This window comes from Phaethon aethereus (assembly GCF_964289735.1).
Source record: "Phaethon aethereus genome assembly, chromosome: Z".
NCBI lineage: Eukaryota > Metazoa > Chordata > Aves > Phaethontiformes > Phaethontidae > Phaethon > Phaethon aethereus.
This window is the reverse complement of record NC_138577.1, coordinates 21446591-21580303: the sequence shown is the minus strand read 5'-3', so window position 1 is coordinate 21580303 and position 133713 is coordinate 21446591. Positions and strand designations below refer to the sequence as shown.

General features: G+C 41.7%; 2 protein-coding genes across 2 annotated transcripts; both read right to left on the bottom strand.

Moving 5' to 3' along the window:
- Positions 1–24682: 24682 nt before the first annotated feature.
- Positions 24683–55513, bottom strand: IL31RA (interleukin 31 receptor A; the record flags this gene model as incomplete). Its single annotated transcript, XM_082013765.1, has 16 exons — positions 24683–25282; positions 26109–26187; positions 27755–27848; positions 29175–29315; positions 34697–34843; positions 36237–36338; positions 38638–38820; positions 40374–40590; positions 41135–41217; positions 41834–41999; positions 47455–47606; positions 48979–49160; positions 51336–51456; positions 52821–53117; positions 55034–55115; positions 55484–55513. 16 exons carry the CDS (start codon positions 55511–55513, stop codon positions 24683–24685), a joined length of 2676 nt encoding a protein of 891 aa, XP_081869891.1.
- A 5040-nt stretch (positions 55514–60553) lies between these two features.
- On the bottom strand, positions 60554–118262 carry DDX4 (DEAD-box helicase 4; the record flags this gene model as incomplete). The annotated part of the gene is made up of 16 exons (XM_082013764.1): positions 60554–60721; positions 81784–81870; positions 82026–82296; positions 84142–84241; positions 85057–85202; positions 88000–88166; positions 89224–89353; positions 90664–90818; positions 93137–93289; positions 94375–94517; positions 95739–95855; positions 108285–108371; positions 109613–109687; positions 110121–110189; positions 115007–115070; positions 118194–118262. The coding sequence occupies 16 exons, from the start codon at positions 118260–118262 to the stop codon at positions 60554–60556; spliced, it is 2001 nt and encodes a 666-aa protein (XP_081869890.1).
- Between the last annotated feature and the right edge of the window lie 15451 nt (positions 118263–133713).

The window sequence follows — 133713 nt, the reverse complement described above, 5'->3', positions numbered from 1 at the left end:
ACTTCAATTTGTAACTGTACCAGCTTAAAAACCCAGCTTTAGTTGCTCGGAGCATCTTTGTGCAAAAGTAAGACTCAAGCTTAGTATTCTAACATGGAAGAATACTTGTGTCATATACTTTTCAGTAGCTTGATTGACTTTCTGAATTTTGACTTGACCCAGTGTCTCAGTTTCCAGCTTACCAGAGATGAAAATGATGTTCATCCCCATTTAAAAATTATAAAAATCAAATAGAACTTGCTGTGGTGTGCAAATAAGAAAACACCATGATTGCTTGACTCTGAATGCTATTATAATAATTGATACTCTGCCTACATTTAGATATGCGTGCACATGAACTATATAATAACGTGGCCTAAAAATGTGCCTTGCAACTCGACTCACAGCAATTCAGTCTGATGTTCAAAAGTTTAAAAATCCAGATGAAAATGCAGATTAACAGTTATTTAAAGGTTTTGTACCCAAATTGCTATTTGACTATACCATATCTCTCTGGTCATATACATTGCCTTTGTTTAATAAGCGCACCTTTGCTGTATACAGCTTGAGAGGCAAGTAACGAGCTGTAAGTTTTTGCCATTTTTCTAACTGCTCAGGAGAGAGGGAATATGACCTTCTTCCTGATGACTGCAATGATTAGTGTGCTGTAACTGCACTGCTAATGCCGCAGGACCTCCTTGAAACTGAAAGCAGCGACAAACAAAGCATGGAAGTCATTGAAGCTCTCGGAACAAAAAACAAAACCTATACCCTGAATTCGAATGTTAGTGCTAGTATGTATCTGTTAGTAATCATAAGCCACAAATAACACTTACAGGTTGCTAAAATTCCTTACTTTTTTCTTATGTCTCACTTTTCCCCAGTTTGGATTTTATTGAAGAAGATATGTTTCTTGGAGACTGTCTCTACCAGAGTTTAAAGGAAAATGAAATTACATTAAAATAAACCCCTTCTCCAGTGGTAACTAGAAACTTTATGGCACTCTTACAGATTTTTTTTAACTTTGACTTCGTGTAGTCAGCTTTCTAACCTGACACTAATAAAACCTTAATTCAAAACACTAAATGCTGTGTTGTGAGAATAAAACACGGGTTTTATTTCTCCTTCAGCAAAAGAACTATGTATTTAAGACCACCCAAAACCTTTTGTGCTGTGACCTCTCGTGCTGCTGCTTTGCAAAGCACTTACTAAAGGCCCTGGAAAGGCAGGTGTCGTTATCATTTAAACTTCCCTTGTCCTTGCCTGCCAGCTTGCATGGAAGGACAGGTATACATATAAGTGTTCACGTATGTCTTCTGCTTTTGTAACAAAGAATTTCATGCTAGGGTAAATTCATAAGATTACCTCTTGGAGTCTGGGCTATTTAAAATAGATAAAGAATGCAGAATCTTTACTAGCATTTCAGTATTCGACAGTTCCTTTCTCCCAACAGTATTTTTTGTATCTATCTGGGCACTTTTTTAAACTAAAAGGCTACGTTACAGCTTACTATAACTACACCTTTCTTCAAACCAGTCTCCTTCCTTTTCTCCCTACTCCACCTCAGCACCTTCAAACTCCCTCCCAGAGGGCAAAGGGGATAATGAAAACTCTGCCGTCATGAGACAGCAGAGACCGTCTTTCTTTTTTTCAGAGATTGAAGGAGCATTCCTTTGTTAGAACACATTCCTCTTGGAAAATAATAGCAGTTACTTTACTGGGGGATAGGTCGTCTTCTCTATGCAAACTTCATAGTGACTGTAGAAACCACAAGTAAAAGGGAAAGTCTCTGTTGAGCTGTGTGTGTGCTTATTAGAACTGCCCTGCAGCCATGTGCATGTAATCCACCTCCGCTCATCTCTGAAATACTGTGGGCCGCAACCTGGCTACTTAGTCTGAGCATTGCTTCAAAGGCCTGGATGTTTTCAAAAACATGCTGGTGATTTCTTTTTTTTTTTTTTTTAATTGTTTTTTGTGATCCAGTGATACTAGCTTTTGATAGCATATGTCATATTTGAGGGACAACTTCAGTTACTTCTGAAGTGGCTGTTTGCCTTTCTGTTGTGTAAAGGGAAGGCATTTTGTTTTCAGTTGCTGTTAATCATGGACCATTTCCAACGTTAAACAAACAGCATCAAGAGATTCTCATTTTTAAAGGTCTGTGCTAGCAAGACCTCTTCTGGCCTGTCACTTCTGGCATCTTTCTGTAGTTGTTTATGGTCCAGTGGTAATTAATAAACTCAAAGAATTGTACAGGAGTATATCCTAGAGAGAATTCTGTCTGGCAGAATTACATTCTATGTTTCAGGTTTTTGTATTTATCTAGGGCTAAAATACTGAAGACTAAGCAGGAAATACTGGTGGGTGAACAGCTTGTAGAAGCCACAATACATATAAATAATGGGTTTACAGCTTGTTGCTATGTGCCAAATATTATATCACGCAGTGTTCAGGGTTTAGCTTGATTTTGTACTTTGGATCGTAACAATCGTAACAATTGTATCAAACAGTTCCATACAGGTTTTTAGAGTGTCTGTAATGTAATTATAGCAACCCACTGAAATTCTCTGAACTTGGCCCTAACATAGTAATTAAAGGAAAAGCATCTCCCTGCCCCCCAGTAACTATGGTGCACTTTACAAAATAAAGGTGTAATTAAAATAAAATCACACTTCAGTATTGACACTTACGTGTCCATTTTGATTTTCGGGACTGGAATTTTTCAGGTAGGGGTGGGAGAATAGTTGTAAACACCTTGTTTCTTTGGTGGCAGGGAAAGAAAACTAGTAGGAATATGAAGTATTTTTCCTGTATTAGCATGTTTGAAACATCTCTTAAGTGCAGTCTGGCTAACTGCTTCTCTGTTTACAAGAAAAGTGAGTATATGGAGGTAGTTCTGTTGTGGTGGTTCTGTTAGAACAGAAGGTTTTTGGGGTGGTTTTTGGGGTGTGTTGGCTTACTTTCAGGACAGTTAGCCTGGGAATATCCTCTCACAGTGTAGTGAAAATCTTGGGATTATGTGTGGGATTATTCAGTGGGATCTGAAACTCCAAAGACTCTCAAATTGTTAATAGTCAACCCCGCTCAAGGACATGCACATTTTGAATTGTAATTATGTGCATTAAATGGGACTAAATATTCTAGTTTATTTTCCCCGAGACAGTTTTAATTGAGATTAACTGTTATTTGGATACATTCCTTTAACTATGTTAGAAACTTCTCCTGATTGTAAAACTTCATTAATCACCTGTAACCTCTTGTCTGTTTGCTAGGATGGATGCATATAGCCATTTTAAATTCCAAGAGTTGCTTTTAATGTTATTTGGAAGCCGTTTATAGAAAAAATGTTGAGTCTTTTGTCATGAAACAGCCATTTGGGAATTACAGCCAACCCCACAGTCTTCAGCTTAGCTCTTGACCCAGAAAACTGCCATAAACTGGAGGTATAAGTGCAAAAGTCTGGAGAAGGGTAGAATTTAAGTATCTGTGTTGGACTCACAAATTGCCATTTCTTTTCTTTAAAAGTGAAAGGATCAGTTAAAAAAAAAAAAAGAAAGATGAAGCCTAAATGCATATGTGTGTTTGCTTTCACTGTTTCCTTTGTAGTACTTGTGCAATCTGAGCCATTCCTAAAAATGAAAGCAGTGCTGCCTTATTGCGCAAGGATGCATTTTTAAGGCCAAAAGATTTTATACAAACAAATTTAAAATTAATGACTAAGGGCCAGATCTCAACACTTGTCCACTTCACCCTGCTCTTACTTCTTGTGCAGAGAGAGGGTGGGCAGTAAGTACCTCCCAGAATGCAGCCTTAGCCAGTCCTTGTGTTTATTTGCAAAGGCAACCTTGAAGGGGATATACGCAATAAAGTCACTGATACTCTGCAGAAGCACACTGCTGTAACCATAGATGAAAAACACGCATGGCACAACTGTCGACAGACAGCTGGAAAGCACCACGTCCTCCTGCTCAGACTGAAGCCTTTTCTGCACCCCGCAGCGGCTGTTCTTCTCTGGCGATTGCGGGCACGGTGGATGAGCATTCTCTGCAGTCTTGAAACTGGTAACACCTATTGCTTCATACCAAAGCACATTCGTTAATGGATCCGGTCAACTTGCCGTGCTTTTTTAACGGACCAGTCTTGTTTACAGTGTCACATACAGCCTGACACTTTGATACAGTGATGGACTGCCTAGTAACCAAGCACTTTTATTTGGGGTTAAGGTGTCTGCGATCAAGGTTACATCACCGAATGTTGCTGTGCCGATGAAAGCACCTCAGTAAGCAGAGGCGTGGGACATGGGGACAGACATACTAACAAGGAAAGTGCCTTGATGCTGGATTGGATGGCTAGTGAATGTAAACATTTAGTCACATTTTACTATGTACTTTAATTATGGCTGATTAAGCTACTGGTAATTTGAATGCCAGCTTTAAAGGGCTTGCATACTTGCATACAGAGGTTAAACTTGTAAATTGCTGTGTAAGCTGTCTCTATATGGAAATGTGTTTTAATACCAGTGCACTATCTTCATTCTTTTGCAAGCTGCATGTTTATTGTCATATAAACTCTGCTTTCTACAACTTACTTTATGGTCAGTTTTGAATGTCGTCTTCTTTGTTACCCAACTGAGCCTAAGTGTTGCATTTGTCTAGTACATAATGAAAACAAAACAGAATTCCATACTTGCCTTGTGTGCCAGAGTCGGTGTTTTGTAAGGCTGACTTACTTAGTAACCCCAGAAAGAGAAGAGTCTGGGCACTACCGAACGGGGAAGAAACTGCCCCCAGGAACCTTGCTCTGTTCCCACTGCTGGCCTTGGGCCGGGGGTGTGCTGCACTCCACAGCCTTGCTGGGGAAAGGATGACTGCGTCTGCCTGCAGCTCTGCTCTGAAGATGCACTACTGGCGCTCCAGGCAGGTTTGCTCAGGTCTGTTGAAAATGGGAAGAAGAATGTCCAAAAATCCAGTTTTAAGGAAGACTACAAGAGTGAGGAGCAGGGTATAATACTGTCTACTCACACAGGCTCTTTTCCAGGAAAAGAGTCACAGACCTGGATGCATCTGACATTGCCCTTGGTCTCACCTGGGTTTGGCTCTTTTATTTCTAATGGGTGGAGGAGGACCCTCACAGGCCCTTGGTGAACTTGCCTCTCAGTACTGACCAAGCACGGTTAGATCTTCAAAGAAGAGTCACATCCGTAAAAGGCTTCAAGTGTGGCTGGTGCCTGAGGAAAGACAGCTTCCCCTTCTGGCTAAAGTCCCCGTTTGTGTAGGCAGACTCAGACCCACGTAAAACAGGGGGGCAGGGGTAAGGATGTGGTCGTTGCGTTATGTGTCATCTCCAGCACCAAAAATCATTCCTGTCAGTGCCACAGAAGAGCCATCCCAGACATGTCATGCCAGTTAACAACTGAGTGTTAAATTAGGTGCGATTATACAGACTCCTTTTCCGAAATGTTAGCTCACTGCGCAGTAGTTCACTTACCACTCTTTCACGCAAGGCCCCTGAAGTGTCTGCAGGAGCATGGGGTTTTTTGTGTGTTCTCTTCACCTGAGCTCGTAGCTGCCGAGCTTCACAACTGCAGGGCGAAGCCCATGCAGAGGAGGAGGCAACAGCTTCATATTTACAGACTGCCTGCCTGCTGGCAGAGCAGCATTGCTTCCTGTGAGCGTTGAAACAAAGGAAACAAGGCTGGACAGTGAATGACGGGAATGCCCTGCTTTCCACAGGAAACACGTACTTGCGCAGTGTACACATCAGAACGCCAGCAGCCACCAGGTTGCTGGGAACAGCTCTCCGTCCCCGAGGCTGGGGGCCAGCAGAGCCTGCAGAGAAGCTCGGGACGGGCCTCACTGCCTGCTAGTTCTGGGGCAGCCCAGCTTTGTCCAGCCGGGACGGGCTCCGGGCAGCAGCACGGCACACCATCCTCGGAGCAAGAGAAGAGATGCAGCGAGGCCTGCCAGCCCCACACACCTCAGGGACATGTGTTTGCAGAGCTGCTGGGGGATTACGGCTTCGTTTTGACCACTGATAATCACAGTAACACTGAACCGCTCTGCTAAAGCCCCATATGTGTTTTTTTCCAGATGTTTGTGCTGTTCGTGGTAGAGCAATCCAGTGCCTTCCTGTCTTCCCAGCAGTCTCCCAACTACCATGAAATACCTGGCAGAGCCAAAATATCCTCCCCACCCCCTACAAATAGCTAGGGAATTCCTGGCTCGGCCAGGGAGGCTCTGAGCATGAATGACCAAGCAGGGAGGTACAGGGCGAAATTCAGAGTGAGTAATCTGTCTCAAGGCTTGCCTGGAAAATGGGAACATACTGTGCCCCGGTGTGCTAGGCATCACACTGGCTTTCCTTTTACGATAACACGTAAGTCGCGCTGCGGGCTGAGGCAGTGACCTGGGCCGGGGCCAGCGGCAGGTTTCAGTGAGGGGCCCGCTCAGCACCACCCACCCGTGCCCACCCACCCAGCGCTCAGCCGGTCCTCTGCAGCTGCCGGCACAAGCCGTCGCCCCGAGCGTAAAGGGTCATGCAGCACGTCCTGGGCACCAAGATCCCAAACAAAGCTCCTCAGAAAAAAGCTCTTCAGGGCTGCGAGTGCCTGGGGCACTCATTACCTCCAGGATGCAGCTGGCGAGCAGCAGACACATGCCGGCAAAGCTAACTGGGACCAGTGAGGGAGCACCCTTGGTGCTGGGGCTGTGGGCAGGAAGCCTGGGCATTGTCTGGTGGGGACTGGGAAAGCTACAGATCCGCTGCTCTCAGCAGCACAGCTTGGCCCCACTCCTGGCCTTCCATGCGCGTTTCTGGAAGGTCCTGGGCAGCCCAGACTGGCCCCAGCACCCCAGGGCCTGTTCAGCCCACTGGGGCCATGCCAGAAGAAGGCAGCAGCATGTCACCTTTAACAGCCAGACAGGCCAACTGCTCCTACCTGCCACCAAATTACTCATGTATTTTTTTAATATCTCTTTGCTGATAGTTTAGCAAGTCCCTTTGGCTTCTCTCCGGCCTCTCCCTTTGTCAGTAAAAGCTCTGGCCCTTGTTTCGTGCTTCCATCATCCACGTTCCTCAGTGGGACATTAAATCCAGACCCGTGGGCAGGCTCAGGGCTGGTGTGCTGCCAGGCAGGGCAGCGTCCCGGTGCCCTCTGGCACACATCCCGTTGGTTGCCATAGCCCATCCACATGAAACCAGCCCAGATTACTGGCTCCTTGTCCCTGCGGGCTGATTAATGTGCTGGGATTTGCTAATAGGAAGCCTGTTCTCATGCATTGCTGCAGCCTGAATCACTGCACTGCACCATCCAGATAAGTAATCACCACTGACCTTCATTTGTTACCAATGTATGTTCCCATGCACCTTAGGAAGAAGCACGGGGCTCCTGAAGATCATTTCTGCACCAGATCTGTGGCAGCAAAACCCTTCCTGCTTTTTGCTTTCTCCCATTTTGAGGAAATTCAGCACTGGAGACAGCGTGCGTGGCTGATGTGCACCAAAGAGCCACGTGGACCAGCCCACCGTGCACACAGCCTCTCTCCACCACCAGTGCAGAGTATGGACGAGGCAAAGGTGCTAATTTAGTACTAAGATAAATTTTCCTAGATGGGGGTACTATAATAACCTTTAAAACATATTCTGACTGCCATTTATCATGGATTACATGAAGCTTACCCTGTGTTGAGGCAGAGACACCTGAAGAGGCTCCCTCCTTCCCTCCCTGTCTTGTCTCCCAGTCATTTCTCCAGACAAGCACTTGCTAATAGCCCCAGGACAAAAGCAGATGCCAGCAGAGCCTGCTCAGGGCACTGCTCTTTCAGCAAGTCCCTGTTAGGCTCCATTTGCTGCATGCATTTTTGCTCACCTCTTTGCTGGATATCATCCTCCCTTAAGTGAAACTAGTAACACTCCTGTCTGTGTCAGAGAACCTTTTCATTTTACTTATTAATATAAGTTAATGCCATTTAGATAGATAACGCATAGATACACATCTGTAAATTAAAGCAAACTGAACCATTATGTAAGCATGAGAAATAAAGGAACTCATATATAGCCTTTAACATTAGCCTGAATGCAATGCAGGAGAAAGGTCAGACTCTGTGAGAATGTAACATATGGAGTAATTTAACTAAAAATGTCAACATAGAAACACCAAAAATAAACAAACACTGCCAGAGCACAAACTCCTTTAAAGGCTGTGAAACTGACACTCAGACAGAAAAGCTGAACTACACAGGGATACCTCCCACAACATGTGTTTCTGTCCAGAGAGAAACTCGAGTTCACCAGCCCTATCATCAAAGAAAAAAATCAGCCCTTACAAGAATGAACCTCAGTGGCAGGAGCAGAACAGCCACAAACTGGAGACAACGCATCTGAGAATTTATCCATCTGAGGACATGGTAACAACAACCACTCACCACAAAGCAAGCAGGGCCACATGAGGGATTCTCCCTGCACACCTACGCTCCTACTCCATATTAGATGCAGCATTGCCAGTCACTTTCACTGAGAAGTGAGCCACCTCACTCCTATCTAAAACTCAGTTCAGAAACCTGGGCCACGTCTACAGACTAGCAAACTTACTGGTATGTCCAAGGCTTTAGGTAAATTTGCAGCAACTTGTCTGGTAGCTCTGCATTGATACAGTCACCCAAACCAATGGCAGAAGGAAATTACATGTCCCTAGGGACATGGGGCTGTGGATGCTTTCCACAGAGCACAAGAGCTCTTGATTCCCAGGTGTAAGAAATCAGGAAAGCATGGCTGAGTTGAGACTTGATAGCCAACTAAAGGGCAAGAAGGAAATGCACAAGCAGTGGAAGCAGGGATGAGTCCTGGGATGAGTACAGGGACACTGCCCAGTTGTGTAGGGATGGGGTCAGGAAGGCCAAGGTAGGGCTGGAGCTGAAGTTTGCAAGGGATGCAAAGAATAATAAGAAAGGCTTCTAGAAGTATGTCAGCCAGAAAAGGAAGGTCAAAGAAAGCGTACCCCCCGATGAGCAAGACTGCCACACTGATAACAACAGATGAGGAGAAGGCTGAGGTACTCAATGACTTCTTTGTCTCAGTCTTCACTGGCTGGTCTCTTCCCAGACCTCTCGAGGGGATGGACTGCAAGACGGGGCCTGGGGGAGCAACATCCCTCCCACGATAAGGGAAGACCAGGTTTGAGACCACCTGAGGAAACTGAACATACACAAGTCTATGGGACCTGATGAGATGCATCCCAGAGTCCTGAGGGTGTTGGCTGATGTAGTGGCCAAGCCGCTCTCCATGACATTTGAAAAGTGCTGGCAGTCAGGTGAAGTCCCTGATGGCTGGAAAAAGGGAAACATTGCACCCTTTTTTAAAAAAGGTAGCAAGGAGGACTGTGGGAACTGCCGACCTGTTGGCCTCCCCTCTGTGCCTGGGAAGATCATGGAGCAGATCCTCCTAGAAGCTATGCTAAGGCACATGGAGGGCAGCGAGGTGATTCGAGACATCCAGCATCACTTCACCAAGGGCAAGCCCTGCCTGACCAACCTAGTGGCCTTCTGTGATGGAGTGACCACATCAGTGGACAAGGGAAAATCTATGGATGTTGTCTACCCGGACTTCTGTTAAGGCCTTTGACACGGTCCCCCACAACATCCTTCCCTCTACATTGGAGAGTTATGGATTTGATGGGTGAACTGTTGAGTGGATGAGGAATTAGTTGGATGGTCACATCTAGCGGGTAGTGGGCAACAGCTCAATGTCCAGATGGAGATTAGTGACGAGCGGTGTCCCTCAGGGGTCTGTACTGGGACCAGTACTCTTTAATATCTTCATCAATGACATAGGCAATGGGATCGAGTCCACCTTCAGCAAGTTTGCAGATGACACCAAGCTGAGTGGTGCGGTTGACACACCTGAGGGACAGGATGCCATCCAGAGGGACCTGGACAAGCTCAAGGAATGGGTCCATGTGAACTTCATGAGGTTCAACAAGGCCACATGCAGGGTCCTGCACCTGGGTTGGGGCAACCCCTGGTATCAATAGAGGCTCGTGGATGAATGGATTGAGAGCAGCCCTGCCCAGAAGGACTTGGGGGTACTGGTGGATGAAAAGCTGGACAGGAGCTGTCAATGTGCGCTCGCAGCCCAGAAGGCCAACCGTATCCTGGGCTGCATCCAAAGCAGCGTGTCCAGCAGGTTGAGGGAGGTGATTCTGCCCCTCTACTCTGTTCTGGTGAGACCCCACCTGGAGTCCTGCGTCCAGCTCTGGAGCCCTCAGCACAGGAATGACATAGACCTGTTGGAGCGGGTCCAGAGGAGAATGTCGCAAATGAGTAATTTAGGCCTTTTAAAGAACCACGACCAGATATCAGAAAACAAATTCTTTTAATATAAATTTGTAAAAAGAGTGATTTAACAGAATTCAATTGCAAGGTCCACTCTATTACTTATTCAACATGGAAAAGATATACAAAGAGAAACCAAATTATCATTAAATTGGAATTATTTACTCATGGATCAAATCAGGTTCATATGGCATATGAGTATATTGATGACAGAAAGTAGGGGAGATGCTCGCATTGAGGCACGAGGCTCAGAGTGGACCAAAATCAACCTGTAGTCCCAGACTTGGTCAACAGTTTACGTGTAAGGATTGGGAAAAGGTAAAGAAAACAAGGGAGACCCTCCCATTGAGTCACGAGGTTCAGAGTGAACCCCCTTGCTTTCTAAACTCCTTCTCAGAGAGTTCTCATTCTCCTTCTTGGCTACACAAGAGTGCTTGTTATGGTTGAGGGGTTCTCAACTGCCAAACACTTTGTTCTGAGGCCAAGGCTTGTCAGGCAACTTAGAGCAGCCCAGGTGCAAGGCGAGGCTCGGGGAGAGGAGGGTGTGGCATGGTAGGGATGCACCACCACAGACAGCCACAAAGAGGGCCATGATCAGAGGGTGGAGCACCTCTCTTATGAGGACAGGCTGAGGGAATTGGGGTTGCTGAGCCTGGAGAAGAGAAGGCTCTGGGAAGATCTTCTTGCAGCCTTTCAGTACTTAAAGGAGACCAATAAGAAAGATGGGGAAAGACTTTTTAGCAGGGCCTGTTGCAACAGGACAAGGGGTAATGGTTTTAAACTAAAAGAGGGTAGATTCAGACTAGATATAAGGAAGAAATTTTTCACAATGAGGGTGGTGAAACACTGGGACAGGTTGCCCAGAGAGGTGGTAGATGCCCCATCCCTGGAAACATTCCAGGTCAGGTTGGACAGGGCTCTGAGCAACCTGATCTAGTTGAAGATATCCCTGCTGATTGTAGGGGGGGTTGGACTAGACGGCTTTAAATGTCCCTTGCAACCCAAACTATTCTATGATTCCTAGTGGGAATATGCACAGGGAGGGTGAAGAGGGATGAGGGTAAAGGATGGGGTCACGGCATTCAAGATCAAGCATCTCTTCTCCCTCATATCCCAGTATATCAGGGATGTAAGTGTACAGCTTATATCCAGGATCACCTTTTACTTTGTAAAGACACTACTTACAGACAGAGAACCAGCCCTGTGTGCTGGAAGAAAGGTGAAAATTAGCAAAGTCTAAACTGCTGTGTGTCCATTTGCACGCAAAATGATTCAACACTCCCTTGCTTCCTTCGTCTCACAGCTCAGATGGTGTGAAACCTTCTTAGGCTCATAAACTGCAGATAGCCTTCATCAGAAGTGTAAAAGCAATTAAGCCCTTCTGAAAATAAGAGCAAGAGCAGAAGAGAGATGCAGTCCCTAAAGACAAGCAAAGCTCAGTGCCTATTCATGAGCCAAGCTACAAAACTATAAAAAAAAAATAGCTGGAGATAAAAGAAAACACAGGGAGCATGTTTGAAGGAGCTGTAAGCTCATGGGAGTGAAATGCAGACAGCAAAGGCAGCAAGCCATGAAAGCAGCTAGATATTAGCATTTCTGGGCAGTATGCTAGTTGTGAAAGAGCTTTACATTAAAAGCAAAGACACTATCACCCACTGTTTAATTCTTCCTGTGTTCAGAGGATTTTTAAACACATTTTGTAAAGAAAAAATCTGTAGCTCATAAACTATTGATGCTAGCATAAGTTCCTACTCCTAAAAGGGAAAGAATTCCAAATAGAAAAAGGAAACAAAAACTAAACCCCTCCCAGCTCAAGAACCCCTCAGCTAACTGCTTGAGTTAAAGACAGTAACAGAAATATAACCTAGAGGACATGACCAGACAAAGCAGACAGTGACTATGAGAAGATGCATTTCAGAAGCATGCTGTGCTCATTTGGAAGAATTAAGAATAAGAAGAAATTTCTTGCATTCTCTTACATTAGGACATAATTCCATAGAATCATAGAATATTTGGGTTGAAAGGGACCTTTTAGGGTCACCTAGTCTAACCTCCCCTGCAATGGGCAGAGACATCTTCAACTAGATCAGGTTGCTCAGAGCCCCGTCCAACCTGACCTGGAATTTTTCCAGGGATGGGGCATCTACCACCTCTCTGGGCAACCTGTGCCAGTGCTTCACCATAGAATTAAAGAATCACGGAATCATTAAGGTTGGAAAGGACCTCTAAGATCATCATGTCCAACCGTCAACCCAACACCATCATGCCCACTAAACCATATCCCAAAGTGCCATGTCTACATGTTTTTTGAACACCTCCAGTGATGGTCACTCCACCACTTCCCTGGACAGTTTGTTCCAGGGCTTGATAACATTTTCAGTGAAGAAAGTTTTCCTAATATGCAGTCTAAATGTCTCCTGGCACAACTTGAGGCCATTTCCTCTCATTGTATCGCTAGTTACTTGGGAGAAGAGACCAACACCCACCTCAGCACAACCCCCTTTCAGGGAGTTGTACAGAGCGATAAGGTCTCCCCTCAGCCTCCTCTTTTCCAGACTAAACAACCCCAGTTCCCTCAGCCATTCCTCATAAGACTTGTGCTCCAGACCCCTCACCAGCTTCATTGCCCTTCTCTGGACACGCTCCAGCACCTCAACATCCTTCTTGTAGCAAGGGGCCCAAAACTGAACACAGGATTCAAGGTGCGGCCTCACCAGTGCCGAGTACAGGGGCACAATCACTTCCCTACTCCTGCTGGCCACACTATTTCTGATACAGGCCAGGACGCTGTTGGCCTTCCTGGCCACCTGGGCACACTGACGGCTCATGTTCAGCCGGCTGTCAAACAACACCCCCAGGTCCTTTTCCGCCGAGCAGCTCTCCAGGCACTCCTCCCGAAGCCTGTAGTGTTGCATGGGGTTGTTGTGACCCAAGTGCAGGACCCAGCACTTGGCCTTATTAAACCTCATACAACTGATCTCAGCCCATTGATCCAGCCTGTCCAGATCCCTCTGCAGAGACTTCCTGCCCTCCAGCAAATCAACTCTCCCACCTAACTTGGTGTCATCTTCAAACTTACTGAGGGAGCACTCGATCCACTCATCTGGATCATTGATAAAGATATTGAACAAGACCGGCTCCAGAACCGAGCCCTGGGGAACACCGCTTGTGACCGGCCTCCAGCTGGATTTAACACCATTCACCACAACTCTCTGAGCTTGGCCGTCCAGTCAGTTCTTTACCCAGCGAAGAGTAACCTGTCTAAGCCATGAGCCGCCAGTTCTCTAGGACTACGCTGTGGGAGACAGAAATTTCTCACCCTCATTGTGAAAATTTTCTTCCTTAGATCTAGTCTAAGTCTATCCTCTTTTAGTTTAAAACCATTACCCCTTGTCCTACCACTACAGGTCCTGCTAAAAAGTCTGTCCCCATCTTTCTTAAAAGCCCACTTTAGGTACTGGAGGGCTGCAAAGAGGTGTCCCCAGAAGCTTCTCTTCTCCCAGCTGAACAACCCCAACTCTCTCAGCCTGTCCACGTAGAAGAGGTGTTCCATCCTTTCCATTCTTCTCTTTTTTTTTTTTTTTTAAACATCTGAGAAAGCCTTTCAAGCTCCTTTTTTTCAGAGTAAAGTGTTGGGTTTAGTTCAGTGATGTTCTAAGCGGGACTCCTAGAGCATTTATCCCAATTATAATCTTATGCTTATTGTTTCTGACATCCCTGAGTATTATTGTGTAATCTTTCCATGATTATGAAACAGGTTACTTCTTCATCAAACTCCATTAGACATACAGTTGCTTATGCAATGGTGGAAATTCTGCGAAAGTTACCCTTGGCTACATCAGCACTGCACTCTGGGGATAGCAATGACAGACCTAGGAAATCAAATAAGGCTGCTTTTCTGAGAAATAAGTACTCACTTCAGAACTTCAGTTCTATCGAATACTGAAATCTAGATAATATAAAATTGACTCAGCAGGCTTTCAGCAACCATAAAGCACTTGTAGCTCATCAGTGTAGGGACCGAGCAATGCCTGAAAATTAAGACAATCTGAAAGGTTGAGAAAAATACTGGTGGCAGACATTCAGACGTGAAAGTGCTGACCTCATTACTCAACAGGACTAGTCAATGTCAAAACAGCACTGTTGAAATAGAAAACACCATATTATAGCATGGTTTCTTTGACTTCTTGAACTAGGAAACACAAGCCCACTCCAGGCCTATGGAGAGATGGACAGATGGACTATTCTGTTACCGAGCACCCACTGGGCTGCAGCAACTCTGCCAGCATCCTCATCCCGTGGCAAATGAGCGGTGGGGTAACCCTCCACCCTCCTCCACACTCCCAAAACTCACCTGAATAACCCAAATAACTCAGGACACTGGGAATAGACATTATTAAGCTATAGTTGGGGCAGCTCAGGGCAGCCTGCGCCCTGAAGTACTAATCTCTCAGACAAACTTAGATACATGACTGGTTTGAAACTATTCCCCTTTCCATTTGGGGACAGCATTTTCTACAAATGCATTGTCTTTTAAGAGCTGAAGAAAGTAGAGCATAGGAATGGGCAGCATGAATTAATCACTGCATTTACTTTTCAGGTATCCTGTTCTAAACAGACTTAGGAGAACAAATCTACACCATACTTATACACACCTTTTTCTGTTCATGTTTTGAAATTCTGTTTTAAAAAATCTCATTTCACAGAATATGACAGTCAAACATCTGTTCCAACTTTGGGATTGTCACTCTTCATGTTTATGTTCTGAGTTCAAAAGACTAGATAAAAAAAAGGATTGAATTAAATAGTGAGGTGGCAGTGAAATTACTATTTACTCTTGGAAAAAAGGGCGAACAAAATAATCATAGGAAAGGTGAGGAAAAGAGCAGGCAAATTAATCCAAATTCACTAGAATAATTACTTTTTTGTAAAATTCTGAAAAAAGAATTTCTGCTAAGTAGGAAATTAAAAACATAAAGGATTAAAAAGACAGTGTTTTGCTTAGAACCTCTCTCCTAAGTTATCAGACTGGGAAGAACAACATGTACACAAAAAGGGTACAGTTAGTATTTTGTAATAAATATGCCTAATAAACATTATGACTAAGAACAGTTGGTACCACAAAACGAATTATTAATGTTTTTTCTGTCAGCTTCATTTACAAACGTCATCCTGTGTATACAGGACAAAACAACTGTGTTAGGCATGCTCTGGTTTTGAGCCAAGGTATCACATTTTCTGATAAATAGCCCTGCTACAAACACCTATAGACCGCTGTGTATTTTACTTCTGCCTTGCCAGGAGGCAGAAGAGGTTGCTATTAACCACTGCCTGAACGTGCAATAAGTCCATATACTTATGGGCTCAAGACTTACCTACACCGAGAATGTGCCCTGCTTCCTGCTATCAATATGGAAAACATTAACACAGAGGAGCAAAACAAGTCTTTTACTAACTTTGCAGTAGATTTGAAATGGGAGCAAAGCAACTCGGAACACTAGCTGAAATTAATACACATTTCAGCTGTTTACAAGCAAGTTTTATATGATCTCAAATCATTTATGGAATGTAAGATCTGTGTGTTATCTCCAGGTAACCTTTGGCAGAGTGTCTTACCTGAATATTTCAGAATAGCTGCTAGTAAAACAAAGCTATTCAATAAGTATTCACAAATTAACTCTTATAATCCTAAGGAGCATGACTTTGTTATTAAAAACACTGTTTTGTGTGACCACTGTGATTTAGAACTGCATTGCTTGTAACATAAAGAACTTCCCAACTGTTGTGCTGTTCAATCTTCAATATTTTATATTTTGACACCTCGGTTAGCAAAGTTAAAACATTACAACCTAGTACCTGAAACCCCTGTCATAACAAAGCCCTCTTTCAAATTCATCACGGGACATTTCAAAGTTAAAATCTGGTATTTCTTTGAAATACAGCTTCAGAATTGATTAATTATCTTTTCTTGTAAGATTTTGTCCTGGTTTTGGCTGGGATAGTGTTAATTTTCTTCACAGAAGCTAGCATGAGGCTATGTTTTGGATTTGGGATGAAAAAATGTTGATAACATACTGATGTCTTCAGTTGTTGCTAAGCAGTCAGGGGCTGTTCAGCTCCTCACCCCACCCTACCAGCGAGAAGGCTGGGGGTGCACGGGAAGTTGGGAGGGGACACGACCAGGACAGCTGACCCCAACTGACCAAAGGAGTGTTCCATACCATATGATGTCATGCTGAGTATATAAAGCTGTGGGGAAGAAGAAGGAATGGGGGGACGTTTGGAGTGATGGCGTCTGTCTTACCAAGAAACCATTACACATGATGGAGCCCTGCTTCCCTGGAGATGGCTGAACACCTGCCTGCCCATGGGGAGTGGTGAATGTATTCCTTGTTTTGCTTTGCTTGTGTGTGCACAGCTTTTGCTTTATCTGTTAAACTGTCTTCATCTCAGCCCATGAGTTTTCTCACTTTTACTCTTCCAATTCTCTCCCCCATCCCACTGTGGGGGAATCAGTGAGTGGCTGCGTGGGGCTTAGTTGCTGGTTGGAGTTAAACCATGACATATTTCTAACCTCTGACTACGTAAGGCCAAAGGATTTGGTACCATTCAACTACAAAAACTACTAGCTGAATCCCTGCTTTCACAACCACATCACATTGCGTGCACTACAATCCGTCTGAGGCTACAGATAGCATGATCTCTGGCAGTTGTTCCACCCAGCCTTCCAGTGTAATTTTGAAATGTATGAAACATAGCCCAATATTAATACCATAAGATCTTTGTGTCTGCAGAGATCTACTCAACTTATCCCCTTCAGTGACGGGGAAGAACGCTGAAAGGAACAGGAAAGCACACCTGATCAACACATGGCTCAGGGGCTGGTGCCGTCGTCAGAATTTTGGGTTTTTTGACCACGGGGCGGTTTACACAGCACCAGGTCTCCTCGCAAATGATGGAGTGCAACTGACGCCGAGGGGAAAAAGGATTCTTGCTCATGAGCTGGCAGGCCTCATTGAGAGGGCTTTAAACTAGAATTGGAGGGGGGAGGGGCTAAAACCGAGCTCACTAGAGTTGAACCTAGGGGTAGGTTCAACGTGCCAGAGTTGAAATCTATAGCCCGGCTCAGGTGCATCTACACCAATGCACGCAGCATGGGCACCAAACAGGAGGAGCTGGAAGCCATTGTGCAGCGCGACAGCTATGACGTAGTTGCCATCACAGAAACATGGTGGGATGCTTCTCATGACTGGAGTGCTGCAATGGATGGCTATAAGCTCTTCCGAAGGGATAGAATGGGAAGGAGAGGCGGTGGGGTGGCTCTGTATGTTAGGGAGTGTTTTGATTGCATAGAAATTGAAGATTGTGAAGACCAAGTAGAGTGCTTGTGGGTAAGGATGAGGGGGAAGGCCAATGAGGCAGACATCCTGCTGGGAGTCTGTTACAGGCCACCCAACCAGGATGAAGAGACGGATGAGACATTCTATAAGCGACTGGCGGAGGTCTCGCATTCGCTGGCCCTTGTTCTTGTGGGGGACTTCAACCTACCGGACATCTGCTGGAAGTATAACACGGCAGAGAGGAAACAGTCTAGGAGGTTCCTGGAGTGTGTGGAGGATAACTTCCTGACACAGCTGGTGAGTGAGCCCACCAGGGGAGGTGCCTTGCTGGACCTGCTGTTTACAAACAGAGAAGGACTGGTGAGAGATGTGGTGGTTGGAGGCCGTCTTGGGCTTAGCGACCACGACATGATAGAATTCTCAATTGTGAGTGAAGTAAGGAGACGACTCAGCAAAACTGCTATCATGGACTTCCGGAGGGCAGACTTTGGCCTGTTCAGGTCACTGGTTGAGAGAGTCCCTTGGGAGACAGTCCTGAAGGACAAAGGGGTCCAGGAAGGCTGGACAGTCTTCAAGAAGGAAATCTTAAAGGCGCAGGAGCAGGCGGTCCCCATGTGCTGTAAGAAGAGCTGGCGGGGAAGGCGACCAGCCTGGCTGAACAGGGAGATTTTGCTGGGACTCAGGGAAAAGAGGAGAGTTTATCACCTCTGGAAGAAGGGGAAGGCAACTCATGAAGAGTACAAAGATCTCGTTAGGTCAAGCAGGGACAAAATTAGAAAGGCAAAAGCCCAGCTAGAGCTCAGTCTGGCCACAGTCGTAAAGGATAATAAAAAATGTTTTTACAAATATATTAACAACAAAAAGAGAGGCAAGGAGAATCTCCATCCCCTACTGGATATGGCGGGGAACATTGTCTCCAAGGACGAGGACAAGGCTGAGGTACTTAATGCCTTCTTCGCCTCAGTCTTTAATAGCCACTCCAGGTATCCACAGGATATTCAGCCCCCTGAGCTGGAAGACGGGGATGGAGAGCACAATGTACTCCTCATAATCCAGGAGGAAGCAGTCAAGGACATGCTAAGCCACCTGGACATCCACAAGTCTATGGGGCCTGATGGGATCCACCCGAGAGTACTGAGAGAGCTGGCGGAGGAGCTTGCCAAGCCACTCTCCATCGTTTATCAGCAGTCCTGGTTAACAGGGGAGGTCCCAGAAGACTGGAGGCTTGCCAATGTGACGCCCGTCTACAAGAAAGGCCGGAAGGAGGATCCTGGGAACTACAGGCCTGCCAGCCTGACCTCTGTTCCAGGGAAGATTACGGAGCGGTTGGTTTTGAGAGTGCTCACAGGGCATCTGCAGAACAGCCAAAGGATCAGGCCCAGCCAGCATGGGTTCATGAAAGGCAGGTCCTGCTTGACCAACCTGATCTCCTTCTATGACCAGGTGACCTGCCTAGTGGATGAGGGAAAGGCTGTGGACGTTGTCTACCTGGACTTTAGTAAAGCCTTTGACAGCGTCTCCCACAGCATTCTCCTGGAGAAACTGGCGGCTCGAGGCTTAGACGGGTTTACTCTTCGCTGGGTGAGGAACTGGCTGGATGGCCGAGCCCAGAGAGTTGTGGTGAATGGCGTTAAATCCGGCTGGCGGCCGGTCACGAGTGGTGTTCCCCAGGGCTCGGTTCTGGGACCAGTCTTGTTCAGTATCTTTATAGATGATCTGGATGAGGGAATCGAGTGCTCCCTCAGTAAGTTTGCAGATGACACCAAGCTGAGTGGGAGTGTTGATCTGCTGGAGGGTAGGAGGGCTCTGCAGAGGGATCTGGACAGGCTGGATCGATGGGCAGAGGCCAACTGTATGAGGTTTAATAAGGCCAAGTGCAGGGTCCTGCACTTTGGCCACAACAACCCCATGCAATGCTACAGGCTTGGGGAGGAGTGGCTGGAGAGCAGCCCGGCGGAAAGGGACCTGGGGGTGCTGGTTGACACCCGGCTGAATATGAGCCGTCAGTGTGCCCAGGTGGCCAAGAAGGCCAACAGCGTCCTGGCCTGTATCAGGAATAGTGTGGCCAGCAGGAGCAGGGAAGTGATTGTGCCCCTGTACTCGGCACTGGTGAGGCCGCACCTCGAATCCTGTGTTCAGTTTTTCCTTTACCCAGCTTGCAGTGTTAAATCTCCAAGCAACATACCAACATGAGGCCTACAGCACCATGTTGCAAAACTGGTAAAAAGGAATTGTAGCAGGACTGTTGAAATGACTGCAAATGAACCCATTTGCTGAGCAAGAATAGAAGCTACAAGTCCCACACACATACTCTGTGCTCAAATTAGGGCTCTGTTACATACAAACATTTACCTCTGCTACATGAGATACCAAACTTGGACTAGTGATGCAGCTCTTCTGAGTAAGTTCTCACTCATAAACAGAAGTTGAAACATCTATCTTCAGAAATCATCAACTGTCTCAAAAAGAGAGATCTATTTGTAATAAATCAATCTTTCAGGAATAGGAAAAGACAACATGTTATCTGTAATGAAATACATGTTGTGGCAAGAAAAACACTAAATAGCACCAGCTAGGTCAGACCCCTTGCCAGTCCATCTATAGCACCTGTTCAGCAGCAATCACATAATCTCTGGAGAAGCATGCACTGACCAACTGAGTGCTAACTGGAGGAAGAAAGCTTCTTTCCCTGCATTAACCACTAACATAATTTTTCCCCCTATTTGGGCAATTGTAAAAGGCATGAAAAACACAGAAATACCATATGTTATGTAGTACAGAAAATTTGCCTATAATAGATTACTCTGTAATATCAAAGAGTTTGTGTGATTCCTGTTCAAAGAATTCAAAGTTCTGGGGAGTTTATCAACTCAGGTAACAAAAGACTGAACATTTAATTTAGCTAAAAATCTGGTAAGTCAAAATTACCAGTCATCTATCTGGACTTCTGTAAGGCCTTTGACATGGTCCCCCACAACATCCTTCCCTCTACATTGGAGAGTTATGGATTTGATGGGTGAACTGTTGAGTGGATGAGGAATTGGTTGGATGGTCACACCCAGAGGGTAGTGGGCAATGGCTCAATATCCAGATAGAGATCGGTGACGAGCAGTGTCCCTCAGGGGTCTGTACTGGGACCAGTACTCTTTAATATCTTGATCCCCCTGTCTATGTCATTGATGAAGTGCACCCTCAGCAAGTTTGCAGATGACACCAAGCTGAGTGCTGCAGTTGACACACCTGAGGGATGGGATGCCATCCAGAGGGACTTGGACCAGCTCAAGGAATGGGCCCATGTGAACCTCATGAGGTTCAACAAGGCCAAGTGCAGAATGGGTCTGGGCAACCCCCGGTATCAGTACAGGCTGGGGGATGAAAGGATTGAGAGCAGCCCTGCTGAGAAACATTTGGGGGTACTGGTGGATGAACAGCTGGACATGAGCCAGCAATGTGCACTCGCAGCCCCGGCGGCCAACCATATCCTGGGTTGCATCCAAAGAAGTGTGTCCAGCAGGTCGAGGGAGGGGATTCTGCCCCTCTGCTCTGCTGAGATCGCAGCTGGAGTCGTGTGTCCAGCTCTGGAGCCCTCAGCACAAGAAATACATGGACCTGTTGGAGCGGGTCCAGAGAGCCACAGAAACAATTAAGAGGGGTGGAACACCTCTCCTGTGAGGACAGGCTGAGAGAGTTGGGGTTGTTGAGCCTGGAGAAGAGAATGCTCTGGGGAGATCCTCTTTCAAGTTTCCAGTACTTAAAGGGGGCCAATAAGAAAGATGGGGACAGGTTTTTTAGCAGGGCCTGTTGCAACAGGACAAGGGGTAATGGTTTTAAACTAAAAGAGAGCAGACTTAGACTTAGACTAGACATAAGGAAGAAATTTTTCACAAAAAATTGGGTGGGGGCAGTGGTGAAACACTGGGACAGGTTGCCCAGAGAGGTGGTAGATGCCTCATCCCTGGAAACATTCAAGGCCAGGTTGGACGGGGCTCTGAGCAACCTGATCTATTTAAAGCTGTCCCTGATCATTGCAGGGGGGTTGGACTAGATGACCTTTAAAGGTCCTTTCCAACACAAACTATTCTATGATTCTATGAGTCTGTGAAAAACGTGACCTATTGATAACATGCAGGGCACAAGCCTCAAGGTCAGAAAGAAACTCTTTGTATGCTACACTGAAGAATGACAACTGTGCATCAATATCTTCTTGAAATTATGCCACAAGCTGATCTCTAGCAACCTTGCAAAGACCCATTTACCCGAGATACTAATTTTCTGCAGGGTTAAAAATGGGCATTTTTCAGATCAGTGCTGGTGAAATTAAATTAAATCTAGGAAAACCACTCTCTAGGAATAATGACACCAGATGTTCTATTACAAAATGTACCAACAAGTTAAAGTACTGTAATGTCCAACATGACATTGCCACTTGACATTACAATACTGGAATAACTGCCCAAATACCCAATCTATTTGTGGATCCCTCTCAAAATAGGATCACATTTCTAAATTAATACAAAAATCTAAAATGTCTAAAAGATGTATTTAGTATAAATTGACAAAAACTTTTCCATGTGCTTTCAGTTTTATTTTTTTCATGTGTCACAGCATTAGGTTGAAAGACATTGTAGAAGGTCAGAAAGAGTACAACTCTGAATGCAAAACAAACCAAGTCCAAGAAGCTGGTGTTCCAAAGCACAGGCAGAAGGCAGCCCTACTTTCCAAGATGTACTGAGCCTACTTACTGTAGTACTCTGTTTCAAAGAAAATAATGGGCTAGGAAATCAGAAGTCAGGAGAGAAAAGCAGAACAGCAATAGAGAAGGAAATAAAATGTGATGGAAAAGCACGTTTGTTCTTACCCTCCAGAAGCTAAGAGATATTACAGGGAGACCCTACCCAAACCACCCAGCAAGAACCTCCTTTTTCTAATGATCTTTTAAAGGTTGCATTATTTTTATTTTTTACCTGACTCAATCATGCAACTCAGAGTATGCAGCTTTCATATGGCTGCTACACAATTCCTAGATGGCCTGCAAAATACCTCTGTCTCTGTTTATTTTTAAATCCTGTGATATTAAAACATATACTGAGATATAAGGGGGAAAAAACTGCTGTGACCGAGTCAGTGACTTCTGAACCCTAGGAAACAGTAACGTAGCTGTGAGTGAGAAGTCTGGAAGCGAGTGAAGAAGCAGGAGCACTGACCCAACCAAAGCTGTGTCCCATGCTCATTTCAGAGCATGACTTATCCAAGTAAGCCAGGGCTTTTAAGAACAAACATACATACATTTTGACTTACAGCACTGTGATTTGGAAAGTGATCAAACAAACTTGGTGGGAAGTTTGCTGTACAAGGAACATTTGCAGAAATTATCTTCTCATCCTTTCTTGGAAACTAAACAGACATTGTGATAAGTAAAAGCAGCTTCCAAACTACAGATGCAAAGCCTAAATGCAAACTTTACCCTATCTTCCCCAATACAATGCAAGTAGTAGCCAATACATCCAGGGTACAGTTCAGCCTCCTTATTCATGCTGGACAATGTATTTTCCATTCTCCCACTCCTCTACCTGCACAGAAAGAAAAGACTTTCTATTCTTATTCACATTTGTCTCTCCTTTATCCCCATGACTCCTGTATCTTTTTTACCCTTAAAGAAGTCTGTAATTATGTGCAAACAAGACTGATTATGTCAAGCCTTTAAATACTGCGAAAATAAAGTCTTAAAGTGACTGTATGCCACATATGTCATACTGAACATCCCCTTGTAACACATTTACTTAGAGCTGATTTTCCATCTCTTTTTCTTAAACTGTCATTTAACAGAGTAAAAATTTCAGTAAGACTTGTACAGTAATAGACTCTTCCCTGCTGGAAAAAAAAAAAAAAAATCAGTGTGATGGAGAATTTCCTGCTTAATCGCTGCTGTATTAAATGAAAGTTACAAGTAGGTTTATAACTTATCAAAATCATAAAACAAATGACAAAAGTTATAGCCTTCATGTAGAAATCTCTAATCCTAAATCAATTACCAGAGGATATCTGGGGATATTTTGTAGACTTAGTTTTTGTTTCAATACCTCCCAGAAAAAGAATTTCCTAAATATAAACTCAGTACTTATTCCAACACAAGACACTGTACTTAGTTATTTTTTGCAGTTCAAAATATCAACTGGGAAACACAGTTTTAAACTGGGAGAAATTAGAGGCAAAGGAACAGGAAGAGAAGAAGATATCCTGCAGTAAAAGTTCTAAAAAGCAGCAAACAAACACGAGAGACAAAAGCAGCACAAAATGCACAGGATGACTAAAAACACAGGAGAAAAGCAAGGAAGCGACAAAGCCAGCATAACCCTACCTTTTCCAAAATGCAGACAGCATATGCATAACAAATATCCGCTCTTTAAACACAGTGGAACTATGAGCCAAAGCACTGATTCAAGAGTCAGGATGCAAAATGACAATTACTGAAATGGTAGCTACCAAGTATTTGCAAAACAGGAGGAACACTATACATAAAGCCAGTTACAAAACAATCGAGGGAAATAAGAACAGGAAAGTAGTTCTCCTCCAACTTAAGGAAGGATTTGGCAGATCCTGGCTCTGTTCAAGTCAGTCCACGTTTCCCCAGCAGAGGTCAGCCATGGGAACTGGCTGCCGGGGGGAAAATCGGTGAGCTGCTTGCGCTGCTGGATGCTCCCACAGTAAAGATCAATTTGTTTAGCAGACTAATATGGGAGAATGTACTGGGTGTAAGACAAAATAAGAAAAGCTGCTTCCTTTGCCTTACTACTGGCACATCCATCTGGTAAAAAAACAAAACCAACCAAACAAAAAAACCCCCACTCCACCCTGAAAGTGAATACTGACAGCTAACAACACAGTGCAAAAAATTACTTCACAGCTGTTCAAAGGAAGGGAGTGTTTTCATGCAAATTAACTGAGATCAGCCAGGTTAGAACATATCAATACATATAAGCAGCAGTGCCAAGATGTATCTCACAAGGGGACTTTACAAAGGGAAGTTTTCTCACACTAATGAGCTGTGGCCAGCCCGAACATGTCCAATGTTATGTAGGATTGTCCTGCAACATTTGGCTGAAAAGGAGGTAAGACAGTTGACTGGCTTTGGGGTTTATTCTTACTGTGTTCTGGCAAGTTCTCAGAAATAAGAAATTCCCTTGTTTTAACAGAATTTTTAAGGTATGGATTGAACTGTGCTTTTCCACTGAAATCTTCCAGCTTTAAAACTTCTTCATGATCACCTTCTTCATTTTTAATTGAAGTCTGTTGGGATTCACAAAAATCATCTTCCAGCATTTCTATCGGTTGGATTTCCTTCGCTGGTATCGAAGCTGAATGTGTTTGACTTGTGGTACCTTGGTCAGTAATTATGTAAGGCATGGATGGTGAAAAACATTTAGCAACTTCATTTTCTTCATTACACAGTATCTTTTTATCTCCATTAACTGTGCCTTTTGTATTAGTATCAGTACATTCAGAAACATGATTTTCACAATTCCTTAGTAGTGATCCTCCCTGGCTTTCTTCAGGTAAACAATGTTCCAAAACACTTATATCTTCAAAGTCTATGGTTTTAGCCTCAGATGTCACTCGCTTCAAGAATGAATTATTCTGTCAGTACAAAGAGATAAATGGGAAAGTTACATAGTGTAGATAATGTATTAGTTTATATTTTTAATATATAAAATATTGCCATGTGAGCTCTGACTTAATTTTAAAAGTACATGAATGAAGAGTCCATATGCATTTCAGCTGGGATGCAGTTATATGTGAATGAGTACTAAAAATGACAATGTTATTCTGTCCATTTCTTAAACACTTTCATATTAGGTTTTCTGTGCTTAATAAAATGAGGAGTTTCACCGAAGGCTTGAAATCAGGCTCAGACTGTTTCCATCTTTTCCACTCTAACCAGCGATTTTTCAGACATAAGTTTAAATCCCATTCTCCACAGATTACACTTTCTATGTAAACCTGATCAACTCCACTTCATTCAAAGAAACATCAAAGCTCTAATACGGAATACATATCCAACAATAAAAAAAGATGGAAATGTTAGTGCTGTAACACACCAAATCCTGTATGTTGCACTCCATTTTTTGTGGATAAAGGAGGAGATATCCAGATGTGGGAATCTGACTCAGTAGACTCAATAATCTGAGCAAATTTAATTGACTTTATTTAATAAACCATGTCCACCATCACTTTATAACTTCAAAACATTATTTCTTGTTATCATATAAGAATTAAATGAATACACTTTATAATGATGCATCTTTTCTATTAGTTGGAAATACAATTAAGAACATTTTATACCACTGAAATAGAAGAATGAAACTCAACAGTTTTTTTAATTTAATCATAAATGACTGTCAGAGGAGGACCTGACTTCTCTCCATTTGATCCTTTCTAAAATACATAAAATTGCAATTATTACCATAGATGTATCAAGCGGCCATTCCACTGCAATGCTCTCTGCAGGATTGGGTATATCAGGCCAGCAAATCTTTTTAAACCTATCATTGAGAAAAGAATTTTAGTCAAATGATGAAAGAAGTAGATTATTAAAAATAAAATAAACAAATCTCCAGAAAGCCCAAATATTGCTAAAATATCAAACTTTCACAAAGGAAGCCTTTCCTATATTGAAACAGTCTTTTTCATTACAATTGTTTTCCCTCACATTGATTTTTATTACAAAGGATCTCAACAAGTAAAAAAATTGGGTTACAGAGACATTGCAGAAAAATTAATAATGCACATAAGTAATTTTAAAAAATTATATAGTAGATCAACTGATAGCACGCCAAAATAATGCTATATACAAAACCTGTTGTGATCATGTTTCATTGTGGTTCTTCAGTGAAAAGCCAGCTCAGGTAAACTTTGCTCTAGGAAAATGTCCCTAGAACTACACCACACTAGAGCTACACTGAGATCTTATGTTCACAGCAGATAAATGATGCTAACCAGCACTGTAGCTTACAGCTGTCCAATGGAGTAGTAAACAGGAAACAAAATGAACCTCTAATTGGTACTGGGTATATATATAAGTGAATGAAAACCAGGCCATAGCTTGACTTTTCACATTGCAATTTGATCTGCACAAGAATATAAACACTCAACTACATCTCAAGGTATTCTCCAGAATCAAAACATAGTTTCTTACTATTGTAAAAATTCAGAATACACAACACAAATGAAGATGTAAAAGAGCTGGAAATTATACTTACTACTTTAGCTATACTTATTACCTGATGCTTTGCATGACAATAATCTTGGTTCTAATAGCTTAGAAAACCACAAAATAATTAAGATTTTTAACCTTCTTATTACGCTTCAGCCAAACAACCCAGTCAATTTTCAGGCTAAAGAAAAGCACATTTTATAACCTTAAAAAATCCTCACAGTCATCTTTTGGATGTTATAGCATCCCCTCTGAAGAAACAATTTAAAATCTGGCAGGGGACATCTGTGACAGCAGATAAAAGGATTATGAATCGTATCTAGATATGGATCCATACTCATGGATCAAGCATCCAAATCCTTTCACTTGATGTAATTTCTAGTTTCTTCATGACTTCTTTACAGCCCAATGGAAATGTCACAAACTAACAAAAGCAACATTAATGTAGCTAAGATGAACAGTAGGGGTTATGTGAAATGTGTCTTCTAGTGGTGTATTAGCAGATATATTAAGAGTGCCTGGGAAACTTTATTTTTGGCATTGTTAACTTTTCAGTAACTGACTTAAGTATGCTCTCCTCACCTGATTGACCACGGAACTGCAAATGGCATGTAGCATTTTCCATAGACTGATATAGGTGATATGTAAATTTGTTTCTCCTATTTCTTTTGTTGTGATTTACCACACTTTCTAAAATTAGTATTTATTTTTGGATTATAGCACAGTAACTGCAGTTACGAGATAATCTGTATGCTTAGTTATTTGTTACTTCAATCGCTTATTTTCTTAATTTGACATTGTTTTGGAACCCAACAAAAGCATTTATAAAAAATTCTCTTTTACAGGTTAAAATTAACTGATTGCATTCAGTTTTAGAAGGCAGAAAACATACTCACATGTGTTTGTTCAAAATGCATGTTATCCAAAGGCCTAACAGAAATAATAGGCTTAATCCAATGGGTAGAGCAATGAAAATAACATCTTCTTTACCTTTAGAGGGGGGAAAAAAACCCACAGATGTTTATAATTTCTTCATGTATTTGTATAAGATAGCTAATTTTCAACATCCAAGTCACCTAATTAGCACAATCCTAAAGAGCCCTGTCAAAACTAGCCAAACTTACTCAGAATACTGTATGGTACTCATTGTACAACATGTCAAAAGATGAGTACTTTGAATCCAACAAGTCACAGTTACTGAGCCAGAAAAGCAGCTCATGATGAGACTTCTCAGGGTATCTCAGGAACAGATGTATTGCATTTTAAAATTTCCTTTATTTAACAGAATCACACAGTAATTCAGGTTGGAGGGGACATCTGTAGGTCACCTCATCCGCCTTTGCAATTAGAACCATGTTGCTTAGGGTCATACCAAGCCAACCTTTGAAAGTCACCTAGGATGAAGTCTACCACCTCTCTGAGGAGTGACTCTCTTAGAGTCACCTAAAACTGCCATATAGTGCCACTTCTACCACCTACTACAAAATAAGCAGCAAACTCAATGCAGGAGATAGGTTTTTAAATATACAAAAAATACAGTTACTCTCACTGAAACAGTATGCAGATTTCTGAGCTGTCTTCCAAACTGACAGAAATAGAGACCAGATATCAGCATAGTCTAATTTACCTTGCATTTGAATAGCAAACTAGCTGATGAATTTATAGGCAAAAAATAAATTAGCTTCGAGTCACATGACAAGTTTAAGGATAGCTCATGCCCTTTTTTATATTTCAGACTGGCCACCTGATAATTTATGTATGTATTGAAAACATTCTTCCAGAAGTAGAAATGAGGAATTGTCTGAACTTCTGACCTGCAGCCATCATACCAACCTCCTTGGTAAAATCTGGCTAAGACAAATCGTAAGAAATAGAAAAAGATATTTCCACACACACACTGGCCACAACCTGTGCACTCATTTAGTAGTTAAGCTTATACAGCAAAAGGGTTGTGACACAATGCACAGCTATTCTATATCTAGTACCTCAGATGGAAATGTCAACTTTTAGGCACCACATCCCATAACTCACTGCACAAACTGTTGCTCCCACAAACATCCATAGTATTCCACAGCTTTATTGACAGCAAAATAAAGATTCTGGGTTTTGACTTCTAATCTTGAAGTTTTAGTCTGTGAGATGATCAGTGAAATTGAGTTAAATTCACTAGTGTTGGTAATTTTTCCTTCTTTTGTTTAACTCTAATTAAAAAAAAAAAAACAAAACAAAAACAAATGCCTAAACAAAAATGTCCTACATTGCTTACTCCCAAACCTGTTTTTAAAATAGTAATAACTAACCTGGAATATTACTTACTGAATTTCAAAGTCTTGAAGGTTCTTGGCTCTCCACTAGTCCCACCAGCTTCATTGTTTGCCATAATATAGACAGTATATTGTGTATTAGCCTGTAAGGACTTCAGTCTGTATTGCAGAACATCAGAGTTCACAGTTTCATCTTTTTAGGAGAAGATTTATGTCAATAAACACACAAAACAGTGTTGTATCAGGGAACTGTACACTTATTTAGCATCTTTTACAATGATAGATCACAAAATATTTTGAAGACAACTTGAAATACAAAGCAACCTTGTCAGTCCTTTGAAAGAGAAAGCTTAAATTACTGACAATGTTTATCAATGCTACTTAAAAGGTTAGGGAAAAAAATAAATTATTTCGTATTTGCTTTTTAAAATAAACACACATTTTTGCTAATAGTAAAGATAGGCAAATCATGATCTCCTGTAGTTTATTTTATCATTGAAAATTGTGCTTTGACAACTTTTTATTTCCTGGAACCCAGGCTCAGAAATTAAGAACTTAAAATAGTTTCTGCAACTCATGAAATTTAACTGTATTTCTAGTACATGCAGTTAGAGACTGATCATCCAAAAGGATGCCCTCCATCAGCAGTGGGGTATCACCCCAATACAGTCAGAGGAAAGCCAAAATCAACAGGAATTTTTTTCCAAGTTCCAAAATGCTTTTCTAACAGAACTCAACGTTTCCAATACCTTCTCCATTACTGGAATTAGTATGATGTGCTTCACTTTTAAATTCTTTTAAGCAGGGCATATATCATAACATTCTATGTCTACAAATAAGTATTGGGTTTGTGTGGCAAGGGTTTAGTAGTGGGGGGCTGCAGGGGTGCCTTCACAATAACCCGGCCATAATCCAGGAGGAAGCAGTTAAGGACCTGTTAAGCCACCTGGACACCCACAAGTCTATGGGGCCTGATGGGATCCACCCAAGTGTACTGAGAGAGCTGGCGGAGGAGCTTGCCAAGCCACTCTCCATCATTTATCAGCAGTCCTGGTTAACAGGGGAGATCCCAGAAGACTGGAGGCTTGCCAGTGTGACACCCGTCTACAAGAAAGGCTGGAAGGAGCGTCCAGGGAACTACAGGCCTGTCAGCCTGACCTCGGTACCGGGGAAGATCATGGAACAGTTCATCTTGAGAGTGCTCACAGGGCATGTGCAGGACAGCCAAGGGCTCAGGCCCAGCCAGCATGGGTTCATGAAAGGCAGGTCCTGCTTGACCAAGCTGATCTCCTTCTATGACCAGGTGACTCACCTAGTGGATATGGGGAAGGCTGTGGATGTTGTCTACCTGGACTTTATTTAGTAAAGCCTTTGACACCACCTCCCACAGCATTCTCCTGGAGAAACTGGCAGCTCGTGGCTTAGACAGGTTTACTCTTTGCTGGGTGAGGAACTGGTTGGATGGCCAAGCCCAGAGAGTTGTGGTGAACGGTATTAAATCCGGCTGGTGGCTGGTCACAAGCAGTGTTCCCCAGGGCTCGGTTCTGGGGCCGGTCTTGTTCAGTATCTTTATCGATGATCTGGATGAGGGGATTGAGTGCTCCCGCAGTAAGTTTGCAGATGACACCAAGTTGGGCAGGAGTGTTGATCTGCTGGAGGGCAGGAGGGATGTGGACAGGCTGGATGGATGAGCCGAGGTCAACTGTATGAGGTTTAATAAGGCCAGGTGCTGGGTCCTGCACTTGGGTCACAACAACCCCATGCAACGCTACAGGCTTTGGGAGGAGTGCCTGGAGAGCTGCCCGGCGGAAAGGGACCTGGGGGTGCTGTTTGACAGCCGGCTGAACATGAGCCGTCAGTGTGCCCAGGTGGCCAGGAAGGCCAACAGCATCCTGGCCTGTATCAGAAATAGTGTGGCCAGCAGGAGTAGGGAAGTGATTGTGTCCCTGTACTCGGCACTGTGGTGAGGCCACACCTTGAATCCTGTGTTCAGTTTTGGGCCCCTTGCTACAAGAAGGATGTTGAGGTGCTGGAGCGTGTCCAGAGAAGGGCAATGAAGCTGGTGAGGGGTCTGGAGAACAAGTCTTATGAGGAGCAGCTGAGGGAACTGGGGTTGTTTAGACTGGAGAAGAAGAGGCTGAGGGGAGACCTTATCGCTCTCTACAACTACCTGAAAGGGGGTTGTGGTGAGGTGGCTGCTGGTCTCTTCTCCCAAGTAACTAGTGATAGGATGAGAGGAAATGGCCTCAAGTTGTACCAGGGGAGGTTTAGATCGGATATTAGGAAAAATTTCTTCACCGAGAGGATGGTCAAGCATTGGAACAGGCTGCCCAGGGAGGTGGTGGAGCCACCATCTCTGGAAGTATTCAAAAAAGGTGTGGATCTGGCACTTCAGGACATGTTGTAGGGGACATGGTGGCGTTGGATTAATGGTTGGACTTGGTGATGTTAAAGGTCCTTTCCACCCTTAGTGATTCTGTGAGAAGCTGCCAGAAGCTTCCCTGTGTCCAACAGAGCCCATGCAGCCGGCTCTGAGATGGACCCACCACTGGCCAAGGCCGAGCCCATCAGTGATGATGGCAGCACCTCTCAGGGAACAGAGTTAAAAAGAGGTAAAAAAAAAAAAAGGGCTCGGCAATTGCAGCCAGAGAGAGGAGTGAGAACACGTGGGAGAAACAGCCCTGCAGACCCCCAGGCCAGTGCAGCAGGAGGGGCAGGAGGGGCTCCAGGCGCCGGAGCAGAGGGTCCCCGGCAGCCCGGGGTGAAGCCCATGGGGAGGCCGGCTGTGCCCCTGCGGCCATGGAGCTCCACGGGGGAGCAGATCTCCACCCGCACCCGGGGAGGGCCCCACGCCAGAGCAGGGGGATGCCCGAAGGAGGCCGTGACCCCGTGGGCAGCCCAGGCTGGAGCCGGCTCCTGGCAGGGCCTGTGGCCCCGGGGGGAGTGAGAGGAGCCCCGGCTGGAGCAGGTTTGCTGGCAGGACCTGGGACCCCCCGGGGGCCCAGGCTGGAACAGCCTGTTCCCGAAGGATGGCACCCGTGGTGGGGACCCAGGCTGGAGCAGTTGGTGAAGAACTGCAGCCCATGGGAAGGACTCACGTTGGAGAAGTTTGTGGAGGACGGTCTCCCGTGGGAGGGACCCCAGGCTGGAGCAGGGCAGAAGGTGGGGAGTCCTCCCCCTGAGGAGGAAGGAGCGGCAGGGACAGCGTGTGATGAACTGACCACAGCCCCCATTCCCCGTCCCCCTGCGCCGCTCGGGGGGAGGAGATGGGGAAAATCAGGAGTGAAGCTGAGCCCGGGAAGAAGGGAGGGGTGGGGGGGAGGTGTTTTTAAGATTCTGTTTCAGTTCTCATTACCCTACTCTGATTTGATTGCCAATAAATTAAACCAATTTCCCCAAGTCGAGTCTGTTTTGCCTGTGACAGTAACAGGTGACTGATCTCTCCCTGTCCTTATCTTGATCCACGAGCCTTTCGTTATATTTTCTCTCCCCTGTCCAGCTGAGGAGGGGGAGTAATAAGAGTGGCTTTAGTAGGCACCCAGCATCCAGCCAACGTCAACACACCACAAAACAGTATTAAAAGCATGTTCATATTATGAGAGTAAAGTCCCTAAAACATTTTCTGTCGCATAAAGTCAAAGTCAACTTGCATCATCGTTCAGCTCACGCAAGAAACACTCAGGAAACAGATATGCTGCAATATGCCCTGAGATTTAAATGGAGTTTCTCTTAAATCAAGTAGGGGAAAGTGAAGTTCTCGGGTTAGAGGGCATCAGTCATGTCCCTGCTTACTGCAGCGGGTTGGACTAGATGACCTTAAAAGGTCCCTTCCAACCCAAAGATTCTATGATTCTACAAAATCACTTCTGCACAAACTCCATGTTCTATTTTTATCAAAAAGATAGGACATCAGACAAGCCTCAAAAAACATCAGTACAGTAGGGTTTTGCCATTTAAATTTAACTCCCTTGACTTGCTATTTAAAACTAATTTCCTAAAGAAACTAATCTGAACCTCTAAAATGGGCACAGTCAGCTTTACGTTAGAAGTAAAAAAAAGTATGGAGACATATGGCTCCAAAACATGAGGCTGCATGTCTTGAGGATGACCCTGCACAAAGCAGTCAGCATTAGATTATTCAGAAACCAACATGGCAGGGAAAATTTCATGTAGAGGACTGAGTCTGACAGAAATAACCAGCTTCCTCCTTCTAACTTAAAAATTACCAAGAATACTCTTCTGCTGGCTCCAAACTGGATATCCAGAAGCAACTGAAGGCATCACAAGGTTTGTAAGTTTGAGGTCTTTTTAAAAAAAGATTATGTTGGGTATCTGCTAACAGTGACAAAGGAGGAAAAAGAACCATTTCTGAACCATTGAATTATCAAACAGCATTCTTCATAAACTATACAGGAAGAAAAAATTGAGGTCACCAAAATATTTCTCATAAAAGATTCTGCTGAGATTTATGCTAGAGAAGTTCTGAATAGATAGGATTATACTGTCACCTTGTATGGACACTCATCCTGAGGTAGGAGATTAAAAACATGCTCAAAAACTTATGCTATCAGTCACCAGAGCAGAAAAGCAATACCAAGCATGGAAAATCAAGAAAATTTGAATATATTAATACAGAACCTATGTCCAAAGAAACTATTTCTTGCCAACTTATTTTGGCTTCTTGTCTATCATTTGCTTTTATCATAAAACTGACTGTAAAACATTTTTACCAGAAAATTTCCACCCTACTGTTCCAGAAGCTGAGGGCTTGGGAAAGGCATCCTGCCAAGGATACTTATAAATTCCAAGGAACTTATAAATTCACTGAACCATCACAAGGTTCAAATTCATGAATTTGCATAGGATCTATGACTCTCCAATACCTTTTAGCTCAACTTTAGCTCCTCTACTTCTGTAATGACTTTTTACAATGGCTTCATAAGTATGTCAAAATGGAAGAGAGATATGAAGATGGAGGGAGACTAGTACATACGTAAAAGGGGAAAACAGCAAGTGCCTGACAAATAATTACCTCTAATTTGGCATAATACTTCAAATTTGATTTTTTTTTTTTACTGTTAACAGAGAACAATCTGGAAAAACCTGTCATATATGAGTTTTCATCCTGGTCTGGAAAGGGAAGAGCAATGAAAATGCTGCCATACACTGACTAAATTTATCACCTGGGGATCCATGAGATTTTCATCTGAGAAGCAGAAAGGACGATGTGGTCAACAGTCATGGCCGTACTACCATGGGTAGTACAATACTACTAGTAAAAAAGATTCATTGAGAGCAAGCAGTGCTGGAGAAAATAAGTTCAGAACAACAAAACTGAGCAACAATACATGCGTAGTATTAAAGCAGGAACTATTCCCTAGAATACCCCATCATTTGAATTAAACCTAGAAAAATTTTTAATCTTTATGTAAGCCACATTTTAGTACCAGTTTATTTTCAGACATATTTATAACATACAATAGCAAAGTGTGCTAATAACTATGAAAATAACTATCTTGAGACATCAGATTGTCATAAACCTGTGGAAAGCATTGATGTTTAATGGATACTTACTTAATTCTTCTCCATCTTCAGGTTTATAAAATATTGTATAGTTACTGATAAATCCATTTCTTTTATCCTGTGAAATCTCCTTCCATTTTATTGTAACTTCATTTTTTCTGGGAATGCCTGTGTCAGCCACAGGTCCTTCTGATGGCTCTACACAGAAGCATTATAAATTAGAAAAAGTAGTAAAATAGTCTAAGTACAGCAATGTTATCCATCTGTGTTACTTCACACATAGCAGTAACATTAGGGGCAACAAACGTGCAAGTAAATATGTCATCTTAGTGCTCTGATATAGCCCTTAACTTTTCTCACCCTCTTTAATGTGTGTTTTTTTCTGATAATACTTCCCCTCACCTGTTGTGGCATTTGCACAGTTCTCAGCGTTACTGCATTCGAATACCTTAGGATCACTGAAAGGTTCTATCCTCACAACATTGGAGAGAGATCAAGAGGTAAAACATCCTTATGCACTCATGGGGGAACTCAGGTGCAAGTCACGGTACGCAGGACGTCTCTGGCTGAGCTGAGATTCAACTGGGGTCTCCAGCACCCTCGGTCTTTGCCCACTACATTAGACACAGTTATTCTACTTACAAAATACAACCTCATGTGCACTGCTCGTAACTTTGAAGCAAGAGCTCTCTGTGCTTCAGTTTTAAGACAAATTATCTTCCTTCCCATTCTCTGACAACCTTTAGTATTGTCATGGCTCCCTGTAAACAGGAAAGCACTCAAAACAAAGACCTAATTGTGCTAGTAAGTATTACTCAAACATTAATACTCCATTACCTCCTCCTAGTAATTAATGCTGTTTAGCAGGGCATTGTACTATGTGTGTGTGCACACTTACATAGACCTATATATGCACACACACACAAATTGGCATTTTCACCTGAAATCTTAAAGTTACCAGTAAACTACATTTTTTACAGCTGGCTATATACATCACTGAATTCACATTAAACTTCTACAAATACAGAAACCTTCTTCCCACCCCACAACACTATTTCATCCACAGTTTCTATCCAATCACAAACATCACAGTTTCTTACCATTTTTTACATGCAGGACTCCAAATACTTTGTTGCATTTTAAAATTTAACAAAAAGCAAGTTTTTCAAACCATCCATTCTATTCTGTCAGTAGAATTTCCTCATATATTAGGACTGATAAATGCAGTCAAGCATTAAAATCGAGACTAATTACATATCTAAATGAGCTGTAACATTTAAGAGATAACCAGTTTAAAAACCTGCTTCATGTTTGTAGCTATAGTCTTTCCAAGTGCTTTGTATACCGTATGTAAACTTTACGATGAGTGGATTCAAGCAGCAAGGTACCTGTCTCATAAGATACAAATTTTCTTTACTGAACAACTCAGTAGCTGACCTATGAACAGAAATCAGGAAGGCCAAATCCTGTTTTATTCCAGCATCAATATCTCCCTGTCAGTAATGCCAGGACCAAATTACTCACAGGCAATATACCCTGAGAGACAGACTACAACACACCTTTCACAACATTATTAGTTTAAAATACATACTTTTTACTTGAACATAAGTTTGTATGGAATATGGAGCGGCTACTGTGTTTCCATAGAGGGGATACACTGAGATGTTATAGCATATAAATGGTTTAAAGTTTTCTGCAAAGGAAAAAAAGGAATAGGAATATTTACTTACAATTCTCTATATGATATTAATACAATGAAAGTAGACTAAATATCAGTGCAGTTCTAAATATAGTTACAGACTTCTGTTTTCTTCAACTTGCAAGCATATGTATTTATGGCCTCATTACTGCCCTTAACACAATGAATTTCATTTAGTAGTATTCATCAGAGCACTTGGTTTCCGACTCATTTTTCACGAGAAATACTTTGAATGGGTAATTATACTTTGGCCTTATACAGCTTCTCTGTATGAAGTCATGTATCCATCTCATGACAGTTTAAGGTTTTGGAGGAAGTTTTTATTTTCAAATAACCAGTATAAAAGTATTCCGCTATATATAATTTTAATTTCACATATCTTTAGGTCTACTGCTCTGCAGAATTGAGTTTTGTCTCATGCATCAAACAGCCTAAAAGGCACAGTGGAACCCCAGATCTTAATTCTACATTGATGTTCCAGTTATGCCAACTGCAGATCTGCTTCTCACCAGCTGTACTCAAAAGCACAATTGTACAAGTGAAATCTCTTCGGTAGAGTTTATACATAGTGCAAGTTCAAACAAAGTTTTGAACTCTGAACAATCCAGCAGCCAAGTAATCAACAGGGTTCACCCCCTACTTACAAGCAACTCTCATCAACCCTGAGAGGAGATATCTGTGGCTCTACACTCTGTGGGATGAAACCAGTGTCCAGGGTTTCCTAGACCATTCCTCCACAAACTTGGCAGCTTGTTCAGCAAGAATAATGGCTGCCAACAGATATCTGCATTTTATCAGCTCTCTGCTGCTTTTTCAGTCCCTTATACCTATTGCAACATAGCAAAAGTTATGATGGCCCACATGCCGTCTTTAAAATAATTCCACAAAAGGATGCCCGAATAACAGTAAGTTTGAATTTGTCTTGACATTTCTAATGTGGCTTGTACTTAGGGTAAATTAAAATCTCCTCATAACGCTAAGGAGAAAAGTTGTTTTTTTAAATATATTGAGAACAGCTATAAATAGCATTTATTCCTCACAGTAAATTGCTGAAATAGTGCAATTTTCAGCATAACACTCAAGACTCACCCATCTCAATTCAATGTGTAATAAACTGCTCTTGAATTTTACTTCAAGCAGATTTTTGTTTAATTTGTTTTACTGTAGCACAGAAACAGTATTTAAATCACTGTTGTCTGAACCAGTAAGACAAATCTAACGTGCAAGCTAGTATATTCATTATTAACAAACTGAGTATTTCTCTTCACTTTTGAAAATGCAGGGTACTTGTTTTCTAAAAATCTTGGAAATTCTTTTTCCTTGATGTAAGATTCAGAAAGATCCTTACCTGAACAAGAACCACTTTCAAATTTGATAAATTTAATTTCACCAATGGAGAACCAAAAAAGTAATAATTCAAAATTCACTTATTACATATATTATATTTATTATATTAAATATTTTCACCATTATTCCCGTGTTTGTGAAAAAAAATCTAAATGTATAAAGAAAAGAAGATGCATTTAATTATCTAAAGGTAATGTGCATGGGATATTCACATCAACATTCACAGTTTTGCCTTTGCACACATCTCTTGAAATCTGCACATTGTTTTCATTGAAACTACATACACATAACCAAAACATTATTACTAGGAGAGATTATCTGTTAAAAAAAAGTCAGCCTCTAAAATACAAAAGTGAGTAGATCCTCACCTATTTGTCAGTGCATCATAATGCCACTGAAACCTCTTAGAAATGCCTTAGGTCATAATACAAATATGATTATGTAACACTTAACATGCCAGACTGACCAATCACTCCACTTGCTTATTTTAAAGTATAATTCTCCCTCAAATCCTCTTTCAGGTTTCTTGCTCTCTCTCTCTAACACACATGAAGGCACATGATCTTTTTCCATCTTCAAATTCTTTTTTCTCATTCTACATTTCTCTGCTAAAGCAGTATACATCTGTCCTAGGCCTCCCTACTGGAAGATTCATGGCATAACATCAAGCCACAGAAGTGCTCAAACATGAAATCTATAGCCTAATCTTACATGGGAGCAAACACCATCTTGCACGTTGGGTGAAAATGAGAGAGTTAAAATTGCTTTTAAATTACATTCAAGGATTTCAATAAAGCATGTAATAATATTGGTTTTTTTTTAATGGTCTGAGGAAAGCTGGATGAGTTCATCCTTGTTTGTTCTTTACGGTCTACCTAGAAATAAATGCACATAAATACATATATATCTGTAAATTGTTACAGCTGTAACTGCTAAGTGAACATACTTTTGTTAGTTCTCCAGTTTGTAGAATTTGATACGTATTGCCATGATCTACCAAAAGGATCTGTCTCCAATTCCTCATACCACTCAACTACATATTTGGTTACTTCTGGTTCGGAGGCTATCCATTCCACAACCACTTCTTCATTTCTTGTAAAGGTCCTCACTGTTTCAATAATCTGAGAAGCTAAAAATTTAACAGAAAATGTCAGCCATTCTATCTTCATAAGAATAGCAGCTAGAAAACAACTCAATTATAGCAAGTTGAGATTGCTTCTTAAAGGAGTATGGGACTTAGTCAAGGTTGAAAAAAAAAGCTTAAGACCTTACTTTGTACCTATGCTCACATGCATGTGCTCAGGATACTTCAATGAAGCATATAAGAATTGTTACAACGAAACTGGGGATCGAGTGCTCCCTCAGTAAGGTTGCAGATGACACCAAACTGGGCAGGAGTGTTGATCTGCTGGAGGGCAGGAAGGCTCTGCAGAGGGGTCTGGACAGGCTGCATCGATGGGCAAAGGTCAACTGTATGAGGTTTAACAGGGCCAAGTGCTGGGTCCTGCACTTGGGTCACAACAACCCCATGCAACACTACAGGCTTGGAGAGGAGTGGCTGGAGAGCTGCCCGGCAGAAAAGGACCTGGGGTTGACAGCCAGCCAAACATGAGCCAGCAGTGTGCCCAGGTGGCCAAGGCCAACAGCGTCCTGGCCTGTATGAGGAATAGTGTGGCCAGCAGGAGTAGGGAAGTGATTGTGTCCCTGTACTCAGCACTGGGGAGGCCGCACCTTGAATCCTGTGTTCAGTTTTGGGCCCTTCTCTACAAGAAGGGCATTGAGGTGCCTGGAGCGTGTCCAGAGAAGGGCAACGAAGCTGGTGAGGGGTCTGGAGCACAAGTCTTATGAGGAGCAGCTGAGGGAACTGGGGTTGTTCAGCCTGGAGAAAAGAAGGCTGAGGGGAGACCTTACCGCTCTCTACAACTACCTGAAAGGGGGTTATGGTGAGGCGGGTGTTGGTCTCTTCTCTCAAGTAACCAGTGATAGGACGAGAGGAAATGGCCTCAAGTTGCGCCAGGGGAGGTCAGGCTGGATATTAGGAGAAATTTCTTTACTGAGAGAGTGGTCAAACATTGGAACAGGCTGCCCAGGGAGGTGGAGTGACCATCACTGGAAATGTTCAAAAAATGTGTAGACGTGACACTTCAGGACATGGTTTAGTGGCCATGGTGGTGTTGGGTTGTTGGACTTGATGACCTTATAGGTCTTTTCCAACCGTAATGATTCTGTTTCTATAAAAGGGGCAGAGGCAGCTCCTACTCAAGGAGGTTTACACATATAGAATCAAAGACCAGTCTCTCTTTTAGCATTTGAAAATTTTACAGGTAATGCAGATAAGCAAGTTTTGATGGGGATGACAAAGGCAATAGGAAAACAGTAAATCAAGTCAGCAAGGTCATGAATGACAGTGAAGCAAAACTAAACCTCATCTGTAACAAAACCATGATATATGATAGCAAAATACTACAACCAGTTAATATTGTTCTAATAAAAAGTAATGGACCACACAGCTTTGTACATAATACAGTTCTATAAATACATATATAGTATGTATGTACAATACATATCTATGGCAAAAGTCCTTAGCACAATTTTGTTTCCACTATGACACAACTTAAACAGATATCAAGAAGATCATTTTTTAGTTAATGAGAAAAATATCACAATACTGGGAAATCTTACTTTTTTCATCAGTTGATGGAATCCTTAAAATAGCTTCAGGAGAATTTCCAGCTGAGTTATAGGCACTAAGAGATATTATATACGCCTCTTCATTTAAAAGTAAAGTAATGTTCTTATCGGTAGAGATGTTTGTAATTTTAAGTGCATCATTGTTTTCTGGAAAATACTGTATTTTGTAGCCTAGAATTCTGCCAGCAGGTGGAAAGCTGTTTAATGGCTATTAAAAAAAATGCAATAAGTGTTCACAGTGTTATTTGACTAATCAAAAGTATATACTCTATTAAAGAGGCCAGATCAAATTACAAAGCTATTACACTATATTTAGAAAAGCATGGTACTTTCTTCATTCCCATCCTCAGGACAGTCATCTGCAACAATTTAATTGAAGGAAAGGTTCAAAAGTCAAATACTGAGATTTGAACTGCAAGGAGCCTCTGGTTACTTTACTAGAGGATTAAAGTGAATTTAAACACAGCTTTGGCAAGCTGTATTATTTAATAGCAGTTTTAAAGACTTTCAATCAGATTTTCCAGTGATCTGAACACAATTAAACCCTTTCTTTCTGCACAGATTACAAAACTCTATTCATCTACTGTTCACTAAACAAAAGCCTTTTCAATTCTGCTTTAGTTCAGTGAGGTTTTTTTTTCTGATGACAGCAAAAAACCCTGGCAGCTATATGTCCTACAATACTAAAACACTTCAATGCAAAAACAGCTGCAGGATACCCATATGATTATCAATTCACAAAGAATATATACCTTCCACATAAGATGTACAGATCTGCTTCCAGCAGAGTGTGAAGACTGAATCACTCTCCAGAAATCCATTTTTTCTGAAGGAGCTATTTAAAGATACAAAAATATCTTGAAATTTGTTGTTATATTAAAAAGATAGTGTAATATGGTAAAAACAATCAAAAGGTTTCACAAATACAGTCTGAGAGCAACTTATTAAAAAGAGGTTTTCCCTTGGGTAATGTTGTACCTATTTTCCCTAATTAGTACAGCTTCTCTCTTTCCATAAATTTCCTCCGGCTTTCTTTTATTTGTTAAGTTCCAGAGGACATTTTCTAGTTTTATAACTGGCAATTTAATTTCTCTACTTGTAATTCATTGTATTGGGCAAACTTGATACACTACATTTCTGCTACTATCCTACTTAGCAACGTTCAGTCTCCACCTACACTCTTAATTTTTCCTCTCTTCACTGTCTGTCTATTCTCCCATTCTCTTCCTTAGCCCTACGTTGTTTGTACCATGTTTCAAATCTCCTCTACTCTTTGCTCTTGTCTCTCAGTTTTCCCTCTTCTGTTTTTAAACAAAATACACGTGTTCCGTTTAAACAACAGAATTTTAAAATCAGTAGGCTGATAATATGCTGCAAATACGGTTTTCCATTATTAAATCCTAATGTCCCAAACTATAACCAAACAAAAACTTACTAAATAGTTAGCCTACCTTTCTCTTCTGTGCTTGCTGTTTTCCCTCTACTCCATTCACTCCAGAACATGGACAGAATGCTGATACACCGAATGGCAACTGAATATTCTGTGGAGTCCCACAGACCCGTGAGATTATATGATCCTGTTTTCTCTGCAGAATTCAGTGGGACAGTGACGAATTCCTGAAAGTAGATACAAAAATTATTTGCTATAAAATTGCATGTAGATATATGACTTAGTTTTTTAAAAAAATGCAAAGGATGTTGTTTTCATGTTTCCCACCTCACTCCTCTGAAACTCAAAATTACTTATTTCATATTTCATTTTTCTGTGTAGCATCTTCTTTCTTCCTGTAAAACTCCGGGGTTTGAAAAACTCGAGCCAAAACCAGGTCTGTACTGACCAACCTGTGGCTCGAACTGTGTGCGGCTCACACACAATTCTACAGCACCTGTGCTGGCACAGGAGGTGCTGGGTGCCTCCAGTTCCCACTGGTGGGAAGCAACTGGGTATTGCTAAAGCCAGTATCACCATAATGGTCTGGATACAACTCCACCTCACAGCAGAAGCATCCCTGGGGAAGCAGGGATCACCTGCAACTTGAGAGCCAGCTGGTTACTTGCGTCTTTTCTTGTTTTCTTTTCTGAGTTACAGGGTCTTCCAGCTCTTAGCCATGTAACAGTCTGGCTGTAGGCCATCCCAAAGATTATCAGCATATGATTACAATGAAAAGAACAATGAAAACACAGAAAATTCTGGTACCAAAAGGAAAAAAAAAAAAGAAGATGGAGCCTTGCCTTTATGTGGTGAAGGAAGACAAGAGTATGAGAAATAACTGATGCAATATCTTCTTGGAAAAGTAATGACAAGGTGAGTAATTTCCTCACCTTAAAAGGAGCACACTCACATCTCACTGATGGAAGACAGAAGCTAGACTTGTTCCAAAACAAAAGGTGAAAGAAGACATGAAAACTGGGAATTCAAGCTGATGCATCAACTCAACTGGACTGACAATAGGAAGTAGAAGAAAACAACAGAAACTACAGAAAGATTTAAGTGTTCGTGTACAGAAGGACTGGTATAATCTCTACACCAACATTCATATCTTCTCTTCCAAGTTGCAAAAATTAATCAATTAGCAACTCTCCTCAAGTTTCAGATGACTAAAACAGAAAAAAGATAAAATAAAATGTTCAAGCTAGCTAAATTCTAACCAGGTCAGCAAAGCTTAAGTTTTAGAATAAGGAAGATTCCCTCTTGGGAGCGACACTGTCACACAGATTTACAACAACTGGGCCAAAAACCTGTGAAGAAATCCTTGTCTTCCAGCAGTTGAACCTTACAATGAAAAGTGAATCAAACTGTAACAATACAAAATGCAGATACCCATTCCTTTGAACACTCTAATGTACTACCTAATGAAACTTAAAATTTCAGTCCATTCTGCACTCAAGAAACTCGTTGTCAAAAATAGATAACTGCTTTTATGAGAATGAATCCAGGGATCTACAAACCACTGCCAGGTGACACTCTTTAGCCAACCTGCAATAAAAGGGGCTTCAAAACCATTATGAACCTCCTGCAGAAACTGACACAGAATTGCAGATGTCCCAGACTAGCTTTTAGTTACTTGCCAAAAGGCTGTTAACAATATTTAATTATAATTAGAAACTTAGTATATGCAAATAGAAAAATAGGTCATCTGTTTTTCACTCAGTAGAAAGAGTTCACAGAAAACTATTTAGATTGTTTTGGTAGAAAGGCTTAAAAGGTCAAGAAAATATCTGTCATTTGCTCAAGCAATTTTTTTTCCATCTATGTTCTGACAGACAGAAAACCAGCTCCTCTATATAACTGATGATTTGAGGCTTTGTTGGCCATTGCCATTGGATTGGCTACGGCCAAAACTATGAGTTATGCCTGTCTAAGATCCTACAGAACTAAATGCTCTGGATTTTTGTCTTTACTGATCTATTTTTTCTCTAGAATGTCTGTGAAAAATGCAGGTAAGTTCTAGGCAAGAAAATGGACGTAGACTGTATTTGGTAGTGAAAAAGTAGACAGGTGATTTCTTACACAGGTGCTGACAAATAGACACAATACACAATAATACAGTAACTTCACAAAAACATGCATGTTTTCAACATTGGGAAGGATTTCATATGCATGTAGGCATCACAAGATCACCAGTGCGTTGACTCCGACGTGATAATCATCTTGAATGGGTCTTTTAAGTAAGTAAGTTACTGGCTGGATGGCCGAGCCCAGAGAGTTGTGGTGAATGGCGTTAAATCCGGCTGGCGGCCGGTCACGAATGGTGTTCCCCAGGGCTCGGTTCTGGGACCAGTCTTGTTCAATATCTTTATAGATGATCTGGATGAGGGAATTGAGTGCTCCCTCAGTAAGTTTGCAGATGACACCAAGCTGAGTGGGAGTGTTGATCTGCTGGAGGGTAGGAGGGCTCTGCAGAGGGATCTGGACAGGCTGGATCGATGGGCAGAGGCCAACTGTATGAGGTTTAATAAGGCCAAGTGCTGGGTCCTGCACTTTGGCCACAACAACCCCATGCAATGCTACAGGCTTGGGGAGGAGTGGCTGGAGAGCAGCCCGGCGGAAAGGGACCTGGGTGTGCTGGTTGACACCCGGCTGAATATGAGCCGGCAGTGTGCCCAGGTGGCCAAGAAGGCCAACAGTGTCCTGGCCTGTATCAGGAATAGTGTGGCCAGCAGGAGTAGGGAAGTGATTGTGGCCCTGTACTCGGCACTGGGGAGGCCGCACCTTGAATCCTGTGTTCAGTTTTGGGCCCCTCACTACAAGAAGGATGTTGAGGTGCTGGAGTGTGTCCAGAGAAGGGCAACGAAGCTGGTGAGGGGTCTGGAGCACATGTCTTATGAGGGGCGGCTGAGGGAACTGGGGTTGTTTAGCCTGGAGAAAAGGAGGCTGAGGGGAGACCTTATTGCTCTCTACAACTACCTGAAAGGGGGTTGTGGCGATGAGGGTGTTGGTCGCTTCTCCCAAGTAACTAGTGATAGGACAAGAGGAAATGGCCTCAAGTTGCGCCAGGGGAGGTTTAGATTGAATATTAGGAAAAATTTCTTCACTGAGAGGGTGGTCAGGCATTGGAACAGGCTGCCCAGGGAGGTGGTGGAGTCGCCATCCCTGGAAGTGCTCAAAAAATGTGTGGATTTTGTGCTTCAAGACATGGTTTAGGGGAGATGGTGGCGCTGGATTAATGGTTGGACTTGATGATCTTAAAGGTCCTTTCCAACCTAGTGATTCTGTGATTCTGTATTAGTTCAGTTTCTAACATCCTGGGTAGACCTGAGCAATCCTGCCCATTAGATCATCCCAAATTTGCAGTCCTGGTTAACAGGGGAGGTCCCAGGCGACTGGAGGTTTGCCAACGTGACGCCCATCTACAAGAAAGGTCACAAGGAGGATCCCGGGAACTACAGGCCTGTCAGCCTAACCTCCATAAGGGCAAGACCATGGAGCAGTTCATCTTGAGATGGGGTATATGAAGGACAACCAAGGGCTCAGGCCCAGCCAGCATGGGTTCATGAAAGGCAGGTCCTGCTTGACCAAGCTGATCTCCTTCTATGACCAGGTGACCCACCTAGTGGATGAGGGAAAGGCTGTGGATGTTGTCTACCTGGACTTTAGTAAAGCCTTTGACAGTGTCTCCCACAGCATTCTCCTGGAGAAACTGGCAGCTCGTGGCTTAGACAGGTTTACTCTTCGCTGGGTGAGGAACTGGCTGGATGGCCGAGCCCAGAGAGTTGTGATGAACTGCGTTAAATCCGGCTGGTGGTCAGTCACAAGCGGTGTTCCCCAGGGCTCGGTTCTGGGACCAGTCTTGTTCAATATCTTTATTGATGATCTGGATGAGGGAATCGAGTGCTCCCTCAGTAAGTTTGCAGATGACACCAAGTTGGGTGGGAGTGTTGATCTGCTGGAGGGTAGGAGGGCTCTGCAGAGGAATCTGGACAGGCTGGATCAATGGGCCAAGGACAACTGTATGAGGTTTAATAAGGCCAGGTGCTGGGTCCTGCACTTGGGTCACAACAACCCCATGCAACGCTACAGGCTTGGGGAGGAGTGGCTGGACAGCTGCCCGGCAGAAAAGGACCTGTGACAGCCGGCTGAATATGAGCCAGCAGTGTGCCCAGGTGGCCAAGAAGGCCAACAGCGTCTTGGCCTGCATCAGAAATAGTGTGGCCAGCAGGAGTAGGGAAGTGATTGTGTCCCTGTACTCAGCACTGGGGAGGTCACACATTGAATCCCATGTTCAGTTTTGGGCCCCTCACTACAAGAAGGATATTGAGGTGCTGGAGTGTGTCCAGAGAAGGGCAACGAAGCTGGTGAGGGGTCTGGAGCACAAGTCTTATGAGGAGTGGCTGAGGTAACTGGGGTTGTTCAGTCTGGAGAAGAGGAGGCTGAGGGGAGACCTTATTGCTCTCTACAACTACCTGACAGGGGCTTGTGGCGACGTGGGTGTTGGTCTCTTCTCCGAAGTAACTAGAGATGTAACGAGAGGAAATGGCCTCAAGTTGTACCAGGGGAGGTTTAGATTGGATATTAGGAAAAATTTCTTTACTGAGAGAGTGGTCAAGCATTGGAACAGGCTGCCCAGGAGGTGGTGGAGTCACCATCTCTGGAAGTATTCAAAAAAGCTGTGGATGTGGCGCTTTGGGACATGGTTTAGGGGACATGGTGGCATTGGGTTAATGGTTGGACTTAGTGATGTTAAAGGTCCTTTCCAACCTTAGTGATTCTGTGAACATTATATCCTGAATCCAGCAACTAATATGTCATATCTACAGTAAAGGTGCTTGCTATGAGAATGTGAGGAGGATGCTAATTAGAAAGAATTTTAGTATCAGGAACTTTTTTAAAGCTCTGAGGACTACTATTAGTTACCCTGATGAATTCTTCTCTCCCAGAATTACACATTTAATGTATAAAATAGTAAGGTCAAGGCAGACATCTCAGTTTAATTAACTTAAAAACACAAGCCAAGCAATCTGGCCAATTCTTAAATTTGGAAGAGGAAACAGTAAGAATTGCAGACAGAATCACTTCCATACTGAGGAGCGTTGGAATAGGCTATGTGAAACAAGCAAATTACTAAATACTGTTTTTTCTGTAACGGTTCCATTTAAGTATCAGAAAGACAAACTCAGAAAAATAACTTCCCTTATTTTCCATCTTCCAAAATTTATACTGTAATTCACTTGAAAATTAATGTATCATTAGTCTGTCTTAATCTGACCCGACTATTGTGGTTGGGAGTAAATGCCATTTTCATCACCAGAATGTGACAGGAAAACAAAATATTTTGACTGACTGTGTGTGTAATCCCTTAGCCTCAGGTCACCTCTTAGCCTTTCACAGAAATCTATTCAGAAGTATGGTATGTACCAAAACAGACATTGACCAAAAGGAAGAAAACAATTAATCCTAGATAACAAAACAATGATCCTAAGGTTATGCATACCTAATTATGCTCCACTGAAATAACAAGGTTTTAATCATTATTTCAAACTACTTGTTGCCTTTTTTCTATTTAGTCTTTTATAACGTTAAGAAATCAGTCATGAAGAAGCTAACATTCAGAAGAAAATTTGTGTAGCTTACCGAAGAGTTTGAATATAAGTTTCTGTATCGAACCTGGCAAATTAAATCTTGTGAAGGGATTATCTTCTCAGGCATTTTCCACGTTACTGTAAGCAACTGCTTTATACCAGTGATTTTGTTAACTGAAAGTATTTCAGGAGGTTCAAATTTCTCTAGAATGGAGAAACAAAAACATTAATGGGGAAAATGCTTCTATTAAAGTTCAGAACTGCTCCATCTATGTGTGTTCCAAGCAGTTTAACTATCCCAATAATGTACGTCCTATCAGAGTATTCACATGATGGTCTATTTTATAGACATAACTCTGCGTGTGGGAGGTTAGCTATAAGGCAGATTGCATATATAACTGATTTAAAGCTGACAAACCCGCTGCCAAGCGGATGTGCAGATTTCCTTCATCTGTATCAGCACTGAAGAATACTACTCCGAGACAACAGGAGGGAAAAGGAAGCAGACGTGGGGTGCCAAAGTCAAGTCTGAACTCCAGATAAGGGAAGAATTTAGCTGAAAAGTATTTGAGGGCGAAAGAAGTGTGAAGGAGACGATGGAAAAAGAATGGATGTGGAAAGTAAGGAGGAGACACAGCATGTTCGCACACGGGGAGTAAAGGACCATATGGCTGGAGAGCAGACGGAGTGCTGCAGCAAAAATCCTCACTTAGAAGGGTTGTTGATTAACTAAACCAAAATGAACAGAGGAAAATGCAGCACAGCACAGGGGAAGAAGATGTAGACAAGGTATTATTACTGTGCCTGGCAATCACAGAACAGGTGACATTCCTAACCAGAAAGTAAAATAGCAGAGAAAATGATGGGTGGACCTGGAGAAATTATATTACTATTCATTTACAGACAGATATTGCATTGACATCTAGTACCACTCAAACTTACCGAAGTACACTCCTACTACCACTTAGTTTGATAAAAAGTTTTAGTATATGGCCTTCACTTTTTAACAACTAAAAACTTAGTATAATGGATACATCAGATCTTAGCTTAGAAAAATATTGTTGTAGTTTGATACTTCATGGTATGAATACAGCACAATACCATTTTTTACCACCTCTTGGTGAGACCAAGAAACTGCTTAAAATTGCTGCTGTAGCACCAACCAGTTCAAAGTATTTTACATGAAAAGGCCATCAATTAAAACACAACAAGGTACTCGCCTCAACTAAATTGGAAGTATCCAAATTTTTATTAAAAGGAATGGGAAGGATGAAAGATCTTATTAAACCCTAAATGTAATTTCAGAGACTTTGTAATTTTAGCTAAGAATTAAAATTAGATGGCACTTCAAAGCCAAAACCACTTTAAAACCAAATGAAACCCAAATAATAGTTTCAAAACTCTTACACTGAAACATTATTTTTTCATTATTTTCTTCTACGTAAACCAACTTTGATCACACAATTTGTTTCAAAGTTCTCTAATCTGTATGCTATAGGAAGGGAAAAAGAATTGGGGAGGGTGCAGTCAGCTCAACATACACTGCTTTATCTTTACTTAACTTTTTTTTAATTACCTATTTTTTCCATAGGTATAGGAACACAATCTGATGAGGCTTCACCCAAAACATTTTCAGCTTTCACCTGAAAACAAAAAGAACTACTAAGTGGAGTATTTGGATGATAAAATGAACATGATTCCGTTTTGCTTTGGCAAGAGGACACTGTATTTGGAAGAATCACACCTCCTTCTGTCATCCTAAAAAAAAAAAACAAAAGAGAAAAATAAAAGGAGTTAGAAATTAGAGGATTTTCTTAAAGTAACTCAAATTGGTTGCTGGGTTACTACTTTATTATTATTTATATGTTTTTGAGGTTACAGGACATTTTTACCACTGAACATCTCCTTAGATTACATGTTTTGTGCAAGTACTCTTTCCTAATTGCACTGCTCCTGCAAATGTATTCAAATAGCCTGACAGGCTCAATTAGTTTTAATTGCAATTATTAAGACAACTTTCCAGGAGCAATAATGAAAAGTAAAAATGCCTCAATGGGGGACCCAGATGCTATTATTACTTTAGATTAAAATCTCAGAGAGAAGTGAAATCATGTGACTTCACGCAAGACCTCCTTTAAAAATATAGAGATAGCTAGGTAGATATAGCTAGTAACACATGCCACACGGAAGGATGTGATAACAAGCTTTTATTCATCTTTTAAATACATAAAAAAGAAAAGCCAAATTGTACCACTGCCAAGCTATTACAAGGTAATAGAAATCTGAAAGATTGTCCTGAAAGAACACACTGATAATACGCTGCCTTTACAGCTGTTTTTACAGCATACATTTCCATCATAAGTAGTGTGGGATGCAAAACTAACAAAATTTGTTTCATTTTACCACCCCACAGAGAAATTCTTCAACAAACAAAAATTCATGTATGGGGCCGGTGTTAAATATTTCGCATCATGCAGCAAGCAGATCATTCCTGTAACTCATAAAACAGTCTGAGGCTGGTATTTCAGTAATATTTTTACGCTAGTGTAAGCCTGCACTGATGCACAAGGAAGCAGTCCTACCTTCCCTAACACGCAGGGCTGTTTCTTTCCACCCACAGCTCTCTGCCCCCTTACACCAGGGCTTTTGTAGTCATATGGTAAACTCAGCTGGGGAGTTATCTGGGCTAAAATTAATGGTCAGATTTTACAGGAAATAGTTCTGCAATGCAATTCACTTTGTGGTTAAAGAAGAATTTGTGCTGGTGCTGGCAGGAACAGTACTGAAACTTGCTTTCAATAGCTGTTCCAGTTTATGCTTTCACAAACTCAGGTTAACTTATAAAATGTAGAAACACTATGAGGATTAAGAAAGTTCCACCTAATGAAGGTGGAAGCGTAAGATGGAGATAAAACTAAAGATGTTTTCCTGCTCCACCATTTAAAAAAGATACCATACGCTAGCATAACTTACAATAAGGAAATGTCCCCTTTGGAGTCTGAATTCCCTCCAGTTCTCAAGATTTAGTCTCGATATTTTAGAACACTCTTCATGAAATCATATTACCTAGAGTTTTGATTGGCAGAAAAAGGGCATTACAAGCAGCAAAGTTTTGAAGAACAGATTGATAAGTATATTTGGGACAAAATCTGTGCTATCACCTTCAAAATTGTATCTGAGATCTGCTTGGAACAATGCTGATTTTATCATTTTCACAGTAACTTATGAAAAAGTAAGCTCCTAAACAATATTTAAAATTTAACGGAAATTGAAGGAATCAAGTATGTATGCTTCTATAATGAGGTCTCAAAAACACTAAAATGCATGAGATTACATAATTTTTATTTGTAAGTACAAATCCCCAGGTGAGAGCAATCCAAACAGGACAACCAGCTCTGCATTCTTCCACTGAAACCTTATGATTCCAAAGGTCCCTTAGGTTAAACCCTACTGGTGTCACGCAGAGTAACAAGGGCTTTAACAGTTTTAGCTGGGAATTGTTTAAACTAGAGGAGGAACTAGTCTTTTTCACCCATCCAAAACAAGCTAGTTAGTAACACAAAAAGCTTCTGGGTAATACTCCCACAAAGTGCTTCCATTCTCGATTTGTACCTAGGCTTACTCAGCTTTTGATATAATTAGTAACGTTGCTTCAAGGAAACAAGTGAATATCAATTCCGAGGTGAACGTTTGTCTACTGAATACAGGGTTGAGAATGCCGATTTCCTTTACTAAAATATACTAAAAAGGTATAAGGTTGTAACTTTTTTCAACTATTATCAACCCCAAATTAATTGAATTTACTGAGGAAATGCCATGACTCTGAACTCCATGATGTTTCCAGATTTTCTTTAAACAGAAGTCAGGATATGAGGGGAAGGGAGCTGGTGGTCTCACCCCAGCATCTCAGTTGCCAATACATTCTACACTTACATTTTTCGGTAAAGAGTATAGTTTGTCATAAGATTTGTTTCTCTTCCTGAAGTCCAGGTGCAGGTAAGTTCAGCGGCAAAGTAATAAATGCAGGAAATATTTCCTGGTGTGTCCGGTGGAACTGTAGTGACAAAGGTTAAAAAAAAAAAGTCTAGTAAAAATAAGTAACTTTAATGTACAACTCGTTTTGTTGGTCAAAAAGCTGATTATGTCAAACTTTACTAAGTGTCTTGCATAGCACTTCATTTTATAATTCCTTATTGACCTCAAAACTCCTCACAAAACCAAAATCAAAACCACTCGTTCTTCCCCTGAGGAAACAGGGAGATTTTCTCCAACTACTTCTCAGAAGTAATTAACTAAGCAGGCCTCAAGGTATTTGCAGTCAGTCATTAACATCAAACCACCATACATTGTCCTGAACCTAAGCATAGCCCCCGCAACACGCCTGTAGCTCAAGGCCAGTCCATAGAGTAAGAGGAAAACAAAGAAACAGCACAAAGTTCAGGAACAGGCATTCTCTGAAAGATAAAACTCCTTCTTGGTTCATTCCCAGAATGTCTAACCACATACCCTATGAAAACCTCTAATCTGAGGAGCCTGCACGACCTCAGACCGCAGAACACAACTTCCTGAGATATGTATCTACATGACCTCGAACATTAATTCTGGACTCTTTTTATCTTACAAGCGAGGTCGTTCAAAGGAAACAAACCTCTGCGACCTCTATACTCTGAAGTCATCCGTAAAAATGTAAGACCCACAAAGACTTCTTCGTTAAAGCCAGACTTCTTCACTTAATAGAAGCTGGAGTTTAAAGGAAGAGAGCTGTGCCCAGTGAAAATAAATGGTTGAAAAAGCCCTCTCTCCAAAACAGTACTTTTCTGTCCCACCTAATATAACGCTAAAAAGATCTTTTATTGACAAGCTTATGGCACACTAAACTTTGCAGACAGGGAATACCTTCTGCTGGTTTTTATTCCACAGATGTACTTTTCTGCATCTATTGCTTCTTTACTAGAATGGGACCACCAGGCATATGACAGTATAAACTGAACTTAATCTGTTCAATAAATTAGAGAATTTGTATACATATTTATCCTGTAACTTTCTCCATAAGAGATTGTAATTATAGTTTCTTTGGGACAGAGGATTAGAGAGGAAATCCTCTTTGAAGAAAGCCAAGGTTGGCTAGGCTAGACAAAAGACATAACCAAAGGGACAGACCCAGTACCCTCTGAACTCATCAGACAACCTCCACGCACTTCAGCTGGCCAAAAGTCAGGGTCAGAGAGGTTACGGACCAGTGTCAGTATGGAATGTCTGCAATTTCATGCTTTATTTAAAAAAAAAAAAAAAAAAGGAGATACTCAAATACAGGTGCCTTACAGTGCCACAAGCCAAAAAAAAAAAAACAACCCAGCTGTTTTAAAAGTATAATTTTTACATTAAGTTATTAAAAAATGTGAATACATTTCTACTTACAGCCAGATGTAACTTCAGTGTGAACCAAAAGTTGTTCCTTGCCCAAGTACTTAGTGAAACATTTCACATGAGCTTTGCTGTAAGTGAAATTATGGATGGTTATACTAGATACAGTCTCGTTCACAATGTTATAGTTATCCTGAGCAATCAATTCCTGATTCAATTTCCAGATGATGTGGCTTGCATTTCTGTGAGGTGTGTAGCGTTTTCCAAGAACACAAAATAGTTTCAGGGTGGATCCTCTTTCAATTTCAGGAGATGAAGGCACAATGTCAGCATCTCTGATAGAGATTTCATCTAAAAATGAAATCAAAGATATCACATAACCTAATTCCTTTTAAAATACCAGTGGAAACATGATAACTTATTTTGTTGTCTACAGATCATTTAATTAGATTTTTTTTCATATGGAGGTCAAATAAAATGCTCGCTCAGTCACTTGAATTGGATATTGCTGTTTGGAAACTCAGTTCACATTAATTACTGTATTACCACAGGTATTATAGACGATACAGATGTAGAAAGTATAGATGTTTCAATACTTTCTCAGAAATAATGAAGAAATTTCAACTCAAATGTTTTTTAGTAGCTGAAAATGAAGAAAAGAGACTCTTGCCTTTTACATACAGGAATGTATTTTAAAAACATTTAAAAGGTATGCATACCATTTAGATGTTACTGTTACTAGTTGCAATATCAGAAAATACATCAAACTGCGAAGTTTAAAATTGACAACTAAGCTGCAATATATTTCAGTATCTCATTATTACTTTTACCCCTCATAGAATTTATATTCCCAGATATAGTGCAAGAATTGTATACAAAATGCATGTAAAATTAAAACACAGAAGCAGATTGAATGAATGAATTCAGCAACAGAGCTATCAAACAGTGCAATAGTCACCCATCAGAGTCCTGCAAGGAACCAGCTGCTTATTTTTTTGCTGCTACTTATTTCTTAGAGCCAAATTTCATAAATAGATCTGTGAAATAAAATCAAAAACAACCCCAAATTTTACAGACAGAATTTCTTTGCTACAATGTAGGAATGAAAGGGAATCACACATTGAACTTTCTTCCTTGTTTTCTGGTAATTCTCTCCTTTTTGGGTGTGTTAAGTGCAAATTGCTTTCTTTGTTTCTTTTTGTGTCCTTTCTGTCTCAAAGTAATTTCTTTATGTTTCCAAGTCATAGTAATGGCTATTTTACACTCTACTGCACAAATTTGACTGTCTTGTTGTAAATTGCATGTGAACTTTCAATTATTGTCACACAGTCATCATTTCAGTCTGTCCTTGTCATTTCCTATCTCACCAACACTGTTCAACTCAGTTTGAAGTGGCACTGTTGTCAAAAGACGTATTTTTTAATCCTCAGCCGCTCATTCACGGCTGTCACCCCCTTTGCGTGTCGGAAGAAGTGCCTGCGTAGTGAGTGAACCGAAACAAAACTGATACAGACGAAAAATAAGAGCTTGGCAAAAAAATAACACCGCTTTCCAATCAGATCAGATTCCTCACCGCTTCAGAACCGGCCACGCAAACATGCACTCCAGCAGAAGGGGAGGGAGGCAAGAGGTGGATGGAGTGCGGAGCTGCCTGCTCCTCCTTCTGCAGTTACCTGTGCCAGCTTAAAACGGCTGTGGAACTACCACATTAAAAAAAAAAAAAAATCAACAGTCACACATTGTTAGGTGACTTAAAATTAGGAATGAGAACATTAGTAGTCATTGCATGAATCTCTGAATAGGTAATATTTGACTTAAAGCAGTCCAAAACCAGCAGACATTAACTGCAGTTTAAGTGTTCATGTGTTACACAAACATTAATTTGATGTTACCAGCCTTCACAATCCAACAAGAATTGGACTATGATATGAATCCCAGATGCAAATTCCCCTTCTATACCCTGTGCAAGAGGGAAATAGTAAACAAAGTAAGTTTTAAAGCACTTTTTTTTTTAATACTTTATACACAAAAGAAAACAAATTCAGGCTATCATGATCACAACTAACATTCCACAAGAGGACATCAGGAGTGCCATAAGCCAATTTTTCCCTTTATACTGTACACTACTTAGTCAATCACCTACTAACTTCTATTTTTAAAACACATTTTTTTTCATTTTCAGAACTCTTTGAAATTTCATTTGGAGAAGGTCACCTTTTGGAAAACTTTCTTATGGCAAGACAGGTGCTAAGAATCAAGAAACTTACCTGCTATAGAGCTGCAGAGCAGGACAAACAGCCAAACCAAATAGCTGAACATTTTCTTTTTGGTAACTATGGGCACGAAATGCTGTCATCAAATAAAAATAAAAATAATATACTTCAAGTAAAGACACCCCTATAAAACTTTTTAAACATCTGTAAAATGCTTAAATAATGTTAATTAAGTTGATAATGTTAATTAAATTAATAATGTTAATAATGTTAATTAAGAATGTTAATTAAGAATGTTAATTAAGAATGTTAAAGTTAAGTATTGCTTTGTCTAAGTGTTACTTTCCTGCACGATGGGAGAAATTTGATGCAGTTTTTCCTAATGTAAGTGTATATGTTTCCTATAAAGGAGAGAGAGTTAAGTGCACCTGAAATCCTTCTGAGGGCAATCCTATCCACCTAAGACATTTACCTTCCCAGGACCATGTAAAGAAATATACTTACCTCCACTTGAAACCCAGCCTGCCCAGCCATCTTCTAAGGAGATTCACTGAGCAGAGTGAATTCTGTTGAAGAGGAGGGCTGCTGCAGGAGGAGGAGTGATCCACACCTCTTGCGCATCATCACCTAATAAAACAGTTGTTCAAAAGTGGGCAACAGTCCCAGGTCAACACCCTCCCGAGAGAGGGTGAATTCACATTGTTTTTATCCCAGCTAAGCGTCCCAGGCACCAGACATGAGGACACTCCGCAAAGGCAAGGAAAGGCACCTCTCTCTGGCTTGCCCTTTGAAGCCGAACTGCTGTGCAGCCAAAAAAACCCCCAAAACTCTGGGGTAAGGAGGAGGAAATCAAAGTAGTAGAATGATTTCTTCTAAAGGTAGAGCTGAATCTAGGGTTCCAGGGGAAAAAATGACAGAAATCAAACACTCCCCTTGCCTCAAGCACTGTTGTCATCTCTCACAGAACCACAGAGTGGTTGAGACTGGACGGTACCTCTGGAGGTCATCTGGTCCAACCACCCTGCCCAAGCACAGCCACTCAGAGCCAGCTGCCCAGGAGCATGTCCAGACAGCTTTTTAAGGCGTCTAAGGATGGAAAGTCCATCTTCTCTCTGGTCAACCCTCTCCAGTGACCAGCCACCCTCACAGTGAAAAAGTGCTTCCTCATGTTCAGAGGGAACCTCCTGTGTTTCAGTTTGTGCCTATTGCCGCTGGTCCTGTCACTGAGCATCGCTGGAAAGAGCCTGGCTCTGCCCTCTCCTGCACCTTCCCTTCAGGTATTGATGAGATTCTCCCTGAGCACTCTCTTCTCCAGGGTGAATAGTCCCAGCTCTCTCAGCCTTCTCCCATGACAGATGCTCCAGTCCCTTGACCATCATTGTGGCCATCCACTGGACTCTCTCCAGTATATCCATGTCTCTCTTGCATTGGGAAGTCCAGAATTGGACACAGTACTCCAAGTGTGGCCTCACCAGTGCTAAGCAGAGAGGAAGGATCATCTCCCTTGACCTGCTGGTTACAGTCCTCCTAACGCAGCCCAGGATACCGCTAGTTTTCTTCGCCACGTGGGCACATTGCTGGTTCATGTTCTACCTGGTGTCCACAGGAGGCCCAGGGCCCTTTCTGCAAAGCTGCCCTCCAGCTGGTCAGACCCCTGTCTGCACTGCTGCCTGGGGTTGTTCGCTCCAGGTGCAGGATTTGGCACTTCTTGTTGAACTTCATGAAGTTCCCGGCAGCGCATTTCTCCAGCTTGCCAAGGTCCCGCTGGGTGGCAGCATGACCCTCTAGTTTATCAGCTACTCCTCGCTGTTTTGGGTCATCAGCAAACTTGCTGATGGTATACTCTGCCCCATCATCCAGATCATCAATGAAGATGGTAAGCAGGACTGGACCCAGTATTGACCGCTGGGGTAAACCACTAGTCACTGGTTTACCAGTTATATAACAAATATATAACAAAAATGTTATTTTGTATATATGTGAAAGATCAGGGTTGAATGCTACTTGACGTATTTAGCTATATTATCTATAATATAGTTATAGTGTTTATATATAAATAGTATGTATTTATATAGTGTATGTGTGTGTATTAATACTATATATTTATATCTATAAATAGTTATAGCATTGCATGTGAACATTGGCATTTTATTACTTACATTGTAGAAAAGTTATTTGGAAAAAAGATCAGGTGGATTTGATTTAGGATTAAAGAAGGTGAAACACTGGAAATAACATTTCTTTTGTCCCCCAACATCTCTCGCTTCAATTGAGTAGCTGAATTCCATGGCCTGTGTAGCAGTGGAATAGGTATTACTGTGGATGGACGAGGTATGTTGCACATTTTCTTTAATGTATATGATTCAAGATTAAAAAAAAATATACTCAGAATTATATTTTTCTTTAACATACTAGTCAGACTTTGTGCCACTGATGACTACCCTCTGGGCCCATTTGTTCGGCTGGTTTTCATCCATCTCGCTGTCTGCTCATCCAGCCCACAGTTCACCAGCTTGCCTGTAACAACCCCTATCTGTAAAGCGGCCCAACTCCTGCTTGAAGGGCAGGACATGCCGCACCCCAGACCACTCCTTTGCCTAGTAAGTAGGAGATCTGCCTGTAGAAAATACAGAGGTTTCAGACCCCCTTCAGCAGATGAGGTCGTAGGGCCCAATATTCCTACTTACTGGACAAGTAGCTCTAGCTGCTATGTTCACAAGAAAAAGGTGGGCATTGCTATTGCTGCAGCTGGTCTGGGTCTCTGTTTCAGGTTAGGTTTTCAGATTTATCTGAGGAGCTGCTCCCCTTGCAAACCTGTATCTCAGGAGGGCTCCAGGTAGGAGGCAAGTGCTATCTCCCCAGAACGGGTGTGCCAGCAGCTTTCAGACCAAACCAGACATTTCCTCCCATAGGCTTAGACAATGCTAGGAAGCAGATGTGCACCATGTCATTGTTTGGGACAGAGAACCAGAGGTGGGATAAAGGCAGAAGGGGTTCTGCCTTGCTTTATGGTCCCTTCCACAAAAACTTCTTGGTTTTGCTACAAAATCACAGAATCATAGAACAGTTTGGGTTGGAAGAGACCTTTAAAGGCCATCTAGTCCAACCCCCCTGCAATGAGCAGGGACATCTTCAACTAGATCAGGTTGCTCACAGCCCCGTCCAACCTGACCTGGAATGCTTCCAGGGATGGGGCATCTACCACCTCCCTGGGCAACTTGTGCCACTGTTTCACCACCCTCATCATGAGAAATTTCTTCCTTAGATCTAGTCTAAAGGAAAAAATTTTCCACGATGAGGGTGGTAAAACACTGGAACAGGGGTTCTGCCCTACATTATGGTCCCTTCCACAAAAACTTTCTGGTTTTGAAATAAAGTTTTACAGTAATCTAAAAGAGAAAATGATAGTAAAAATTTATTTGTGCTCAGTTTCTGCCAGAACTCTTCTTAAACTTTACTTTCAGTCTGTCTCAGGAAGCATTTTATAAATTCTGAGGCTATGACAGTGCAAAATGGGAGAAAAAAATAAAAATAACACATGGGATAAAAAGAGAAAGGAGGAGTTTGCCAAGTGACACACTTGTAAAATACAGCTGTAGCAAGATGTGTACCAACAAGAAACAAAGCAATTGCAAAAAGAGAATCTATTACTACTTCAATTACCTAGAGTGTAAGTTCTTGTTCTCAATGCAGTAAAGGCTAATTAACGTTATTGGTGGCATTAAACTCAAAGAACCCTAAGAAATTGTTCCAAGTGTTCTGCACCAGTAGATGCAGAATTCAAAATAGATCACATGTAAAAATGTATAGTTATTTTTAAATTTTAGAATTAATACTGACCATAGCAATGTTGATGAGATACTAGAAGTTCCACTCTGTTAAAGCTAAGAATACATTTTGTAAGCACTAAAGTGTGTGTTTATTCTTAGTATATTTTTTTTTAAGTTTAGAAAGATACCAAAGTAAAAAAAATCAGTCCCAAAATCATAGCTAGAAAAAAACTACATTCCATTCTAAAATAAAGAAAAATCATAACGATGACTCTAAAAAAGGCTTTGCCAACTTCATAGGAACACACACCAATGATCGCTATACAGCTGTGGTAAACACTGACATAGTCAGTACTTCATTAGCTAGGAGACTAGTAGATGCAGGAAACCCATAAGCTTCAAAGATGTTTATCAACATCAACAAAACCAAGCAAAATAACCAAGAGCTCTACAAGACATGTACCTAATCCAAACTATCTGACAAAGAAGGAATGGTAAGCCAAAGATAGATAAATAATGAGTTCATAAACTTTAAAAGGTAAATAATTTTATTAGGCAAATAAAATGTTCTTGCAACAGCTCTACGAATATGGCTTTAATCTTGGAGGATATACTAATTCATGAGAATACCAAATCCTCTGTGTGGCATGTGAAGATAAGCATACATGTACTTGTTTACAGGAAAGACACATAAATAATAAAGCTCTAATCTTTCTTCTCTGTAGACTTAACTGCTAGCAACATGTAGTAAAAGCTCACCGCGTATTCTGTATTGTAAAGACTTCATTAAATAAAACCAATGGTTCAAAATACAGGCTTTCCACTTGTCTGCATCAGCCATAGAATACAAGGTTTACCTAGTACGGCCATGACTAATAAAAAGATTTCCCATAGTGACTGACTTCTGTTTCTTCGTTGAGAGTTTGGGAGAAAAATAAAAAGACAGTATGAGCTTAACCACAGCCTTGGTTAAAGCACAGAACACTTCAAAGGGTGCAAAAGCTCTAGCAGGGAGGTGAAGAACAATCTGCTATATAAGAAAAAAAGAGAAGAAAAGTCCATTAAGTTTATCAAACACTTCCCACCGTCTGTCTTTGCTTACAACTTGTCACAGCTCTATCAGTTTCTGTTGATATTCTACATATGCTGGTTTGCTATTTTTGACAGGTCAGGATATGAGACAGAAGAGGCTGCATTTCAGCCAAAATAATTCAGCTATTTCCAAGAATAAGGAAAATTCTTTTTTTATCATATTCCTTTGACTAGTTCCAGCAATCCCACGCTTTTTTAGCATGGAAATGGAACTCAAAAGGATTGGGAAATCGTAAAAACATTTTTTAATTATGCTTGTGTCAAAAGTACTACATACCACCGCACACACCGCAGCAGAGCACAGCACTAACAGATCAGCCACGGCAAATTCGGCTGCGAGGCCAAGTTACAAGCCTTTGAAAAATTCTTGTTCACACATGCTTACCAGAACACTTAAACAGGCAAAGAAGCCATCCAGGCCCAGCGAGCGCTCCTCGTCCTGTACCCACACCTGCCTTTTCCCCCCTCCCAGCGCTCATCACACAGTAAGTCACTTCCACTTGCCAAAACCGCAGAAAACTAAGCCAAGAACACATTTGTGCTACCTTAGCGCACGCAAGCAACTTGCCACGCGATTTGACCGGCATCCGAGTTGGCAAAAGAGAGGGGAGGACTGGGAGAGACCTCCATGACATTTCTTCCCAGCTTGAGCTGTTGATTTGGTTCGGTCCTGACGCTATGTTGCATCTCCTTCCACCTTCTCCAACACTAATTAGCCAACTGCTATTTGACATGCCAGCTGCGAGTCTACCACGCCTCGGAGACCAGGGTAGCGACTCAGCAGGTTACAACCCCACTCACGTCTTACATGGCTGTCACCATACTGAGAGGTGACGACGTAGCTCTGTGGCTGTCTAGTTAAGAGATCACACACATAAAACTGAGGAAAGAACATTCTTGAGTGAAAGTCACATCATAAATTCAGAAATGCTTCACTTGAAGATACCTATAAAAGCTGAATTCTGATGACTAAACAAAATGGCAGGAACAGAACTGTCGTCTTCAACTACTTAAAAAACTGATTCACCAAAGATAGATTTCTTGCTGGAAACGGCAGTCTCAATGACGGTGTCATTAAATAAATAAATAAAAGATTGTGTAACATAGTTGATGAAACAAGCCTTTCTCAATACCGAGATCTCTGTGTCTTCATTTTCTTTTGAAATTTAAGTTGTCTGATAGAGCGATGGTTTAAAAATTTAAAGAAGTCAGAGGAAAAAATTACACAAGGTAACTTTTCCCTACACTCTGTTTAGGACTATTTCTTCATTGCGCTGCTCCCCCACGTCAGGAGAGGAACGCTTTTTCCATTCATATCCAGTTCTAAGATTGTTTTTAACTACACAAACACATGCTTCTGCATGCAGTGTAAAGAATAAAGAACATGGTACGTCTATAAATAGAAGGGCAGTACGCCTTTAGCCTATATAAAACATAAGCCCAGTCATCTTCAAGAATTCCTAACACCTTTGCTGGAACCTGACGGGGCATCCCTTCCCGCTAGGTCTGACACTCTTCTAACAACTATGAAAGGGGAAAGAAGTTGAATGGCCACCGCTGACTTTCATTTAGCCTTTCGCAGCAATGGCTAGAGCTCTGCCCTGGCAGCTACCATACGGAGAGAGAAACCTCGCCCTGCACGAGGCCAGCCAGTGCCGCAGGCCCCGAGCCCCAGCCTGCCCCAGCCCCGCCGGGCCGCCCGACTGCCGAGGTACGCACAGATGCCACTGGAAAAGCCATAGCCATCGGCTTTCAGAACTCCAGCGCTCAAATCCGTCAGCATTCACGCAAATCCTAGAGGGAAAGAGGACGTTTCAGGCAAACGATCCAAATACGAACTTCACGTCTCCTGCCGAGGTAACATGGTGTAGAAGCACCAGCTTCCAGGACTGGTCAGGATTCCATCAAGGGCAAGTACCAGTGACCATCAGAGGAGGAAAACGCAGGTTGCTCTACATAGGTCAGCGAAGAAAATGGCATGTAAACACACTGGAGGAAGCAGTAAACGTGAGGGACAGCTAATGGCTTTTCCCAGCTCTCTAGTGCCTACAAATACGCACTGACAAGCTCATCCATGGGAAAAATGACACTGTAGTGAAAGATCCTGAGCACACCAGTTTCATAATCCATAGTCCTTAACTGATCTAAAAAACAGTCAGCTGAACCTTTGGCCCGGATGAGCAAGATTTAAAATTTTAACATTTAAATAGAACTTGATTTAAACAGGACTTAGCTGTGTTTTCTTTTGAAAAATATATCTATTTAAATTTGTAATTATTGACAGCCCACCTTAAAACATAATGCTATCGTAATCTACTGAAATCACTTAAATTAAATACATTCAAACAATACATATTTATTGAGAAGACAGAAACCACTAAGCTTACAGACACATCTGGAGGAGCAGCGTGGAGCAGAGCCGCGTGAAATGCTGTGCCCACTTTTGACCACAGAAACTTGTTCTAAAAATTCCATAACGGGGGGGGGGGGGAAAAAAGAAACAAAGGCTGTATTTATCACATTCAGTGATTTGTTAATTTAAAAGCTGCAAATTAACTAGAAACTGAAAAAGCAGGAAAGCCGTTTTCCCCTTTCAGTCTCTAAATAAAAAAAAATAGGCACTAAAGGATAAGATACTTTTGTTCTAAAATCCTGAAGGACAAAGTGACCAGGAAAGGTCAGTCCAGTTAATAACTGCTGATAACAGTTATTTTGTTTAGTATAGCCTGGAGTTACAGCTGCAAAACATGTTTTGATAAATCCTTCCTTTTGTTATAGAAGAACTTTCAACAGCATATTGAATAATAAGTTTTACTATAAAATGCTGTATGTTATATTCAAATTCCTATTTTTACCTAAATGCAGTTTGGTACTAACACAGAAAAACAATTAATCCATATCTAGTAAATAGCATATAATTCATTATTCTCTGAATAAGCGTAACAAATAAGCCTCTAAATAAGGTATAAAACGCTCAGCTAGATAAAAAAGCTGCAAAACAAGTATTTGTTTGCTAATTAATATATTATACCTCATAATAAAAACTATTTTTAGGAAAAAAGCTTAAAGCTACAAACACAAAAGAAGATTTAATTTCTTTATTTTTATATATTGGTTACTTTTTTCATTTTAACTACACGATTATATCCAGTTTGATAATGCTCACTAGAAGAAAGGCCAGGCCATCAATATCACTAGAACTGAATGTTGGTGATACTACCAGAGAGAACGGCAGCTCTCAGCAGCACTGTCATTCCTTGTTCTTTTTTCACTGAGAAAGAAAAAACAGTTAAGCTCAAGCTTAACCAGGCTTCTCGTACAGGTTTGGTCTTGAAGCTTTCTTCTTAGGCTCAGTATTTGAGGGGCTACAAAGCCTATTTTGGCTCCGAGAATCTACTTTGAGAAGCAATTTTGTGTAAGACGTTTTTGGTTACTAAGAAGACACTGTTAGGTAGGATGGTTGCCTTTGTGTCCCCTCCTTGAGCACAGTCACTCAAAGAAAGGTGGAGAACAAGATGCCTCTGCCATGGCCGGCAGCTAGGTGAGAAAAATGGGTGACAGGGCAGGAGCATCCATGCATTGAGTTTTAAAGAAACATAGAACTCTCGTTGAGAGAGGGTGGCCACATCCAAATCTCTTGCAGTTGCCAGATTTGTGTGGTTTTAACCTGAATTTTGTATAGAATGCACACCTGTCAAAATCAGAGGGAAGATTTTTCTGCACTACTTCAGAGCACGAGTTCACCTTGTCCAGACCTGGCTCTTAAAGTAAGACCAGATCTTAAAACAATTCCAGATGTTCCAGCGTAAAATACATATACACTTGAATAATGTTAGCAAACTGTGTTTCACAAGAAAGCAAATAAAAACTTCCCCGGAATGTTCTGCGTATATGCTGCAGCCCCAAAACGCAGGATATAATTATAAACCCTGTCCTTCAGGGGTGCTGCAAGTCTTACAAGAATGCAGAGAACAATACAGGTGATCCTAATGCTCCCACAGAGAAAAGATGGAAAAAGAACAAAATGAGCACAAAACCTCATTTTCGTACCTTCTTATCACTCAGAAAAGATGACCTTGGCCTTGCGACTTACCTGAACACATAATACACCATTCTGAAAAAGATTTAATCATAAATTCTAGAAAACATTATAAACTCAGACTCATTACAAACTCAACAAATAGTGAGTTTTACACTTAATACTACTATTGCCTCACGTATTCTTGTTTTTAGGAATTAATTTGGAATATAGACAATACCGACACACCATTTCATCTCGTATCTTTTTCACAGTGATTGAAAAGCTTGCTCACACTCCCGCTACCAAATATCCTTCTCCATATTCATCTCAATCTTATGCAAATGTAAAGAGTGTGCATTAAGTCCTCCTTAAAAGGATTGTTTCCCGTTTCCTTTGGTTATTTTTTTTATATTCTCTTTTGCAGGTCCTTCAGTATTTCACACCCTTTCTGAAGTGGGGACACAACATCTGAACAGCCAGAGCTAGATTTACAGAAGTGAGCTACAGTCTCCCCTGCCTTGATGCAGTGAACGTTTAACGTGACAGGGAAGCCTCCGCGCAGCTAACCTTTACCTATTCCTTACCACCTTTCACTGCTGGATGCCAAACACCTCATGTACCTTGTTATAGGAAAATAAGAGCACGACCAGACATTTACCTGCTATCCCTATTACTGTGCATCTAAGCAGAACGTGAGCCCATTTTTTCCCCCAACAGGGGACACCGTCATCTAAAATGGTCTTTACGTTACTACTTTCCAAGAGCTTTTTGTCCTGTTGAGGCTCCTTTGTGTTTTTGGATCCCAAATATATTTATCTTGGTGTTGACCTGCATAAAACAATTGCCGTATCACCGTGCAAATTCAGATCATCTTGTAAAGGTTATATAACCTGGTTTTCTTTTGTTTACTAGCTATACCGTAAATTTTACTACCAATATTTTTATATCTTAGTCAAAACTGCTAGCTGAAACATGGCACAGCAGTGTGAAACCAGGCTCCATGGGACCTACTAAAAACAGCCACGTTTTGAGATCCCCCAATTTTTCAATTGAAAATGTTTCCTGCAAACAGTAAATAATGCAAAAATTTACCAGACTTACATGATTATTATAGAAAAATCAAGGTCTTTGACAGTCAATATGGCAATCTCTACGGTATAAACGTAAAGCTTTCCCCTCCTCCTCCATTTTTATCCCTTTTGAGCTGTGTTTTGTTACTGATTACCTTCTGAAAGAAAAGTCTGAACCGACCACTCCAATCCTTTGCCCAAAGCTTTTGAAGACAGCTTTGAAGCTTTCTTCAAGCATGAAAACATTCTCTTGCTCAGTGCCTTAATTCACAGATAGAGGCTAGAAGTTGGATTTCAGCTATTTTAGACCATCATCTTCAAAAGACCACAGTCACAGAGTCCGTTACAGATGAGAAGCCCAGCGCAGCTTCCCCAGTTTAGTGTGTGTAGGTGATACTCGTGAAGGATGCCTACACGAACGTAATACAAAATTATTTTTGCCCCCAGGAGGCAGAAACCGTTCCAGCATAGCAGAAGCGTGGGGCCACCGTATTTAAACCCGATATGCCACTTCGAGAAAACGCGAGTGACTACAAACAATTTAAGCAGTTAGGAAAGAGCTTCTACTGCCTTCGGCAACTGCGCGTACTGCAAAGATCAAGATCTAACTCCTGCCGTTGCACACACAAAGCAAGCCACTCCCAAGCATCTGTACCGTGCTCTTCCCAAAAAGAGACCCTCGCAGCCAGATACACGGGAAGTTTCCGTGCTCGCTGTCCCGCGCACTCGCAGGAGCGCGCGCGACGGGAGCTGCCTGGCCCGGAGCGGAAGCGCGCGCTGCCGCCGGTCTGCGGTGAACATCTGGACGGACGGGCACGCGCGCACCCAGCACCGCTGGCGGGGGGGATCCGCTCCAGCAAACACCCCGGGGGAGAATTTCACACTTTCCCACGCTCCAGATTAACAAAAACGAGCAGAGGGACCTCTGCTCAAAAAAACAAACAAACAAACCCAAAACCCAAACAAAAGCCAAAACCACCAAAACAAAAACAAACAATCAAAAAAACTTTTCACTTACTGCCGCGGCAGAACGGGCGCTTCGCCACACGCGGGGCCCAGCCTCCCCGCGACGCGGCGGGGTGTCACAAAACGGGAAGTCACCGCGCTCGGCAGCAGTAACGCTCTTCCCCGCGCCTCCGAAAGACAGAAACCACCGCCCGCGCCGCCAGGGCTCACGGGGAGCCGTGTCGGGCTCCACCCTGGCTCCAGCTGCCGGGAAACGCCGCCCGGCGGAGGGAGGTGCCGCCGCGTGCTCCGCCGGGGGCGCACGCCGCTGCCTTCCCGCCTGCCGGCGGCGGGAGACCCCCCCGAACGGGGAGGGCGGGGCGCGGGGGCCGCCTCCGGCCAGCCCAGGCGCCGCGGCCACGCCCCCTGCCGGGCGGGAGGCCGCAGGGGCGCGGGTGGGGCGCCGGCGGCGCGGACGCGGGCGCAGCCGCCGCAGCCGCGCTGTGCCCCGCCAAGGCACCGCCTGCAGCTCCCGCAGCTGTAGATTTTTTTTGTGGCAGAAACCTCCCAGTACGTTGAGAGGGCATTAAGCAGCCGGCTGCACAATGACGTACGCAGCAACAGCTTGGTGCCGATCAGTCAATTCGACGGCATCTTGAAAAGCGTGTAAGCACGGCCGGTGAAAGGGCCGTCACCGAGGAGCACTCACGCGCATGTACCGCGTGCATTAGCGAGCGCATCAGCACTGAGAAACAACTGAAGTTATGACCGCTTTTAAAGCTAACAAATGTATATCAATTAATGACTTGGATGAAAACAGCAGCCATCAGCCGCATTAAAAGGAATAAAAGGAATGACAGAGAGAATATTGCAATTAAGATAGATACCATGAAGTTACAAAATGGAAATCCAACATCCCCAGTAATGTGCCTCTTACTAAGCAGTTACAGTCCTTTCTAAGCACTCCCCAAGAACAGATACTGCATTTTAATCTCTTAATCAATATAGGTGTCATCTAGAGGTCTTGGCCCCAGTTCAGAAAAAGGTCCATAATAGACAATAAATGTGTTTATCCTACACTAGTGCCACAGGCAAGACAAGCTGCAGAGCTGGATACAAAGATTTATTTTAAAGCCAGTGATATTTGAGCTGTCACCCTCATGGATTATCTCACACACTCATCTTAGGCCCACCAGCCCTTCCCCATCAGGGAGATGGCCACTGGTTTGGGAAGGTTGTGCTGGCTCCCCACTCCACAGCTGCTCACCATTACTAGCCAAGGCCCACAGGCTCCCCCAGCATTTGTCTCCATGTATCTCTCCCATTTCCAGGATCTCTCCCCACTTCCAAGATCATTCTCCCTGCAGCTTTCTGGTCCCTGAACTCTTGGCTTTCCCAGGTGACAGTCAACATGCAAAAGCACAAAGCATGGTCAGCCTACTCACTGGCTCATGCCTATTCATTAACAGGGGAATTCAGGAAATGCCTTTTGTGCTTAGTTCAGGTGTTACATGAAGTCACAAGCAGCCCACACAGGTTTGCTGCATTCAGAAGTTCAGTTTCAGACCCCCATCCTGTACATGCACCACAATTACTTGCGGTAATTACTGTCAGCATTCATAATCCAAGCTTTGCTTTTCTTTGCCTACTACAACTACCCAATCCAGTCTCCCTGCTGATCCTAGTCTGAAAATGCACCAGCTAGCTGAGAGCAAAATCCCCCAAGCACAAGCCCTATGTCTCAGGCCAAGCCGCTGGTGGGCTAATGCCCACTTTATTGACTTGTTCCTACTGCCCTGACTTGTCCAGCTCATGTTTTTGCATGCCTTTTCTCCTCATGGCAGCCACTTGAACATACAAGCTCAGGACACGCTCCAACTTTCAGAGCACTCCTTAGCCTGCACTCTCTTTACCTAATCATCAGATTCAGCCAGGTAGACTGTGGTTTCCCTTTTTATTTTTTGAATCATCTTGCCATCTCCCCATGATCCATGACCTCAGTGTAAGGCTGTACTGTGAACTGCTTTGATGTTTCTGAATTCCCTCTGCTATTTAAAAGTATTGTACTGCATTAGCGTATATGCCAGTATTTTGAAAACTTCCATTTATTTTACTACTAGGTAACAGAAAACAGAAATGTGATTAATCACAGAATCATTAACGTTGGAAAAGACCTTCAAGATCATCAAGTCCGACCACCAACCCAACACCACCATGCCAACTAAACCAGGTCCTGAAGTGCCACATCTACAAGTTTTTTGAATACTTCCAGAGATGGACTCCACCACCTTCCTGGGCAGCTTATTCCAATGCTTGATCACCCTCTCAGTAAAGATATTTTTCCTAATACCCAATCTAAACCTCCCCTGGCACAACTTGAGGCTATGTCCTCTTGTTCTATCGCTAGTTACTTGGGAGAAGAGACCAGCAGCCACCTCACCACAACCCCCTTTCAGGTAGTTGTACAGAGTGATACGGTCTCCCCTCAGCCTTCTCTTCTCCAGACTGAACAGTCCCAGTGCCCTCAGCCGCTCCTCATAAGACTTGTGCTCCAGCCCCCTCACCACCTTCGTTGCCCTTCTCTGGACACGCTCCAGCAACTCAATGTCCTTCTTGTAGTGAGGGGCCCAAAACTGAACACAGGATACGAGGTGCAGCCTCACCAGTGCCAGTTCAACAGAAGCAGACCCAAACTGTAACCTAAACTCTCCTTAACATACCAGATTTTTTTTTTCTTTGCTGAGCATGGACAAAAGGGCAGGACTGGACCCTTTTTCAAATTTTTTGGACCTGTATTCTGGACTTGGCCTAGCAGTTGCCTGTGCTGATAGACTAATACATCACCTTTATTACCTTAGTGAAAGATGGTTGCTCAATCTTTCAAAGCAATGAAAAGTTGCACCAGACATAACAAAACAGTTAAGCAAGTGCTTAACTTTTAAAAACCTTGAGTCATCCCTCTGACTGTGTCAGGACTACTTACATGCTTAAATTAAAGCTCCCATAGTCTTAAATGTTTTGCTGCAGACTGGGCTGTGGCACTTAAAGAGATTCCAGGATGCAGAGGGCACTTAATGAAAGCAGCAGCAACTGTTCCAGCTATGACCATTTGTAATGATTTAATAGTAAAGGGAAAAACATCTTACCAAAAAAAGTGATGTGATTTACCAAAAGTGATTTGCCACATAAGACAGGAAACCTTTAGAGTAATAATAGAAATCACACTGAAAATGTGCTTTCATATCCACATTTACAGATGCTTCTATCCACTTTGTACATGAACACTCTAAAAGGGCAAACTCTTCTTTCCCAAGGGTGGGAGGAAATAAAGTTGCTATTCCTGAAACACAGGGGAAGCAACTGCCTTCAGAAGGAAGGCTCACTCTTTTCATTGCCCGCTGCTCTGTACCCACGTTATTTTGGCTGGTGATTCAGGGATGGCTGCTCCCAGACGCTACCCCTTTTGAAAGGAGGCATTCGTGCTGTCCCTGACAGGACACTGCAGAAATACTGCTAAAAATCTGACCCTCATCATGCATTAATTTGTTACCTTACAGTGCCTCAGTTTTGAAAAACATTTATCTTCTGTATTATGTATGACAACACCCTACAAAGTTACTAATTGCTGTACAATTACACTGAGTCTGTACAAATTAACACTTTTGCACAGATCAGAGAATTGTGTAGTTAAGTGGAAAAATGAGGTGCATTTTCACTGGCCAGTATGCAAATTGACCTTGCAGCATTTAATTATTCAGTCTTGATCAAAGCAGGTTTGACGGAAAACAAGTACAGAATTTTACTTCAAGAAGTGACAAAGTAACCATGAAATAATTTAACCATGAAATAATTGAAGACCCAGTAATATCTTAAGAAAAATGGACACACACATGCACACAACTACTAAAACATGAGAAGGCAACATTTTCTAGAAATCATCCACACGCAGAGGAAACCCTCAAGCATTCGGAACTGTAATTTCAAGAAGCACTTAAAAACTCTGCCACATTTTGAGCTGCATGTACATCTTCTTTTGCTCCATCCAATTGGGATATGAAACTTGTAAAATCAGTGCCAGAGTTGCACAAGAAATAAACCAAAACATTTCAAAATTTCAGGGACAACTTGATCAGATTCTAACTCAAGGAAAGAAAAAAGAAAGGTAAGATTTCTAATGACATCTCACTTGCTCAGCCACTTCCGATAATTTTAAATAATTTGAACATTACGTACTGAACGCAGTTCAAGGCTAAACATCCTTGCCAGCCCAATCATCAGTGAACTGAAGGTAGAAATGAGGGAACCAGGGAGATCTAAATGAATGGACAAAATAGTAATGACCAAGACAAGCAAATTGGCTGTGTCCACATTAACCGTTGCACCAGTGTCCTGAAAAGGTAAGAGACCTGTAAGAGAAGAGATCTTCTGTAAGATCATCCGTAAGAGAAGATCAGGTTCAGGGCCACCTGAGGAATCTGAACATGCACAAGTCTATGGGAACTGATGAGTCCTGAGGGAAGACGGGGGTAGATGCCTCATCCCTGGAAACACTCCAGGTCAGGTTGGACGGGGCTCTGAGCAACCTGATCTAGTTGAGGATGTCCCTGCTCCCTGCAGGGAGGTTGGAGTAAATGGCCTTTAAAGGTCCCTTCCAACCCAAACTACTCTGTGATTCTATGATCTTGATAGGCCATTCTCTTGAAAACCAGGCACTTTCCCCACACTTGATGCAAAGTATTGACTAATGCAAATACCAACCCATAACTTTATTTTCCTACAAACTCGTAATCATAATGTAATTGTAAAGGAAGCAGAAAAACATTACATCTTTTCTTTCTTAACCAGAGACTCTTATACTGAGTCTTTCTTGTTTACATTCTCAAGTCAACTTTAATGCTAATGTTAATATAGCCTGCAAAAGACCACCTGATTAATTGAGACTTGAACTTACTTATACAGAAGTTCAAAGGTAGCCACGCCACATTCTTTGTGGATAGATTTTGTAGCTAAAAAAAGGATTAACATAAAAGCAGTCTTTAACTTCATATTTCATTTTCATTCAACTATTTTAATTATCTGTATAGAAGCATTGTTCTTAAATATTATCTATATTTCTAACTACTGAAAGGACAGCAATACACCTCTGAAAAAAGGCTTTCCTGATATACACAACCGGAAATAAAATTAACAGTTTGTATTCACATTTGTAAATTCTAACTGCTTCGGCACGTACAGCTTCCTTGCACAGTAACAATAAAATTGCTATGACTCCAGATCTGGCAGGTTCATGTCACAGGAGATGAGTGGCACAATTTTAAAGTTACACCGGAAACTGAGCCACATTCTGATGGCTTTACAAGATCACTAAATACAAGCAATTATGTAGCTGTACCATATAACGGAAACTACCGTTGTAAGAATATTTTTTTCCTGTCAGCAGCAGGATAAAACATTCTTCTGTACACGAAGATGCATTGTTACCAGTTTACAGAATGTGTAATTCCACAGCAATGCAAACCAATAAAATCTGGCACTGCCCCAGTCCCTCCTTTACCTCATCCATATCCCTGTCTTGTCTCTTAGGCCAGTGCTTGTACTCACAAGACCCTGTATAAGCTAAGTCGGTGCTACATCACTTGTTAGGTTGACTTTTTCCTGGGCCAATGTCCTGAACCACCTCATTCCCCTAAATGTAAAGAGGAGGGGCTGGGTACTGACTTCCATTTGAGTTAAGCCACTGCAGAACCGCACTCAAATAAAACCATGAGTGTTCTATTCCCTATTGATTTAGCTTGTATGCGGGGAAAATCCAGTGAAAATAAGTCAGATTCTGTTATCAGTTTCTGAGTACACACAACTGTTTTTCAGTAAACAAATTCTCATTAGAAATCTACTAGCATCATTCTCCAAGCAAGGCTGCTTTTAAGGGGTGAAAAATTAACTATGCCCTTCTTAAATTTCATTTTAGGATAACATAAAAATTCCACAACAACAGCACCCTCAAAACCATGCTCTTAAATTAATGATTTATGACTACAGCTTTAGTTTCAATGCAATACATCGGCCAAACTTATGACGACCTTATCACTGAGTAAGTAACAATAGCATGCAACAATTGTATCACTTTAATTTGACATAGTTTTAGAGGCAGACGTACAAACTGTCCAAACCTAACAGAAATGTGCCAATTGCTATGTTGTGCAGTGAGCAATTGCCCACATTTAATAACTGCAGAAAGGCTAACTGTAATTATTTGTGAATCATCTTATTCTCTGTTCTAGGATTTATTCCTCAAGAAAAGAATCAGGTGTTTTCCTAAGAAGACCACAAAGCCGTTATCCATTTCAGAATAGAGAACTATGCAATGCTTCCTTCCCGTCACGTCCTCCTTAACAGTATTGCAACACCGTAACATCAGCTGTAACTGCAATCTTTTAAAAAGCTGGCAAAGAAAGGACACTCCGTCCCCAGAGTGCTGCCTTTGGAGGTTTACTACAGAAATTTTTAAGATGTTTTTATCCTACAGTAATTCAAGCTTCCCAAACCTCTTACTACAATTACACTGGCAGAGAAAAACAATTCAATCCATTTGTACAAACACAGGGAATTGCTGAAAATCCCGTGTGGCTTTAATAGCAGGACTACAAGGTGCCATCTCCTCTAATTTTCTGTCCCAAGACCACAGCAAGCAGAGACTCCCGATGACGACCACAACAGCGTGACTGACTTCTAATGGAGAGCTGTGACATGGGGAGAGCTGCAGCAGATCATAGCAACAACCACCTGCACTCAAGGCTAGTTTCTCACAAATGTACATTATAACAAAGACCCCCAAAAAACAGGCTACATAGCTGAGAACGGCTTATCGTACAGATACTACTCTCTTCCCATAAACACCATATTCGGCTTTGAAAAGACTCATTAATTCTGGCGCAGCATCTTTCAAAGGAGATATGACCAACAGCATCACATTTCTCCAAATTAAAGGGTAGGAAACACACCACCAGACAGGCAATACATACAGAACTTCCAAAAGCCAAACCAGCGTCACCAAAGGCAAACTGTTAATTATCAGATTTGCAAACTCTTGAATTTCTGCTAAGAAAAAATCCTGGCTGAGCTGGCCCTCAGGAGACAGCGGGGCCATTACTTCTTGGCTCACTTATCTTAAAACGATGTGGCTCCTACCCCACCCTATGCAGTCCCAGGCTGGGTGTACTTTTCCAATGACGGGGTTTGTGTATCAGGAGGCCACAGGGGTGAGGAGAGGCATGGGCTGCCCAGTGCCAGACAGCCCCTTCCAGCCAGCCCAGCGGGCCCACCACAGGGCACAGATGAGCCCCTCAGCCATGCTGGTGGTGCCTCAGGTAAGCTGTGTTTAAGAAAGGGCAAAAACACCAAATACCCAGAGGAAGAGAACAAAAAGGAACAAGCAACAGCAGAGGGAACACCAGGGCCAGAAGAGGAGGAGCTCCATAGCAGAGCAGGTGTTTCCTGCAGCCCACAGAGGACCCACCCCAGAGCAAATAGGCTCTGCAGCCTGTGGAAGACCTAGGCCACAGCAAAGGAAAGGTGAGAGAAGGAAGGAGCAGAGTGAAACCCCTACACACCCACCACAACAGTCCCGCTCCCCAACCCTCCCCATACCACTTGTTGCCACTCTAATGGGAGTGAGTGTAACCTACAGAAATAACAAGGCAGGGAGGAGAAGTCCCTGGAGTAAATTTGCACTTGGAAAGGGGGACAAGAGGTAAATCTAATAAATTATTGCTTTCTCTTCTTAAGTTGTACATATTGTACTTGCAGTCTTTGTGCACAAGAAAAATTTCCCAAAGGAAAGTGGTTCAGTCAGGGTAGGTTACATATTCCCTGGTCTAGACAGTAAATGTGAATAAGGCAAGTGTGTTCAGTTCTAGAAGTGATCTCTAAAGTTTGAGCAGACCAACTGCTACAAAAAAAGCTTACAGTGCATGCTCAGCAATTCGTTCATTCTGGTGAAGAATGACATCTTTTACTTAGTACATTGAAGTGTTCTGCATATGACCTCAAAAATATAGAATCTCCTAATGAAAAACACATCTTTCCTTTAATATAATGAAATAGAGATGCAGGGGTAGTTTCACAGTGTCAACCGGTATATAATAATGGTCTTAAAGGGAGAAAAACAGCATTTTGAAGTGGGGAGAGTGGAGGGGCAAAGTTGATTGTTTGGGTTTTTTTTAGTTTATCAAGACAAAAAATTATTGGCAAGTCACCTATCTGTTTTTACCTCCCTACTACTAGTGGTAAAAAGGAAGTGCACCAAAAGGCCAAAATGGAGTCAACTTCTTTCTGTTCAAACCTCATTCATCCTTCCAGGAAAAAAACAGTATTTGTAAGCAACCATCCCGTCTCTTGTGATCATGTCCATATTTTTCTTTGAACAGTAGAGGAAGAGCAAAACATTGCATTTTTTAAAGTTTGGAGCTAGTAAGGACTAGATATTGAAACCTATTTTAGCTCACCCAGTTAAAAAAGGAGGGGAAAGACAACTGTGCAAGGAAAGCCTGCTTGACAGTATCACACTGTAGTAGTGATATCAAGCTAGTGCACTAAGATCAGTTAACTACAGCCACCGCACATTGTTTTCTCAGACAATACCAGCAGTCAACAAGCATATTTACAGTGAGCGCCAAAGAAGATATCAGACTCTGATGAGTCAGGTTTCTACAACCATTTTAGAAGCATAAAGGGGAATAGATATATTTTCAGTAGTGTTTGGCTCCCAAATAATTTTTCCAGTTAATTCTAACAGAGCTGAATCCCTAGTCTTGAACATGAAGTAGTTCCTCTAAGTATCCTTCCTCACCATAATATTTTCACTTCTGCTTAAGAAATAAAAGACAAACTCATTACACTCAAAGGTGCCAAAGACTGTACTGTACAGCTACTTCAAAGAAAATAAAACAGCATAAGATAAAAAACATTTAATATTGCTATTCCAAGCACTACTGAACTAGAGCCTAGAATTACTGTCCCACTTGATTCCATCATTTTCCTTAATTGGAAAAAATACAAATATCAGATAAATTTGAAGAGAATGCACTTAAATGTTAAGACTCCCACATCCTTTGCCAACATTCCACAGGCATATGATTTCTTCTACTGTTGCTTATTGGCTACTGCAGTTAAGAGATGGAAACAATCATGCCATAAAAATCTCAAACAACAGAGGATTTATAAGAAATGTCATTGCCAAAGACTGGAACTGAACACACACAACAGTCACGAAGTAAAATCTGCAGTGACAGAACTAAACAGTATAGTCATCTTCAGCAATCCCTAGTGTAGAGGACCACATACAGACACCCAGATCTGACCAAGACTCATCCAAATACAGTGTTACTGAGGTCAAAAGCTGTGACAGAAGTCACAATTATCCCCCTCTTGTGTCACCAGGGAATCCCCTGGAACTGTTGAACAGCATGCTCAGATTACTGAACTGGCTAACACAGAAAAAAACCTCACTTATGACTTAGCATTAAAGGTTTACAAAGAGGAATGCAGATTCTGCATAAAGCCAGCTGACACACTGACAATGTCCACTGAGCTCGCTTTCTAATCCTTGCCCCAACTTAGATCAATAAGAAGAGACAGGTGCATTCTCTGGTATTTTTTTGAACTAACTTGCAGGAGAATGCAAATTCCAACAAATATTACCAACAATTAAAAAGACATTTTCAGAACACGCTGTGAAGTCTTCCCTATAGTTTGCTTTCCTATCTGCCAAAACATCCTGAAGGACTTAATCTGGTGTGAAATAGTTTTGAGGACATACTATTGTATCTTTGTCGCTCTGAACTCTTGTTTACAATCCTCCAATTCCTACACACTTTGTTTTTGAGTGTAGAGGAAGCCCTTCATGAAATTCAAACATTGTCAGAATGCCTGCTTTCCTCAGCTACTACTACCTACAGACCCCTTAGAACTAGTCCATAGCTCATGAGCAGCTGCAAATCAAAGGCTGTAAACCACTAATTTACATCCTTTAGTGGCAAGAATTGGACATTGTACTCAAACTGGCATCCCATTAGCATGAAAAGCAGAACACATGCTGTCAGTGTTGAACATAGTTTTATGTATGTCCCATAAAAATCTAACCACTTTCACTTGGAAAAAAATTCCCAACTACACATCTCTGGTCTATTGTTGGCTGCTCCATTTCTCTGACTACCCTCATAGTACATGCAGCAAATGATTTCCATTTCAGTTCATCTTGAAGACGGATGACTACAATCACACCCTCAGTTCAGAAGAAACTCTCCTCAGCCTTCTTCATTCCTACTGCTACCTGAAATAGTAGGGTTCACACAAGGTCCCCAGTGCAACCTCTTGCTCAAAGCATCAGTGAGGACACTGGATGATGTGACTCAGGGCTTTGTCCAGTCTGCTGTGGAAACCTACCAAGGATGGTGTTCTGCACAGTTACAGAACTCCCTCTCCTGCCCCATCCCCAACTCAAAAGGTGTAAGGTAGGAGGCAAAACAAAAAAAGCACTCTGTGATCTCACTGGTCCTTTAAACAAGGCTAAGCCAGGTTCCCTTCATTAGTTTATTCTAGGTTAAAAGTGGGCCATGACTGTTTTTCCTCTGGCTTCTTTTCACAGAAAAGGAAGGCTTCATAAGCTGTACAGCTTCCTCCAAAAGTCAGCTTGCATTCGTTGTGGAGAGCAACCAAAAGCACCCTCAATTTCTTAGGGGAAATTCAGAATGGATGCAAAAATCCTCAAGGAAACTTGTGCAGAAAAGGAGCCATGCTGCCCAGGTTACTGTATTCTGAATTATAAAATTCATAAGCTGTGGATGTATTTAAGCTTGAGTTGCAATTTAGGTATACCATCCCTTCAACTCACTTCCAAGTACATAATTAAGACTCATTTTTACTTTTTTGCACATTATGTAGCAGTAAAACTACAGTCTACCAGAGTAACAGTATTTGTGTAAATAGATACTTAAGTAGATAAATACTTTTGAAAAGATATTAATACAAAAAATAAGACAGCCTGCTTTTCCACAATAACAGAATCCGTAGTACTGCTCAAATCAGTTCTGATTCTCACAAACTAGGGCATTAAACCTTCAGTCTTGTAAGCAAAGCTTAAAAGTATTATTTCCCTGTATTATGCAGCAAGACTGTACAAGAAACACCACAGCATTGTGTGAGAACATGAAAGAAGCTCGTAAGCTTCTTCAGCTGGTATTACATACTATGATTACAACTACTTTGCTATTTTCCTTTGGGACACAATGATATGCATCTTTGTAGTAATTTTTTACTGGTAAATAAAAAAAAAAATTTCAACCATAACTTTAAGGAAATCTCCTTGAATTGTTAATGGCTGCTTACCCTCTATAGCCTCTACAAGCCTGGGAAACCCTTTTGGACATGAGCCACTAAGCTTGTTCTAAAGGAAGCTTTTCCACAAGAGATAACAGAAGAGTACTTCTGTTGGTCAAAGGCAAAACCATTATACTGTTGAAGCAACACAGGGCTCCTTCCTTCTCTGAAAAAGGTTCTGTAAAAACATGTCCTTCAAGTAAGTTCTGCATGTAGCCACTGACCTTTAGTTCCATATGGAGATGGCAGATTTCTATGCATGTCGAGGTAGTACCAGTTCATAAAACTGCAATGACATATGCTTTTTTGTATATCTCATGTAGAAGCAACGATCAATATGCACTCATCAACCTTTTATTAAGTAACTTTACAAGATATTTAACAGACCCTTAATCTTAAGTCATCTTGTCACTAGATTCAAATTTCATAACTGACCCATTACAAAAAGGCATGAACATAAGTTTAGATGAGCCCTTTACATAAAGCTCTTTCCCAAACTAGGTCTTCACAAAACTCTCTTCCCATGCAAAATTTTTATAAAAGTAGTAAGTTCAAGGAATCTACTATATTCCACTTGAAAAAAACCCCATCTTTTTACAGCAGCATATTAGCTACCAAGCATCGAACACTGAAAGTTTTAACACTTAATACCTAAAGTGTTTCGTAAGAAATCACTTTGGATGTCCTACATTAAGGGATAATTGTCACTGGGTTCATCATAACAGAGTACACATACACCGTTGAAAAGCTTTAGCGTATGATACAGGGTACTCCTTTAAACATTAAGTGTTCCACAAGTTCAACAGTAAGGAACATCAAGTGTAACAGTTCACTTAAAGCACAACAGAATACAATCTAGTTTGGTACTAAAGTAGTTTTAATCCCACGACTCAAATGCACTTGCAGAATATGTCATCTTCATTCCTCCTGGATTCATACTGCCGTTGCCTCTGCCTCTGTAATTCTAGGAGACAAGAACAGGTACTAATTTAGAATCATTAACACTTTCAAACAGTAAAAGTCACCACAAAACAATTTTATCTTTCTACATTCACGTGTCTCAATGTAATTTGAACATCTTTTTTTTTTTTAATAAATACAGAAGCTCTTTCAACATTAAACTTCTATACCTAAGGTTTTTAAACCCCACTGGAAAATTAATGCACTTTAATCAACATCAGATTTTGGGAATAATCCTTCCCAAAGTTCAAATCCCAACTTCTTCTCTTACCTAATACAAATCACTTCGCCCAACTTTTCCTCAAAGTTTCCTTATCCACTTCTTATCTAAGACCGTCTGCATGACTTTCACAGCAAAATCTTTTTCATTTGGAAAGAGGATGAAACTCAGTCATAGAACCACATAATTTTTAGGTTGGAAGGGACCTTTAAAGGTCATCTAGTCCAAATTCCCCTGCAATCAGCAGGGACATCTTCCAACACGATCAGGTTGCTCAGAGCCCCATCCAACCTCACCGTTGAACATTTCTACAGACAGGACATCTAGCACCTCCTGGGCAACCTGTGCCAGTGTTTGACCACCCTCAGTGTGAAAAATTTCTTCCTTAGATCTAGTCTGAACCTACGCTCTTTTAGTTTAAAACTATTACCCCTTGTCCTGTTGCAACAGGCCCTGCTAAAAAGTCTGTGCCCATGTTTCTTATTGGCCCCCTTTAAGTACTGGAAGGCTGCAAGAAGGCCTCCCTGGAGCGTTCTCTTCTCCAGGCTCAACCACCTCAACTCTCTCAGCCTGTCCTCACAGGAGAGGCGTTCCATCCCTCTGATCATTTTTCTGGCCTTTCTCTGGACCCAGCCCAAGACAGCACCAGTAAGATATGGACAAGGGCTCAGAGCTGGATGCAGGACTCCAGGTGGGGTCTCACCAGAACAGAGTAGAGGGGCAAAATCACCTCCCTTGACCTGCTGGCCACACCGCTTTGGATGCAGCCCAGGATACGGTTGGCCTTCTGGGCTGCAAATGCACATTGACAGCTCCTGTCCAGCTTGTCATTCACCAGGACCGCCAAGTCCTTCTGGGCAGGGCTGCTCTCAATCCCTTCATCCCCCAGCCTCTACTGATACCAGGGGTTGCCCCAACACAGGTGCAGGACCCTGCACTTGGCCTTGTTGAACCTCATGGGCCCATTCCTCAAGCTTGTCCAGGTCCCTCAAGTATGTCAACCGCACCACTCAGCTTGTTGTCATCTGCAAACTTGCTGAGGGTGCACTCAATCCCACTGTCTATGTCACTGATGAAGATATTAAAGAGTACTGGTCCCAGTACAGACCCCTGAGGGTCTCATCACCAATCTCCATCTGCACATTAAACTGTTGACAACTATCCTCTGGATGTGACCATCCAACCAATTCCTCATCCACCCTACAGTTCACCCATCAAATCTGCCTTTCTCCAACACAGAGATAAGGATGTTGTGGGTGACCATGTCAAAGACCTTACAGAAGTCCAGACAGACAACACTGGTAGCTCTTCCCTTGTCCACTGATGTGGTCACTCCATCACAGAAGGCCACTAGATTGGACAGGCAGGACTTGCCTTTAGTGAAGCCATGGTGCCTGTCTCAAATCACCTCCCTGCCCTCCATGTGCCTTAGCATAGCTTCTAGGAAGATATGTTCCAGGATCTTGGCACAGAGGAGAGGCTGATGGGTTGGTAGTTCCCAGGGTCCTCCTTTCTACCCTTTCACAAACGGGTGCAAAAAGTTTCCCTTTTTCCAGTCACCAGGGACTTCACCTCACTGCCATGACTTCTCAAATATCATGGAGAGTGGCTTGGCAACTACATCAGCAACTTCCCTCTGCTATAGAAGTCATCTGCAAGATTGTCCCAAAATAACTGGATAAAAGCCTCCAAGAGATTCCTCTTTCAAATTCATTATTTGATTATGAAATGGCCCTTTCATGCACTCCATTTGAAAGAGAACATAAGTATTATAAAAACATAAATGTTAACCTTTCTTCCCCTGGAGAAAATGTATTGGGATGCTTATTGAACACTAGATGATTCATGGCTCTCTTTCACAGTAATAGTGCAACAGCAAAAACCAGCTTTAATAGTTAATTTGAAAAAACAAAATAAAAAGAGGGCTGATTATAAATGCACAGTTCCTGTCAGAATCACTGACATCAGAACGTCTCATAAGACAGAAATGAGAATCTGATGATCTCCAACTCACGAGTTGGTGCACTGGACATACGTGATTAAGAGGGCAGTACTCCCAAGGCAGACAGCCAGATTTCCCCTGAAACTATTCTATTCCCAAGTATGTGAATGAAGAGTCACAGTCAGCTTTGGTTACTCAGAGGTTGTAAAGAACATGAAGGACGTGACTTGGCCCTAGAAATGAGAGATTTCATGAAATGCCAAGAGAAAATCCACAAAGGTTGGAGGCATCTATTTGGAAGCAATCTAGACTCAAAAGTTGATGAGATCCACCTTTGCAAGCAATCTATACAAATTTAAAAAGCATGTCTAAACAGCACTATCGAAGAAAGATCCACTGAGGCAACAAGTATGAGAAGGATGCTAAAGTTTAAGTGTGTAACTGACATCCAAAGAAGACCCAAAGAAAGAAGATTCACACCTGATTAGGGAACTAGTCAGGTAGGTAAATACACCCAAAACACCAAATACTTTCAATAATTATGGTATGGAAAAAAGATAATTAATGAAAGGCAGGTCTAAGTTTGAACTCGCACTTCAGACATTCTGTAACAGGTGATATTAATTATTTGTCTTGTGGTCTCTAAGAGAGTATTAACATTTGGAATGCAACTGAGATGTGATAAAATGCCCATGGAAGCAAGAGGTCAAGGAAGGGCTTTTGATGAAGACACTGAAATACAAGTAGATAAAAGGAAGAAGTATCAAACATCAGGTGAAAAACACTATCGACCAAAGAAGGAGTAGGCATAGAATTTAAATCCTAAACTAGTGACTGCAGAGTGATTTGACAGCTATGCCACCTAGGCTGTCTCATCTATGCAAGCTGTATTTTACCATCTGGTATGAGCAACACTAAGAGACCAGAAGGCTCCTCCTCATCACAGACATTAAGAACAATTTTGACATGGATCAGACTGGGGCATATATCTAAGTATAATTAGCTGAAGTTTTTAGTCAAATGAGTTACTTGATTGAGCAATTCATAACAAGCAGTGACTGTATAATTAGCAACTATTTGCTCCTACCCTATATGTGCAGTAGAAGCACTTCCAGAACTGCAGCCTTTGCCTATGTTTGTGAAAATCTTTTCTTCCACAGAGTAATTCTTGACACTACAGATCAAGACTAACACAGCTAGTACAGCCACACTGTAAGTGTCCAAGTCAAGCAAATTGTCCAAAAATAGTTTCAGAAATACCAAGCACTTTGAAGATGCACAAGTACGATACGGGACATAGTTACAGTTGAAACCATTTCAGTGGCATTACTCTGGATACCACTAAACATAGTTTTATAGTGAGAGAAAGTTCTAAAAGCCAAGACTTCTAGTTCATTTCCAGACTTACCTTTTGGGTATTAACTGATGTAAAGACTCTTTCTCCTTGAAAACCAAAAGCAATTTCTTCCAGCCAAACGGGAACTTCCTGCTGGGCCTACATAATTAGAAAAGTGAATTTAGAGACTTTGACTGCTTTACCAATTCATATGAAGAGTTCCGTAATTGTACCAAAGAAATAATAGTTGCTCACTACATTAAAGTGAAATCCTAAAGAGCAGGAAAAGTTAAGCACTAAGATTTGAAACTTACATCTGAAAGCACTTTTACTAGAGATTGTGCAAGATGGCCATCTGAACTGTTATCAAAGAAGCAAACTGCTTTGCCTGTATTTCCACAACGACCAGTTCGTCCAATTCGGTGTACATACTCTTCAATGGTGGAAGGAAGATCAAAATTAATAACATGTTGAACATTTTCAATATCCAGACCTCTTGCTGCCACTGAAGTTGCCACAAGAACTGGACATTTTCCAGAACGAAAATCCTGAAGAGCTACTTCTCTCTCTCTCTGTTCTCTATCTCTACAAAGAAAGCAATGGTTAGAATGGATGCCTTGAAAAATCTGCAGTATTATTTAAGATACAAGTTCAAAGGTCATGGACAGAAGTGGGGGTGGGGAGGATGGATGGATGATACAACCACCGACACACTGCCAGTTTAGGTTTTCTGAATTTTTAACTGATTAGCAGTAAGACATAGCAACTATTTTAATCTAAGTTTCCAGATAATATTTTTTTTTTAAAAGAACCAGTGATAGTCATTTATGAAACTCACTGATTGGAAGTTGATTAACTGATTAACTGATTGCTTCTTTGTGCCACAGTTTAAAGTGCTTTTCCTACTGCTTTGTAGTACGGAGCCAGAATAGCAAAGATGAAGTCTACCTAGACTCCTGCATAGGCCATTTTTCAGATATACTAGAAAGTGTGGCCAGCCAACAGTCTACAACTTGTCTTTCGTTTATCATGAGAAGAAAACTAGATTTGCTCTGGGGTTTGCATTTTTAAAGAACATTTGCAGATTATCCAGTACTTAAATACAGTAGATCCGAGTTTAATTCATGTTCTTTGTTGTCCAAATGAGAGAATAAATTAGAAAGCTAAAACCCAGTGCTCCTTTGAATCTAACATGGGACTTTTAGTGAAGACTGGTATGACCACTATTCCAGAGAAGAGCACTATCCTAATTAACTTCAACTCAAACTCAACTAAATCATAAATCAGAGGCATTCATGAGAGTTTAGCAGCTTCCATGGAAGCTCTTTATTAAGTATACCTTAACTCACAGTGTAGTAATTCTACAGAAATGTGTTAAGAATCTGCTTCCACACAAGACAGGTTGTGGGAGGGCAACTGAGGTTAGCCAAGAATAGAAGGCCAGATCTTCTCAAAATGACCCTTTACACACGTGTAAAACTGACAGGGCACAGGACACACAAACATCTTGCATCTGTGCACTAAGATAATTTTAATCCATCTACAACCTTGATATTCTCATGTCTGTCAGAACACTGCCCAAAACATCATTTTATTGGCAAGAATTCAAATTCCTTCCTCCTATTACAAGATGAAAAATATTGCAAAATTACATTTTAGATGTGCTACAGTCTACTGGGAATCTTAAGATTTAGTTTGCTGTCCTACACCGTGACATATAAATGAATGCCACAGCTCATTACGTGAAAGACCATTTTTTTAGATGGGTTTAGACCTGGAATTAGCAGCTATTTCACCTTGTTTCTCAGCATTTGTTCAAGTATGCAACACTAATGAGTAGACTAGAAACACAAGTTAGAAGCATCGTCTCTTTAGATCGATCTCCATACAAATGCTATGGCCATGAACACATCGAGGCAGAAATCACAGTATCAGAAATCTGTATGGTACACGACTCTACTTATTTGATCACTTTCATGAAGCTTGTAAAGACAGAGTGGAAGGTCCACAACTACCACTTCAATTTATGAATATCATCTCACCAATAACACCAAAAGGTCTGGTTTTGGTCACACAAATGATGACAAAAACTACATAAAAACACCACCTTATTCTACTGAATTTATTCTGTACTGATTTTTTTTTTTTTTTAGCAGTATGCATAACATTATCCAGTTCATATACAGCTTTTGACATGTGGTCAACCAGAAATGTGTACTCAGCAAATGGTGTGAGAACTGGCCTTCAGAAATGCTACATTCTCAATTGGGCAGAGCTGCTGAGGATTACAGGGCTGTGTGAAACAAGGCAGGCTAAGTCACACAGATATCGCCAAACATGAAATCTCAATAAAAGCTTCTCGTAAGACACAGTATTAAGTCTGACTTTCATTTAATACAATTACCTGACTTTCAGTTAAAAAATACTTACCCATGGATGCTAGTGGCTGGTATTTTTTCTTGACAAAGAAAGGCTGCAATGTAGTCTGCTTTTTTCTTTTTGTCCACAAACACCATGGTTCGTTCATGACCTATGTTAAACAAGAGTTCTGATCCACTGCAGTTTGAAGCGTGATGCATTTTCACTATTCACAGTTGCAGTTACTTATATGAACACCTAATATCATAAGGGGTTTTGAATGAAGTCTTTAAGGTATGACTGCAATTTCTTGCCTGTGTTGAACTAATTAAATTCAATCCATCAATTTCTAGATCAACACAAACCTAAGTGAAGACAAGTGCCTTGTGTTTTTCTCCTCAATAAAAGGAGGAAACAAAATCTTGTTCTGTCACAGGTATGTACTCCCTTTCTACAGCATGTGGCTAAAAGTGGCACACCATTCTAAGCACTGAACGGCAAGGTACACGGACCATTTGATTCCAAACTCCCTTCCACTTTTCAGCATTAAAACTTAAGATACCTTCAGATGTATGGAAATGGAAATATGGAAAATGCAAAAATGGAAATGGAATGGAAAAATGGAAAACAGACAAAGCCCAGCCATTTACAAAATAGAGGCCCAAACGTTCACATAAGAAGTTTAATATACCTATAACCTGAAGATAATACCTCCAGATGCTGAAGTACTGTATTTGACCATATAAAGTAACCATATGGCAAGCTTGTCTGATAGTACTCAATACAGATGAGACCTTGACAAATACCCATAACACAAATATGCCTAAAAACCTATAGCTCCCCAAGGTCTGCTTCAAGCTTCAATCAGTAGTCTTGCAAAGCTTGTAGCACACATAATAGAACTGAATCATGACCTGGTCAACAGCAAGAGCACAAGTTTAAAAACAATTGTCCTTGTGGAAAACAATTAGCAATAAGGAAAGTTACCTATGCTTTGTAGAATTTCTATCAGTTTATCCCTCTTGGAATACTGAGGAACCTGAAGAATATTTTGCTGAACATCACTGCAAGCTCCACCCACATGTCCAACAACAACAAATAAATAATCAATTTTCAAAAATTCGCCAGCCAGCCTTGAAAAGAAACAAAACCGAGCAACATTAAATCTGTTATGTAGCCTATTTTTGCTTTAAGATCAAGCAACTTCGTTTTTATTCAAGCAAACCTCACCACAAATACTTTTATTATTCTTCCCAAGGTAGAGGATGTAAGTAGTCATATGCACATTTTTTAAAAAGCTAAAAGAGTCAATATTGCTTTCTAGACATCTGTACAAAAAACCTGATAAATAAGAAGGTGCACAGACTGATTACATCCCTGCAGCTTTTCACAATACAAACACTGCCCCAGCCATCTCAGAAACAGTTCCACATATATGCTTGTAACAAAGTGGTTTACTGACATAGATGCTCGCAGAATGATTCACAGGGCACTATTTCATCACTAGCTGGAGAGACAAAGGAGAATTCTACACAGGGCAGAATTCAAAATAGGCCTCCAAGAGACACCACCACCCGTTTTGACTGTTCAACAAAAGCACTGCTTAAAAACACACAGTTTATTACATAGCATTTATTTACCAGTTGCCATAGGCAAAAGTAAAGTTTTGTTCCGACAGCGTTCCTCTTCAGTTATCCCTTACACAGGTGATCTTATCCAAGAGATCAAACTCACCAAAATAGGTAATTCCTTGGAATGCCCCACAGTAGTTGAGAGTTTACTAAACTGTATTAAGTTATCAATACACAAGCATGCTTTATGTCCAGTGTACGCAAAATAGCTTCCACTGCAGTAAAATTCAGACAGTAGACAAGTCAACCTTTAAGTGAAAACAGGCAATCTCAAGTTTTAGGACAAATTCCAAAGAAAGAGGAAAGTCTTAAAAACGTTAAAAGGACTGCCTTAAGGTCTTGAATCTCCCACGGGGTTTATAGCTATAATTGCTACTGAAAAGATGTTTTTCATAGCAAATAAAAAAATTACTAAAGATTTAAATGTGTTTGATCTTAAGATCTGACTGGTTTAGGACCTCAGAGAGACACAGTTCTAAATTTAAAGGGCAAGTTTAAACTCTCGAAAAAATGGATCAGTAAACAAAAAGCAGGAGGGGAGAGAAGAAATGACCTTTTAATGGCAGATATAAAGCCCCAAATGCTAATCTTAAATTCACCAGTCAGCTAGAAAATGCATGGTTTTCTCAACTCACATGCACAGGAAGAATCTTGATGATCAGACCAGAAGTTTATGTAACAGCAGAGACCCAAATTCAGGTACAAAACCAAATGGTATGTTGAAGCTAAATCTGATTATACACACTGAATAGAAGTGCAGGACAGCCTGAACCCTGCAGGGCAAAGAAAGCACCTTGTCCTACACTACTTTAGTATACTGTCCAAAGTTGTTTTGAAAGCAGAGCATGGGATAACATTAGCTTTCCTGACTACAGAATTAGAAAGGTAGTAAATCCAGGAAGAATCTGACTCCAGACAAGGTTTTTCACTCTCCAAAATGAGAGCATCACCTTTAGGCATTCCAGTTTCAACAGGTTACAGGACTGTTACTATGCACTTCCAAACCATGATCCAAGCACTCAGGATTTCTAAAGTCTTCTACCAGCATTTGTAAATCCTGTAAGACTACAGTAGAAAGGTCTATCTGTTTGGTTTGGGTTTTGGGTTTTTTGCATTAAACAGAAGCAGACAGAGTGTTTTGATTGCACAGAAATCAATGATTGTGAAGATCAAGTAGAGTGCTATGGGTAAGGATGAGGGGGAAGGCCAATGAGGCAGATATCTTGCTGGGAGTCTGTTACAGACCACCCAACCAGGATGAAGAGAGAGATGAGACATTCTACAAGCGACTGGCAGAAGTCTCGCATTCGCTGGCCCTTGTTCTTGTGGGGGACTTCAATCTACCGGGCATCTGTTGGAAGTATAACACGGCAGAGAGGAAACAATCTGGGAGGTTTCTGGAGTGTGTGGAGGATAACTTCCTGATGCAGCTGGTGAGTGAGCCCACCAGGGGAGGTGCCTTACTGGAACTGCTGTTTACAAACAGAGAAGGACTGGTGAGAGATGTGGTGGTTGGAGGCCGTCTTGGGCTTAGCGATCACAACATGATAGAATTCTCAGTTGTGAGCGAAGTAAGGAGAGGGGTCAGCGAAACTGCTATCATGGACTTCCGGAGGGCAGACTTTGGCCTGTTCAGGTCACTGGTTGAGAGAGTCCCTTGGGAGACAGTCCTGAAGGACAAAGGGGTCCAGGAAGGCTGGACAGCCTTCAAGAAGGAAATCTTAAAGGCGCAGCAGCAGGCGGTCCCCATGTGCTGTAAGAAGAGCTGGTGGGGAAGATGACCAGCCTGGCTGAACAGGGAGATTTTGCTGGGACTCAGGGAAAAGAGGAGAGTTTATCACCTCTGGAAGAAGGGGCAGGCAACTCACGAAGAGTACAAGGATCTTGTTAGGTCAAGCAGGGACAAAATTGGAAAGGCAAAAGCCCAGCTAGAGCTCAGTCTGGCCACAGTCATAAAGGATGACAAAAAATGCTTCTACAAATATATTAACAACAAAAACACAGGCAAGGGACAAGAAACAAACAGGGGCAGTACTCCTGCAGAAGTGGAATTTAAAAGCCTTCAGACAAACAGTTACTTTAGACTTCCCACCTAAATTAAGCAGTTAATCTATGCAAGTTACTAGTTCTGTTACCTAAAAAATGGGAAACCTTCAGCAAGAAATGTTAACATCAGAGCTTTTTGGTATCTTCTAACAAGATTGTAAGCTTTTAAACATAAGGAGTGCTCTTAACTCTTCAGACATTTAGCTCTATACAAATACATCTTCAGATACATCTCTATTTTTACTTTACTCACCTCTGAACCTCTTCAGGAAAAGTGGCACTAAACATTAGTGTTTGACGTTTGTCTTTTGTTGGCATGCTTGGGTAAGAAATCAGCTTCTTCATATCTAACCCAAACCCCATATCAAGCATGCGATCCGCTTCATCTAGCACCAAATATTTCACATTATGCAAAGCAATCTGCAAGTATTTCAGCGAAAGAAAAATTGTTTTGGTCCATTGACAATATACACTTATAGGATGTCCCAATTGCCAAAATTCACCTTTTACTTATTTCTTTCTAGTGGAAGTTAATTATTCACAAATAAAAGCCTATGTGCATTTTATTTGCATCTCAACCTCTATTTAACTTTTTGATCTGCACTAATTCTAATAGTATGCTTACACTGAAATGCTTCAGAACTTGGTTCAGCAATGAAACCAAGATAGAGCCTACAGATCAACTATTATTCAGTACATCTATTTTGAAATTATGTCTGAGTTTTAGAAACATACTCTCATATAACCTTCACACATTCTCAAAAAATTTTTCATGGTGTCTTATGTCAGAAAGCATTATTAAGGACATTACAACTTCACTGTTGCTGACCAAGACCATCATTTTGACTAGAAGCCTGACAGCCACAGAAAGCCAGTTTATTACCAAGAAGTGTTTTTCCAAACTTCATTTGTCCAGTGCAACATCACTGAGCCACCATTATAATATGCAGCAATTTTGATTTGAACTTATAATGGCTGGAAAAATAAAAATTCAAATACAGTCTTACACATGGAGGTTTTTATATTTTTAATAAAATCAGTATTAAAACATTCAAAGATTTAATATTAGCATATTCCACACAGATAAAAGCTATTATAGAGAAGCAAACAAGACATCCAGTGAAAATCTGCTATGGAATTTTCCACAAGAACTAAAAGAAGTTGTTCCATGTATTTAAATGATAAAATTTAATTGTCAAGAACACCACAGCCAGTCTGATTTAGACTGGTATTTTCCAGCGGGCCCTGAAAGGGACTGCAGAGATCTGGACTTACGCTACTCTTTCAAAAACCTCATGGTATTTAGATATTCCAAGAAAAGCTCACTTGTATTTTAAGTAAGTGCCTATACAAAGACAGCATACTGACTGGTTTTCATGGCTCTATCTTTGCTTCTACTGAATTTGAAGAATGAAAACCAGTATGTAAAAAGGTGAGAGAAAGTCTACGGAATTCATATTAAGTTTTAAGATCTTACCTTCTCTCTTCCAATGATGTCTAGAAGCCTTCCTGGAGTGGCACATAGTATATTACAGCCTTGCATTACCTGACGAATTGAATGGCCTGTTTGTGTACCTCCATAGATCACAACAGGCCTTATGCAAGTTCTATTATATAGAAAAAAAAATTGCAGTAAATATATAAATATGCAAACAGTATTGTTTCACAGAACTATTTTAAAAATCATCAGACCTACCAGCTTAGAGTGGTTCAATTCCTTCACCATATAGCACAGCTTATAACCAGAAGCAGAACCCAAGACCAGAAACTTGGTCACCATAAGCTCAAATTTCATACTACATAATAGAGGCTACACAGGTACCTTACTTGGAAATAACACTTTGTTTCACCTGCATTCCCCCCTCTCCCTTCAACTGAGAGTTACTGGCAGTAAGAGGCAAAATGGTATTAGACACTGTCTCCTTTTATACAGCATACTTAGAAATTGCAGAACCACCAAATACATGCTTTCAGAGCTTGAGAAGTAATCCTTCCACACCTTGAAAGGACAGTGAAAAAAAAATACACAGGTATATCTTTGCAAAGCAACTAATTACACTGGACATGCAGCATGCCACTCAAGCATTAAACTGCAAACTCATTCAAATGCTAAACTACTTACTGCTCTTCCTACTAAGGTTTTCAGATAGATCTACCAAGTAGAGCTCCATCAGACATTCTTCTCCTGTAGAAAACCACCTCTATAAGCAAGAACTACCTCATGCAGGAGAAGAGCAAGTTTACAAGTTTATCACCTCCTGCTAAGACATTTATATGTATGCAATGACTACTTTCATACTCAAATTCAAACTGTCTATTCTTGAAGATACTAATTCAGCTTCATATGCAACAACGGTGAATCGAATAAACCTAGTAAATTTTTACCAGGTTTAACTGCAACTTTTCAGAAAGCTTTACTCAAGAATAGAAACAGACTGGACTCATAACATTTCAACATTTATCCCACTATCAATTAATACATGTATTTCATATTTCTATTTGTGAACTAAACCGAAGACCTTAAGGATATCGTGAATTTGAACTAAGCAATATGCATGCAATTTTTTAGAGGCAGCAGATTCACACCTTGATATCTTTTAACTGCTCCCTAAATGTACGTTATCTTGCCTTTACTGCAGATAAAGATAGCAGAAACTTTTCTAAATTCAAAAACCTGTTTTATTGTGAAGTAACCTGTATCTACTTTAAAATATCATAATTAACAGAACTAGCTACATAGTTACAACAGTTTTAGAGATTAAGAAGCTATTGTTAGTAATATGCTTAGTAAGTAGATATGTAAAGATGACTGCAAGACCCAGAGACAGAGACTTTTTGAAAGTACTCATGAAAAAAATAAAGCACTGCTGATTCAGACAAAGTAATAATCAATACCAGGCAACAGTGCAAACCTTACCCATACACAAATTTTCTTGCTTCTAGGAAGATCTGATTTATCAGTTCTCTAGTTGGGGCAACAATAATACATTCCGGTTCTTGCTGCTCTTTAAAGCTACTGGCAGTTATGCCATCTCTCATCATGTGGTCCACAATTGGTAGAAGAAAAGCTGCCTAAAAAAAAAAAAATCAGTATTTATGCTGTTAATCTTAAGGCTTTCATCACTCACACTAAAACCTGCATATCAATCTTAAAGCTAGAATGATACAGCACACTACCAACTTCAAGGAAATCAGACTGCGAAAGTATTGACTTGAATGCACTTCACATTTAAAGCTTATTTCTTCTTCTTCAAGAAGTATAAAAACATGTCTCTGGACCTTAGGACTAATAATGCAGGAACACAGTCATGCACTAACTTCTGGGTTCTTCAAGATGTTGCACACATCATGCTGACATACATTGATTACGTACCCCAGGATCAAAACCCCTCCTTAAGATTTACGTAAGCTTCAAGTTCTCCCCTGTAGACTTCTAAAGTAACCTGTATCATCACTCTCCAGACGACTACAATAGCAGATCAGTTTGCAACACAGCAGCACTGGCACCCTTAGTTACATCAGACTAGTTACATCCAAAACACAGTCTGTGCAGCAGTGCCAAAGGCATTCAGAATATTTATGTCACGAGCTTTTGACACTTCACCCTCTTCAAACACTAAAGGTTTTTCAAAACAACTAATAAGCTACGTTAACAGTAAAGCTAGAATTCCACACTATTCTGAAGGGCAAGAAGCTATACTTAATATCCAATATTCTCATCCAGAGCTGTCAGTGGTTACATTGGGTACATTAGGCAGTTCACAAGTTGAGACAACTGTCAGCTTAATGTCAACTCTCAGTACTGTTCCATAAATAATACTGAACCCCCTAAAACTAAGTCCTGTGCAGAACAGACTTGATCAAACCTGATCAAACTTGGGTTGACTGTTGGATGGATGAGGAATTGGTTGGATGGTCTCATCCAGACAGTAGTGGTCAATGGCTCAATGTCCAGATGGAGATCGGTGGCAAGTGGTGTCCCTCAGGGGTCTGTACTGGGACCAGTACTCTTTAGTATCTTAATCAATGGCATAGACAGTGGGATCGACTGCACCTTCAGCAGGTTTGCAGACCAACACCAAGCTGAGTGGCATGGTTGACACTCCTAGGGGATGGGATGCCGTCCAGAGAGACCTGGACAAGCTCGAGGAATAGGCCTGTGTGATCCTCATGAGGTTCAACAAGGCCAAGGGCAGGGTCCTGCACCTGGGTCGGGGCAACCCCCTGATATCAACAGAGGCTCGGGGATGAAGGGATCACGAGCAGCCCTGCCCAGAAGGACTTGGGAGGTCCTGGTGGATGAAAAGCTGGACCGGAGCTGTCAATGTGCATTTGCAGCCCAGAAGGCCAACTGTATCCTGGGCTGCATCCAAAGCAGCATGGCCAGCAGGTCAAGGGAGGTGATTCTGCCCCTCTACTCTGTTCTGGTGAGACCCCACCTGGAGTCCTGCATCCAGCTCTGGAGCCCTCAGCACAGGAAAGACATGGACCTGTTGGAGTGGGTCCAGAGGAGGGCCACCAAAACGATCAGGGGGATGGAACACCTCTCTTATGAGGACAGGATGAGAGTTGGGGTTGTTGAGCCTGGAGAAGAGAACGCTCCAGGGAGGCCTTCTTGCAGCCTTCCAATACTTAACATGGGCCAATAACAAAGATGGGCACAGGCTTTTTAGCAGGGCCTGTTGTAAAAGACAAGGGGTAATAGTTTTAAACTAAAAGAGCGTAGGTTCAGACTAGATCTAAGGAAGAAATTTTTCACACTGAGGGTGGCGAAACACTGGGATAGGTTGCCCAGAGAGGTGCTAGATGCCCTGTCTGTGTAAATGTTCAAGTTGAGGGTGGATGAGGCTCTGAGCAACCTGATCTAGTTTGGACTAGATGACCTTTAAAGGTCCCTTTCAACACAAACTATTCTATGATTCTATGAAACCAAGGATGACAAACCAGCACGACACACAACCTGATGCAGGTTTTTAAAAAAAAAACAAAACCCACAAAACACACAAGCCAACACCTAAAACAACCCAACAGAAAAACCCACACAACACAGAAAGAAACCCCAACTTTCAACTGCTGATTCTTTTTCTCAGCAGCAGTCTCTATGACTGTTTATACTTCTGAATCTGTATCTGTAGCCCTGAAGACTGGACTGCTGTATCAAGACACTAGTTCACTTAAAGTAAAAAAAAATTCAGCCCAAAAATGTGACAACCAATCCATCATTCATATCTGCGTCTAATACTACACCTGCCACTCCAATGCAAGTCAAATCATTAGACAATAAGCTGTGAAGCAGCTACTGTTAATTTTCACTTGGAAGACTGAGACATCTACCTAGAAGTTCAAGGTCACACAGTTACAGTAGTATGAATACTACACAAAATGCTTACAGTTTTTCCTGATCCTGTCTGGGCACATGCCATTAAATCCCGTCCTGCCAGTATAATAGGAATGCTGTACTTCTGCACTGGAGTAAGTTTGGAGTATCCAGCTTTAGCGATGTTCACGCTTAAAGTCTGACAGAGGTTAGCTTCTTCAAAAGCCTGTAAGAGAAAAAATGATTATTAACAGTACACAATCACAGAAGTTGAAGTTTAAAAACTGAGATGCTTACCATAGGATACAGACATCCAAACACTAGAAAAGTATTAAACTTTGAGGGGGTCTCACCAGTCATCTAGATTGCCAAAGTTTCTAAAGGTAAAAGCCCCAAAGATTTCTTCAACCTGCTCATGCCATTCGAATGAAGTTGTTCGTAGGACAGTGAAGGCCTTCAGCTGGTCTTACCAGCTTTGACAGAAAACTGCTCAGAAACTAGACATCTGGATTCAAGCAGGTAAACTCACACCATGGCATGCTATGAAAACAAACCAGAACTCTTCAGTTTAATTTCACATAGGAGATAAGCACTTAAATCTCTGTGCTAAAACTAGTAAGGGGAGCTAAAGTAACATCCCTATCCAGGACCAAAAGGGATCATAATGACAAAATCAGTTTAAATTCTGTGAGAGAGGCTTTCAGAAGATGGATGGGGGAAAAAATCTTGTGCATCTTCTACTACCCTCTTGGTCCTTCTTCCTCATTCTTCTCCCTAAAGGGAGCTCTTTTTAAAAAAAAAAAAACAACAAACTAGACAGCTGGTATGGAGTAGAAGAAAATTTATGTATTACTTTTAAACAGTAAACTGTAGCCACAGAAAGCAACGCTAGAAATTACTTCAAAAACACCTCTCTGTTCAAATTAAAACTATTCTGACACGTGTTCATTTACATTGTTAAAGATCCCTCAGTAACAGACTTCAACAAGATGACTCTACCAGCCTTCCCAGAAACTGCTGCCAAAGTCGTCTTTCTTTCAAGATCTAAACTGGTAATTTTCTGCAATTTAAGAACAATACTTTCTGTCCATCCCGTATTACTTTCTCTGGGCCATTTCTGTAGTTTGTCAATGTCATTTTGAATTCAAATTTATATCTTTCAAATAGGCAGCATCTCCTTCCAACATAGTACTGTCTGAAAGATTCAAAATCTTTATTAATATTTTCACATTAGCAGTGAATATTAGACTCAGTATACATCCTTGCAGATTCTTACTCAAAATAAACCCTGAGGTTGATGAGTTCACTAACCAGTAATGGTGCTGGAGGGTCAAGTCCTGACACTTCGACAACGTTTTCGTCATACTTATCAAAATTAATTCCTGTCTGATAACGTGCAAAGATGGCTTGTTCATCATCAGGTGGAGGAGGAGGCACATAAGTCACCTTTGGACCTTAAGAACACAACCATTCAGGTTCATGAAAAATACAAAGAAAACTTAAACTAAAACTATTTTAGGTATGGAGCTACTGAAGCTAAGTTCAGTGTGATGTCATTTAGACTTCTATCCACTTTCCAGGAAGACAAGGAATTTCATAAATTAATTTTACCAGAACTTAGTTTTATAGTACTAGACCAAATAAAGTCAGACTTTTGTAAAGTATTCTTGTCTCACACTTGCTCAAGAACCTTACTTTGAAGAGCTACCCACAAAAATTAAATAGACTCTACTTTACCACCATGCAAAAAACAATTCTAACACAAGAACTCATTACACTATAAATTATCCTATTCAATAACAATGCAGTTATTAATACACAAGGATAAAATTCAGCTGTTCATGGAAGTACATTTATACTTCTGTATTGCCTAAGATATTTTTCAAGCTAATAAACTCAAAGGTATAAAATTAATTACTTGATGCTCACTAAAAGGTTAGCAGTAGAAGACATTCCACAGGGACCTCAAATGAGGAAGAATGAAGAACCAAAATTATTCATACAAACATCAGGAGTTCACTATTTGTCTTTTGGCATTTCAAGAAAGGCAAAATAAGGCTCAAAAAATACTGCAGGTGAGTAAACATTCTAATAGATTGTCCCAACTGACACTTTCGATACATGTCAGAAAGTCATTATTCATCATACATTTCAGTCTGATCTCCTGCACATACAAATCATGAAATTCTATTTACTAACTCAGATTCAGTAAAACACATCAAGCCTGTTTCCCAGAAATAGCATCTCAGATGCTATAGCATCTGAAACTGAGAATCTACTGTTCCTTTATAGTTTGCTTTAATGACTATCATCACTTAGGTGCCTACACTACTGCCAATTAAATTCTCTTAACACTTGTGTCTCCAGTAGATAAGTTTTATCCTTAGAAAGAAACAGCCAGCAACAAAGGAATTCTACAGCACTCCATTCCAAAAAATCTAGTATTTATTTACACGAGAACCACCTCTGTGTTGCCCACTAATTTAAAGATGAACAAAGTTTAAACATACTGAGTTTAACAGTATTTGCTTGGCAACACGTGTTACATGGACGGTTATGCATTTACCCATGTTACTACCTTCTTTTTTTACCCAATTACTTCCAACAACTTTAAGAGTGTTCCTTGAGTTAAAAGCAAATTAAACTGGCATGTTACTTGTGAAGAAGGTACCTACCTCTTTCAGAACCGATTTCTTCATTGCATTCTTTGTAAGCTGCTGTTAAAGAAAGCATTCCAAAGTTAGCTGCTTTTAGGAAAAGAAGATCATTTGAGAGAAAATCTAAGTAAGAACCTTCATGAAAAATTTCTAGAGGCACTTAGAAAACTCAGCAGTGGGTCCTGATATGAGTGGTAGAATGAATAGAAATATTGAGGTAAGCAATGAAAGCTTAGTTACAGGAAGACAGAAGGCAAAGGCCCCTATTCTTGTGTTTTAAAGGACACAAAGAGAGGATGTCAGAACACTGAGCTTAGCAGGACCTCACAGTAACAACATGAAGCCATTAAACACAGCATCTTGCTAAGGGACTTCACAAAGCAGATCTGGTCCTTGCTTGACTCGTAGTAAGTTGCCTATCATCAAATCAGATGCAATCATCCCAGATTATGAGATGCCCATCACAAGATGTGTAGATAAGATAAAGCAAATTGTACTGAAAAACAACCATGAAGAATGATCCCTCCTAAATCCAGCATATACTTTGCAAGGGAAGCTATAGTTGTCTATATTCACTTGAGATCAATCACGAGCAAAAAAAGCATCTGTTACAAGAAATGAAAATTCTACAGAATTTTTTTTACCTTTTAAGTGAGGATTTTCCCCTAAAACTGATAAAACATTGCTATTAACAAGGAATTCACACATGCTTACAGTTACAGCATCTTGGTTTTACGAACCATTCAACTCTTCCACAAAATCAGTAGATGCTTGTTTTATGCTATACAACAAACTTCTAAATAACTAAGTAGCCATAGCCATAAACTTCAGTGTCATCACAGTAATTTTTCAAGAGTTAGGAAAGAATTTAAATCAGAAGAGAAAACTATCCTGCTATCTCAACAGCCATACATTTATAACATCCACTCCATCCAAATTCTGACCTTGACATCCACATATTGTGCGCTGCTTTCATTATCACTTCGAAAACAAAGACACTTCTTCTTAAGAGTAAGGAAGGACACAAGACTAAGTGGAGAGGAAACATAACAAAAGCTGCTAACAAGTTCTCTATTCAAATGTGCAGCTCAGGCCACTCATAAAATCATACCGTAAGACTGACAATTTTTAGACCAGTACCACAGAGTGCAGTGAACCTGCAATGCTTCCTTCGCCTGCCCTCGTCTGCATTCGTCCTCACTGCAGCAGTGCAAGCAAAAAGGAGGAGCATCAGGGCAGCATGTTAATCCGATTGCTCACTCTCAACAAGATAAAACTGACACTAAACATAAATACCAGTTCTGAAGAGGCAGCTAGTACTGTGACTTGGATCAGGAATGCTCTGTTCCGCAGCAACACTCTGAAGCAACTCTGTAAAACCACAGCTTCATTAAGATGGTGACAGAGAATCCAAGCAAAGATGCAACATACAGTGTGTATAACCACTCTTACACACTTTTCTATCATAAGATACAATACGCTTATACAGTATCTCTAATTATGTGAGAAAGATAGAGGAAAAAAAACCTTCCAGGTAAAAACATTTAAGCGTAAAACAAATTGATCTGAAACCAGGATAACAAAAATGAAGGCACTTAACATTAAAGGACAGAATGACCTCAGAGGTTATAATAACCAGAAACAAGACACAGTAATTAGGAGCAGTATCTAAAGATAACATTTTGTCAACCCTTGTGGATAATCACTGAATCTTTGGCTTGGAAGGGACCTTTAAAGGTCATCTAGTCCAAACTCCTCTGCAATGAACAGGGACATCTTCAACACAACCAGGTTGCTCAGAGCCTCATCCACCCTCAACTTGAACATTTACACAGACAGGGCATCTAGCACCTCTCTGGGCAACCTATCCCAGTGTTTTGCCACCCTCAGTGTGAAAAATTTCTTCCTTAGATCTAGTCTGAACCTACGCTCTTTTAGTTTAAAACTATTACCCCTTGTCTTTTACAACAGGCCCTGCTAAAAAGCCTGTGCCCATCTTTGTTATTGGCCCATGTTAAGTATTGGAAGGCTGCAAGAAGGCCTCCCTGGAGCGTTCTCTTCTCCAGGCTCAACAACCCCAACTCTCATCCTGTCCTCATAAGAGAGGTGTTCCATCCCCCTGATCGTTTTGGTGGCCCTCCTCTGGACCCACTCCAACAGGTCCATGTCTTTCCTGTGCTGAGGGCTCCAGAGCTGGATGCAGGACTCCAGGTGGGGTCTCACCAGAACAGAGTAGAGGGGCAGAATCACCTCCCTTGACCTGCTGGCCATGATGCTTTGGATGCAGCCCAGGATACGGTTGGCCTTCTGGGCTGCAAATGCACATTGACAGCTCCGGTCCAGCTTTTCATCCACCAGGACCTCCCAAGTCCTTCTGGGCAGGGCTGCTCGTGATCCCTTCATCCCCGAGCCTCTGTTGATATCAGGGGGTTGCCCCGACCCAGGTGCAGGACCCTGCCCTTGGCCTTGTTGAACCTCATGAGGATCACACAGGCCTATTCCTCGAGCTTATCCAGGTCCCTCTGGATGGCATCCCATCCCCTAGGAGTGTCAACCATGCCACTCAGCTTGGTGTTAGCCTGCAAACCTGCTGAAGGTGCAGTCGATCCCACTGTCTATGCCATTGATTAAGATACTAAAGAGTACTGGTCCCAGTACAGACCCCTGAGGGACACCACTTGCCACCGATCTCCATCTGGACATTGAGCCATTGACCACTACTGTCTAGATGAGACCATCCAACCAATTCCTCATCCACTCAACAGTTCACCCATCAAATCCATCTCTCTCTAATGCAGAGAGAAGGATGTTGTGGGGGACCATGTCAAAGACCTTACAGAAGTCCAGAGAGACAACATTGGTAGCTCTTCCCTTGTCCACTGATGTAATCACTCCATCACAGAAGGCCACTAGGTTGGATGGGCAGGACTTGCCCTTGGTGAAACCATGTTGCCTGTCTCAAATCACCTCCCCATCCTCCACGTGCCTTAGCATAGCTTCCAGGAGGACCTGCTCCATGATCTCCCTCGGCACAGAGGCAAGGGTGACAAGTTGGTAGTTCCCACAGTCCTTCTCGCTACCCCTTTTACAAATGGGTGCAATGTTTCCCTTTTTCCAGTCTCCAGGGACTTCACCGGACTGCCATGACTTTTCAAGTATCATGGACAGTGGCTCGGCAACTACATCAGTCAATTCCCTCTGGGATGCACCTCATCAGGTTCCATATACTTGTGCATGTTCAGGTCCTCAGGTGGTCTTGAACCTAATGTTCCCTTATGATGGGAGGGACTTTGATCCCCAAATCGCCATCCTGCAGTCCATCCCCTGAGACGTGTGGGAAGAGACACTGACAGTGAAGACTGAGGCAAAGTAGTACTTCGGTACCTCAGCCTTCTCCTCACATTGTTGTTGCCAGTTTGCCAGTCTTGCTCATCACGGGGGCTATGCTTTCTTTGACCTTCCTCTTCTGGCTAACTCACCTATAGAAGCCCTTCTTAGTATTCTTCGCATCCGTTCCCAAGTTCAGCTCCAGCCGTGCCTCGGCCTTCCTGACCCTATCCCTACACAACCAAGCTGCCAGCTCTGTTCTGCTTCCTTGTCCCTGAGGGCAGTTTCCCAGGGGGTCCTACTGACTAACTCCCTGAACAGCTGTAAGTTTGCTTTCCTAAAATTCAGGGTCCTGACTTTACTCTTTGCTTGCCCCCTATCCCTCAAGACTCTGAACAGCACCGGTACATGATCACTGCAGCCCAGGCTGTGGACTCATTATGGCTGCTTTACATGAACCAAAGACCAAAGAGATCTGGACAAAACATCAAAAGTAGATGGTGTCCACTGCACAACCTACAGTGATTTTAATACTAAAAAACACACCTCTAGGAAGACTAGGAAGAGATTTTAACCGTAAATGCAGGACCACATTAGTATAATGAATTAAGTAATAGTGTCATGAATTACGTAATTGATGGAGCATGTGTACAGAGTTTTCTGTGACGTAAAATCATGTAACCAACATCATTATTGGTACTATATATAAACTGCTGTTGTTTGACCTAACAGTATGCTGGATTTGCAATTTATCACCTAGCACCCCACTCTGCAGACTGGCAATAAAGACAAGTATCTTGACTCAGTGTATTGACTGGCATTTTGCACACTGGGTGAAAGAACACTGATTTAGGGACAATATAATTGCAAAAAGCATAAATGTTTTAAGAAAAGCCAATACATTGGCTACCTTCATTACCTCTTATCAGTGACCACTATTCAGAGACTGAGGCAGCACAACAGCCTAGCAGTGCTTGCTCTATTCCTTCCCTAGATCCAGACACATTCTGTTACTATAACAGGATGTAATTCTAATGCAACAAAATACTCTTTATGAAGAATCATCTTCTCACATGAACCTCTATACAGACTAGTGCAACTGTTGTCCATCATACCCATAATCTTTACACACTTATACAATGGTCATGAAAAAGGAATTATTATCCTGTGTTAAGGATGCGGTTATGTCCACTATGAGTATTAGCATGTTGCCTCTATAAACACTAAATTTCTACAAATCATTATTTAAACTAAAAATCTGAAAAACTTAACTTGAACTAAGTCAGAGGCAAATCAATTTTTCTTTGGATATTCTTTGTATATTCTGAAAACATGTACAAATAATTTTACCTTTTTCTACAGTGAAAAATTCTTTGCCTGTATCACACAAAATGCTCGTTCTTTGAGAACATCAGCCATCCACTATCCATTACACTAGTTTAATGGTCCTTCTAATTTGAATTATGGGACCTTTGTGAGTGATACATTACTATGCTCTAGGTAGCACAACACACAGGTTACAACTTACAGTAGCATCAGTGTCAAAGGAAGATAGGACTATGAGGGAAAATTCCTTTGCAGACAGAAAAAAAACCCCAACACTAGAATGAAGTCATCAAGAAGAGCTGGCCTGTCAGAGCTACAGACCTTACTTGTCAGCCTGAACTAACATAAAACAGTACTCCCCCTCCTAAGTGGGGTGGGAAAAAAGTCTAAAGTGACTATTTCAAAACTGAGCCAGGTTCTTAAAGGCTTGCTTTGAATTCTGGGGTTAGCACCTCTGCTTCACTGTGCACTAATGTCGCAAATGAGTGATTTAGGACATTTAAATAATCACCGCCAAAGATATTAGAAAGCAGATTATTTTAATATAGATTTGTAAAAAGCACAACTTAACAGAATTTGATGGCAAGGTCTGCTCTATTACTTATTCAACATGGAAAAAGCACACAAAGAGAGATCAAATTAGAATTGGGTTACAGTAACTTACACATGGATCAGGAGGAATAATTTACACAGAGAGAAATCAAATCAGAATCGTGTTTGTGTGACTTATCACTTGTGATAAGGTAAATCACAAGTTATATAATTTTCTATCTAAGCTTAATAACACAACAGCTTAGTTACAAGACTTAACAAGGTTCTCAAATTACACACACACAGATGATATAGACATAGAGATATACATATATATATATATATACACACATACGTACCTGTTAAAAATTCCCTTTGAGTCCACTGAAAAATACTCGTGTCACTCCAATTCAGATGGCTAATTTACAAGAACACTATGGTCATAAGCCAGGCGAGACTGAATGAGTATTTGTGGTGAGTATGTCTAATTGGGGGAAACAGGATCTAAACCGTGATGAAGTCAACAGATTCTGGGGTCCTGGTGTCTTTTTAAATGCTGGCCCTGAACTCCCAAATGATCCCCACTCAGTAACAAGCAGAGTGTCTGGTGGAATAGATATACTAGAGAGAGGAGAACCTCTGGTAATACCCATCAAATCTTTAAATGACCTGCCTACAGCTATTACAAAGGCTGCGTGTATTCAGGCCATGCATGAATGTGCCTGTATCAGCAATTGTAAACCATGAAATATTGAAACCATTAATTAAGGGAGACCCTGCTATGCTTAAACCTTACCTCATTGCAAAACAAGACAAAATTAGAAGAGATGTGGATTTCAATGCAGTATTAGACATGAGGAATGCTGTTGAAAATCAGGAAGAAGAACTGACACATAGAAACATCCCTATCTGGGCAACATTAATTCATGGTATCATAAATCATGGGCAAGAAATGGGATGGGGTGATTTGCCTAACAAACAGGACTACAGGTCGTAACTGACAGCTTAGACAAACACCTCAAAATAGTTCCCTTGAATCAGAACCCACCAACCTCCAACTTAGGACCCAGAAGTGGAAGGAACTATATAATCCAGCATTAGCATTAGGCATTCAAAGAACTGCAATTCAAAGACAATCTCCAAGCATTATTCAGAGTCTAATTCTTGCATTCCAGAGACACAACCAGAGAGAAGACACTCTAAACACCACCAACTCCAGGAGGGAACAATAACCCTTTCCTTCCCCAAAAAACAAAATCAAAAACCAAGTAGTGCCAGGACAGCAATTCGGCCTGCCCGTCTGGCAAGTAGAACCCTATCAATGGATAAACAATAACAGCTCATACATTTTGATCCCAGTTGGCCCTTGACAACAATTAATAAAATTCCTAATAGATAGGGGAACACAAATTTCAATAATGACACAACAGGATGCTGAGAAGCCAGGTATGCAACCTGGACAGCAAAGAGTTAACATCACTGGAGTAAATGGAACAAGAGTTCTTTGCCAAACTGCCAAAGGTCATTTATGGCTCCTGGTTGAGGAGCATATGTCCTCTGCTTGCTTTGCAATTAAAGATCACAATGAAAATATTTTAGATTTTGATGTTTTGAATGGCAGAACATGGTACTTGCTCGATGGCAGTGTGTGGTCTTTCAATTCCAAAATCAAGCCTAACCCTAACAAAAATCAGGTTACACTGCCAGTAGTCCACGCAGCCCTTGCACTCCCTGATTCAAAAATTATTAACGTTCTGCAGTGCAATTTCTGCTGTGAAATGGAATTTCTGAGGTAATAGCAGATTTGAAAAAACAACAGATTATCTCCAGAACCCACTCCCCATATAATTCACCTGTTTGGCCAGTCAGAAAACCAGATGGGAGGTGGTGGTTAACTATTGATAACCAGTGCTTAAATGCTAATACAGTCCCACCAACAGCTGCTGTACCTAATATTGCAACTCCAACAGCCACATTCCAAGCAGCCAAGCACCCATGCACGGCAGCCCTAGACATAAAAAGTATATTCTTTATGGTCCCCTTGCAAGAAGAGGATAAAGAGAAATCTGCTTTTACTTTGGAAGGCATACAATACACTTTTTAACACACTCCCACGGGGATATAAACATTCACCCACGATTGCTTATGCTGCACCTGCTGGACTTTTACAAAGTCTCATTACAAAGTCTCACTCCCTCAAGATATGAAACTATACCTAGATGATATTCTAATCAAAGGGACCTCCCCAGAAAAGGTGGGCAGGCAAAAGGTGAAGTCCCACCCGCAAAACGTCAGAGACCAAGCAGAGAAGTAAAATTTCTAGGTACTTGGTGGATTGCTGGTAGTGCAGCAATTCCACCGGACACCTTAAATAAAATAGAACCACTGCAGACACCCCAATCTCAAAAAGAATTATAACAGCTTATGGGTACTTCAGGATATTGAAGAAAACATGTACCTGGATTTTCTATCATTGCTCGTCCATTGTACTCACTTTTATGGACTTAGCCTACGTCGTAAAAAGGGCTAACCCGTTTGGCCTTCCCTACCAAAACATTTGCCTTCTTTTCTTTTACAGGAGAAAATTAATCTACGTTGGTAGCAGCAACAGCAGCATGCTCTCTACCCAATCTTGCTTTCCCCCTTTATAGGAGATAAATATGATACCTCCAATTTGGGCACAAAATCTTTGGAACCATGCATTACCAAATTATACCGGAAGAGTTAAAATCCAACCAAAAGATAAGGCAAGCCTGAACCTTGCTACTTCAATTGTGCATGGAAATGCAGCATATCTAAAAGCTGACTGTAGATGGGAGACAGTGTAGAATCAGAACATTGAAATCTCTCACAGCCACAGTAACATTTATCAAGTATTATCACTTCAAGCAACACCCGGGGAAGAAATAAAAATAGTATGTCATGCAATCAATGAATCGACCTACAAAAAACCCAATGAAATGAAAACTGAAATTTGAAAGAAAATCTGCGATAATGCAACCAAATTTGAAAAGGAACTCTAATTTCACTTATGACTCCACAGGCAGTAAAGCCACAGCTTTTGTTCTGACAATACACAATGCTTTGGTATACACCATATACCCAGTCATTGCACTGGGATTAAATCACCATGGAATTTACGCTACCAATTAGGACACAGGACATGGGCCCAACAAAATGGAAACAAATACCAAACTGTCAGTGTCAATGCATGTGTGGTACAGCAACAAGGATTCACCTGTGAAAGTAATACTATCAAGGCTGAAGACATTTGTCTTGATACCAAACAAAATGTTCATCATTTTGAAGCACAACCCAATTAAACCCCTGAAACTGTGCTAGTATATATTGGAAATTGATATGTTTGTGTTAAGAACGGTTTGTGCTCCTGTATTTGCAGACAACACCACTGCCAAGACAAGCAACACAGGTATTTGTGTTTGTAACTTTACCGAAATTATGGGATGCACATTTACTTATTCAGCTCCTGTCACAATTGATACAATCTAATTATACATCATACCAAGATTCACTGCGTACCCCTATTGGAATGAATCTCACATTGGTGAGAAAACTGTTACAACATGATGACCTGAGCCAACTGCTAGTATACATGCTAAAAAAATGGACACAAAACTCTGATCACTGTTCATCACGATGCAGAAGAGATACACTATGTCTTAGAAAGAGTGGAGAAAGATGAGGAACATCACTGCTAGGACACTCTACTTGGATGGTCTCCAACAATTGGAATTCTGAACCAGAAGCTACATCCCATTGTAATTCTATTGACTCTCGTTATACTATGTTTATTGTCAAACATCGTTCTATACATCAAAACTTGGCGAATGGCATACCAAATTAAGTTACTGCAAAAACTTCCTTGCGTATTTAATGTTGTTTAATACCATCTAATGAAATCTGTACTGGTTACAAAGGTTAATCTAACACAAAAATTTCCCCTTAAATTACAACTGGAATATAATATTGCTCTGTTTATAGGCACAGAGCCCAGAGGCGACCACACTGCCACCCTGTGGGAAAGAGATGGATTGACTGTAATCACACAGTGGATTGTGGTAGTGCATTCCCCACCCCACTATTCAGCTTGCACCTGGGCTGCTCTAAAACCTGAGAAATTCAGCTGACTGGCAAGCCTTGACTTTTGAACAACAAGTTTAGCAGTTGAGAGCCCCTTGCCCATAACAAGCACTCTTGCATAGCTGAGCTAGACAATGGCACTTATTGCATCAGGAATGCAGTTGTCTGACCAGGGTGAAGAACGAGAACAACACTAACTTAATTATCTCCTGACAACCCTGGAACAACTGGTGCCAGTGCTATTGGAGACTTGAGAAACTGCACGTTCGGGTTGTGGCCAGGATGTAAATTCACTAATGCCTAAAGTCAGTCATCTCCCAACCCTATAATGAGCAGTCCCAAGTGAGGCCCTTTGTGCTTTCATGGACCACAGCAGGCTGCTACCAGCATCTCCCTCTCAGTGCGATGCCTCTCAGAGCTCATGAACCCTTAAGTTAGTGATAAATTCAGAGGACTGTTGCCAAAGACTGGCACGGGACAGGCGCTGAAGCCTTTATTCCTTGAGGCTCCACCCTCCCCCTTTGAGAAATGCAAAAGCATTCAGCATGAGTACTTCACTAGACTCAAGAGGAACTTTTAACAGGTACCTTTCTATATAGATAGAGAGTTGCCTGACCAACCTAGTGGCCTTCTATGATGGAGTGACCACATCAGTGGACAATGGAAAAGCTATGGATGTTGTCTACCTGGACTCCTGCAAGGCCTTTGACACCATCCCCCACAACATCCTTCTCTTTACATTGGAGAGATACGGACTTGATGGGTGGATTGTTGGGTGGATGAAGAACTGATTGGATGGTCTCATCCAGACAGTAGTGGTCAATGGCTCAATGTCCAGATGGAGATCAGTGGCAAGTGGTGTCTCAGGCGTCTGTGTTGGGACCAGCAGTCTTGAATTCTTCACCAATGACATAGTGGATTCGACTGCACCTTGAGCAAGCCTGCAGATGACACCAAGCTGAGCAGTGCATCTGACAGACCTGAGGGACGGGATGCCATCCAGAGGGACCTGGACAAGCTCGAGGAATAGGCCTGTGTGATCCTCATGAGGTTCAACAAGGCCAAGGGCAGGGTCCTGCACCTGGGTCGGGGCAACCCCCTGATATCAACGGAGGCTCGGGGATGAAGGGATCACGAGCAGCCCTGCCCAGAAGGACTTGGGAGGTCCTGGTGGATGAAAAGCTGGACCGGAGCTGTCAATGTGCATTTGCAGCCCAGAAGGCCAACCGTATCCTGGGCTGCATCCAAAGCAGCACGGCCAGCAGGTCAAGGGAGGTGATTCTGCCCCTCTACTCTGTTCTGGTGAGACCCCACCTGGAGTCCTGCATCCAGCTCTGGAGCCCTCAGCACAGGAAAGACATGGACCTGTTGGAGTGGGTCCAGAGGAGGGCCACCAAAACGATCAGGGGGATGGAACACCTCTCTTATGAGGACAGGATGAGAGAGTTGGGGTTGTTGAGCCTGGAGAAGGCTCCAGGGAGGCCTTCTTGCAGCCTTCCAGTATTTAACATGGGCCACTAAGAAAGATGGGCACAGACTTTTTTAGCAAGGCCTGTTGCAGCAGAACAAGAGGTAATGGTTGTAATCTAAAAGAGGGTAGATTATGGCTAGATCTAAGGAAGAAGTGTTTCACACTGAGGGTGGTCAAACACGGGGACAGGTTGCCCAGAGAGGTGGTAGATGCCGCACCCCTGGAAACATTCCAGGTCAGGCTGGATGGGGCTCTGAGCAACCTGATCTAGTTGCAGATGTCCCTGCTCATTGCAGAGGGGTTGGACTAGATGACCTTTAAAGGCCCCTTCCAACCCAAAGATTCTGTGATTTTTGATATGTATCTCTTTTCTTTGTGTCTCTTTACATGTGTCTACATCTATGTCTGCATGTGTATGCATGCACAGAGAATCTTAGTAAGTTTTAAGTTACATTGCTAAGCTTTATTAGGGAATCGTATGATCTAACTCTGATTCACCTTAATAGTGTTAGCGAATTTTAATCACTGCTATTTTGTTTTAGATGATTGCCACCCTAAAGTTAAGCAAAGCACAAAATCATAGACTACATCACCCTAACAGAATCCCCGATACTTGATTCCTTTAGTCATAAACTGTTGACCAAGTCTGGGGCTAGGAGTGGATTCAGCCACATGTAGACTCGTCTCTGAGAAGGAGTTTAGAAGGAGTTTAGTCCACTCCAAACCTCATGACTCAACGGGAGGGCACCCCTTACCCTTCCCTGTACCCAAACTTAATCATAGACTGTTGACCAAGTCTGGGACTAAGGGTGGATTTCGGTCCACTCTGAAGCTCATGACTCAATGGGAAGGTCTCACTCACTTTCTTTCCCTAAGCTACACATAAGTGACACCAACCTACTTTGATTTTCCTGACTCTGTATATCATTCCTCCCAATCCACATGTAAATCATTCCAACCTAACTGTAAATTGGTTTCTCTTTGCATACTTTTTCCATGTTGCCTAAGTAAGAGTGGACCTCACCACTGAATTCTGTTAAGTCATGCTTTTTACAAATTTATGTTGAAATTATTTGATTCCTACTATCTTTGGCAGTGATTCCTTAAGCAGCCTAAACCACTCATTCACAACAGCTAATTGACCCAGTAGCAGTAGGACCAAGAAAAAAATTACAGAAGACAACAGCTTCAAAAATCCAATTACTAAAATTTATCCAAGTTACAAATATGTCTTGCATTGGCATGCAAGCAAGCTCTCTAACATTTGCATTAGGTTCTTAATTCGGACAGAAAGAACAATCACAGCGACAGCACCTAGCAAAGCTAAGAAGGTATTGCATTGCCACACATCAGCAGTGAAGAAATCTGAAAGGTTCACCACCATACTAAAAAGTCTCACCTGCATGACCTCCAAATGCTCTTCTTCCTCTAGAGCCAAGAAAAATGCCAGACTGAGGTCTGCCTCTTTGTTCATCTTTAATACCTGTAACTAATACACAATGTAGTGAATATGTCTGAAATTAGTATAATGAAATACTATGCTTGAAGATAAAACTACTCAAAGAACTCAACAGTGCAACAGCCTGAACAGATTCTTTGTAACTCCAACATATGTTGTATTATTCCCAGTGATACTGTTTTTCAAAGACGCCATCCACGTTCCACAACACAACTGAAGAACAGAAGCTATTTCATAGCTTTCACCTTTATACTTCTAGTTCTCAGGGAGCAAGCAAACCCAGAAAGAATGACCAAATGTTGTTCCCACACAAACCAGTCCATATTAAAAACAAAACAAAAAACCTTACTCTCACTTCGTCCAAAGCCCCCAGGAAATCCTCTAAGACCTCTGTTTTGCGTGCTATAATCTTCTACAATATTCCTTTCTTGAAAACCTGCAGTACAGCATAGGAAACAACAACTTAGTTTGCCCAATTTTGCATGTGCAGATCAAGTACCTTTTATTTACCAATTATTCTTTGTAGTCCTTGTTTTATGAATTCAGATAAGAAGTACAATAAGAGTGATTTGCCTAAACATGTGAAAAAATGGAGAAATATTTTTTGCCAAAAAGTATGACAGGAAGAAGAGTTTATTGCTCTCCTGTAGTACTGCTTCCTGCAAGAAGTAAATCAAATGTAAAGTCCTGAAATATTTAACTTTACATGTATATATGCTATATAAGCTATGAACTTTCAACTCTTCGATTATGATGCAGATCAGTTCAGTTGTCTCAGCTTGTGAGTTACTTCACAATGGCAGGAGAGTCTACAGCAGTATTGTTCATCATCATTCCACAGCACCGAAGTGTTGCTGGCCTGCTTAGTCAGACATGTCTAGCCTTCCCCTACCATAATGGGCATCAACTCAAGAGATGCAAAAATGGTAAATAATTTTTTTAAAGAATCAACATTAACAACTTCAAGTGGCTCCACAGCTGTTCTGCTGGTCAGAACTTTTGCTAAACATGCCCAAACCAGGACTAGAGTTTCCATCTTCCTTGTTTCATAACCAGTCCCACTTACAGCCATAGAACTACCTAGACAGATGCTATGTGGTAGTAACTTCCTCTGCTCTATGTGCTTCCGACAGTACCTGGTGGAAGCATAGGCAGCAGTACTGCCAAACTGCCAATTACTAACCTCTTCAATGTGCATTGCATAGAAGAGTGGCACTTGCCATTATAAGCAGGAAGAGGACAGCAATTAAATATTCCTTTATGGATACTAAAGAACACAAGCTTTCACATCTTCTACAGAAGAGCACTGCTATACTCTCTCCCATGGCACATATGGGAATACTAATATTCAGATGCCTCTCTTACACTGTAACTCAACAAAATTATCAGAAGAATACCCATCTCTAGGGAGAATAGAATCAAAGCAAGAGGTAAGCAAAACATTGATTTTAAATGTAGGGTCCTGAATTCTAGCAAATATGGTGGGGTATTTTATGTTGTGCAGCCAAAACTAAGGGGAGACACTGAGTGCCTACATTACGCAGAAATAAGGACTGGTATTCCCTTCCAAGTCATAAATACTCATTCGGCTCTGATACAACAAAACTGAGTACCTAAATAGGGAAAATGTATCAAATATGTCTAGCCATCAGCATTACAGACACTCTAGAACATTACCTCTGTTTGCAAAATTCCTTCCACTACCAAATCTGCTTACTGGTTGACACTGTCTGTTCAGACATTCATCAGTATCTATAATTAAGACAAAGAATCAACTCAACATTCAAAGCTATCTTTGACTTCAGGGTAGGCTTTTGGTTAAGTTTTTGGGAGTTTTTTTACTGTTTGTGTGGGTTTTTTAAAGTCAACAGTAAAATTACAGAATCATTCAGGCTGAAAGGGACAGCAGGTCTGTACCTACCTCCTGCTCATCAAACCACCACGTGACAAAGGTGTCCTTTTATAAAACAAATAAAATTAATTCGAACCACAAAGTTTAGGACAGGTGTAACTTCTATTCTCCATAACGAACAGCACTACTCAGCAACAGCACTGTTACCAACAGAGTAAAATCTGAATTTCCAGAATCTTCTTGGACACCAGTTGCAAGGTCTTCCATTCTACAAGTTTTATCCAAAAGTCTTAATCCCCGCCAAAACTACAAATTTTAATCAAGCAATCCTACCTCTACTCCTAGAATATCCTCCAAAATGATCCTGCATAAACTGACTTCTGTTAGGTCTTTCAACAGCAGCTGGAAAAGGAAAACAAGAAGAGAATAAGGCTTTTGCATTGTGTCCCTTAACACCCTCATATACAAACCAATGAAGTACAGCCTACATAAAGGGACAGTGAGGAGGACTGAAAGCAGGCTGAACCACTGGGCTCCAACGGTTGTGATCAGCATCACAAACTCCATCTGGAGGTGAATCATTAGCAGAGTGCCCCCCTGATTGATACTAGGGCCAGCACAGTTTATCATCTTCATTCATGACCCAGATGATGGGATCAAATGCACCCTCAGCAAGTCTGCAGACATACAAAACCTGGACATTACACAGGGCTGTATTTCACTCAGAGGAAACTCAAAACATACTAGAGGCGTGGGCAGGCAAGAACTTTGAAGTTCAACAAAGAGCAAGGCAAAATGCTGCACTTGGGGAGCAGTAACTTTACGCACCAGTACACACTGGGGCCAACCAGCTAAAAAGCATCTTCGCAGAGAAAAACCTGAGGGCTGTGGCGGATAGCAAATTGAGCATATGCCAGCAGTGTGCCCTTGCAGTAAAGGCCAGCAGCCTTCTGGGCTGCATTAGGAAGAATGTTCCCAGCAGGTGGGGCCAGGTGGTCCTTCCTCTGATTGTTAACTGTTTTCCCTCCAAGTAAAAACCGCTTAACATAATGATATAGCTACCTCCCCAAAAACTAGGCACTAGTACATTCCACAAGAAGACAAACACCTTAGTTAAAGAAGAGATCACCTGTATACAAGAACTTGTCATAAAGGAAAAAAGAAGACAGATGATGTTTGGTACATTACCAAGTCACTCTGTTAGGAAACTTTGGTTGTACAGCACTAAACAAAGTGTTGAACTGCTGCTTTCACAGTCTGAACAATGTTCAAAGCTCCTGCTCACTTGGAAGATTTAAGTGAGTAGTTGGTGACAAAGCCAGTATAAAGATTCTGATATTCATGTTTATATGTAACATGTAACAAGCAGCGAATAAAAACACCTTACCAATTATTTAAATTGATATTTCTATGGTTTACCACAATAGATTGGCTTCTGTCGACCAAGTCTCCTTGCCTTTAAAGGGGTTGAAGACTCTCTTCCCTTTACTTGCCTATCTAACCCATTCTTATTCCATCACTCCTCTTCCACTGAGATTTCCATACCTTAAGTTTCCATAAGTTAATTCAATATTCAAAGTTTTTGGAAAGCACATCATGTGCCAACAAAATACTTCATCAGTAAAGCACCTGCTTTATAAGTTCCTTCACTATGCTGCCCTCTGTGTTTACTGCCTCAACTTATGAAAGATGCTGGTCAAAAAACACAGATTTATAGCCAGTGAACAGAATAGAACCAATAAACCTTCTTTAGTCAAATCTGCTACGCTTAGCACTTACACCACATCAACTGTAGACTATGCTGTCACTTGCCAACCAACCGATTACAACTAGTAAAAGTACAGCAACTTTCACAATTATTATTTGCCTACTATAAGAATTATTCATGCGACTCATATCTACAGAGATTTGCAAGCTAACTGGTCTTATGGGGGTCCTAGGAGTACCAAATTCTAGTGTTTAATTCATCGCTGTATCATGTACCACTCTAAATGTACTTATTTTCAAACAACATTTGATAGATTAAGAGGACTAGAATGAATCCCTGCTTCCAATTAACTGGAATTAAAACCTAGCATTGCATCAGCATATCCCTGAAAAACAGCTGTTAGATTCACTGATTTCCTCATTGTATGCATTCACTTACATTTTTCTTCTGTACATGGGCATTTCAAATCCTGATTTTAATCCATTCCAGAGACATCCACCCCCAAATCCTGTACATACTAAACGAATGTCATTTTAGCAAGACTGAGTTCCATTTTTTGTTTGGGGTCTTTTGTGGGTGTTTGTTGTTTGTTTGTTAAGTACCAAAGAAGTATGAAACAGGAAAGAAAAACATTCCTTCAAATTGAAAATTCAGAACAGTGAGTTTGTAAACAAAGTTTTGCTTTCACGAAGAAGCAGTACAAAGAACAAATTCACTTGTTTAAATCTAACAAAACTTTATAAAAAATAATTTTCAAGTACGCAATATTACTTCTATCTTGTCCTCATTACAAGGATTTACACAAGAGTACTAGTACTAGATATTATTTCAAGGAAAAAAAATCAAAATTAAAGTTTAAAACTGCATACACTAACTCTACTTATGCTATGCAGCATCAAGCAAGCTGTATCACTAACAAATATAATTATAAATTATACAAAGCCTAGAAGTACATTGCATACAAAAGAACAGCTCTTCAGAGTTTTAAAACTCAGCTAAAGCACAATCTGTTCATAATTTAGATGTTTTGAAAGGCAAAAAAGAAATGAGGCCCATGCAGCCTTTTCTGAAGTAAAAAAAAGAAAAGAAAAAAAGCACAAAAACACAGGACACCTTTTTCCATCATGTTGTAGGGAAAGAATCCCACACCTGATGTACCCTTTTAAACTTAAGAGTTTAAGCTTAAGAGAAGACGCATGATCTTATCAACCGAGAGCCTCACCTCTGCACTTCCCGAACAGCTTTAGTTCTTTAAGTCCTTATTTAAACAGCAAATAAGGTTTGCTAGTACCTAGCATAAGTAAGCAATCTCGTATTATTACCTCTGCTTGAAAACATTGGTGGAGTTCTCCATCAACTAAGAAGATCCAGAAAGATTGTGTTAAGACACAACAGACACCTTGAAATTGCTCACACTGATCTAAAATGGCACATATGACTAGCTCAGGAAAGGAATAAATGGTTAATCACGACAGCAAAAGCAAGACTTTCAGCAGGAAAAGCCCTGCCTGCCATGAGGTCAGTACAAGAGGCACAAATTAGAGAATATTTAGTTATTTTTGCATTATATAATGGACAAGTTAGCAGACAGAGCTGACAGCTAGTCAGAAAGAAACAGCTGGAACAAAGAAAACATGAAGCTCCAAGACTCACTTCCACCTAACCTGCAATTCAAGTTCTTTTCACAAGCAGTGCCTTACCTGTTTGTTCTGTGTCATATCATTACTGACATCAGCAACCTGGAGACCTCATAAAACATTTCTGCTGTTCTACGATGAATGCAAATCCTGTCCTCAAATTTTCTACTTCCTTTAACTGTCCAAATTCAGAGGAACCCAAGTAGCACAAGTGGTATCTTGTTCCTGCTCTTCCCAATTTCCCATTATCTTGGGGACAAGAAATTGGAGAAAGTAACTCTACCTTTCAGCTGTACACTAAAAGGCATGGGACAGATACATTAGCAGTAAACACACTGCCCTGTTCTAACTGCTCATAAACACACAAGCCATTACAAACATATGCAGAACCTGCCCTATGAGGAAAGACTGAAGGAGTTAGGTCTTTTCTCCCTGGAGAAGAGAAGGCTCAAGATGACCTCATCACAGTATTCCACAGTATTAAAGGGAGGCTACAAAGAGTACAGGGCACTCTCTTCACAGAGCTGCATGGAAAAAGACATAAGGGCAACAGTAGAAGTTGCACTGAGAGAGGTTTCATCTCAAAGAAATTTTATACACTTGGAACAATCATTCACTAGAACAACCTCCCCAGGGACATGGTGGAGTTCCTATCACTGGAGATATTCAAGATGGGATTGGACAGGGTGCTAGATAATCTCATCTCTGCTTCCTTTACCATGAAAGGCTGGACCAGATGATTTTCTGAGGACCCTTCAAACCTGCGTTGTTCTATGCTATGAACATAATTTGTGCTAACCACTATTAAAGTAAAATTTAGGTTGTTCTTCCACAGTTGGATCAACTAAATGATAGAAGCCCAAAATTTTCACCTCAGACTGAAATTCACTAAAGTTCAGAGAACACAGTGAGAACACCATGATTGCCTTATCCCACAGACTGTCAGTTCTAAGCAAAATCCGACTATTGTAGAGTCACACAAAGTAACACCTGGGGCAAACTACCTTCAGCAGCAACCCTGGCTTGGCATACATAAAACTTCTCTATCTTCTAGAACTAAACTTCTTCTAACTTCTATATCTAAAAATTCTGTTCAAGTTTCTAAAGGCATCATCTTCATTAAACCAAGAGTGCATTACAGAAACTCGATACCAAACATCAATGTTTTGTCTTGTGGTTTTTGTTGGGTTTTTGTTTTTGTTTTAATGGATCTAAGTTTCTGTTGAACAACTTCATCTCACCTTCTCTTATTTTCTACAAAAGTGTCAGACAAGACCTTGCTAGAACTCATCAACATTGCATATAACATTTATTTTCAATACTGTTCACGTTTAGTACAGCTTGTTTTAGAAATGCTTATGAGGTAACACCTATTGACTGTCATGAGAAGTTATATGCTGTATTCAACAAGTAACTGCAGTAAATAAGGCAAGGTTGAGGGTCAAAAGGAAAATCTACTCTTTATGTCACCCGTATAATTTGATGTTGCTTAGTCCATGTGGGACACATGAAAATATCACAGTTATCACAATCACTAGGTTGGAAAGGACCTTTAAGATCATCGAGTCCAACCATTAATCCAGCACCACCATGTCCCCTAAACCATGTCCTGAAGCGCCACATCCACACGTTTTTTGAACACTTCCAGAGATGGCGACTCCACTACCTCCCTGGGCAGCCTGTTCCAATGCCTGACCACCCTCTCAGTGAAGAAATTTTTCCTAATATCCAATCTAAACCTCTCCTGGCGCAACTTGAGGCCATTTCCTCTTGTCCTATCAATTATAATATTGTGTTTCTTTAATTTCCTAAACTGTTCAAGGGATCAGCTCCCCCAAAATGTCAATGTAAAATCAAAAGTGCCTTTCACATACCGAATGGGCCTACACTTGGACTGAAGTCAGACGAGGGGCCATTTGGTCTTCCAGAGAAGCTAGCCTACAAAAACAAAAAGCACATCATGTTAACCCCAGGCAAAGCAAAGTATATAAATACAAATACAGCTGCTAAGTCTTGCACTTGAAAGAAGTTGCCATATGCACCTTCTGAAATGCAGTCTCTCAGACTCTTCCATTCATTTCATTACACTTCAATATACTAAAGGGCATACCGTTTGTCTCTGAATGTCACTAAAACCACATTATACACAGCTGAAATGTGGAGTTGAGTAAGTTTATTTTGCCTTCTGACACTGATTTATGGAGGCATCAGCTTTGTCACCTTGCCAACAAACATTCTAAGTCCTGAATATGAGAAACATTTACTGTTTAAAACAATACTATAATCTTTTGAAGTATTTTTCTTTTCTAATCTTTCAGACTGTACGGTGAATGAAAACCTGTTTTCATCGGTTTCGTAACTGCATTTCTAGGGTTTTACTAGAGGATGTTTACAGATTATCTTAAAAGGAAATATCTGAACTGTGTCAGTCCCTGTTCACTTATTCAAAGATTCAGATACTCCATTTGAAACAATTCAGAACAGCACCTAACTTTCACTGTTATGGTCAGTTCTATTTCCAGCAAAGAGCATGTTTAACTTCCTCCTGGTTAATGCAAGCCAGACATGTACTAGTAAGCCAAAACACCAGCTACAATACTGTGCTTTTTAGATATTACTACAGCTTTCACAGTACTCAATGTGGCTAGCAACCATTTCCACATACTGGAAATTAAACCCAAACTGGTAAAATTACTATTCTGAAAGTCTATGCCATAATTTCTTCTTTTGGTAACCTTACTTTTAGCCTTATACACCCATGTGGATAAGCCACTTGCCTCCCCTCTTCCTCAAGGCTGTATTTAAACCCATTAAGATGAATGCCAACAATCAGCGATTCGCTACAGATTCTCCTCAAATTCACTGCAGTTTCTTCTGATACCAGCATTCACTCAATACCACCAAAAGTAGCAAAACATTATTCTTTAGCTGTCTCTCATTACACTCCTGCATCTTAATCCTCCATTTCACACCAAAGCATTTTGCTGCTATGTAAAAAAATAGCAAAATTGAAATCAAACAATTCCTACACAAGATTTAACTCAGAACCAGGACTGACAGTAGGTACCTGACATCACCCTACTTCTGCTGTGAACTCCAGAACTGTATTTTAAGAATTCTTCCCACCCGCTGCTAAACTCTCAAGACCATTAAGCAGCACTCAGTTTAACAACCATGTACTACATTCTGACCTAATTGTAGCTTTTCTCCTGCCAGGAATTTAACTCAAGAGTCACCTCTATAAGCACCCTCTTCCAGTTTCAGTTTAGGCAAGCTGGGTATGCGAACACTGTAGTAGCCCAGCTCACTTAGAGGGGGGAAAGAAAAAGGTGGAGCAGAGGCAACTTACAGAAGCAACCTGAACAGAAGATCCGAGAGGAAGCAACAGTTCCACCTATTTCTGGATACATGATAACCTCCTGAGAGGTTGGGAAGGAAGAGCAGGAACTATCCTGATCTGGAAATACAGCTGCTACATAATCCCTGTCAGGATCCATGAGTGTCTTTGCTTTTCTTCCGTAAAAAGCTGGATATTAAAAAACACTTTCAAAATACACAGCAAAAAGATTGAATCCCTTTACAGAATACAGTGACCATGTTAACTTATTTTAGAAGACAACCATCATGATGAGACCCACTACATATACAGAGCTACAAATGCTATGAAGTTTACTTCGTTTCTACACACACTTAAGCTTGCTTAAAAGGTCAGATTCCCATTTTCTGAAACTGCAGCTTTCAAAGCAAATGAGTCCATGTAACAAGCCATTGCTGACAAGAAAAGATGAGGTTCCATTTCTTTTCTCTTCACGAGCGCTGGTGGTCAAGGCCATCTAAGTCATTCCTCTATCACTTAAAAGTAGCCTTCAGGTTAGAAAATGACAAGAGCTCACAAAAGTATGTAACAGACACTAGTACCTGAACAAAATAGCAGTAAATGAACTGCTAGTAGAGAGGAAATTTCTCTTCAGTAACAGTGAACTCCTATTGCAGCTTACCATATTTGCAAAAAACACATTGTTACATTCAAAGTCCTACTTACAATCCTCAAACGGATGCATTCCTCAACCTTCCTACTGTACCTATGCATTTAAGACCATACAGTTTGGGAACAACATGGAAGTGCAATATTAACTGAAGAACAGAGATCGGCTGAAAAGAGTCACCCATGTTCTGCCTGTTGCTGTGGTAAAAAGAAATAGCAATTCAGTGACTACTAGCAGAAAGAGACAGCAAATAGAATAGCTAAACATCAACAGCACACAGAGAGAAGTTACAGTTCACATAATCCACAGCCAGGAACTACCACCAAAAGACACGGTTCTGCTAGTCCCCAATAATGCAGTTTCACCACTGCTCTTTCACTATTCAATAGACAGTACAAAGGACCATCAAACCAATCTGACTTGCACGAGAAGTTACAGCCTACTAAAACCAAACACCAGCTATCTGTTCTCAGTTTATCGTACAACTTCAGAAACACTAGCTCTGACATACATAAGAGAACAGGAAGGCATTAGAAGGGAAAAAGGGCAGGGAACAGAAACCACCCCTTCCAGTAGTTACAAAACTACTTGAATACTCCTTACTGCAACTGCAAGTGTAAGTTTCTACCCTACTTAAGTTTTTGCTACTTCCCTTCCAGCCTCTGCTGGTCTACTAGTCTATCCACTCCTAGCCCATGTATTATAATTAATGGGTTACTAGTATGTGCCACTTTTATGCCACATACTTTCCCACTAAATACAGACCTCACAACCCAGTGCAAGGAGGCAGCACTAAGGAGCTAGAAAAGTAACACTAATGGGCTACACTGACTATACTCCAGGAGCCTCGAGGGAGGCAAGGCACCTCAAAATTTTGAGAGACTAAAAATGCTACTATTTGTTAAAAAAAAAAAACACACTGTCTTTTCAACAGACAAGTTCAGGGCAAATTCCTCCAAATGCTTCAGGAATCACAGGAACAGGGGACCACAGCCCTCCATCCACTTAGGCCACAGGGTGGAAGGAAGGAAGGGAAAGAGAAGCAAATATACTACAGCCCAACATGTTGCCGTACCTGCTCAAGGGGTGGGAGAATTGGTGGTGCCTCGTCCCCCATCTCTGCATTCCAGTCCTCTTGGTTCATGCTGCGCCCTGACAGATCTGCTTGCAAGAGACAAAACACATTAACGGCGAGCCCGTGCCTGCCCCCTGCGTGCCCCGAGGCACCCGCGCAGGGGACACTACTGAGCCCGCCTGTCCCAGCACTCACTATCCTCATCGTCACCCCCACTCCGTCAGGGGAAGCGGGAGCCTTCATGAGCCCAGCTCCTACCTCCTCTCCGCACCTCCCGCAGCTCCGCGTTGAAAGAAAATGGCGCCCTTAACTGAGGCCCCTAATAACGCCGCCGCCACGTGCAGGTGCTGGCCCGTCACGTGCCCCTCCCGCCAGCCAATCGGAGCGCGGCTCGCAGCAGAGCGCATGTGCTGGTGCCTGTAGCGGCGGGTGCGGTAGTGCGTGGCCCGGGCGTTGAGTCGTTAGGCGGTTGGGTCGTTAGGCGTGTGGGAGGGCTGCTCTGCCCCTGAGCGGAGCTTGTGGGGAAGGGGAAGGTCGGGGCCTGCACCTGGCTGGGGTGGCTGGCTCCGCGGTGGGCAAGGGCGGGACGCGGTTCGCGGCGTATGCGCCTGTGGCGCTTTCCGCTGTGTGGGGCAATGGCGACGTCCGGGTAGTCAACGGTGCACGTGGAAAGAAAAGGGAGCTCAGGAAAACGTAGGTTCGCGGTATCTGGGTGCTTCTGGGTTTTGGTGGTGATCCCATCGGGTCTCTGAGCATCAGACTATTCCTCAATTCTTTATGTGTGACTGCTAAAGTATGATTTATCTTACAGACATAACAGTGAAATCCACTATTTTGGCAGAACTGCAACTAAGATACTAATAATTTTACTGCAAAGACAATTTTCAAGCTTTAGCATAACAGCTAACAAAACATACCCCTTTGCTAGAATTTTTAAAAAATGTTTAATTAGGTTAAACAGGCCATATATTTATTTTTAAAAAAACAAACGAAACAAATTTAAGACCAGCATCTCGTTCACACAGTTTTTTATTTTACCAGTCTTGGTAGAGAAAAGGAAGAGAGCTAAATTTGTGGCTTAGGAGCTTTATTTATGTTGAAGTGCAGGAGAATATAGGCAGGACTTGTATCAGTTCAATGCATCTATTAAAATTGCAGCAAGTACTCCGACAACTTGTGTTTCTGAGCTGCTGGTGCAATGTATGTCTTCTCTGTTCCTCTTTTCATGCTGTGAAATAATACAGCAATGCTTATTCTGAAAAGCATATAGCATTCCATAATGTGACAAATACTCATTAAACTGCTCCACCATGTTCAACAGATTTCCTTGTCAGAAAAGTTATTTGAAAAGCTATGTGCCTGTTTGAGAACTTCAGTGTCCTCTGCTGCAGAGAAGTGACACCAGATCTGTCATTTTGCAGTGAACATCTGAATGACTACTAGGGGCTTTGAGCAACACTAAGGCAAATTCCTGCAGCAGGTAGAGGTTATTGGAGAGCAGTGTCCGGACTAATGTTCTGGTTATGTTCACCTTACTCATTGACAGTTAAGCCCTACCCTTTATAGCTGGTCATTTTTCAGGAACATAAGGACAGGACACCGGTTGTGCTCAACTTGGAATGCAAAGCAGCTATCCTAACAAGCAGCTTTTCTCTCTCACAGTGAGCTGAAAACTGTGCCACTAGATGATATACGTGAGGCTGTGCTTAGAGCAGGTAGGAAAGACAGCTGCTTGGCTTTATTAGCTTTCAGTAAGTAATCACTAAGATACACAATCTCCAAGGGTGAGGAACTCGCAGTGGGAGCGTTGCTGTGGGAAGCGTTGTTACAAAGCTATGTACAAGCTCCTGAAGCAGCAGATGCTGCTTGGAACTAGCAGGGAGGCTCGCAAGCTAAATATTACCCACTGCGACAGCTCCATAGCACGCCATTTTACTTTTTGCCTGAACAAGAAAATGGAGTAGGCTGCTTCATGAGCTGAAACAGTCTTCCATTTTCATTTCCCTGAAGTTCTATTTCAGATGTCCATAAAGCGAAAGAGCAGTATGTCTGCTCTCCTGAGAAATTTTTGGTTAATGGCAGATGTGCCACTCTGGTACATCTAAGCCAAACTGAGAGCTTTCAGATTTTTCATCCTCATTACTCTTCCCTCAGCTTTGCCAGCATAACTTCATGTTTGGCACTCCCCAGCTCACTCAGGGAGATACAGGTTAGGTTAATTCTTTTAACAGTAGACATAGGGAGCAACTACAAATGCCGTCATGGTGGCAGATCTGTAATCGTTGGTGCATGATCCCTTAGTTAATTTTAGATACAATGAGGTGACATAGCCTCTAGTAGGTGGAGAGTTCTTATTTTCTTCCTTTATGCCTTTGATTATGCTTATTGTAGGACACTATCTACTGCCTCCAAATTATCTCCTACTACTTCAGGAGAAGCAAAAAGATAAAATTTTGTGAATGCCAAATTTGAATTTTGTGAATGTAAATTGTATCTTATATTCTACATTCAAATGTAACATGGAGCTGCAGATAACCAGAAAGTCATATAAAAGTATATTACAAAAACTTGTAAAAATAAGCCCAAGTGTGAGTGTCACCTCCTCGAGTGAGGAAGATGAAACCAGCGATGAAAACATCATATTCCTCCCAGAGAAGGACTCTAGATGCTGACAATTTGCCAAAATGTGCCCTCCTCTCAACACCACCCGAAAATGAAATCACCACCCTAAGGAGCCAGAGCAGCAGTAGAAGGGTGAGCGTAACACCTGGAAAAGAGGTAGCAAGTAAGCATGTGCATAAAAAATATTCTTCTTTCTTTCTGTGTAACAATTAGAGCGGGACTAATGATGATTAGACTCTCAGGATTTCACTTACACTAGTAAGAAATCCTTGGCTTTACTTACATGTAAGGTGTGCTTTCTCTTTGTAATGCAGTTTCTACTTCTTAAATGCTATCCTGACGTATTACCAGTATTTTTCAGAAAGAAATCTGAAGTAAACTCTAAGAAAATGCAAAGCCCACCAAGTTTGTTAGCCATGTGACCATGCTTCTGTTTGCAATGATGGCGAAAGTTATTAATCCGTCCACTATAGTGTTCTATAATGCCTCAATTTTATGAATTTGTGCATACATATTACAAGTATCTTATACTTGCAAGTACAGAGCAAAGTATGCCTTAAGGCTAAATTGAAAGAAGATTCAACACAGTGTGAGGCGGAAGTTTTTTTAAGCACTGGGTTTAATACCCTCTTTGTCTTACATATTTACCAAGAAGTCCTAAATGAATTTAGGCTCCCATTTTTCTGGACACTGCCAGGCATGTAGGAAGAGACACTCTTTGCCTAGAAAGTAATACGTCGTCAGACTAGAAAGCCATAGCACAAATACTGCAGGAGAGTGACTGATTACCCTTTTGTGCTCGCTTGCAGTTCTTACGATAAAAAATGTTTCCTAAGCATAATTCAAGGACTGTCGTTGGTGACCAAGAACACAATGAAATACAGGTCATCCATCTGCTATGGTAGTAACTCTGTAAGACTTTCATAGCAGGGGACACAGAGGACAGGCTCGCAAGGTAAGACTAGATGCTGGCATGCTGAAAAAAATCAGTTCTTCACACATCTCTGCTTTTGCGTATTTTAGTTTAATTCACTTTCATAGCACCAGTATGTGGTGTTAGCATTGCATTTCAAATTAATGTGGTAGCGGGTGGACTGACTTCCTGATTCCTCCACCAAAATCTTCAAATGCCCAAGAGCCAGAACATACACTTGGGTTCTAAGAGTGGCTCAGAGGCAACAGATGACAGTGAAATTTGCTGGGCTACACAGAAGCAAGAGTTTTGGTCTGTCTGAGCTTGTGTGCAGCTGCATTTCAGGATGATGGGTGATGGTAGTCTCTGCCGCCTCATTTCCACCCACAGTCTGAAATTCAATTACACAGCAGTTTTCTTGCAGGAGCAGTCCCACTGCTAGCCACACAATCTGGTCTGGGCTGCACTGGAACAGAAAGTACAGATTGGGTTTTGTGTCTAGCTTGTTTTGTGATGTTCTCACACAGGGAAGCTGTCTCTGCTGTCTTCCTTGCATGCAATCCAGCAATTTTTCCAAGCATGAGCTATAAATATCCCTAGACCTTGACTTTAACGAGGGTTTCAGCTATGAAAAGGACATGTCCCCAACTTAACTAGGACTAAACTCCACTCCTAGGATTAAAAATGGTCAATTTCTAAAATGTATTGGCTGGCTGATTGTCCCTGTTGCCTAGTCTTTTAGCTGTCCTTTGCTCAGCAAGTGTTGCCTACCTCCCTGAGCAGGTCAAGGGACTCACATCATAGCCCACAGGAGCTGCTTAGCCAGTCACGTGAAGACCAGTGTGGTTTGTTTTGGCAAGGATTATGTCTACACTTTCTCAACATACCGACTGCAAACGCATGGAAGCAAAAATGAACTCTACCCCAGCCAAAACCAGCACACGTAACGCCTCACTGGAGAACCTGGCCGGGCATAAAGCACCTTCCCGAAAGGGAAGCCCGGTGCCGGGCGGCAGGCTGCACCCAACTGCCCTAGAGCCTTTGTTAGCGGAGAGAGAGGAGGGCGGCGACGAGAGGGACACCCGAACAGCCGGGGCGCCGCCGCCCGGAGCCAGCGCGCTCGCCTGCGCACCTGGGTCATAGCGGGCGATAACCCCGGGCCGACGGCGGGACCCGCCTCGGGGCGGCGAGCCCCGCCCCTTCCCGCTTCGCCAGCCTCGCGCCACGCACGGCTCCCTGGGAAGCGTAGTCCGGCGCTCGGCAGCGCCCGGGCGGCTTCCTCAGCGGAGTCGCCCCCGGGAACTACGCGGCCCGCCACGCCCGCCGCTGGGGGTCGCCGAGGGGCCTCCTGCCACCGCCACGGCCCCGGGTGCTTCCTGTTGCCGCCGCAGGAGCGCGGGGTTGCCGGATCGGAGCGAGGCGCTGCCGCCGCCGCAGGTAGAAGAGTCGCGGCTGCTTGCGCGGCGCCAGCTGTGTGGCCCGGCCGGCGAGCGGGCAGGAAGGGCGGGTCAGCGGGGGCGCGCCGCGCCGCGGGGCGGGGGCCATGGCTGCTGTGCCCGCTCTGGCCGGAGCGCCGCCGGCGGCCCGTCTGGCTCAGCCCCGCTCCAGGGGTGGCGGGCCGGGCGGGCCACCCCGCGGCGCTGCGCTCCGCTCCGCCGCGCGGGCGGGCGGCGAGGCGCGCTGCCTGTCGCCGGGGGCGCGGGACCCGCGGGGGGCCGGGGCGGGAGCGACTCGGGCCGCAGGCACTGGGCGGCGACACCCTAACTGGTTCGAGTGTATCGTTCGTTTTTCCACGTAACACGAGACGTCAGAGCGTTGTCTGTGGTACGGAAACGGCATGAAGGCTTTTCGGGAGATTCATAAATCGGGGGAAATCTTACATCTCTCTTAACAGGCCTGTGGACCCGTTAACCTAAAAAAAGATGCTAAAAATATAAATTAATCCCTAAGGTGATAACTTTATGTTCATGTGTTTCTTTACAATCTGCTCGAAAAAAATCTGTACATAAATAATCGGTGCTTTATCTGTAGAAGACAAATCAAATTAATGTTCCATTTCTTCTTAATTTTACTTAGATTTATCATCTGGCATACCCATTGGTTCAGTCTGAGGTACACAGAAGCTCAACAGTGGTTCAGCTGGTATATTCAAGAGTCTCTTTTTCCTCCAAAGTTACTAACTTACATTGCTTTTACAGTTTTAACCATCTTCAACCAATGCAGTTGTAGGAGAGTATGGACAAGCTAACTGGTGGCAAGCTGTCCTAGTTTTAAGGAGCTCTGAAGGTATGCTACTACTCTTAGGACCAGTATAGCATTCTTCAGTCCTGACTGCTGGAGGACTCACTGCCCCAAAAGAGGAACCAAGGAACTCTGCTGTCCTGCTTTGAAGTTCTTGTCTTTCAGTTTAGACCCTGCTTATTTCTCACAATTTAGATGTGCACAGCCTGCAGTTTACTTGAGATTTATGCCTTGAGTTTTATTCATCCATTCACCTGGTCAAAATTTAAGAGAAGACAAGGTCACATGAAGTAGTAATTCTAAGAATCATTTTCCTTATTTGAACTAAATACTTTCATTAGTGGCTTTTTACATTTAAACCGTGAGTATGAGATGGGGTTTTAGGAGTAGTGACTTTAAATAAGAAATTAAACGAAACGTGTCCACAGCTTAAAATCTCACAGTTTCATTTGTGTAATCTAATTGATTGGGAGCTATCCTTTTAAGAACCACTGGAAATCTCAAAACAACAAAAACTACTGCTGCATATAAACACAAGAACAGCATTTGGTGGCAAAATTCCTACCAGAATAATTTAAGACTGCGGTTGTAATTAAACAGGTTGAAAAATAACAAGTTACAGTTAACTAAGTTCTGCGATTCTTTATTTTAAGGTGCATGACTTCCAAATTAAGAGTTCTGGCTTCATTGGTGATGGCTGGTCCACAGGGACTCCTTCTACACTGGGAAATTGTTATGGAACCATTGCTAACATATGTGCAGCAACTCCAGCTTCAGTAACATAGAGCATAAACAGTTCTTGGAGCTCCATGCTCTTTCTCCAGCACTGTGTCCAACTGCACCAATAGCCATGATGGCATTGTAGAGACTGTGGAGGTAGTGCCCTTCCCTGCCTTCCTTCCCCACTCTGTGTGGAAGGGTCTCTGGTAAATAGCAGTCCAACAAACCAGCTAAGCATAGTCTCTGCTTGTGGGATGACTAGGATGACTGACTAACTGAACACAGTTCTGTTCCTGCTGTGGAGTAAACCTGTTTGGTAACCGTGTTGCATGTCCTGGGCTGTAACTCTGAATGATCTGACAAGGTGGCTGTCTCATCTTAAAAGCATTGACACACACATCTGTAGCTGAGCCATAAATTACCATTGTTAGAGTCACAGTATAAGCAAACTGAAATACAGTTTGTCATCCAATAGAAAGAAGACCAGAGCACAGCACAGCCACCAGGCTAGAATGAGGTTTCTGAATCTGCTGGGTACTTGTCTTCGCTCCTTGAAGCTTCTTACACTTTGTGACCGGGAGAGGGGGAGAGAACCTGAAGGCAGATGGACGCAGAAACTCGTAGGGGCAAGCCAGTGAGGATTAATGAAGGTCTAGCCTCATTTATATTACCATCTGAAAGTCATGTGGAGGGTAGCCCGGAGTGGGACTGGAAAAAGTATCTTGTGTACCCCTAAGTATTGCTTCACAATTTATGACCAGCAGCAGAAAACCTGGATTATTAAATTTTCATCCACTTGTTCACTTTTGTTGCTCTTCTGATATAGTGCTCCAGATGGTTGTAAGAGAATTATAAATAGGACAAGAGGGCATACTAAGACAGCTTCACCACAGGCAACCTGTGAAATTATATCCTGAAGAGAAAAGGGACAACAGGATTCAAAGTCTATGCAGATTTTTGACCACTGAAAGATACCTTGACTTTAATGGTGTTTGAATATGTAAGTGATTAGATATTAGTGATAATTAGGGACTGTGTTAGCATAAAATTGGAAAAAGCAATTGCTGTTTGAAGCCCTCACCCAGAAGAGAGTGCCGAACTTATTTTAGCATGCTCACAGTTTGGACAGATTTTTTTTATGCCTGGAAGACTATTTCAAATTTTCCTTCTAGATGTAGCCATTCCTTTGTAAGTGAAAGGAGGACAACTGAGCTTTAAGGCAGCGTACAGCAGTTCTTAGAAGATGCTAGTGTCAATATTGCTGCAAGTTTGTGGGTTTTTGTACTACAAAGGTATGTCAAGCATGTATTTCCTTTATAATAGCCGTCGTGGAAGATCTACCTTTTTATCTTAATAACTGTGCTAGATACAGCCATGTTAGTTTAGGGAGCCATTTTCAACAGCACTTAATGCTGACTTTCATGGAGGTAGCAAAGCCAGAGTATTTCTTCCTGCAGTCAAATGCTTGAAGGACTAAGGAGCAGATACTTGTTACAGGATAGGTTAAGAGTTTCACAAGCAAAAACAAACACTTTCCTCACCAGAGCTGAGCCGGAAAGGAAAAGAAATATGGGTGCAGAGAAAACATTGTTACAGCCTTTTCCCTCAACAGCAGTACCGCCTGCTGCAGGGGAAAACAGAAGATTTCTTCCTTTGTTCCTGCCTTCTCAATAAGATTTTAGTTGTGGGAGAATACAGTTAGCACTCTTTCTGATCTTCATCTCTGCTGTCACTACCAGAAGTTAGGAGAGATGTGATGGTTGCGGCAGAGGAGGACAGAAAGCAGGTCCCTGCAGGTGAAAAAAGAGAACTTGCGGAAGAGTAGAATGGTGACAAGCAAATGGCAGAGGACCAGGAGAGACAAGAATGATTTTTAGAGAAGAATATAGGGTGCAATGTGTTGAGGAGAAAAATCTCTATTTCTCATTCATTACCAAACATGTAACAAAACAAACCCAGTATCTGTGCATAGATAATTAAACACAGAAACCTGCGTTTAAAAGGACAGAGATTGCAAAGTTGAAGTATTCAAAGTTTGGAGTATTAAACTTAGCTAAGCTTAATGAAAATTAAAATTTCCTAGGCAATCTTAGTCACCTTGGTACATACAAATTATGATCTCGATTAGAAATACTTAAGTCGTTATTTTTCTCAAGCTGGAGACTTCTCAATATGGAATGTTTTGTTAGAGCAAGCAAAGTGATAGTGTTCAGTTCACTTTGGCATGAGACTGATCTATCTTACTTGCTACTCAACAAACCATAACTGTTCCTCATTTTTTGCAGTAAAAGTTAATTTCTCTTCACAACACATCTATGAGCTAAGGCATTATTCTTATTCTAAGGATAAGGAATAAAGCACAGGAAAAAAAATCCACTAATTTTGAATGCTCAGTTTGAGAGTTACTTGGTTGCTTTCAAAATACTTAACAACATTGAGTGGTGCACAGCACAAATGCTCTTTTGTTTTGTAGCATTACATGAAGTAGGTTCTAAAGAGAAGGAAAAAACATGGAACATGTTGACAGCGGTAGGTGGTCCCTCAGACTGTGGTTTTAGTTACGCTTCTGCCAGTATTGTCTTCTTCCACAAATCATACATGTGTCTCTTCGACTGGACAGTGAAATTGCTGGTTCTGTAGAACTGCAACCTAGACAACGCCAAACCAGATCCAAAACAATTCTCTTCCTCTTTGGATTTATTTTTTTAGCCATATGTGTTCCCCAGTCTTGTTCATTGTACCAAGACAAGAAAGACGACAGACGTTGTGCCACCACAAATAGGGGGAGGAAGGACTGTGAGAATGAGCAGCAGGCAAGAGCAATGCTTTTAACTCATAGCACTGCTGAAGACAAGGTGTCGTGAATTCATATTGCGAACTCCAGGTACACTGCATCTAGCAGGAACCTCTTTCCCATTTGGAGGAAAATCCAGTTTGACAAGAAATGAGTCAGATATCCTTAAAACAGCCTTCTCCCTTTCCAAGCAGCTATACATTAATTCCTAGAGATCTATAGTAATTCTCTGAATACAACAGTGGCCTCATGGAAACTGTAACCATGGTGTATCATAAAATATACAAACAGAATAAAGTTTGTCAAGCAACTTTGATTTTCAACATGAATTCTTTGTGTTTGGCATCTCAGTCCTGATTATAGGCTTTTAAGACTGTATGAAGAATACTGCATGTCGTGTTGCACGTTTTTAAAAGAAACTTCTAGAATGAGGTGAACATGGATCAGATACCAAGTATAAAAAAAAGTCTTCAGATAACTAGGATACTAGGAAAGTAAGCAGTTGAGAAGAAATTATTTTAATTGAAGCTGTCAGGCAATAAGTTCAGATAGCACAACTGGCTCCATCCCTGTATTAAATGTTTATTGAGAATGCAGTCTAGCCAAAAGGGGTAGAAATTAGGTAAAAGTAGACGTTAATCATGTTCATTCTTCATTCTGCTCTTTTGCTTACAATTGTCTTTTAAACTATACTGGCTCCAGCTGTAGCCTTTAAATATGTGATCGCTACATCTATTTGTAAAGTAACCAATTTGCTGTTCACAATCTTCACCTGTCCTCAACAATAAGTACTTAAAAAATAAACTGTCTTCGCCAATCCAGCTTGTAAGTAGGCCCTAAGGAGTCAGTAAGCAACAACTCTAAGACCCAAATCATTCTGTCAAGCCAAAGTCAGTGTATGCAATGTTTTGGAAGGATTCTTTTTCTTTACGGAATACTGTAAAATGTTCTGAGTTCTTTATTTATAGCCATAGTGCAGAGAAAATTGAACTGGTTATCAGTGTTGTCTGCATTTGTCAGATTGAATTGTAAAGCGCAAATACATTATTTACAACAAGTTTTAAGGAAGAGAAGCGTTCAAAGCAGTATCTTTAATTAGCATTTGATGTCTGCTTAATCTGCACCATAAACCAGGGACTGTGGAAGGAAGGTACCTCAGTACCACAGTCTTCTGGAAAATTTGGGCTTCAAATCTGAGTATTTGAAGTTTTGAAGTTTTTTCGAATTTCAGGTCAGCCGTTAGGAATTTTTTCATGGCTAAATCCAAAATGTGATTTAAACTCAGAGAGTTGCAAAATGCAGACCGTGTGAAGGATCTGTTTTTGAGACGTAGGTTTATCTGGTCAGAAAAAGCATGCAGGATGTTGGGGTGAGAAAGATAAAAGAATGGCATAAAATAAGATAATACCACATTACCAGTCTTCTGCCTGAGAACACTGGTGAGGTCTTAGAAAGAAAAAGGCTAAAGACTCTACAGATGATAATTAAAAGCAAAAAATGAAAGTCGATGAAGGCTGCTGTCTTCAGGTGTGGTCAGAGGGATGCAAAAAGTGTTTTGTAATGGGAATGGCAGAAAGGTATGTGGATATCTGTAGCAGTGCATGAAATCTCTGGGGCCTGTGTTTTTGTTTCAGAAGTAACTTAGCTGGTGGAGGAAGTTGATGTGCACTGGGGTGAATTTAACAGTGGGAAGGTGCAGGAAATCAATAGGGAGGAAGGAGGTGACCTAGAGCTATAGAAAAATAAGGGAAATCAATAGGAAATAAATTAACAAGAGGGAAACTAAACAGGGTTTGGAAAGGAACAGAGTGACACATGAAAGGAAATAAAAATACTGCTGTCAACTAAGAAATCTCTTTGTAAACAGTGCTTAGTAAAGGCAGGTTTGGAAAGCAATTTTGACAGCTTGTAGGAGAGACAAAAAACAAAGGAAATGAGGAGCAGGAATTCAAAAGCTGAGCATCACCAGAGGAGCTGAGAAGAATGAGAGAATGCAAGACATTCAGTTGAGGCCAAAGGACCAGCAGCGATGATGTGGAGGGGAGGGCTTTACAGTAAAAAATCTGAACTCATCGTTTATAGACAGGATAGAATATTAGAAGAGAGGAGATAGTAAGTTAAGGTAGGTAAGAGAAGCACCATCTTGGAAAGGCTCTGGAAAGAGGAGGGGGGAAAAAAAGCTTTAGAGAATGTGACAGAAAAAATGAAGTGCGAGAGAATGAGGATGCTATCAGGGAGTGCAAATAAGGCTCTTGAGATTGCCTGGGTTGTTATCACTGATAGCTTACTATGTCCTCTTAAAGAGCTAAAATGAAAAAGAGAAAACCATGCCTTTAAGTTCAAAATCATGCCTTTAAACTTGGTAATTTCTTTCAAATCTCTTGCTTTGGATGCAGAAGCTAGGAGGAAACTGGCAGCCCTGCCAGATCAAATGGCTTCACCCATGCACTATCCCCTCCTTTGCACAAGCATGCAAGTGCGTGCAGCCAGACAGCAAACCCCAAGCTCAACACTGATTTGGATTTAAAGCAAGGGAAAGAATGGTTAATTTTGATTTGGATCAGTCTTCCCATTCCAGTTTAGTGTGGGATTACAGAAATGCACTGGAGCAGTCAAGGACAGGACTAGTGTTTTCAGTAGTATTTCCATCAAATGGACCTTCTGGTGGTCACCTCCCCTTGAGAGCAGAGAGCCATTTCCTGTGCTCGGCACACTGGGCTGGGGCGGGGGGGGGGTGTGCCTGTCCTGTAAAATGCACTTGGTCAGCAGGCTGAGCCAGTCTTGGTGCTTCTGCAGTTCCCCCCCATGTGCTCCTTCGATGTTCTCCTGCTCCTCCTTTAGCAATTGTTTGAACCCCACAGAGTCATCATGGTTGAAAACTCCTAACTTTCCTTCCTTTTTCATCCTCTCCTTCAGGTTCTTTGTCATTTTTCTGGAGGTATTAGCAGGATGAGCTAATGCAAGAGGGGTGGCAACATGCAGCTAGGAAAGGATAGAGCCACGTCAGTGCTTGACTTAGGTTGGTGTAATTTCTGGGATTGGGCTTTACGGTGTATTTCCATGAGGATGCAGAAGGATGGTACACACTTTATTCTTTCTGTCTTGCCATTCCCAGGTTTCAAACATCCAGTGTCATCCTTCCTTACCTTGTGCCAGCTCTGGTTCTCACCCTTCTTTTCTGTCTTAACATTCTAAAGAATCGGGAAACAGTCCCCCTGAAAGAGCAGATACTTCTACCATTTTTATTTGAAGAAGGAGTCCTGCTGAGGAATTCTTCAGGAGGTAGCAGGGATGAGACCTGTTAAAGCCATTGTGTTTGTTCAGCTGCACACAAGGCCATACCAAGTCCCATGTGAGGACTGTAATTCAGTCTAAGTAGAATTCCATTAGCTTAGAAGTGATCTGCTCCCTATTGTGTGGTTAGGAGTGCTCTGAATGCATATTTTATGTTATTATTAATGCATTATTAAACCATTCATTGCCTTTAATTCAAAGAGCCTTGACATAATAGACTGCAACAGTCTGCTCTTTATTCTGGGAAATAAACTGGAAAACTCTGTATGTGTCTGCTGCAATTTGAAGTAATTTAGTGAAACAATAGTCTCTAATAACTGTAATAAATTGTTCTCAGCTGTACTGTTACAAATTGGAAATACAGCTCCTTTAAAAATCATACTGGTCTTAACAGTGGATCAGTAAGAAAAGGAGTCCCATGCTTCGAAAGCAGGAAGGTAAGACCTAAATATGAATATACTTAACATTAATTTGCACATGGTAGATGTGGTTCTTAGCTGTGGTAGCTCAAAGGAAATTCAGATGCCGAGCCCCACTTTACAAACCTGTTTCAGTCCCAATATGAGCGACAGCATCCATCATATTCCTTTAGTTTATATTGCCTGTTACAGTGCTAAAAGAGATTCTGCGCACGACTGTACATTGACTATTCAAATGGCTGGTGTGTTGTAAAAAATACTGTCCCTGCTGTACTTGCCCTGTGATGTTTGCATTATGGAATGAGAATTCTCAAGTGGCAAGTCAAAGGGATTTTCTGGTGGTTTTCACTGCAGGAGCGTCTGAAGCTGGGGAACTCTGCCGGTGTTAAATTCAGGGACGATGAGCAGGGACACGGTTTTACTTAACTGCAGTTGTCTTGTTTCCTTTTTTTTTAGGAAGAAGAAGGTGGCACATTCACCAAATATGGAAGAGGATATCAAACCTCTCTTGGTTCCTGTTGGAGGCAATGAGAGCAATTATGGAATCATGAATATACAGTTCAGTCCAGAAGATTTTAAGTGCAAAAGGTACAAGGAAGGCTGAACCAACAGAATGATAATATAGCAATGAGTTTTTTAATCTTTGCTTTTAGCAACTGAATCCTACAAAGACAGAAGACTCAACATTTGGAAACCAGGATCTGAGTACAAAGGGTTCCTACTTTGTCTCTATGTGATACTATTTCCAACAGATGTTCATATTGTGTTCTGTTTATAAGGATAAGACTTTTCTATTGACATGACTTCAGAGAGAGTGCTCCAATAAGAACTTCGCATGTGTCTTTTAAAAAACATGCTCTTCAAACACTGAATATTGTGTGTGTGTGTACTGAAGCATGATGTTTTTTATTTAGCAAACAAACTGAAATGTTGAGACTATGCAAGAAAGCTTGCCAGATGGTGTAGATCAATGACTGTCAGTATGTGTAAATGGCTCTGCATCCATTCTGCAGGTGATGCTGGAAAAATGCATTATTTGCTATTACTGAGGGAACTGTGACCTGTATGGCCTTTAAGAAAAAAACTGTAGTATTTTTTAAGATTGAGCAAATACGAAAAATTCGGCAGCTCAACCTTTTTGCTATGCCTGTGAAAATAATATATCTAGCCAAGTGGTGATTTTGCATGTTTTCTTAGGGTTTAAGAGCTCGGTTCCCCAAAGGAGATTAGCGTGGGAGACTTAAGATTTCTGTGAGCTGGTCCTGGAACCGAAACTAAGACCAGAGTGGGAACTAACCTATGCTAGTTGGAGGCACCAACTCTGCTTTTGTAGGTGAAGGAACAGCTGCGTGCAACCTCTTGGACCCTGTTTATGGCGCTTTTTTTGCTCTTTGCATCCAGCATCAGTAGATTCAGTAGAGCAGTTTTCCTGAAGGAACTGAAGATGGCACTGTTGTATACAGAATCCTCTTGTCGGTGTCCACTTCAGCAAAAAAAAAAAAAAAAAAAAGAGTTCTTCATAGTGTTTTGCTGCTGCCTCAGCCTGCAGCTGTGGAAAGCCATGAGAGCCTACTTACAATCCCTTTGCAAGCAGGGGAAGGAGGATAGGTATCTGAGTGAACCCAGGGGAACAAATGGAGCACAGCTGTAGTAGCATACAGAATTGTGTATATAAAAATTAGGAAACCGTATAATACTTTCAGGTGGGAAAGGAAATGTGCAAAATGAATTCTTGCTTTATCTTCTTTGCAAGGAGTGTCTAAGCCCCTCATGGCCCTCCTGGCATAAGATGACTGCTAATTTGTTTGGCTTTTGGGAGCTCCTTGTGTCTGAGGAAGTATGTGTCCTCTTTGAGAATCGTTTCAGGTGGAACAATGGGTTTTCATTCCTTGGAATGCATTGCATTTCCAACAATTCCATAGGGAAGTGATTGTCCCCCTGTACTCGGCACTGGGGAAGCCACACCTCAAATCCTGTGTTCAGTTTTGGGCCCCTCACTACAAGAAGGACATTGAGTTGCTGGAGCATGTCCAGAGAAGGGCGATGAAACTGGTAAGGGGTCTGGAGAACAAGTCTTATGAGGAGCGGCTGAGGGAACTGGAGTTGTTCAGTCTAGAGAAGAGGAGGCTGAGAGGAGACCTTATCGCTCACTACAACTACCTGAAAGGGGGTTGTGATGAGGTGGGTGTTGGTCTCTTCTCCCAAGTAACTAGAGATAGGATGAGAGGAAATGGCCTCAAGTTGTGCCAGGGGAGGTTTAGACTGGATATTAGGAAAAATTTCTTTACTGAGAGAGTGGTCAAACATTGGAGAAGGCTGCCCAGGGAGGTGGTAGAGTCACCATCACTGCAAGCGTTCAAAAAATGTAGACATGACACTTCAGGATATGGTTTTAGTGGGCCTGGTGGTGTTGCATTGATGGTTGGACTTGATGATCTTAAAGGTCTTTTGCAACCTTAGTGATTCTGTGATTCAGGTGGCATCGTGATGCAGGAGCAACAAGAGAAGTTGCTTTGT